We start from the raw sequence: 144,179 nt of genomic DNA, 5'->3' as shown, positions 1-144,179 counted from the left end.
TGGGCCACACTGTGTACCACACTGCGCATGCAGCTCTGGGTGATTGGCAGGTGGGCAGGGGCATCTGAGCGAGATCTGATTTATGCAGATGTGCAGGAAGTGAAATCTCATGAGAGGACGTGCGCACGAGAGAGATTGCGGCTATTTTCAGCAAAAAAAGACACCCCACACCAAAAATCTCAAGCGGCCGATGAGATTTCCCTGCATGCGCTCAGATGTGCGTGCGCCTGCCCCCCGGTGTTGCATGGGCATTGCACCGGTGTCAGCGGTACGTAGGAACCCTTGCCTGCATACAGCCCTTCATTTAACGACTGTTCGAAGTTACGATGGGACGAGAAATACAGGGTGTCCCCCAAAAAATGTGTACACGTTTTAAATCATTGTAAACTTGGTGTTTGTTATAATTGTATTATTTCAAAAATGTAAAAAATATTTACAAGTATCATTTTATTGTTTTTTTCACTGCCTTTTAACTCATTTTAAATAATTGTAAATAGCCAATAATGAAACTGTTTGTGTTTATTTTGCAGATTCAAGCCCTGAACAGAATAATGACAGCCAGACTAATCTTCGAAAACAAATAAAAACAATAAAACTCTTAAAAACAATAAAATGATACTTGTAAATATACAATAAAACTCTTAAAAACAATAAAATGATACTTGTAAATATTTTTACATTTTTGAAATAATAAAATTATAATAAACACCAAGTTTATAATTATTTAAAATGTGTATACATTTTTGGGGGGACACCCTGTCTAATGATGACCTATGACAGTGATGACGAATCTATGGCATGGGTGCCACAGGTGGCAGGTAGAGCCATATCTGTTGGCACACGAGCCGTTGCCCTAGCTTAGTCCAACATGCATGTGTGTGCCAGCCAGCTGATTTTTGGCTCATACAGAGGCTCTAGGAGGGCGTTTTTGGCTTCCAAAGAGCCTTAGGAGGAATAGAGGGGGGCGTTTTTGCCCTACTCCGGCTCCAGGGAAGCTAGTACAGTGTTCCCTCGATTTTCGCAGGTTCGAACTTCGCGAATAGCCTATACCACGGTTTTTCAAAAAATATTAATTAAAAAATACTTCGTGGTTTTTTTTCCCTATACCACGGTTTTCCCCACCCAATGATGTCATATGTCATCGCCAAACTAATAATTTTTGCAAATAAAAAAAAACAATATTGTTAATAAATAATTATGTTTATAAATATCAGGATCACTAAGTGTCTTATTCAATGGTGAGTACCAGTAATCATGGTGAGTAAATGGTCGTTAAGGGAATGGGAAATGATAATTTAGGGGTTTAAAGTGTTAAGGGAAGGCTTGTGATACTGTCCATAGCCAAAAATGGTGTATTTACTTCTGCATCTCTACTTCGCGGAAATTCGACTTTCGCGGGCAGTCTCGGAATGCATCCCCCGCGGAAATCGTGGGAACACTGTAGTAGGGTAAAAACGCCCTCCCCCATCCCTAGGGAGGGCAAAACACGAACCTACTGGGCCCACCAGAAGTTGGGGAACAGGCCATTTCCAGCCTCCAGAAGGCCTCCGGGGGGCCGGGGGAAACTGTTTTCGCCCTCCCCAGGCATTGAATTATGGGTGTAGGCACTCGGGCATGTGCAATAGTGTGCACCTATGCTCTTTTGGCACCCAAGGGAAACAAGGTTCGCCATCACTGGCACTTATGACCGCTGCAGCATTTCTGGGGGCGCATGATCAAATCTTGGAGGTTTGGCAACTGGGGTGTATTATGACTGTGGCCAGGGTCACATGATCCTCCTTTGCGATCTTCGGACAAGCAAAGACAATGGGGAAGTCAGATTCACTTAACAACTAGGTTACTCTCTTATCAATTTCAGCAATTCACTTAACAACTGGGGCAAGAAAGTTTGCAAAATGGGCAAAACTCACTCAAACAATGTCTCACTTCGCAACATATATTTTGGGCTCAATTGTAGTTGTTAAGTCGAGGGTGTGAACATGGGCTAGGTGCCAAGTGTCCGAATTTTGACCAATGACCACAAGAATGCTGCAAGTCTGAAAAAATGGTCATCCCCCCCCCCCAGTGAAATTGAAAGAGTCACTAAATGAACTGTTGTAAGTTGAGGACTACCTGTAAAAATCCAGGTCGGATTAGTAATAGCCCTGAAAATGAATAAAAAATCAGAGAGAGAGAGAGAAGGAGGGAGTATATTGATGATGGCTTGGTCTTAGCAATCATGAGTAACTTAAGTGCTTTTAGGAAGGGAGTGTGCTGTCACAATCCACATGGAATCAGCCCAATTACTTTCCACAGAGATTTTTCTACAGTTTATTCTAAAGCAGATGTTCTTACGTCAGGAGCCTTGTGCATGCCACAGGTACCAATCTGAACATTCCTAGCCATTCTAACCACAGGGCATCCAAGGCAGGCTGCAGACGCTGTGCCCATTAATGCAATGGTGTGACAAAGCTAATTATAATTGCCACATTAAGCAAAGACCCACCAGGAGAAAGTTAAAAGGAGTGATGAATTCATTTTTTTTTACTACTGGTTCTGTGGGCGTGGCTTGGTAAGTGTGGCAGGGGAAAGATAATGTGATACTGCAAAATGTGGATTTTGCAGTATCCTTCCCCTGGATTTGGGAGAGAATGGAGGTTTTGCAGTATCCTTCCCCCAGGAGTGGGGATGGAATGGAGATTTTGCAGTATCCTTCCCTTGGAGTGGGGAGGAAATGCGGATTTTGCAGTATCCTTCCCTTGGAGTGGGGAGGGAATGGGGATTTTGCAGTATCCTTCCCTTGGAGTGGGGAGGGAATGGAGATTTTGCAGTATCCTTCCCTTGGAGTGGGGAGGGAATGGGGATTTTGCAGTATCCTTCCCTTGGAGTGGGGATGGAATGGAGATTTTGCAGTATCCTTCCCTTGGAGTGGGGATGGAATGGAGATTTTGCAGTATCCTTCCCTTGGAGTGGGGAGGAAATGCGGATTTTGCAGTATCCTTCCCTTGGAGTGGGGAGGGAATGGGGATTTTGCAGTATCCTTCCCTTGGAGTGGGGAGGGAATGGAGATTTTGCAGTATCCTTCCCTTGGAGTGGGGAGGGAATGGGGATTTTGCAGTATCCTTCCCCTGGAGTGGGGAGGGAATGGGGATTTTGCAGTATCCTTCCCTTGGAGTGGGGAGGGAATGGAGATTTTGCAGTATCCTTCCCTTGGAGTGGGGATGGAATGGAGATTTTGCAGTAACCTTCCCTTGGAGTGGGGAGGGAATGGGGATTTTGCAGTATCCTTCCCTTGGAGTGGGGAGGGAATGTGGATTTTGCAGTATCCTTCCCCTGGATTTGGAAGAGAATGGAGGTTTTGCAGTATCCTTCCCCCAGGAGTGGGGATGGAATGGAGATTCCCTTCCCACTCCAAGGGAAGGATCCTGAAAAATCCGCATTCCCTCCCCACTCCAGGGGAAGGATACTGCAAAATCTCCATTCCATCCCCACTCCTGGGGGAAGGATACTGCAAAACCTCCATTCCCTCCCAAATCCAGGGGAAGGATACTGCAAAATCCGCATTTCCCCCCCCACTCCGGTGCCAGCCAGAGTTGTTATTTGCCGATTCTCCGAACGATTCAAAATTTCTGCGTCTGGTTCTCCAGAACCTGTTAGAACCTGCTGGATTTCACGCCTGGTTCAAAGGAAATGTGCCTCTTATCTATGACCTAATTAACAGATGGGCTGGCTTAAAACCAGCTTTTAAATAAACACCGATGCACAATTGACTGTCTATTCTAGTCTTCGTCAAGGAATGTTTGAAGATGATAAATGGGTAAGTGGAAGGGCCTGCCAGTGGAGGTTGTGAACTCCCCAACTCTGGACATTTTCAAGAGGAGATTGGATTGTCATCTGGCTGGGGTGCTGTAGGATTTCCTGCTTAAGCAGGGGGTTGGACTTGATGACCTGCAAGGTCCCTTTCAACTCTGATTTATTTTATTTATTTCATTTATTTATTTTATTTATTCATTTGTCCAATACACAAATACATAGGAAGAAAAATAGACATGTGATAATATAAAAGAGGGTGAAAGTGAACTTAGAGGAGAGGATATATGAAAGGAAGAGAATATATAAGATAGGGGAAAGAAAGGAAAGACAATTGGACAGGGGACGAAAGGTAAGTAAGTAAAATAAGTAAGAACCTTTGGGGAGTCCTATTCCTGGCCTGGACCATCGACATGGCTTTTACAAGCAGGGGAATCCTATTTTCCAACCTAAGGTCATCCTTCTTTGCTTAGGTGCAATACACTTGGAGGGCATTCGGTTAGCCAAAACAGACCTTCCCTTGGTGCCCATAAGAGATCTAAGTCCATCCCACCTTGGATTTCATTGACTCTTATCTACCGCCAGCTTGCCTTGACATTAGTTCATATTTCTGCAGACAGCAGAAGCTTGCAATAAATCTTGATATTCACTTGAGCTGCCGGCACTCCTGATTTCCTGTGCTTGACCATAGTTGAGGGTGACTTTAAAAAAACTCCTTCACATATGATTTGCATTTTTGGGTGCTGACAAATTTATTTATTGCTACGCTCTTTATATTTGGATTTCTCTGTTTTTATTTATTGTGGTAGGCCACCCAGGGCTGTCTTCAGAGCCAGGGGTGGCTGCATACATTTGACTAATACGGTAAAAAGAATAAACATGGGGAGGGAGGGAAGGAAGGAAGGAAGAAGAGAAAGAAGGAAGGAAAATGGGAATGAGAGAAGGAAGAGAGGAAGGAAAAGGGAAGGAAGGAAGTAGGGAAGGAAGGAAGGAAGGAAGGAAGGGAAGGAAGGAGATGGGAATGAGAGAAACAAGGAAGGAAAAAATGGAAGAAAGAAGCAGGGAAGGAAAGAAAGGAGGAAGGAGATGGAAAGGAGAGAATAAAGGAAAGGAAGGGAGATGGGAATGAGAGAACAAAGGGAGGAAGGAAAGAAAGGAGGGAAGACAGAAGAAAGAAAGAAAGAAAGAAAGAAAGAAAGAAAGAAAGAAAGAAAGAAAGAAAGAAGGCTTAAGTGCTGATGCAACTTATCTTGTTTCTGGCCCCTCCTGCTGGTTATTGCAATAGAAAAATCCTCTACAGCACTGTACATAGGAGAAACATATCAGACACTGGGCCCAGATTTCCCCAAGTTCTGCAAGCAGTTTCTGTGTCGGTTGATTGCAAACACCATGGGTTTTTTTTCCCCTTTTTCCTCCAAGTGTTGATGTCCAAAACTTTGTGCAGAAATGGCTCCCCAAATGCAGCATTTTTTTTTCTTCTCAACCTGGCTGGGCTGGAGAATTCTGGGAGTAGAAGTCTACCCGTCTTCGACTCAGCCGAAGGTTGAGATGTAACATGGCTCTAGACCAGTGTTTCCCAACCTTGGCAATTTGAAGATATCTGGACTTCAACTCCCAGAATTCCCCAGCCAGCATTGAAGTCCAAATATCCTCAAGTTGCCAAGGTTGGGAAACACTGCTTTGGACTGCTAGGTTGGGAAACACTGCTGCAGCTTTGCAGAAGGAGGATTGGCAGAAAACGAGATGTTAGCCGCAGGGCGGGCAGAGGCTCTCCAGAAACGGAACTGTGCATTAAATGCCACCCTCGAAAGCCACAGCTGGAGATTCCCTATCCCAACGTTTCCAGAGGAGCAGTCCTAATGTCAGGTTACATCAGACGGACGACGTGATCAGAAAAGATAGCCGAGTGAGGAATTCATTTGACTCTGTAGGAACGTCCTACCCTCAAATTCTTGGCGACGGAAGTCAGAACAAAGGACGGTCGGGCAAGAGCTGCTCCCGACCCGATTTAAGTCCTCTGGGGTGTCCCTTAGTTCTCTCCTGGTCATCCCCCCATCAGTCTTGCTTCTCCTCCTTGTGCTTCCAAGGGTAGATGAGCTCTCCCACAAACAGCTTCTTGCACAGAGAAGCCCAGGAGTCTTTCGGGTAGCAGCTGTAGGTCGGGAGCCTGTAGATTTGTACCACCCGGCCGTAAGGGAGAGGGTTGATCTGGCAGGTTGGGAAGATGGAGGGGGGGAAAGACAATTACGAGAGATTAAATCAGGAGCAGGCCCAAGCGATACACAGGTAATCCTCAAGTTACAACAGCCTGTTTTAGCGACCGTTCGATGTTACAACAGCACTGAACAAAAGTGAAAAGTGGAACCGTTTTTCACACTAAATGACCGTTGTACCAGCCTGCCATGTGATCAAAATCCAGACATTTAGCAACTGACTCGTATTTATGATGGTTGCAATGTTCCAAGGTCACATAAGCTTCTTTTGCGACCTTCGGACAAGCCAAGCTAATGGGGAAGCTGGATTCGCTTAAAAACCGTGTTACTTGCTTAATAACTGTAGAGAGATTCCCTTAAAGAACCGCGGCAAGATTGCAAAATGGGGCAGAAGTCCCTAAACTGATGTCTTGTTTAAGCAGCAGAAAGTTTGGGCCGAACTGCGCTCGTAAGTCGAGGACTGCTGGCACAACAAAATCGCAATGCTTGTGCAGATCTATCGAGAGACGTGGCTGTGGTTGTGTCTTTCTATATAAATTGAAAAAACTCACTCTTTCTAATAAAGATGACTGAAAGTGGTGAAACAGAGCTCTCTATTTTCTCACCTTCAATCATCTTCATTTTTATTTCAGTAGAACAGTGTTTTTCAACCAGTGTGCCGTGAGACATGGTCAGGTGTGCCGCGAAGCTCAGAGAGAGAAAGAAAGCAAGAGAGAGAGAAAGAAAGCAAGAGAGAGAGAGAAAGCAAGCAAGAGAGAGAAAGAGCAAGAGAGAGAAAGAGAACGAGAGAGAGAGAGAGAGAGAAAGCAAGAGAGAAAGAGAACAAGAGAAAGAAAGCAAGAGAGAGAGAAAGAGAGAAAGAGAGAAAGAGAAAGAAAGCAATAGAGAGAGAGAAAGAAAGGGAGGGAAGGAGAGAGAAAGAAAGACATAGAGGGAGGGAGGGAGAGAGAAAGAGCAAAAAAGAGAGGAAGGAAGGAAGAGAAAGAAAGAGGGATGGAGAGAGAAAGAAGGAAGGGAGAGAAAGAGGGAGGGAGAGAAAAATAGAGCAAAAGGAAGGAAGAGAGAGAGATAATTCTTTTGTCCAATTTTTTTTAACCCCCACCCTCCCCCCTCTCAATGTGCCCCAGGATTTCGTAAATGTAAAAAATGTGCCACGGCTCAAAAAAGGTTGAAAATCACTGCATTGGAAAGAGCACGGTTTTTTGTATCATATATGCTGTTTTTGTGATGGTTTCTTTTCAAAATAAGGCTGCAAAAAACACCCAATCCACTTGACAAAAGAATGACCCATATATTGATTGTTTCCTGATTGCTTATTGGTGTACCCTATGACACTCATTACGTGAGAGCAAATGCACCAAAGAAAAATTCCTTGTACAGTATGTCCAATCACACTTGGCTAATAAAGAATTCTATTCTATTCTGTTCTATTCTACTCTATTCCTATTCTATTCCTATTTTACTCCTCCACTCCACTCCCCTACCCTTCTATTCTACTCCACTCCTCCACATGACTCCCCTACCCTACCTATTCTATCTTCTACCTTCTATTCTACTCCACTCCTCCAACTCCACTCCACTCCTCTACTATTATTCTATTATTCTATATTCTCTTCTGGAATTGGTTTTAAAGAACCTGCTCCCAAACCAGCCTTTAAATGTAGACATTTCTTAACGGTTTGATGATGATTCATCTTCCCACTGTTAAAAAACAGTAGCCCAAATGATGTCACAATAAAGAACGCACAAATAAAAACAGTAACCCAAGTAAATCTCGTTATTATAACTCCACAAGGAAGAAACTCTATGCACATCGAAGACTGTGGCTTTTATAGATGGGGAGTTTACTAAAACCAGCCCAAAGAGTCTTCTTTGGACAATATGGCCACACAGCAGGTTAATATTTCTACACAACTGAAATGTTTACTCTCTTTGCAGGTCTATTGCCTCTCCCCCCCCCCCCCCATGTAGTATATTTTCTGGCCCTGATCCAGCAAACCACTCCCATATTAGCTTGGCTCAGCATTTGAGAATTGAACTGTACTCAATTGAAAGCGATCCAAAATTAATGTAGCCAGACCTGTTTCCCAGCGCGTGTAACCTAATAATTTATCCGAAAAAGTGGCTTTCCACTGGCACGCTGGTTCGAAACGGCACCGAAATCTGGAAATGGCTTCCGGGCGGTTTCACGGAAGGCCACTGGAGCCAATAAAATATTCCCCGTTGTCTCTGCATTCATCTGGCAAGTGCCTTCACAGGGAAACATTTCTGCATACGTAGCTGCTTTTTAAAGACATTAGGTTTGAAAGCCAATGCATGTTTAGTACGTTTATTTTCCGGCTGATTTCAGATGAGAAAACACTGTGGAATGTTTTTCGCAGAAATATCTGTTCAACTTGACAGGGACCACCTACTGTGTAGACATCCTGGTTAATAAGATGCCCTCAGTGTAAAACAGGTAAGAGGAGAAATATCTATATAGAAACATAGAAGACTGACGGCAGAAAAAGACCTCATGGTCCACCTAGTCTGCCCTTATACTACTTCCTGTATTTTATCTTAGGATGGATCTATGTTTATCCCAGGCATGTTTAAATTCAGTTACTGTGGATTTACCAACCATGTCTGCTGGAAGTTTGTTCCAAGGATCTACTACTCTTTCAGTGAAATAATATTTTCTCACGTTGCTTTTGATCTTTCCCCCAACTCACTTCAGATTGTGTCCCCTTGTTCTTGTGTTCACTTTCCTATTGAAAACACCCCTCCTGAACCTTATTTAACCCTTTAACATATTTAAATGTTCTGATCATGTCCCCCCTTTTCCTTCTGTCCTCCAGACTATACAGATTGAGTTCTTTAAGTCTTTCCTGATACGTTTTATGCTTAAGACCTTCCACCATTCTTGTAGCCTGTCTTTGGACCCGTTCAATTTTGTCAATATCTTTTTGTAGGTGAGGTCTCCAGAACTGAACACAGTATTCCAAATGTGGTCTCACCAGCGCTCTATATAAGGGGATCACAATCTCCCTCTTCCTGCTTGTTATACCTCTAGCTATGCAGCCAAGCATCCTACTTGCTTTTCCTACTGCCCGACCACTTTGCTCACCCATTTTGAGACTGTCAGAAATCACTACCCCTAAATCCTTCTCTTCTGAAGTTTTTGCTAACACAGAACTGCCAATGCAATACTCAGATTGAGGATTCCTTTTCCCCAAGTGCATTTACTACTTGTTTAATTAAACATTATACTATCTATTGATGCAATATCTTGATATTAAGGCAGAGCTTCTCTGTTGTGAGTGGCCCATGACCGGGTCAGTTAGTGACAGATTCTAAGGAGGATGAACTGGGTCCATCTTGGTACCCCAGGCCAGTGTTCTTGACAGCTGATGCAGAGAGTGAGAGTGAGGGAGAATTGGAAACCTGGGGAACCACCAGAGACTGTAGAAACCCCAATGATGGTAATGTCTGACTCAGAGGATGAGGGGTACATTGGGGACCAGGAGCCCCTATTACATGTCAGGGTCAGAAGGTCATGAAGCAGATAGGAATATCTTTATGGGAAAAGTTCTAGAAGGTGAGTCTATGGAACAAAGTCTAGACATTGAATATCTGTAGGAAACAGTTGACCACACCACATAGTATATAAGTGAGGATTTATGGGTAAAGAGGTGTGGGGTTTCAACGTTTGTAATGGTGGAGGTCCTAGATCCGAGGTTCCAGAAATGCTTTGCTAGCAAACTGCTGTTATCCCTTAAAGTTCATCGTGCAGAAATGCAGCTGTTTGAGGAAAACCTGAAGATTCTTGAGTGTGTGTTTAAAAAGACATTAGAGCACTGAAGAATGTCTAAATTGGATTTAGCTCTTGGCCGCAGCCACGCGTTATCTATTAGCGAATTTGACCAGGAACGCTGTCAACATAGACTGAAATCCAGACCTTGTTTTGTACAAATCATTCTTAAAATAGTTTTGTTTTTAGTTTGAATTTCTGCAAGTGGGTGCTTCTTTGTTCCGATCCGAGTAGGCCCAAGCAGAACATTCTCATCCTTATTAAATTTAACTTATGTGTGGACTTCAAGTCCCAGAATTCCCCACAATTGCTGGCTCTTTGCTTCCACCTAATAGTCAGGCAAATTCTCACAGTCCAATTGTGATAGCCCTACTCAATGGGAACAACACAACCATCCTTCCATGCTTATTTCAATGGATCTCAGAAGGATAGCTATAGCAGTGGCACTTAGACTTATATAAGGCTCCACAGGGCTTTGCAGCTCTAAGTGGGTTAAGAGTCAGCATATTTCCTCCAACAATCTGGGTCCTCATTTTATTGATCTTGGAAGGATGGAAGGCTGAGTCAACCTTTAGCTGGTGAGAATCGAACTGCTGGCTATGGGCAGAATTAGCCAGCAATACTGCATTCTAATCACTGTGTCACCAGGGCTCATATTACTAGGATATTAGTAATAGCAAATGAAGCATGAGTATGTGTCGACGGTAGGAGAGAGTGGAAAGGTACAGTCTCGGTGGCGCAGTGGTTAGAGTGCAGTACTGCAAGCTACTTCTGCTGATCACTGGCTGCCAGCAGTTTGGCAGATCGAATCTCAGTAGGCTCAAGGTTGACTCAGCCTTCCGTCCTTCCAAGGTGGGTAAAATGAGGACCCAGATTGTTGGGGGCAACGTGCTTACTATCTATAAACCGCTTAGAGAGGGCTGTAAATAGCTATTGCTATTGCTATAAGGTATTCTGAATATCAGAACATTCCCCAAAGAAACCAACCAAAAGGACAAGGGTTTACCTGCATCAGAAGTCGAAGAGGTATGCCAGTTTCCGGCTCCAGAACTCTGAATTTGACACCAGCTGAAAAAACACAAAATAAAAGCCAGGTGTGGAAAGGAACAGGCTTTATTGACTGACCACTGCAACGAGCTGGAGGGATTTTATAGAAGGCCAAATCTGGGTTTTAAAAACAGAGAACACCATGGAGAAAAAAATCTCGTTTTTACGCAGGAAGTTTAAATGCAACCAGGTTTGTTGCTAGGAGTTATGTTTCAAATGTTGGTTATATGCTACCTTATCATTGGTGAAACTCAACTTATAGTCCATAATGGCAAACCTGTTGCACATGGGGCCACATCTGAGGGCACGCGAAGCATTTCCCTAGGTCAACTCCAGTATGCATGTACGTGCTGGTCAGCTGATTTTCGGCCTTCCGGAGGGCTGGGAGGCTGTTTTTGCCCTCCCCAGGCTTCAGGAAAGCCTCTAGCGCCTTGGATGGTGAAAAACGGACCCAACAGGCCTATTGGAAGTTCAGGAACGAACTTCAGGTAGGCCTGTTTTTTAGAAACATAGAAGACTGATGGCAGAAAAAGACCTCACGGTCCATCTAGTCTGCCCTTAGACTATTTTCTGTATTTTATCTTAGGATGGATATATGTTTATCCCAGGCATGTTTAAATTCAGTTCCTGTGGATTTAACAACCACGTCTGCTGGAAGTCTGTTCCAAGCATCTACTCCTCTTTCAGTAAAATAATATTTTCTCATGTTGCTTTTGATCTTTCCCCCAACTAACTTCAGATTGTGTCCCCTTGTTCTTGTGTTCACTTTCCTATTAAAAACACCCCTCCTGAACCTTATTTAACCCTTTAACATATTTAAATGTTTCAATCATGTCCCCCCTTTCCCTTCTGTCCTCCAGACTATACAGATTGAGTTCATTAAGTCTTTCTTGATACGTTTTATGCTTAAGACCTTCTACCATTCTTCTAGCCTGTCTTTGGACCCGTTCAATTTTGTCAATATTTTTTTGTAGGTGAGGTCTCCAGAACTGAACACAGTATTGCAAATGTGGTCTCACCAGCGCTCTATATAGCGGGATCATAATCTCTCTCTTCCTGCTTGTTATACACCTAGCTATGCAGCCAAGCATCCTACTTGCTTTTCCTACCACCCGATCACACTGCTCACCCATTTTGAGACTGTCAGAAATCACTACCCCTAAATCCTTCTCTTCTGAAGTTTCTGCTAACACAGAACTGCCAATACAACACTCAGATTGAGGATTCCTTTTCCCCAAGTGCATTATTTTACATTTGGAAACATTAAACTGCAGTTTCCTTTGCTTTGACCATTTATCTAGTAAAGCTAAATCGTTTACCATATTACAGACGCCTCCAGGAATATCAACACTATTGCACACTTTAGAGTCATTGGCAAATAGGCCAACCTTCCCTACCAAACCTTCCCCTATGTCACTCACAAACATATTAAAAAGAATAGGACCCAGAACACACCCTTGTGGCATACCGCTTGTAACCTGTCTCTGCTCAGAATACTCGCCATTAACAATAACTCTCTGATGTCTACGCTTCAGCCAGCTGCAAATCCACTGAACTATCCAGGGATTAAGTCCAATCTTCACTAATTTATCTATCAGCTCTTTTTCTTCTCCCCAGGCTCCAGAAAAGCCTCCTAAAGTCTGGGGAGGGCGAAAAATGGTCCAATGGGCCTACCGGAAGTCTGGAAGCTTCAGAGAGGCCTGCGTGCATGCGTAGGGGGTTGTGTGAACATGTGCAGGGAGAGAGCATTGCATTATGGGTGTGGGCAGGTGCATGCGCGCTATTACACGTTCGGCCACCCTTTTGGCACCCGAGCAAAAAAAGGTTTTCCATCACTGTTGTAGGTAGTCCAATCACGACTACAATGGTGTCTCAAATTTTCATGGCCAACTGTGGCAAGAAAGATCGTAATGGGAGGCAAAACAGTGAGTTGGAATTTATAGGATGTGACCTCTCAGCTGGCAACAAGTTAATTCTCTGTCCAATTTAGTGTATATCTATTTGCGTGCCACGGATTCCTGATTTTAAGACCATACAACCAACATAAACAGGACTCCGGGCAAAATGTCCAACCCCACAATTTACAATATGGATTTACAGAGCTTACAGGCGAGTCTGTAGCCTCGGCAGAGTCGAAGGACGATGGCATAAAGGGGCAGAGAGTTGATGAGGTCCACCAGCAGATGGATTAGACCTTGCACAAGGACCACCAGGAGACGAAGCTAAGAGGAAAGATTAGATCGTGGTGTTAACATTCACTGGCCAGCCCCTGGAAAGTTCTACAGCCAGGCAACAGTATAAAAGTTTCCATCTTAAGTCATTATCAGTACCGTAATACCTCGTCTTACGAACCTAATTGGTTCCAGGGGGAGGTTCGTAAGACGAAAAGTTTGTAAGACGAAACATTGTTTCCCATAGGAAACAATGTAAACTCAATTAATCCGTGCAATGACCCCCCCCCCGCAAAAAAACGCCGCCACCCCGGCTGTCACCTTTTTAAACAGCCGGAGGGCTTCCCAGCGTCCTCCTGAACCCGAACACCAAACCCGAACTTCCGGGTTCAGAGTTTGGGAGGCCGCCGAGAAGCCCCCCGGCTGTTTTAAAAGATGACAGCCAGGCGGCGGGGCTTCCCAGCGGCCTCCCGAACCCGAACTTTTGCCGAACTTCCGGGTTCAGCGTTCAGGAGGCCGCTGGGAAGCCCCGCCGCCCGGCTGTCACCTTTTAAAACAGCCGGGGGGCTTCTCGGCGGCCTCCCAAACGCCGAACCCGGAAGTTCGGGTTTGGCGTTCAGGTTCAGGAGGACGCTGGGAAGCCCCCGGCTGTTTTAAAAGGTGACAGCCAGGTGGCGGGGCTTCTCGGTGGTGGCGGCGGCGGGTTCATAAGAAGGAAAAAGTTCATAAGAAGAGGCAAAAAATTTCTGAACCCCGGGTTCGTATCTCGGGTTGTTCGTAAGATGAGGGGTTCGTATCATGAGGTACCACTGTATATGTTTCTAGTAGTAGTCGAGATACTAGCACAGGAGCCGGGCTCTGTGTTTCTCCACATTTACACAGCGTATTGTTATCCACTAAGAGATACCCCTTGAGCATTAACTTTAAGAGAGTTGGAAGGAACCTTGTAGATTATCTAGTCCAACCCCATGACCAAGCAGGAGACCCTATACGATTTCTGACAATTGGTAGTCCAGTCTACAACCAAGTATATATTGGTTTTATGTTTAGGCACTCCAACCCTTAACCTATTCGGGGCCCTCCAAGCTGAAGGATCAGAGGTCAAGGTTTCCCAGCTATTAATGTCCATTCCCACGGCCAACAATTTGGAAAAACAGGAAAAGTCCTTTTGCAGGCACGTGATGGACCTAAAGCATGGGTCTGCAAGCCCTAAGTCAAATCCATTTTCCCTGGGATGCACAGGCCAGTCCCATAAGCCTAGAAAAAGAGGCAATTCCTAAAAGGAGACAAAGGGTGAATGAAGCACCCTTTGCGCTTTGATTTCAAGGCCTGCATGCCTCTTGTCAATCATCTGAGCTGGCTATTTAATTCTCTTGACGTTATCTGGCTTTTAACAATCCTTCCAACTTTTCGCAATGCTTTGAACACAAACCCTCTCATTAATTCCAGAAAAGGCAGACTCACCAAAGTAAAAACCAAGTAATACAATGCAGTTGTGGGCAGCAGAAACAGCAAGATGGTAAACAGCAAAGTACCAATGAACAGCTGGAGAAGAAAAAACAAGTAAAATTATCAGAGATTATCAGTAAACAGTAATTTCAGGAATGAGTGGTAATAGAAAGCTGGCCTGTCTAAGTACACTAAAAACCCTAATATTTCTTTGAATTCTCCCAACAGAGCTTTAAGCTGATTGGCAGGAAGGTCAGAAGAACCACCCCGCTGTAAATGCCTGATTGGTTGGATTGTAAAAATATGTTCCAAGGCACCAGAATAGAAGCTTTAGTTCCTAACACTGGGGGAAATTTGTCGTTTCCTATGGTCTTAAGCGACCCCTGTGAAACATTCGTTCGACCCCCAAAGGGGTCCCGACCCCCAGGTTGAGGGCCACTGGTCTATAGGGAAGTGATGGTGAACCTATGGCACGCGTGCCATAACTGGTCAGCTGATTTTCAGGCTGTCTGAGCCCACTGCAAGTTGGGAAACAGGCTGTTTCCAACCTCTGGAGGGGGTGGGGAAGGCTTTCTAGGAGCCTGGGGAGGGCGAAAATGCCCTCCCCCTCTACCCCGGAGGCCCTCCGGGGCCCAGAAAGGTTCTGGAGCTTGGGAATAACAAAACAAATGGGTCTTCCAGTCATAGTTCCCTCTAAGCTGAGCAGTGAGCAATCGCTCACTTAAAAATCATCATCAACTCAGAGTTTTCCAAACCTGCCCAGAAGCCGAGAGGGAAAGAGTGAGAGGGAAGGAGAGAGAGAGGAAGAGAGGAAGAGAGAGAAACAGATAGAAAAAAGAGAGGAAGGAAAAGAGAAGGAAAAAGAATGGGAGTAAGGAAGAGAGAAAGAAAATCAAAATCTAGTTTGAAACTAGCTCAACTATTTAAGTGGCATTTTGATATTGATAGAGTTGCCCTATTATGAGCTCACTGTTATAGACACACAGTACAGTATTTTATTTTGAAATTCTCTGAGGCAAAACAGGGTGGGTTTTTTGTTTGTTTGTTTACTTACTTACTTGTTTATTTATTTATTTATTATTTCTGTGCCGCCCAGTCCCAAAGGGACTGCCGCTCAGACACTATACTTTTCCGCCCACTCCACCAAAAAATTAGAGGGAACACTGCTTCCAGTCCAACCAGAAGTTGGCAAATGGGTCGTTTTCTGTCTCTGGAGGGCCTCCAGGGGTGGGAGGGGAAGGCTGTTTTCGCCCTCCCCAGGCTGCCAGAATGGCTCTTAAGCCTTGGGATGGAGAAAAACGAGTGTGCCATCGCATGCCAGCAGCAGTCATGGAATTATGGCTATTACTATCTTATGATACATATATTAATGGCCACCAGATTAGCACTTGCACAAACATGGAAGAAGGAAAAAACCCCTACAGAGATAATGGTAATTAAGAAAATGTTAGACTGTGCAGAAATGAGCAGGCTTTCTATAGAACTGCAGAATGATCAAAGAGAATAATTTCATATACCATGTGGGAAAAATTGTATATATTGGCTTGAAAGGAAGAATAATAAATAAATATATAAAAAACCCAGTAAACAGTAATTAGCCATTGTAAATATTAATATAAAATGGGAAAAGATTTCTGATAAGATAGTTGGATAATAATGTATTGAAATTGAATACGCTGGTGCTACAGAAATGTAAACGAAAAGCTGTCTGAATGATTTGTAAATGTCTTTTATGCGTTAGTATTGTTTTTAAAAACTTAATAAAAAATTATTTATTTATTTATTGGATTTGTATGCCACCCCTCTCCGGAGACTCGGGGCGGCTAACAGCGACAATAAAACAGTGTACAATAGTAATCTGATATTAGAAATGATTAAAAATCCATTAATATAAAAACCAAACATACATACATACATACCATGCACAGAATTGTAAAGGCGTAGGGGGAAAGAGGATCTCAATTCCCCCATGCCTGGCGGCAGAGGTGGGCTTTAAGTTGCTTAAAAAAGGCAAGGAGGGTGGGGGCAGTTCTAATCTCTGGAGGGAGCTGATTCCAGAGGGCAGGGGCCGCCACAGAGAAGGCTCTTCCCCTGGGTCCCGCCAAACGACATTGTTTAGTTTAAAAATATTATTAAAAAAACAAAGGAATTATGGCTGTGGGAATGACCCTTCCCCCACTATCCCCGCCTTTTGGCAGGCGGACCATAAAGGTTGGACATCACTGCTATAGGGTGACCAAAAGGGGCCGAAGGTTTTTTTTCCAAGACTTTGCTCTTTTTCCTTTTCGTTCAAGAAACTTAACAGCGTCGGGAGCCTTTGACGTCTTAACACGGGGTGGGAAAAAAGCAAAGACTTTGTCACAAATAAATCCCACCCTCCCCACCTTCCTGTTGGGAACGTGTGGGCCCAGCTCCCTTCCCAAAGCCCACGAAACGGGGGGCTTTTAATAGAAACACAAATCAGCAGGTAACTATGGCAACGCTGTTGGCGATGGCTGTAATGATTTGGCGTCTTTGATTCAAATCGCTTCCTTCCCGACCGCCAACCCATTATCACCACCCGGGCTATGACTTAACGTAGCACGGGGCACCTGCGGCGAGGGGGGTCTCTTAAGACTAAGCCCCCTTCCGCTATAATTGTCTGAAAATGGGCCAGGGGAGAATGATGATGTTCAAGGGCTCCGTAATAAACGGGCTGCATCGGGGTAGAGAGTGGGCCTGGGTTGACGCATTTGGCAGTTCGATTCTAACCGCCTCAAGACTGACTCAGCCTTCCCTCCTTCCGAGGTGGGTAAAATGAGGACACAGATTTGTTGGGGACAAGAGGCTGTCAACTGATGAGAGAGAGCTGGAAAGCACCATGAAGTATATAAGGATATACAGTGTGTCCATAAGAATGGATTTAGCCATAACTTAAAGATCAGGGGTAAAACCCAGCAGGTTCTGCAGATTCACAATTGCTGGGAATAATAAAACTGAATGGAACCCTTTCTCCAACACACCCAGAAGTGTGTTTGTTTGTTTGTTTGTTTGTTTGTTTATCAGATTTGTATGCCGCCCCTCTCCGCAGACTCAGGGCGGCTCACAGGAATAATAATACAATGTAAACAAATCCAATATTTGAGTTTAAGTTAATTTAAAACCCCAATTTAAAAACCAATCATACATACTGACATACCATGCATAAATTTTATAAGCCTAGGGGGAGGGAAAGTCTCAATTCCCCCATGCCTGACAACAGAGGTGGGTTTTAAGGAGCTTACGAAAGGCAAGGAGGGTGGGGGTAACTCTGATATCTGGGGGGAGTTGGTTCCAAAGGGTTGGGGCCGCCACAGAGAAGGCTCTTCCCCTGGGTCCCGCCAAACGACATTGTTTAGTTGACGGGACCCGGAGAAGGCCAACTCTGTGGGACCTAACTGGTCGCTGGGATGGTGATCGCACTATGATTACCCACAACCCACAACCCATTAGATGTCAAGGTCAACATCATAATCGGACCAGAATACCTCCGAGACCGTCTTCTGCCGCACGAATCCCAGTGGCCGATAAGGTCCCACAGAATTGGCCTTCTCCGGGTCCCGTCGACTAAACAATGTCGTCTGGTGGGCCCCAGGGGAAGAGCCTTCTCTGTGGCAGCCCTGGCCCTCTGGAATCAACTCCCCCCCAGAGATCAGAACTGCCCCCACTCTCCTTGTCTTTCGTAAATTGCTTAAGACCCACCTATATCGCCAGGCATGGGGGAATTGAGACATCTTCCCCAGGCTTATATAGTTTTATGTATGGTATGCTTGTGTTTTATGGTTTTTTAAAAAAATAATGGGTTTTTAGATATTTTCTTTGAAATATTAGATTTGTTCATTGTACACTGTTTTATTATTGTTGTGAGCCGCCCCGAGTCTGTGGAGAGGGGCGGCATACAAATCTAATAAATAATAATAATAATAATAATAATAATTATTATTATTATTATCATCATCATCATCATCATCATCATGATTGTCCATCAATGCGACCGCTCTGCTGGTGCCTCCCCCTGAGAGCCTTTACCTGGTCTAAATCATAGGAGCAGGAATCGACGCGTTGCCGCAAGACGTTCCATTTCTTCCCTCGGAACAAGCGCCACAGAGAGGAGAGGCCGTAAATCTTGAAGCAATACAGCCTAAATCCAGAAGGAGGGAAAGAGAAAGTCAGGACGGCCCTGAAATCAAACCCCAGACTTCTATCCAAGACCTGGTTCTAGTGGGGTCCATTCAAATAACCAAGGCTGTGTCAGGGACAAGCAAGCAGGAAAGCTGCAGGAATGGCTGAAATAAATGGACTTACTGTTGTTGGAAGTTTGCAAGAATCTTGCTGGTTTTTTGGTTTTATTTTATTTATTTATTTATTTTGTCCAATACACAATGAGGGTTTTAGTGGGTATATATCTATATACACATAGTAAAATACATGATGAAGGTTATAGAGGAGATACTCATAGTAAAATACAGTGATACCTTGTCTTACAAACTTAATTGGTTCCGGGACGAGGTTCTTAAGGTGAAAAGTTTGTAAGACGAAACAATGTTTCCCATAGGAATCAATGGAAAAGTGATTAATGCATGGAAGCCCAAAATTCACCCCTTTTGCCAGCCGAAGCACCTGTTTTTGCGCTGCTGGGAATCCCCTGAGCCTCCCCTCCATGGGAAATCCCACCCCTTCGGACTTCCGTGTTTTTGTGATGCTGCAGGGGAATCCCAACAGCGCAAAAACGGGTGCTTCGCTGGCAACGGAAGTCCGGAGGTGGGCTTTCCCAGCGAAGGGAGCATCACTGAAATCGCAGCATCGCAAAAACACAGAAGTCCTCAAAACCCCACCTCCGGACCTCTGTGTTTTTGCGATGCTGCGATTTCACTGAGGCTCCCCTCACTGGGAAACCCCACCTCCGGACTTCCATTGCCGGAGGTAAGGTTTCCCATGGAGAGGAGCCTCAGGGGAATCTCAGCAGTGCAAAAACGGGTGCTTCGCTGGCAATGGAAGTCCGGAGGAGGGGCATCCCAACGGCGGCCGTGGGTTTGTAAGGTGAAAATAGTTTGTAAGAAGAGGCAAAAAAATCTTAAACCCCAGGTTTGTATCTCGAAAAGTTTGTACGATGAGGCGTTTGTAAGACAAGGTATCACTGTATATCTAAGAAATAATAGAAAAGATGGTAAAGTAATAGAACATATCAATGAAAGAATAGAAGAAGAGATATAGGAATTGAAGAAAGGTATAGGAGATATAGGAGAGCAATAGGACAGGGGACGGAAGGCACTCTAGTGCACTTGTACTCGCCCCTTACTGACCTCTTAGGAATCTGGATAGGTCAACCATAGATAATCTAAGGGTAAAGTGTTGGGGGTTTGGGGATGACACTATGGAGTCCGGTAATGAGTTCCACGCTTCGACAACTCAGTTACTGAAGTCATATCTTTTACAGTCAAGTTTGGAGCGGTTAATATTAAGTTTAAATCTGTTGTGTGCTCTTGTGTGGTTGTGGTTGAAAGGAAAAAAAAGCAGATGTGGATCTGAAGGTTTGACCTCAAAGGTTTCCTCCAAGAAATGAACTCTGAACTGCAATTGTTCTTGCTCTTCTCTGCACTCTTTCTAGAGTCTCCACATCGTGGCAACCATGTCAAAAGGATGGTCCCCAGATGCAGAATTTAGGTTACGCTCTGGATGCTGCCACATGGGTGATCAGGTTTAGGATTGCCCACCCCTGTAAGATGTGCCTGGGCGGGCGATTGACATCCCAGCGACCGATAAGGTCCCACAGAGTTGGCCTTCTCCGGGTCCCGTCGACTAAACAATGTCGTTTGGCGGGCCCCAGGGGAAGACCCTTCTCTGTGGCGGCCCCGGCCCTCTGGAACCAACTCCCCCCGGAGATTAGAACTGCCCCCACCCTCCCTGTCTTTCGTAAATTACTCAAGACCCATCTATACCGCCAGGCATGGGGGAGTTGAGATAGCTCTTCCCCCTAGGCCATTACAAGTTATGCATGGTATATTTGTGTGTATGTTTGGTTTTATAATAGGGGTTTTTAGTTGTTTTTTTATTATTGGATTGTACATGTTGTGTTTATTATTGTTGTTAGCTGCCCCGAATCTGCGGAGAGGGGCGGCATACAAATCCAATAAATAATAATAATAATAATAATAATAATAATAATAATAATAATAATTATTATTATTATTATTATTATTATTATTACTTGTACGAGGATGGGAATCTTTGGCTCTGAGAGCCAGCCACAGTCTGAATAGGACTTTCTTGTGCGCACACACATATACATATATGGAAAATGGAATATTGTGTGGGTTGGCTGCTGGGCTTAGCAAGGGTAATATGAGATCCCCGAGGTCAGGGCAGTGGGGGAAAAGGCAGTCTGAGAACTGACTGGCTTGCGAGAAAATTCCCACGTGTAAACGTGGCCTAATGTTGTGATTCCCATGACTTCCTATGCTTTCCCAAAGAGAGAGCCTTGGGGTTTTATTTTGGTTTTGGCTACTTAAAAAGGAAAGTTTTTTCAAATGGAAATCAATCCATAAAGTGGGCTTGCTTTAATGAAGGGATTGGGAAATGGAATGCACTGGCAAGTCTTGGTTTGCTTCTTTGCTTTTGGGACTAATACTGGGCATTTTAGTATTTTTGTAAATATAAGCCTGCTGGAGGAACTCAGTGTTTGGGACATTTTTAATTCTGCTAGAAGGCATCTAGATTAGATTAGATTAGATTAGATTTATTGGATTTATATGCCGCCCCTCTCCGCAAACTCGGGGCGGCTCACAAGAATAATAATAATAATAATAATAAAAAACAGTACATAATAACAAATCCAATGCCCACCAATCTAATTACAATTTAAAATTTAAAATTAGTAATTTCATAAAACAATCCCAATATATATAAAAAACAGGCACACAGTCAATCAATCAATCTAGGATTAAGATAAGGCAGCTGAGTTAAACCCTGACTTAGTCATATTTGGAGTAGATCTATTTAAATAATTGGGAGGAGTTAGTGTGACTACATTTAAGGAAATTTCTGGCATTAATATACTGCCATAATATATATTGCTCAAAAAAAACCCCACTCAAATAACACATCCCAGATCTGAATGAATGAAATGTTCTCATTGAATACTTTGTTCTGTACAAAGTTGAATGTGCACAACAGCATGTGAAATAGATTGTCAGTGTTGCTTCCTTTAAAAAAAAAAAAACTTTATTGAAGAAAGAACACCACCACAATATATATGTGTCTACATGTACAAATCATAAGAGAAATTTGAGCATGGAGGATATTAAAAAAAACATACAAATATATAGTTTTTGCATTAAACCTCTATCATAATAAGTAGTTGATGTCTTAATTGAAGGAAAAGGAGAGAGCAATACAACACATCGGTGTTGCTTCCTAAGTGGACAGTTTGATTTCACAGAAGTTTGATTTACTTGGAGTTATATTGTATTGTTTAAGTGTTCCCTTTATTTTTTTGAGCAATGTACATTTCTCCAATTCTTTGCTATGTCTATGGGCCAGGCACACATGCACAGAAATACACAGCATACATTGTTTATCATCAAATATGCCCATGTCACACCAACCCTCCGCAGTCTGCATTGGTTGCCGATCGGTTTCTGGTCACAATTCAAAGTGTTGGTTATGACCTATAAAGGCCTTCATGGCATCGGACCAGAATATCTCCGGGACCGTCTTCTGCCGCACGAATCCCAGCGACCAGTTAGGTCCCACAGAGTTGGCCTTCTCCGGGTCCCATCGACTAAACAATGTCGTTTGGCGGGACCCAGGGGAAGAGCCTTCTCTGTGGCGGCCCTGACCCTCTGGAACCAACTCCGCCCAGATATCAGAGTTGCCCTCACCCTCCTTGCCTTTCGTAAGCTCCTTAAAGCCCACCTCTGTCGTCAGGCATGGGGGAATTGAGATATTCCCTTCCCCCTAGGCTTATAAAATTTATGCATGGTATGTCTGTATGTATGATTGGTTTCTTAAATTGGGGGGGGGGGTTACATTACTTTTAATATTAGATTTGTTCATATTGTCTATTTGCTGTTGTTAGCCGCCCCGAGTCTACGGAGAGGGGCGGCATACAAATCTAATTAATAAAATAAAGAAATAAATCTGTGCCTGTTTGCTGTTTGGCAAATTGCTGCGAGGCAGAGGCAGATTTTTTCCCCCTTGTTTTCCTCCCCAAAACTAAGGTGCGTCTTATACTCCAGTGCATCTTATACAGTGTTCCCTCGATTTCCATGGGGGATGCGTTCCGAGACCGCCCGCCAAAGTCGAATTTCTGCGAAGTAGAGATGCAGAAGTAAATACACTATTTTTGGCTATGAACAGTATCACAAGCCTTCCTTTAACACTTTGAACCCCTAAACTGCAATTTCTCATTCCCTTAGCAACCATTTAGATTATTACTCACCATGTTTATTTATTAAAGTTTATTTAAAAAAATATTTATTAAAGGTGGACGAAAGTTTGGCGATGACGTATGACGTCATCGGGAGGGGAAAAACGTGGTATAGGGAAAAAACCTGCAAAGTATTTTTTAATTAATATTTTTGAAAAACCGTGGTATAGCCATTTCGCGACGTTCGAACCCGCGAAAATTGAGGGACCACTGTACTCCAAAAAATATGGGAATTGTTTGCCTGGTAACCCAAAGGAGCTAGCACACTCACCTGGCTCCATAGACATAAAAACAGTAGATGTGGAATGTCAGGAGGGCAATGATGTCCGAGAGGATAGAAAGGGCCACAGTCAAGCCCAGGCAAGCTGACAAGCCGACATACCACAAGATCTTCTCAATGAATGGAGACATCAGATGGATGTAGCCTGAACAAGGAAACAGCAGTGCTTAAAGAAGAGCAACCATCTCTCTTCAATGAGAGTTATCACAAATAACAGAAACAGAACGACAGAAATGGAAGGGACTTTAGAGATTAAATCTCTTAACAAAACGATAGTGGAAATGATCACCATAAAGATGATAGCTTGTTGAGAAACAAATGAAATCTGATATCGGAATTTAAGTGTTCAGCTGTTGTCACATCAGGATGTTTACTGCCAGCCCTAAACATGACGCTAAAACTTTGGGTGCATCAAGGGAGAATATTCCCAATGCCTAGAAACAGAAAAAGAGAGTAAAAGGAAAGATGGTCAGATACCACCATTGATGACCCAAGTCTGAGCCTATCACCCTGTAAAGGAACAGTCATGCAATCCTGATAAAACAATAGCCATCAGGTCATCAGGGGCTTGGAATTACTGTACAATAACAAGAATAAATAAAACAGAGGCTAAAATGACAACACCTTTGTATCTCACCAACAAGAACAAACAAGCACGAACTCTGTAAGAAAATAACTGAACAGAACAGAAGTAGTAGAGTAGGAGTAGAGTAGGATAGGAGTAGGATTAGAGTAGAGGTGAGTAGAGGTGAGTAGAATAGAGTAGAGTAGAATAGAATAGAATGGAATTCTTTATTGGCAAAGTGTGACTGGACACACAAGGAATTTATCTTCGGTGCATAAGCTCTCAGTGTACATAAAAGAGACATTCATCAAAAGTCATAAGATATAACACTTAGTGATAGCCATAGGATTAAATAAACAATCAAAATCATACGAGGAAACTAAATAAAACAATATAGATCATAAAGATACAAGAAACAAGGTTATAGTCATAAGCAGAAGGAGATAGGTAATTTATCAATCTGTAAATTTATAATCTATTTATGAATCAAAGAGAGTGGCATAGCAACCAGGACAAGAATGGGACACGCAACTCTAAGGTGTCCTGTTGTGTTCTCAAATCTTAGGGTTCCTGGTTCCAGAGCACAGCTTCTAGAACCTCTACAAGAGATTCGTCATTCAACGATACATTCAGATGTGCCTGGTGTCCAGCCTGGTGTCTGCCAGCCAACAAAGTCAAGGATTTGCAAACCATCAGATGCCACAAGCTGGTTTGACTGGCGCAGAGGAGTGTGTCCCATGTCACAGACAAAGGAAGAGAACGGCACTTACTAAGCCAGAGGTGGATGTGGTAAAGGAAAAAGCGGCCCAGCACTTGATCCAAAGCTCTGTTCATTTTTAGACCGGCTGGCACGCCCATCAGCCACTGCAGAAGGTTCTGGAGCTGCTGGGCGATATGCTGCAGAAATAGGAAGAGATCAGTAGCATCAGTGGAAAATAGCTTGGAAAGAACAAAGGGTGATTTTAAAAAAAACACCCCAAATATCCTGAACAGTTTTATTCCCCTTTTGATTCACAGAAAGAAAATGCATCAATACAGTGTTTCTCAGCTGTGGCAACTTGACGATAGGTGGACTTCCACTTCCAGAATTCCCCAGCCATCCATATCTTAAAATTGCTAAGGTTATTATTATTATTATTATTATTATTATTATTATTATTATTATTATTATTTAGATTTGTATGCCGCCCCTCTCCGTAGACTTGGGGCGGCTTACAGCAATGATAAAAACAATATATAATGACAAATCTAATAGTTAGAATCTAAAATAACAATAATACATTTAAAAAGTCTAAAAAACAAGAAACCCCAATATATTAAAAACATACATACAGTCATGTCATACACAGAAAACTACATAGGCAGGGGGAGATGTTTCAGTTCCCCCATGCTTGACGACAGAGGTGGGTTTTAAGGAGTTTACAAAAGGCAAGGAGGGTGGGGGCAGTTCTAATCTCTGGAGGGAGCTGATTCCAGAGGGTCGGAGCCGCCACAGAGAAGGCTCTTCCTCTGGGTCCCGCCAAACGACATTGTTTAGTTGATGGGACCCGGAGGAGACCAACTCTGTGGGACCTAACCGGTCGCTGGGATTTGTGCGGCAGAAGGCGGTCTCGTAGATACCCTGGTCCGGTGCCATGAAGGGCTTTATAGGTGATGACCAACACTTTGAATTGTGACCGGAAACTGATCGGCAACCAATAAGAAACACTGATCAATATATCATTCTATATCAATATATCCCTGTAGAAAAAGTGCAGAGAAGAACAACCAGGATGATTCAGGGACTGGAGGCTAAAACATATGGTGAATGGTTGCAGGAACTGGGCCTGGCTGGTCTAGTGAAGAGAAGGACCAGGGGAGACATGACAGCAGTCTTCCAATATCTCAGGGGTTACCACAAAGAAGAAGGAGTCAACCTATTCTCCAAAGAACCCGAAAGCCAGACAAGGAATAATGGATGGAAACTGAACAAGGAGAGATTCAACCTGGAAATAAGGAGAAACTTTCTGACACTGAGAACAACCAGTGGAACAGCTTTGCCTTTGGAAGTTGTGGGAGCTTCATTATTATTATTACAGTAGTCCCTCACCTATCGCTGGTGTTACGTTCCAGACCCGGCCGCGATAGGTGAAATCCGCGATGGGGAATTTATCGACTGATAGTACTTATTTAAGTATTTATGTTGTAATTGTTTGGTAAGTTTTCATTGTTTTAAGTGTTTATAAACCCTTCCCACACAGTATTTATTTTAGATACAGTATTTAAATACAGTATTTACAACTTTAGATATATTTTTTTTGAAAAACCTGCCGATCGAGTTCCGCGGGCTGTTTAAATCTGCCGATCGACTTCCTCAGAAACCCGCGAACCAGCGAAGACCCGCGAATGATTTTTCTCATTAATATTTCTTGAAAACCCGCGATGAAGTGAAGCCGCAGTAGGTGAAGCGCGATATAGCGAGGGACTACTGTATTATTATTATTATTATTATTATTATTATTATTATTATTAATTAGATTTGTATGCCGCCCCTTTCCGTAGACTCGGGGCGGCTCACAACACAATAAAAACAGTTTATAAGAAATCTAATAATTTACAATTTTTTTTAAAAAAAATTCATCCCTGGAAGCTTTCAAGAAGAGATTTTACAGTTAGCTGTCAGAAATGGGGTAGGGTCTCCTGCTTGGGCAGCGGGTTGGACTAGATGACCTACAAGGTCCCTTCCAACTCTTTTCATCTGTACATATTTAAATATCGTTGGGATCATTGGCCAGATTTTGTTTTCTGCCTAGGGGTTACTAGCCACAATTAAACCATGATAGCAGATTAGGATGCTGTTTCTCAGCCTGGATTTCGGAGAATGGGGGGGGGAGGATGACTTGGGCGCCCAGTGACTTAGGGCTAAAAACAGTTAATGGGAACGGAAACTAGAGAAGCAGGGGGAAAGAGAACGAAGGAATGCAATAGTACACGAGGGATGTAATTTTTTTATCAGTATTTGGCTACGGATCATAAGTTCTTATGATTTATGGACGAAAAGGTCTTGTATGTATTTGCCACAGGGCTTTCAGCAGTCAAAAGCCGCAAGAATTCATCATGGGAATAACAAGCACAGCCGCCACCACAAATCTTCCTCCTTCTGGCTGGGCTTTCTAAGTCAATTCAACTTGCATCATAGAGAAAAATAGATTTTGCTTAAAATGGGTAGCGCCGGTGCTTTTATAAAACAATGAACAATGTTAAGTGGAGCATTTTTGTGGGTAGGAACACTCTAACCGTTCTGATGGCTGCGGCTCGGCGTGTTAGTCCACAGTGACATTGTGGTCACGCAGCCTTTGGAGGGAATCCAGGAGAAATGCTTGATCCTGGATCAGAGGGAGAGGAATCTGAAGTAGCCCAGGCCTTTATTGGCAATTATTAAGCTAAGCGTCTGGTGTCAAAATAGGAGGCCAGAGATGGAAACTCAATGGAAGCTAATATGAGACAAGTTATTCAAAGGTTCTGCCGTCCACATTCCACTGAAGAAGACGGGAAAGGTGCTTATATATTTATAATAATAGAAACATAGAAGTCTGACGGCAGAAAAAGACCTCATGGTCCATCTAGTCTGCCCTTATACTATTTTCTGTATTTTATCTTAGGATGGATATATGTTTATCCCAGGCATGTTTAAATTCAGTTACTGTGGATTAATCTACCACGTCTGCTGGAAGTTTGTTCCAAGGATCTACTACTCTTTCAGTAAAATAATATTTTCTCATGTTGCTTTTGATCTTTCCCCCAACTAACTTCAGATTGTGTCCCCTTGTTCTTGTGTTCACTTTCCTATTAAAAACACTTCCCTCCTGAACCTTATTTAACCCTTTAATATATTTAAATATGTCGATCATGTCCCCCCTTTTCCTTCTGTCCTCCAGACTATACAGATTGAGTTCATTAAGTCTTTCCTGATATGTTTTATGCTTAAGACCTTCCACCATTCTTCTAGCCCATCTTTGGACCCGTTCAATTTTGTCAATATCTTTTTGTAAGTGAGGTCTCCAGAACTGAACACAGTATTCCAAATGTGGTCTCACCAGCATTCTGTATAGCGGGATCATAATCTCCCTCTTCCTGCTTGTTATACCTCTAGCTAATAATAACAACAGATTTGGAAGGGACATTGGAGGTCTTCTAGTCCAACCCCCTGTTTATTTATTTATTTAATTTATTCGGGTTTTTTGGTTTTTTTTTTACTTTTTACTAAATATGCACTTCTATTCTACTAGTTTTTCTCATCATTCCTATCATCCTTTTCTTCCCACTTAGGACTGTATGACTGTAACTTGTTGCTTGTATTCTAAGATTTTTATTAACATTGATTGTTTCTTCATTGCTTATTTGACCCCTATGACAATCATTAAGTATTGTACCACATGATTCTTGACAAATGTATCTTTTTCTTTTATGTACGGCTGAGAGCATCTGCACCAAGACAAATTCCTTGTGTGTCCAATCACACTTGGCCAATAAAAAATCTATTCCATTCTATTATGCCGCCCCTCTCCATAGACTCAGGGCAGCTTACAACATGTTAGCAATAGCACTTTTTAACAGAGCCAGCATGTTGCCCCCACAATCCGGGTCCTTATTTTACCCACCTCGGAAGGATGGAAGGTTGAGTCAACCTTGAGTCGGTGATGAGATTTGAACCGCTGACCTACAGATCTACAGTCAGCTTCAGTGGCCTGCAGTACAGCACTCTACCTGCTGTGCCACCCCGCCATCTTCATAAACGTCCAGTTTTGGACCATTCACAACTTCTGGAGACAAGCTGCTCCACAAACTGTTCTAATTGCCAGGAAATTTCTCCTTAGTTCTAAGTTGCTTCTCCCCTTGATTAGTTTCCACCCATTGTTTCTTGTCCTACCCTCAGGTGCTTTGGAGAATAGCTTGACTCCTTCTTCTTTGTAGCAACCCCTGAGATATTGGAACACTGTCATCACGTCTCCCCTGGTCCTTCTTTTCATTAAACTAGCCATGCCCAGTTCTTGCAACTGTTCTTTATATGTTTTAGCCTCCAATCCACTTTTAAATCACTGGTTAACAGCGTAGGGCCTATGCCTCACAGGGGGACAATTTGATTTTTAACGGAGGCAATTGGAACCTTGTTTAAACCAAGTTAATGGCCTTTGGGATTATATGCACACATATCAAGCAAGGGAGGATTTAAATCAACATTTGCTAGACAAGCTGCAGGGGCCCAGTTTAGGGGTCGCCCAACCTGTGGGGGGCGTGAGGGTTTTGCAACTGGGCAGTGGAAACTGCTGGCGAGTGTGTGTCTACGCATATACATATACTATATTTACAGCAGCACGAAGCTTACAACTTCAGCCTGATGATGGTGAATGTGATTTCACCGAAACGTAGCATAGACATTCAAAATATTACACGGGGCAAAACCCGAACTCAGAACAATCTACATATACATCTTCACCTATACAATGAGGATGTGCATGCCTGTCAGCTTTTTGCACGAACCATTCCCTCTCCCAATGGTGAAATCCATTTTTCTTTTACTACCGGTTCGGTGTGCATGGCTTGGTGGGCGTGGCAGAGGAAGGATACTGCAAAATCCCCATTTTCTCTCCATCAGCTGGGAGTCAGGAGGCAGAGAATAGATGGGGACGAGGCTAGTCAGAGGTGGTATTTGCCGGTTTCATTCATTCATTCATTCATTCATTCATTCATTCATTCATGGGGTCAGGCATGGGGGAACTGAAACATCTTCCCCTGGGCATGTTTAATTTATGTATGGTATGCTTGTGTGTATGTCTGTTAGTATATGGGGTCTTTTTTAAATCTTTAATATTTTAAATTGTCAGATTATTTATGATTTGTTTCCACGTGTTGTGAGCCGCCCCGAGTCTTCGGAGAGGGGCGGCATACAAATCTAAGTAATAAATAAATAAATAAATAAATTCATTCATTCATTCATTCATTTATTAGATTTGTATGCCACCCCTTTCCGTAGACTCGGGGCGGCTCACAACACAAGAAAAACAGTTCATGACAAATCTAATAATTTACAATTTAAAATTTAAAATAGTTAAAAAAACCCATTTTTAAGCAGACATACCTACAGACATACCATACATGAATTATATAGGCTAGGGGGAGATCAATTCTCCCATGCCTGACGACAAAGGTGGGTTACGAGTAGTTTACGAAAGGCAAGGAGGGTAGGGGCAGTTCTAATCTCTGGGGGGAGCTGGTTCCAGAGAGTCGGGGCCGCCACAGAGAAGGCTCTTCCCCTGGGGCCCGCCAACCGACATTGTTTAGTTGACGGGACCCGGAGAAGGCCGACTCTGTGGGACCTAATCGGTCGCTGGGATTCGTGCAGCAGAAGGCGGTCTCGGAGATATTCTGGTCCGATGCCATGAAGGGCTTTATAGGTCATAACCAACACTTTGAATTGTGACCGGAAATTGATCGGCAACCAATGCAGACTGCGGAGTGTTGGTGTAACATGGGCATACCTGGGGAAGCCCATGACTGCTCTCGCAGCTGCATTCTGCACGATCTGAAGTTTCTGAACACTTTTCAAAGGTAGCCCCATGTAGAGAGCGGTTCTCTGGACTCCTTAAAGTTTCTGTTACTGATTCTCCAGAACCTGTCAGAACATGCTGGATTTCACCCCTGTCCTTTCAGACCCATCAGTCGTCAAAGCCGAAAATGTTGGGGAAATCTGATCTGGTTCCTAGTGCCACATCTATATAACCAAGCTAACCAATAGTTCAGCTGAGTGTGTGAATCAGGGTGTGGCTTTGTTTTTTTAACAGACTTCCCCAAACGCCATTAATCCTCGACTTACAACCGTAGTCAAAATTACAACGGCACTGAACCAAACGTGACTTAGAACCATTTTTTCAGACTTCAGGCCTCTGCAACATCACCTGATCAAAGTTTCGACCCTTGATCTGTATTTATGACCGTTGCAGGACCCCAGGGTCACGTGATCTGCTTTTGCGACCTTCTTGACAAGCCAAGTCGGGGGGGGAGGGGGGTAGCCAGATTCACTTAATGACTACATTACTACCTTAACGACCATAGCAATTCCCTTAACAGATGCATGGCCAGAAAAATGGTCGTAAAACAGGGCAAAACTGGCTTAACAATTGTTTGGGCTCAACTTTGGTCATATGTCGAGGACTACCTGCACGCTATCTATCAGACTGAGTTAAACTTCGGGATGTGAGATGCATGAAGGAGACCTTACATCAGCCACTGGGACGAGGCCGCTGGCAAGGTAACCGATCCAGTTCATTTGATACAACCAGGACATGAGGACGACGCCCAGAGCCACATCGATGAGGAGAGAGATGAAGATGTTGGCTTTCCTGTGTTGGGAAAAAACAAACAAACCATGGTTTGCCGTGTCAGGTAGAGTTCAACGTTCCTCAAAATTCAGACACATTCAAGCTTTTCTTCAGGATGAGAACCAAGTTTATATGCTGCATCATTTGTCGAATACCATATTTTTCGGAGTATAAGACACACCTTTTCCCCCTCCCTGAAAGAGGGTGGAAATGTCGGTGCGACTTAGACACATAATACAGCCGTTTATGGCCTGCTGAAGCTCCACCCCCCCATATCCCATTTTGCAAATCTGGGAAAGATTTATTGCAAACTTGAGTTCCCTGCAAGAATCTGAGCTACTGGCAGTGGAGGGAAACGAGCGGGAGATAAGAATAGAAAAGAATTCAAGGTTGACTAGATGATTAAGAGAGTTGGAGGGACCTTGCAGGTTTGCCATCACTGGCCTAGTCGTCTCCTATAATTTGTTTGTTTGTTTGTTTGTTTATTGATTTGATTTGATTTGTATGCCGCCCCTCTCCGCAGACTCGGGGCGGCTAACAACAGTAACAAAACAGTATACAGTGATCCCCCGAGTTTCGCGATCCTGATCATTGCGAAAGGCTATATCGCGATTTTTCCACCCGATGACGTCACTCCCTTCCTTTCTCATCTTTCTTTCTCTCTCTCTTTCTCTATCTTGCTTCTTCCTCTCTCACACTCTCTTCCTCCCTCTCTCATCTCTTTCTTTCCTTCTCTCTCTTTCTCTATCTCTCCCCCTCTTGCTCTCGAGCGGCAAGCGAGCAGCCGGGCGGGCGGGCGAACGGGCAAGCGGCAAGCGAGCAGGCAGGCGGGCGAACGGGCAAGCGGCAAGCGAGCGGCCGGGCGAGCGGGTGACGGGCAAGCGGCAAGCGATCTTGGGGTTTCCCCTTTGCCTGGGCGGCGGGAAGACCCAGGGAAGGTTCCTTCGGCCGCCCAACAGCTGATCTGCTCCGCAGCGCGGCGGCAGCGAGGAGCCGAAGATGGGGTTTCCCCGTTGCCTGGGCAACGGGGAAACCCCATCTTCGGCTCCTCGCTGCCGCCGCGCTGCGGAGCAGATCAGCTGTTGGGCGGCCGAAGGAACCTTCCCCGGTCTTCCCCGCCGCCCACACGCAAACTCCACCATCTGCGCATGTGCGGCCATGGAAAAAGGGGCGCGCATGCGCAGATGGTGTTTTTACTTCCGCACCACTACATCCCGAAATATCGATTATTGCGAGGGGTCTTGGAATGGAACCCTCGCGATAATCGGGGGATCACTGTAATCCAATACTAAAAACAGTTAAAACCCATTATATAAAAACCAATCATACATACAGACATACCATGCATAAAATTTTAAAGGCCTAGGGGGAAAGTGTATCTCAGTTCCCCCATGCCTGGCGGCAGAGGTGGGTTTTAAGCAGCTTACGAAAGGCAAGAAGGGTGGGGGCAATTCTAATCTCTGGGGGGAGTTGGTTCCAGAGGGCCGGGGCCGCCACAGAGAAGGCTCTTCCCCTGGGTCCCGCCAAGCAACATTGTTTGGTTGACGGGACCCGGAGACACCATCGGCTAGATTTTCCAAACGTGCTACGCCACAACTGTGGGGATGTTGTGGATGGCTGTAGCTGTGAGGAGCCGCTGCAAATCATCTTTTTCAGGGCCGTTGTAACTTTGAATGGTGGCTAAACGAATGGCGGTAAGGGAAGGGCTACGTGTCGAGGGAAAGGTAGAATTCAAGAGTTCTCCGGAGGCATTTGAGGTTTCCGCCACCACGCAGAGGCAGGTGCTGTACAGATATTGCCTGCAGCTGTGCCAGGGTTGGCATGCCAGCCTCTGTTTCCTGGGCAACCCTCTCGCTTGCTGGATAGAAATGGAAGTTGTGTGGGCAGTGGTACGGGGGCAGCAGCGGGATGGGGAGGAAAAAAGCTCAAAATGTTCAGCCCAATGCGATTGTCTCAGGTGCAGCACCACAAAATATAAACACAATGGAACAGAATGTTTCCAGAAACAATGAGAAGCATGCCCACACACACAACTATATTTTGGGGAACAGAATGTTCTATGTTCACTTATTAAAAAAAACCCTCCCTCCCCCCTCCACAAAGACAATACCACAATATTAAGAGTCCATTTTTTCCGCCCCAGGGAGCTCTTTGCATGTAAGCCTACTGGGACACCAAAAGGAAACTTCGTGATCAAGCTACTTAGGCCAGGAGTTGGCAACCCACAGCTCTGGAGCCGCAAGAGGCTCTTTGGCCCCTCTGCTGTGGTTCCCTGTCACTTCCCCACACCTGCAGAACCATTCCAAAATGACCTTTCAGTTCCATCCTGCAGGGCTCCCGAAGGCAAGTCCTGGCTCTGCTGAAGGGTGGGCCTGTGGTGGGCCGGATAAAGCCCACGGGCCATAGTTGGAGGACCCATGGTTTAAAAGTTGGCAACCCCTGCCTTAGTCCAATTTATTTATTTGTCAAGTATGTATTGTAATTTACATAGATATAACTGTTTATATCAAATTTGGGGTGGTTCAATTTGAGTTTGTATCTGTTGTGTGCTTGTGTATTGTTGTGGTTGAAGCTGAAGTAGTCGTTGACAGGTAGGATGTTGTAGCAGATAATTTAATTCTCTCTCTCTCTCCCCTTTATTCATTCATTCATTCATTCATTCATTCATTCATTCGATTTTTATGCAGCCCTTCTCCTTAGACTCAGGGCGGGTTACAACATGTTAGCAATACCACTTTTTAACAGAGCTAGGCTATTGCCCCCACAATCCGGGTCCTCATTTTACCCACCTTGGAAGGATGGAAGGCTGAGTCAACCTTGAGCCGGTGATGAGATTTGAACCGCTGACCTTCAGATCTACAGTCAGCTTCAGTGGCCTGCAGTACAGCACTCTACCTGCTGCGCCACCCCGGCTCTATTCTTCCTTCCTCCTTACTCCCTTCCCTTTTTCTTTCTTTCTTTCTTTCTTTCTTTCCCTTCTCCCTCCCTCTCTTTCTCTCTCTCCATTCCTTCCTCCTTCCTTCTTACTCCTTCCTTCCTTCCTTTCTTCCTTCCTTCCTTCCTTCCTTCCTTCCTCCCTCTACTGTCTCTGCTCTGGTTAAATGTGTGATTGATTTAGATTCTGAGAGGTTCGTAGGCTGACTGTAGGTCAATATGTCTGTTGATGTCACTCTTTTCAGTGATGTTGTAACTCTGAACGGCCACTAAATTAACTGCTGTTAAGTCAACATTAACGTTGGATGTCGGTCATGGAGCCTCTCAGGATACCGACCATTTCGTGCAGCGGAATTCTTACCTCATGGCTTCGGCCTGGTCTGAAGCTGCCTTCTTACTGCTGATGACTTGGAGATGTTGGAACCGATGCCTCAACTGTTCATAGGTGGAAAGTTTGCTCCAGACGAAGGACAGGGGCCAAAATGTCAGAGCCCTGGAGAGAAAAACAACAAACACTGCTAATGAAGGATCTTCCTTCTCAGAAGGCAACATAGTAGTATTCTTTCGGGTGTTGGGCAAAGGCATTTTATAGGCAGTCCTCAACTTACAACATTTAGCGACTGTTCAAAGTTACAACGGCACTGAAAAAAACTGACTTAAGCGTGAACTGTTTTTCACACCGAGGATCGTTGCTACATCCTTGTGGTTACGTGATCCGCAGTCTGCATTGGTTGCCGATCAGTTTCCGGTCACAATTCAAAGTGTTGGTTATGACCTTTAAAGCCCTTCATGGCACCGGACCAGATTATCTCCGGGACCGCCTTCTGCTGCACGAATCCCAGCGACTAGTTAGGTCCCACAGAGTTGGCCTTCTCCGGGTCCCGTCAACTAAACAATGCCGTTTGGCGGGACCCAGGGGAAGAGCCTTCTCTGTGGCGGCCCCGGCTCTCTGGAACCAACTCCCCCCAGAGATTAGAATTGCCCCCACCCTCCTTGCCTTTCGTAAGCTCCTTAAAACCCACCTCTGCCGTCAGGCATGGGGGAACTGAGATGTTCTTTCCCCCTAGGCTTCTACAATTTATGCATGGTATGTTTGTATGTATGCTTGGTTTTATAACAAGGGTTTTTAGCTTTTTTTAGTATTGGATTGTCACATGCTGTTTTTACCACTGTTGTTAGCCGCCCCGAGTTCACGGAGAGGGGCGGCATACAAATCCAATAAACAAACAAACAAACAAACAAAAATTCAGATACTTATGACAGTCGTCATGTCCCAGGCTCATGCAACCATTTTTTGTGACCTTCTCACAAGAAAAGTCAGTTTGGGAAGCCGGGTGCACTTAACAAGTGGGTTATTGATTTAACAAATGCAGCAACTCACTTAACAATGGTGGCAAGAATGGTCGTAAAAATGGGGCAAAACTCATTTAACAAATGTCTCCCTTAGCAACAAAAATTTGGGGCTCGACTGGGGTCATTGCTTGAGGATTGCTCATAGCCGACAGTAACAAGCTGACGCCTAAATAAACATTTTACTCCCTGACATCCTAGCTTTCCATAGGCTGGGAATTTTGCCCTGGAAGGTTGATTAACATATGCCATTGCTCACTTGGACAATAAACTGGCATAGATCTGATAGTTCAATTCCGTATGACATTTCAAAATTAACGATGCGCTTTTAGAGGCGTCTCGCGGTGTCATCTCCTGAAGGCTAATTACACGGGGTTATTTCCTCCCAATGCCTGCTAATAAATTATGTCCACAAGTGTGATAAAGAGCAACTGCTGGAGCTAAAAAGCAGTGCTTGAAAGTGACAGGGGCAGTCTCTTCATTAACATGTTTTCAGAGATCTAGCATTCGATATCTGGAGAGGAGACGCGGGACAAAACACTGTGGTCCAGTAACATCAAATTATGCAAGATATTTACTACTATTATTATTATTATTATTATTATTATTATTATTATTATTATTATTATTATTTAGATTTGTATGCCGCCCCTCTCCACAGACTCGGGGCGGCTCACAGCAGTGACAAAAACAATATATAATAACAAAGCAGTTAGAAGACACAGCTCCCAAGAACTCAATGGATTGCTGCAGGATATACATATCCTATCTATCTATCTATCTATCTATCTATCTATCTATCTATCTATCTATCTATCTATCTATCCATCCATCCTATATACCTATCTCATATGTATGTGTGTGTGTGTGTGTAGATTGTTGTGAGTTTGGGTTTTTCCCCATGTAATATTTTGAGTGTCTTTGCGATGTTTTGGCGAAATCACATTTGTCATACGGACGGTGGAAGGCACAAGTGGATGCTGAATGGCCCCTTCCATAAGGAATAAAGATGAGTGAAAGGGGAATGGAGTTTTCAGGAGACAAATTCTTAGGGCAGTGATGGCGAAGCTATGGCAAGGGTACCACAGGTGGCACGCGGAGCCATATCTGCTGGCATACGTGCTGTTGCCTTAGCTCAGCTCTAACGTGCATGTCTGTGCCGGCCAGCTGATTTTTGGCTCACACAGAGGCCCTGGAAGGGCATTTCAGATCGTGCAAAATGCAGCTGTGAGAGCAATCATGGGCTTCCCTAAATATGCCCATGTCACACCAACACTCCGCAGTCTGCATTGGTTGCCCATCAGTTTCCAGTCACAATTCAAAGTGTTGGTTATAACCTATAAAGTCCTTCATGGCATCGGACCAGAATATCTCCGAGACCCCCTTCTGCCGCACGAATCCCAGTGACCAGTTGGCCTTCTCTGGGTCCCGTCAACTAAACAATGTCGTTTGGCGGGACCCAGGGGAAGTGCCTTCTCTGTGGTGGCCCCAACCCTCTGGAACCAGCTCCCCCTGGAGATTAGGATTGCCCCCACCCTCCTTGCCTTTTGCAAACTCCTTAAAACCCACCTCTGCCGTCAGGCATGGGGGAATTGAGACATATAGTTTTATGTATGGTATGCTTGTGTTGTATGTTTCTAAATTAATGGGTTTTTAGATATTTTTTAAATATTAGATTTGTTCATTGTACACTGTTTTACTATTGTTGTGAGCCGCCCTGAGTCTGTGGAGAGGGGCAGCATACAAATCTAATAAATAATAATAATAATAATAATTTCTGGCTTCCAGAGAGCCTCTGGACGAATGGGGAAGGCGTTTTTATCTTCCATGGCTCAAGGGAAGCCATTGGAACCTGGGGATGGCAAAACACGCTTGGCCCTACCAGAAGTTGAGAAACAAGCTCTTTCCAGTTTCCAGAGGGCTTCCGGGGGCAGGGGAAGCTGTTTTTACCCTCCCCAGGCATTGAATTATGGGTGTCGGCACTAGTGTGCACCCATACTCTTTCAGCACCCGAGGAAAAAAGGTTTCGCCATCACTGTCCTCGGGTTGAGATCAGAACAGTGATAACCTGACAGTCTCAAAATGGGTGAGCAGTGTGGTCGGGCGGAAGGAAAAGCAAGTAGGATGCTTGGCTGCATAGCTAGAGGTATAACAAGCAGGAAGAGGGAGATTGTGATCCCCTTATATAGAGCGCTGGTGAGACCCCATTTGGAGTACTGTGTTCAGTTCTGGAGACCTCACCTACAAAAATATATTGACAAAATTGAACGGGTCCAAAGACGGGCTACAAAAAGGGTGGAAGGTCTTAAGCATAAAACATATCAGGAAAGACTTCACAAACTCAATCTGTATAGTCTGGAGGACAGAAGGAAATGGGGGGACATGATCGAAACATTTAAATATGTTAAAGGGTTAAATAAGGCCCAGGAGGGTAGTGTTTTTAATAGGAAAGTGAACACAAGAACAAGGGGACACAATCTGAGGTTAGTTGGGGGAACGATCAAAAGCAACATGAGAAAATATTATTTTACTGAAAGAGTAGTAGATCCTTGGAACAAACTTCCAGCAGACGTGGCTGGTAAATCCACAGTAACTGAATTTAAACATGCCTGGGATAAACATATATCCATTGTAAGATAAAATACAGGAAATAGTATAAGGGCAGACTAGATGGACCATGAGGTCTTTTTCTGCCGTCAGTCTTCTATGTTTCTATGTTTCTAACCTCTGAAGTGACAGAAGAAAGCAGATGGTGCTTGGCCAAGGTCATCTGAGCCACCAGCTCATCCTGGGAAGGTGAACTAAGGGACTCACCGAGACACTGCTTCTTTCCATCACTTCTTTCAGAATCAGCAATGGAAATTTATAGGAAGAGATATAGGTCTACAGTGGTAAGAAATCAGAAAGAACCTGATAAGACATGTTTTACTAAAAGCCATCGGCTATTGTGACTTGCAACCCAGCTCTTTCTGGCTGTAAATAATGGGGCTATATATCTCATTGCAATAAAAATTTAAAGCACCAAGTAGCATGCCTGCATTCTATTTCGCTAGCGGCTAGAACTGTATGGAAATGTTCTTTCTTTTTAAATTGCCCTTCTTTAAACTGTTAGATCTATTCAGCTTTTAATAGAAGGGCATCCTCATTAACAAAGAAGATTTGTTAATTAAAGAAATGTTCAATCTCTCAGTAGACAAATATACTGAAGGAGATGGGAGAGTTTTTCAAACTCAGTCAATAAGGCGAAACAGGCCAAATTTAATCACTGTATGGTGAGACTGTTGGATTGGAGCTCAGTCCATCATCAGCTGCAGAAGCTTCCTGAATAATTCTGGTCCAGGCGCTCTCTCCTAGCCTGACCTACCTTGCAGGACTGATGTTTTGGGGGGAGGGAGGGGAAAGGGGGAAACAGGAGAGAATGGTATGCATGCCTCCTGAGCTACCAAATATGATTGAATGTTTTGTATTTGTTGGCACTTTCTTCTAAATCAGTTTGGGGAAGCAGTGAAGGTGCTGCCCTGAAAGCCAGGAGACTGCGAGTTCGAGTTCTGCCTTTAGGCACAAAAGATGGCTGGGTGATTTTGGGCCAGCCCCTCTCTCTTAGCCTTTACAGCACGTATGTGCATATGCTTGTATGATAAAACAATACTGTAATAATAATAATAATAATAATAATAATGATGATGATGATGATGATGTGGGGAATTATGTGGTTCCCTACAGAGGAAAAACTGGTATGATGGACTACCTAAGTCCTAAAGCCCATTGTAGCAACATTGCCAAAAAAGCATTAAGAATTGTCAATCTAATCTTATGTAGCTTCCTCTCTGGTAACATCGAACTGCTAACCAGAGCTTACAAAACATTTGTCAGACCAATTCTAGAATACAGCTCACCTGTATGGAACCCGCATTGCATATCAGACATTAATACAATTGAGAGTGTCCAAAAATATACTGCTCAAAAAAAATAAAGGGATCATTCAAATAGCACATCCTAGATCTGAATGAATGAAATATTCTCATTGCAATATCCTTCTCCTGCCACTCCCACCAAGCCACACTTTTTTTTAATCTGTAGTAAAAAAAAAAAGGATTTTACCATTGGATACAAGGGACTAAAAATTGATCACTGTAATCCAATGGAGACTTCCAAGAACATCTGTCTCCATCTTTCACCAGCACCCTGAAATAATTTAAAGGATGGCAGGGATCATTTTTTTATTTCTTATGAATGACTCTTGGGCACACATAACATCCTCAAGTATTCCTCCAAATAAAAATGGAACGAGAGGTTGACACTGCTACTTTACTTTCCCTTCTTTTTCAATAGGCCCTGCAGGAAAAACATTGAGGGCATCATCCTGGGGAACTGAGATCTAACCTCACTGCTGATCATTATACCCAGCTTATAAGAGATAAAAATATACTGCTCAAAAAAAATAAAAGGAACACTCAAATAACACATCCTAGATCTGAATGAATGAAATATTCTCATTGAACGTTTCATTTGCACAACTATTCCATTTGCACAACAGCGTGTGAAATTGACTGTCAGTGTTGCTTCTTAAGTGGACAGTTTGATTTCACAGAAGTTTGAAGTTATATTCTGTTTTTTAAGTGTTCCCTTTATTTTTTTGAGCAGTGTATTTCACAACAACAGCCGCCCCGAGTTTGCGGAGAGGGGCGGCATATAAATCCAATAAATCTAATCTAATCTAACAAGAGTCATTCACTCTTCCTCCCGCAACAAAATACCTTACTCCACCAGACTTGAAATACTGAAATTAGACAATCTACAACTACCTTGCCTCTGAACTGATCTAACCATAGTTCACAAATCATATACCAAAATGTCCTTCCTGTTAGTGACTATTTCACCTTCAACCACAACAACACACGAGCACATAATAGACTCAAACTAAATTTAAACCGCTCCAAACCAGACTGCAGAAAATGCGACTTCAGCAATAGAACTCACTACCCGATTCTGTTGTTTCTTCCCCAAACCACAAAATCTTCAACCTTAGATTGTCTACATTTGACCTCTCCCCTTTTCCCCTTTTCTAAGAGATCTGTAAGGGGCGTGTATAAGTGCACCTTTGTGCCTACTGTCCCTGTCCAACTGTCCTACTATCCTATACTTGATTGACAAATAGATAGATAGAAATAAAGAGATAGATAGATAGATAGATAGATAGAGATCGACAGAAGGACAAAGAGAGCAAAAAATGGAAATAAAAATAGATAGGTAGGTAGGTAGGTAGGTAGGTAAGTAGGTAGGTGGATAGACAGACAGACAGACAAAGAGACAAAGAAAGAGAGAAAGAAATAGAAAGAAATAAAGATAGAAATAGATGGATAGAGGGAAAGAAAGAAAAAGAAAAATAGAAAGAAAGAAATAGATAGATAGATAGATAGATAGATAGATAGATAGATAGATAGATAGATAGATAGATAGATAGATGGCTGTTTCTCAGGAAGGAAGGGTCACACCCCCAGAAGGAGGATGAGGACAAAAGGCAGGATAGCCTGGAGCAGAATGAGAGCCATTCCTTTGAATTTCCCAGATATATCTGTTAGAGTGAGAGCAATACAGATTTAGTCCGGCAAGATTTTGTCTATTGGGTGTAAGCAAATAAAGAACTGAATTCTGGCTGAATTGCTCTTTGTTCTTGGGTTTAGCCTGATAAATAACAACAATTTCCTGGCTTGTTCGACAGATGACTTTGGAACATTCTTAAATATAGTAACATCAGTGCAAATTCTAACACACACAGTACATATACATATATACCGAATAAACTCCATTTCATGCCACTTGAAGATATGATAATAATGTAGAAGAAAGTTGACAGGTAGAAAGAAAAGATGAATGGACCACAGTGAATAAACATGATCCTTCAAATGTGGCATTATTTAACTACCAAGTACACCCTCCCCAGATAGAATCCCTTGGAAATTGGCGGAAGGAATAAAAAGCAAGTTAAGGTTGAGGAATGGTTGCTTATGCGCAATGCGTGACCTCAAGTTCATGTGGCTTGTATTTCCCTCTTTAGCTTGATGGCATTTCATTTCCTCTTATTATTCTATTTATGGGTTGAATACAAGTGTTGCAAATGCAAAGGCAGGATATGGTAAATTAAGCCAGGCTGAAATGGCTCCATATTCCATTGAACTTGACACACGTTGCTTATATAAAATATACCCGCTCCAGATTATAGCTGTACTGACTATATTTTTTTTCTGTTTGTCAGGATCTGATGAGAACCATTTAGTTTTTAATCTCCGTGGTGCCGGCCAAATAAATAAAATAATATTTTCAGGGGTTTATTTGGTATAAAGAAGTTTCCAGCTTATGAATAATATTTTCAGGGTTTTATTTGGTATAAAGAAGTTTCCAGCTTATGAATCAGCAAAAAGCAAATAATTTCATGTCCAATTTTTTTTTTTAAAAAAACCCTAGCATTTCTTGGAACCATTTGTTTCTTTGAATGGCTAATATCAATTTTCATAGATGTGAACTATTTTTTTGAGAGAATATATCAGTCCTATATTAATGGGTGAAAAGCTAAAATACAGTCAGAAAACCCTTTATATGCTTGGAATAATTATTTTGGCTTAGCCTGTCAGAAAAATGACAAGCCTTTCTCTTTCATTTTTTTTTTTTTTTTAATTTTTGCACCTCTGTAATTGTCTGGTTTGGCTCTGCAACCCAACAAGACAGACACAGAGAGGATAATTCTTCCACTGCGGATCTAGATACTGCACGAGTCAAAAAGAGGGCTGTGAAAATATTTACTGACCCCTTGCATCCTGGACATCAACTGTTTCAAGTCCTACCCTCAAAACGACCATATAGAGCACTGCACACCAGAACAAGTAGACACAAGAACATTTCCCCCCGAATGCCATCACTCTGCTAAACAATTAATTCCCTCAATACTGTCAAACTGTTTACTAAGACTGTACAGTGATACCTCGTCTTACAAACGCCTCGTCATACAAACTTTTCGAGATACAAACCCAGGGTTTAAGATTTTTTTGCCTCTTCTTACAAACTATTTTCACCTTACAAACCCACTGCCGCCGCTGGGAAGCCCCGCCTCTGGACTTTCGTTGCCAGCGAAGCACCAGTTTTTGCGCTGCTGGGATTCCCCTGAGGCTCCCCTCCATGGGAAACCCCACCTCTGGACTTCCATGTTTTTGTGATGCTGCAGGGGAATCCCAGCAGGGGAATCCAGCAGTGAAAAAATGGGCACTTTGCTGGCAATGGAAGTCCGGAAGTGGGGTTTCCCAGCGAGGGGAGCCTCAGCGAAATCGCAGCATCGCAAAAACACAGAGGTCCAGAGGTGGGGTTTTGAGGACTTCGGTGTTTTTGCGATGCTGCGATTTCACTGATGCTCCCTTCGCTGGGAAACCCCACCTCCAGACTTCCATTGCCAGCGAAGCGCTCTTTTTTGCCATGCTGGGATTCCCCTGCTGGGATTCCCCTGCAGCATCGCAAAAACACAGAAGTCCAGAGGTGGGGTTTCCCATGGAGGGGAGCCTCAGGGGAATCCCAGCAGCACAAAAACGGGCGCTTCGGCTGGCAAAAGGGGTGAATTTTGGGCTTGCACGCATTAATCGCTTTTCCATTGATTCCTATGGGAAACATTGTTTCGTCTTACAAACTTTTCACCTTAAGAACCTCGTCCCGGAACCAATTAAGTTTGTAATACAAGGTATCACTGTATTACTATTATTATTCTGATCCTTCCTAGCACCTATCTCTTCCCACTTATAACCATATTGCTTGTATCTTTACAATTTATATTGTTTTGTTTCCTAGTACAATTTCATTGCTTATTAGCAACCTATGACTATCACTAAGTGTTATATCTTATGATTCTTGATGTATGCATTTTATTTTTTATTTATGCACACTGAGATCCTATGCACCAAAGACAAATTCCTTGTGTGTCTAATCAGATTTGACCAATAAAGTATTCTGCATTCTCTTCTCTTCTCTTCTATTTTTCTCTCCTCTTCTCTATAAAGCACTATTGTGGTTCTCAAGAGCTTGCATTTTGAATACTTTGTTGACTTTCTGTAAAACTGTATGAGAGTTTCCCATTCAAGGATTGTTAAATGAGCATTGCCCATGTGTTCTTAGGAACTCATCCTTTCATATTTTTAACTGTTGAATGAATTTGAACAAATTAACTACAAACTCATTTCCCAAATGGAGACCATTATGTACCTAAAATGCTTAGACATTAACAGAGCCTGAGGGATTTCAGAAATATTACAAAATGTCTACACAAGTAACCATAGAAATGGGCTCAGAAGTGCATTAACAAGAATTAGAAAAGAATGCAAATTTAATAAAAAGTTCTGGAAAACAGAGAGGTTCCCAGTTAGCACGTTAGTGTAACATCCTGTTGCAGATTTTGTCTATCCAAAAAAATTGCTTTATGGTATGATTGCTCATATCTCTGTACAATTAATCCTACACGCTCATTTTAAGCAATTTCTGATCCATAAGATGAATGTTAAGATTAGCAATGCGATGCTATCATGTTTGATGACACTTACAAAAAATGTTAAAGGACAAATGCTTTAAAGCATGATTTTGGAGAAGCCAGACTGACCCCCCCCCCCCCAGTGTGATCCAACGAGCCTGGGTGGCGCAGCAGGTAGAGTGCTCTACTGCAGGCCCCTGAAACTGACTGTAGATCTGCAGGTCAGCAGTTCAAATCTCATCACCGTCTCAAGGTTGACTCAGCCTTCCATCCTTCCGAGGTGGGTAAAATGTGGACCCGGATTGTGGGGGCAATAGGCTGGCTCTGTTAAAAAGTGCTTTTGCTAACATGTTGTAAGCCGCCCTGAGTCTAAGGAGAAGGGCGACATAAAAATCAATCAATCAATCAATCAAATAACTAACTAACTAACTAACTAACTAACTAACTAACTAAACAAACAAACAAACGAATAAATAAATAAATAAATGCCTGCAGTTGAAAAGGATGTATTGGATTATTTTGCGATACTTCTATCCTCCATAGGTACTTTTGGTCAAACATTCCTCTGTAAAGACCCCACTGCCCAGCTTCTGAAAATAAAGTTTACATTCAGTTTTGCACGCCTTTCACAAGGTGCGTTATCTTTTCTGCAGCTTGCCCAAGGAATGAGTGCAAGGTGATGTCCTCTTAATGCGCATCCTGATAGACCTATTTGCCACAAGACACTTCTGCGCATGCTTAGTAGGGAATATTAAATCACTTTCTTTTAAACGAACATAACAGGGAAGGTCACAAGTAAACTCGCGGTTCCAGAGATGCTTTTTCTAGAGGCAACTGGGCTTTCTGGTTTTTTTCTGAAGTGCTTCGCTTCTCATCCAAGAAACTTCTTCAGCCTCTTGAAAAAAGCACCTTCGGGACAACCATGAGGTGGACTGAGAATCTCCAGAGTCCAGTAAAACTGGCTCTTTTTAAAAAGATAAACGTAACGTAACCTTTTCTAACCAATAGATGGCGCTAGAGAACAACCAAAGATCCATCTTTCTTCCTTAACACCTACAATGAAGATAACTGCCTTGCTTATATTCACATCCCTCTTTGTAGCCTGCAGGATAAAACTTAACCTGTCCTTCGCCCCCTTCAGTTCAATCATATCTGATTCTCGGAGATTCCCCGAACAAGTCCCTTGCAGTTTTCTTACCCAGGTTTTTAGTGGTTTATAGCATTTAGCAACAGCACTTAGACTTATATACTGCTTCATAGTGCTTTTACAGCCCTCTCTAAGTAGTTTACAGAAGCAGCCTCTTGCCCCCACCAATCTGGGTCCTCATTTTACCCACCTTGTAAGGATGGAAGTTTGAGTCAATCTTGAGCCGGTGGTGAGATTTGAACTGCTGGACTACAGCTAGCAGTTAGCTGAAGTAGCCTGCAGTGCTGCACTCTAACCACTGTGTCACCCTGGCTCTTTGCCATTCCCCTCTTCCTAGGGCTGAATAAAAGGGACCTGCCAAAGACCATCCAACTGGTTTCATAGAAACATAGAAGACTGACGGCAGAAAAAGACCTCCCGGTCCACCTAGTCTGCCCTTATACTATTTTTTGTATTTTATCTTAGGATGGATATATGTTTATACATGGGGCTACCTTTGAAAAGTGTTCGGAAACTTCAGATTGTGCAGAATGCAGCTGTGAGAGCAGTCATGGGCTTCCCCAGGTATGCCCATGTTACACCAACACTCCGCAGTCTGCATTGGTTGCCGATCAATTTCCGGTCACAATTCAAAGTGTTGGTTATGACCTTTAAAGCCCTTCATGGCATTGGACCAGAATATCTCCGAGACTGCCTCCTGCCGCACGAATCCCAGCGACCGATTAGGTCCCACAGAGTGGGCCTTCTCCAGGTCCCGTCAACTAAACCATGTCGGTTGGCGGGCCCCAGGGGAAGAGCCTTCTCTGTGGCAGCCCCGGCCCTCTGGAACCAACTCCCCCCGGAGATTAGAACTGCCCCTACTCTCCTTGCCTTTCGTAAGCTCCTTAAGACCCACCTTTGTCATCAGGCATGGGGGAACTGAAATATCTCCCCTGGGCCTATACAACTTATGTATGGTATGCTTGTATGTATGTCTGCTTAATAATGGGTTTTTAAAAATATCTTAAATTGTAAATTATTAGATTTGTTATAAACTGTTTTTATTGTGTTGTGAGCCGCCCCGAGTCTGCGGAGAGGGGCGGCATACAAATATAATAAACACATAAACAAACATAAACATATCCCAGGCATGTTTAAATTCAGTGACTGTGGATTTACCAACCACGTCTGCTGGAAGTTTGTTCCAAGTTTCATGCCAAAGACAGGGCTAGAACTGATGGCCTTCCAGGTTTCTAGGCTGATGCCTTAACCACGTCAATCTGACTTTCAAAACATACAACATTTTAAAATACACTGTTCAAAAAAAAAAATAAAGGGAACACTTAAACAACACAATGTAACGCCACGTAAATCAAACTTCTGTGAAATTAAACTGTCCACTTAGGAAACAACACTGATTGACAATCAATTTCACCTGCTGTTATGCACATTCAACTCATTCAGATCTAGGATGTGTTATTTGAGTGTTCCCTTTATTTTTTTGAGCAGTGTATAAACTGATCTCCCTCTGCAATACTCATTCTTTTAATTGTATTGGGAAAGCTCAATTACCCCCCATAGAAAACTGGGAGGATGCAGCTTTGATTAAAAAACCAAGGTGTCTTGGGTAGAGAGCACAGAATTGTCTTACGTGGGTTACAGAATTTCTCTCTCTCTCTCTCTCTCTCTCACACACACACACACACAAACAGAGGTTAGTGTGTATCAACTTTGATCACTTTAAAATGTATAGATCTCACCTTCAGCATGTCGGCTGGGGGATTCTGGGAGTTGAAGTCTACACCTTTAAAGTTGATCAGAGAAACATAGAAACATAGAAGTCTGACGGCAGAAAAAGACCTCATGGTCCATCTAGTCTGCCCTTATACTATTTTCTGTATTTTATCTTACAATGGATATACAGTATGTTTATCCCAGGCATGTTTAAATTCAGTTACTGTGGATTTACCAACCACGTCTGCTGGAAGTTTGTTCCAAGCATCTACTACTCTTTCAGTAAAATAATATTTTCTCATGTTGCCTTTGATCATTCCCTCAACTAACTTCAGATTGTGTCCCCTTGTTCTTGTGTTCACTTTCCTATTAAAAACACTTCCCTCCTGAACCTTATTTAACCCTTTAACATATTTAAATGTTTCGATCATGTCCCCCCTTTCCCTTCTGTCCTCCAGACTATACAGACTGAGTTCATGAAGTCTTTCCTGATATGTTTTATGCTTAAGACCTTCCACCATTCTTGTAGCCCGTCTTTGGACCCGTTCAATTTTGTCAATATCTTTTTGTAGGTGAGGTCTCCAGAACTGAACACAGTACTCCAAATGTGGTCTCACCAGCGCTCTATATAAGAGTTCTGGGAGAATAGGGAATACTGGCTGGGGAATTCTGGGAGTTGAAGTCCACACCTTTAAAGTTGACCGGGGAATACTGGGAGAATAGGGAATATTGGCTGGGGAATTCTGGGAGTTGAAGTCCACACATTTTGTCTAACCTACTATGTCCGAAAGGAATTGGGCGGCTCAGAAATCTAATAAATTAAATGAAATTAAATTTCCTTGATTTCATCTGAGGAAAAAGGCCACTTTTTAGAATATGGTCCAAGATTCTCTGTGCCTTAGTGCTGAGGATGTGAACAGCATTTGCCCAGTTCTTTAACCGTTCACACAAATGCTTCAGGAATAACCATTGATCAGCTCAAAGTAACCAGGCTGATGTTTAGTCATCTGTATGCACAAGATTGTCATTTGAACAAAGGCCTTCAGTTCCCCCACAGGCATTTCAAATACATGTGGATGCTAACAGGCTTCTACCTCCAACAGATAGTATGAATACCTTAGCTGTAATCTTTCACGACAGTATTACTCAGTTGGAAACCAGGCTGTGGTTTCTGTTTTCGTAGCCCGAGGCTGCACTTGCTAAGGATTGAATGGCTGAGAAGCTACTACCCAAATGGAATTAATCAAACTGCCCTTTGCCAGCTGGGAAACGAAACTTCAATTCCCCTTTTCCCTCTTGCCAGTACAACCAGATCCCCTCTGAAGACCTACTCCACTTTAAAGTATAAGATCACTGGGTGTGGAATTGCTGCCAACCTGCCTTTCCTTGAGGACCTGTAGACTGCACAAGTCAAAAAGAGGGCTGTGAAAATATTTACTGACCCCTCGCATCCTGGACACAAACTGTTTCAACACCTACCCTCAAAACGTCGCTACAGAGCACTGCACACCAAGACCAAAAAATATGGCTTTAATGACACCAAAAAAATATGACTTTAACAATCGAGTTGTCGAAGCGTGGAACTCATTGCCGGACTCAGTGGTGTCAGCCCCCAGCCCCCAACATTTCTCCCTAAGACTCTCCACGATTGACCTCTCCAGGTTCCTAAGAGGCCAGTAAGGGGCGTACATAAGTGCACTGATGTGCCTATCGTCCCCTGTCCAATTGTCTCTCCTTATCTCATATATCATATATTTTCTCTCCTTTCCTTCTACTTCTCTTCTTTCTTACTTTCAATCTTTATATATATTACTTAATGTCTATTCTCTTTCATATGTATTGTATATTGGACAAAGAATAAATAAAATAAATAAATAATAAAACAACTAGACACAAGAACAGTTTTTCCCTGAACGCCATCACTCTACTAAACAAATAATTCTCTCAACGCTGTCAAACTATTTACTAAATCTGCACTTCTATTTCTACTAGTTTTTCTCATCATTCCTATAATCCTTTTCCTACCACTTAGAACTGTATGACTGTAACTTGTTGCTTGTATCCTACGATTTTTATTAATATGGATTGTTTCTTCATTGCTTATTTGACCCCTATGACAATCATTAAGGATTGTACCACATGATTCTTGACAAATGTATCTTTTTCTTTTATGTACGCTGAGAGCATCTGCACCAAGACAAATTCTTTGTGTGTCCAATCACACTTGGACAATAAAATTCTATTCTATTCTATTCTATTTTCATTCCACGCCCACTCAGAGTTACAGGTGGGAGGGTTGCCTTTGGGGGCTTTTCCAGGGTTTTCCATTCAAAACACTGGGAGGACTTAGCAGGGATGGAAAGTTAGTAATGTGGAGCCTTGCCAACTGCTAAACACCCACTTCTGAGTTAACATAAGTCAACTTCTGAGAGGTAGTGTATCTAATGGGGAAGTATCTCTAGGTGTCAGCACCCCAAATAGCATCTGAGAAATAAATTAGCTTCCGGTCCAATTCTCTCATCCAAGGTTCAATTTATTAGCAGAGCCATGTTGGTCAAGCCATTGCCATCCCGATACTAACTTCCTTCCAGTATCCCATCCAGGTTAAGGTTCATCCCGATCCCTACACCCACAAGTTCATCATGAGGACCAGTCCGAGTGCAGGGATTTCACCGACTTCCTCTTTACTTCAGTTGATGCAGAACGAAAGATGACCTTGGACTCCAAGAAAGGAATTTGTTGTGACTAGTAACTTTCCCTCTCATGCAGCTACCCCTCCCAGTTCCCCTAATACTATTCTACTGTGGCAGGCCAAAGTCTCTAACTCCACATGATGGCTTCGGCCTGACACTAGGCTACAAACAAGGAGACAGTGAGTTCTAGTCCTGCCTTTGGCATGAAAGCTGGCTGGGTGACTTTGAATCAATCACTAGGAGACAATGAGTTCTAGTCCTGCCTTAGGCATGAAAGCTGGTTAGGCGACTTTGAATCAATCACTAGGAGATAGTGAGTTCTAGTCCTGCCTTAGGCATGAAAGCTGGCTGCAGGATGAAGTAATAAGGACAATTATAGAATGTGCAGAAATGGATATGATGACGAGACGGTTAAAAAATCAAGAAGAATCTGATTTTTATAATATTTGGGAAAAGATTTACGAATGGTTGAATTAAAAAAATGTTAAATGAATGGAATACAAAGAAAAATGTATATGAATTGAATTTTTTTCTCTTTTCTTAACTTCCTTTTTTATTATTATTAAGAAAGGTTAAATTACATGAAAAGACTTATTTTCTTACTTAAAATACTGTATTGATTTTACAAATTCTACTACGAGCGGGGCAATTGTAGTCCCTGTATATGTTAAATGTATGTTTTGTCTTGTTCATCCTTTTATGATAATCAATAAAAATACTTTTAAAATTAAACGAAAGCTGGCTGGGTGACTTTGAATCAATCACTGGGAGGCAGTGAGTCCTGTCTATCTATCTATCTATCTATCTATCTATCTATCTATCTATCTATCTATCTATCTATCTATCTATCTATATCAATCTATCCTATCTGTCTGTGGGTCTGTCTGTCTATCTAATCTACCTACCTACCTACCTACCTACCTACCTTATCTATCTATCTATCTATCTATCTATCTATCTATCTATCTATCTATCTATCTATCTATCTATCTATCTATCTATCTATCTATCATCTATCCTATCTATCTATTAGATTTGTATGCCGCCCCTCTCCGCAGACTCGTAGGTTCTAGTTCTGCTTTAGGCATGAAAGGTGGCTAGGTGACTTTGAATCCAGGGAAGGATACTGCAAAATCCCCATTCCCTCCCCACTCTGGGGTCAGCCAGAGGTGGCATTTGTCAGTTCTCCAAACTACTCAAAATTTCCACTACCGGTTCGCCAGAATCTGCTGGATTTTCACCCCTGCTTTCTTCCCCATCAACCCACCTACCTGCTTTGACAGATGCCAGCCACGAAGGAAAGGAGGAGCGTTATCAGCATGCAGACGGGGACAGACACCTGTTTCAACAGTTCTACGATAATGCTGGCCTCCACCCCTTCGGACTGCCAGTGGGTGAGCCTGATGGGTCCCTCGTCATACTGGTCTTTCATGAAGAGCAACTGGCTTTTCGCCACCGTGTCAAAAACAGCGGCTAGCTTGGAAGCGTCGCCCGCCTTCTGATCGGAAGGAACTCCGGGATAGTTAGGAGGGTGAAGCTGCGACAGCATGACTTTACGCTGGTCGTAATAGATCACAATGATTTCTTCAACGCTGTTGTCGTCGCCGCTGCCGCTGTTGGATTCCTTCCAGGTGGCCAAACAGTTCCAAAACTTGCTGTCTTTTCGCCTCCCCAGTTGGATCCAGGGGCCCTGGGAAAAAATTATGCCCAGATCTTCCAGGAACTTCTGCAAAGTCTCCTTTTCGCGGCTGTTCGTCCAGGAACCCAAGACGGCCAGCTGGACTTGGGTGGCGTGTTGCATTTGGGAGAGATACTGCTTCACCTGAGCCGGGATCAACGGGAAATGGATCACCGCCAGGATAACAATGGAGTTTTGTTCCGGGATCCATTGTCCGATCAAAAGGCCGCATTCCGCCGAAGCACAGCAGAGAGGGAAAAAGACTTTGAACGCCATGATGTGGAAATCTGAAATATATTAAGTAATAGAGAAAAAAAATGAAATAAATGAAGACTTTCCTAATTCGGACACTAGACGAAATTAAGAGAGTTTAAGCCTTTAGCTGAAGGAAATACTTTTGTTGCTGTTGTATAGACCAGTGTTTCCCAACCTTGGCAACTTGAAGATATTTGGACTTCAACTCCCAGAATTCCCCAGCCAGCATTCGCTGGCTGGGGAATTCTGGAAGTTGAAGTCCAAATATCTTCAAGTTGCCAAGGTTGGGAAACACTGGTATAGACCACTGATGGTAGCTTGTTGCATGTCAAAAGTGAACGCATGCACGCAACAGCATGCCTGCCTGTACCCATGATGCAATGCGCGCACTCCTCCCCCTGCATGACCCTTCCATCCCTGGGCATGTGTGTGAGCACCCCCCCACCCCCCCGTATGCACCCTGTCCCCCCTCGCTCATTTTTGGCTTCCAGGTTGGTCTGTGTATATGTTTGGTTTTATAATAAGGGTTTTTAGTTGTTTTATTATTGGATTGTCACATGCTGTTTTTATCATTGTTGTTAGCCACCCCGAGTCTACGGAGATGGGCGGCATACAAATCCAATAAATTATTATTATTATTATTATTATTATTATTATTATTATTATTATTATTCCAGGCCCAAAATCTAATAAATAATAATAATAAATAAAATGGGACATGCACAGCTACCCCGTGCTCTGTTTGGGGCCTGGAAAGCCTCCTGCACCAACCTGGAAGGCAAAAGGGCTGCGGGGATGCAATGGGAGGCCCCAAAATGCAACGTGAACACCCCCGGCGCATGTGCTTTGCCTCCGGGCATGCACGCACGCATCTCCCGCATACAACCTGCCCCATGAGCGTGCATGGCAGAGATCCGAACACCAGCTGGGTAGTGGGAAGCTAGCATGCATGCACAGTGGAGCTGGATTGGGGCGATGGCTGGCAGGGGTACAGAGAGGGCCCTGCGTGCCACCTGTGACACACGGGCCATAGGTTCGCCATCATGGCTATAGACAGTATTCATTCATTCATTCATTCATTCATTCATTCATTCATTCATTCATTCATTCATTCATTCATTCATTCGTTCATTCAACTTCTATGCCGCCCAATCCGGAAGGACTCAGGGCGGCTTACAACAACAGTATGAGTACAATATAAATAGATACAAAACAGTAAAAGAAGTCGAACATTATCTAAGGTTAAAACATAACAAACTAAAACCCCATAAAAAAATAACCAAGAAGAATCGGAATTTTAAAATAACCAAGAAGAATCGGAATTTTATAATATTTGGCAGATGATATATATTTGGTGGGATAAAATAAAAAATACATAAGGTTGTTGAAATATTAGCAAAAAAGCCAAATTTAATAGAAAAAGCTAGATAGTGATGTTTTATAATACAATGTGTTTTTTTCTTTCTACTTTGGATTTGATTTAACTCATAATTAAGTTTTTTATGGTACTTTAATATATTAATAGATATGTTTTTTAAATAGCGAATTGTAATAGATATTCTTATATATTCTCTGGATTGATCTAAACAATAATAAGTTCTTTTTTTTTCTTCTGTACAATGAAAACTTCTATCTTGAGCGGAGCGATTGTAGCTCCTTTCTATGTTATATGTTGTAATAATATTAATATTAATAATAATAATAATAATAATAATAATAATAATGTACCTTATAATGTCCCTAATAACGTACCCTATAATAATAATAATAATAATATTATATGTTGTGTTTGTAATGTTTGTCTTTTGAAAAATAATAAAAACATTTTTAAAAAAGCTATTATAAAAAATGGCAATCACACTCCTATACGTGTACACCATTCATATAATTGGACCATTGAAGATGTAAATGTATGGCCCCCAGGCCTGCTGGCAAAGCCAGGTCTTCGTGGCCTTGCGAAAGGGCCAGCAGGGTGGGAGCAGTATGGATATCGGAAGAAGTTGGTTCCATAGAGCCGGGGCAGCCACAGAGAAGGCCCTCCCCCGTGGTCCCGCCAACCTGCATTGCTTAGTCGACGGGACCCGGAGGAGGCAGACTCTGTGAACTCTTATTGGATTCTTGCATGCATTGCTGAAGAGAGAGAAAAGTAATTTAGAAACTGTTTTTTATCCCCAACCAGGGGATAAAAGGCAAGCAAGTGGGCTCAAAAACAACAAACTAATGTGCTGAAGCTGACCAGACTAAAGACTAGCCAGATGAATGCCTGGTAGGGCAGATTATTTCTTCCCTATTTTCCTCCCCCAAAACTAAGGTGCGTCTTATACTCCGCATAAAATGGGACAAAATTCACTTAACCGCTGTCTCGCTTAGCAACAGAAATTTTGGCTTCAGTGGCAGTCTTAAGTCGAGAGCTACCTGTATTCAAGAATAGGTGAAATGTGAGAGGAGGATTGAGGTCGTCAATTACAATCCTGGATTAGACACCAGGAGGCTGGGAGTTTGAGCCAGTGATTATGGGTCATAGAAACATAGAAACATAGAAGTCTGACGGCAGAAAAAGACCTCATGATCCATCTAGTCTGCCCTTATACTATTTCCTGTATTTTATCTTACAGTGGATATATGTTTATCCCCGGCATGTTTAAATTCAGTTACTGTGGATTTACCAACCACGTCTGCTGGAAGTTTGTTCCAAGGATCTATTACTCTTTCAATGAAATAATATTTTCTCATGTTGCTTTTGATCTTTCCCCCAACTAACTTCAGATTGTGTCCCCTTGTTCTTGTGTTCACTTTCCTATTAAAAACACTTCCCTCCTGAACCTTATTTAACCCTTTAACATATTTAAATGTTTCGATCATGTCCCCCCTTTTCCTTCTGTCCTCCAGACTATACAGATTGAGTTCATGAAGTCTTTCCTGATACGTTTTATGCTTAAGACCTTCCACCATTCTTGTAGCCCGTCTTTGGACCCGTTCAATTTTGTCAATATCTTTTTGTAGGTGAGGTCTCCAGAACTGAACACAGTATGCCAAATGTGGTCTCACCAGTGCTCTATATAAGGGGATCACAATCTCCCTCTTCCTTTCCCTCCCTCTCCTCAATCCAACCTACTTTACAGGGTTGTTTGTGAGGAAAAGAGCAGATGGGAACATTACGCACATTTTCTTGCGTTGTACAATGATAGAATATAAATATAACAGAATAAATACGTTCGACAGCCATCTCTCAGATCATCGCTTCATTACAAAGGACAAAGGGGAGCCATAAAGGGTCTCCAATTGTTATTATTTTCCAACTATGAAATGTGGATAAAGTGGCATTTCCTTGTACAGCTGCCATGGGAACAATTAAGTCAATTAATCAGATGATTAAACTAAACAAGCACAAGGACTGCCATGGCGGATTGGATTAATGAATCAGCTCAAAAGCTGGTTGCAATTTAATAGAGTTTAGAACTGGGATTCTCTTGAAAGAAAGAACTGGGTGGTCTCATTAAAAGCAAGCATTTCATCTCAGATATTAAGTCAAATGGTGGCTTTTATTCCACGGACATTTAAAGTCACGAAAGCTGATGCCGCCCTCGAAAGCAAGAAATACAGAAATCCTTTCTAAACCACCAGAACAATTAAGTTCTTCATGGGAAGTTTCTATAGAGAGCCCAGCTGGAGTACCCAGCATTTAATCGTAGAAGGCTCCAATGTCTCCAGCAATAGCCTGGCCTGCCTTCCGCCCTCAAAATTATAGTACCTTAAGGTCTTTCATTACCAGCAACTTAATTTCATCAGTACAGTCCTACCGAGAAAGCATACAGCAGCAGTCACAGAGGTTCTCAAGGCCAGCTTTTGTACTCCCCCAGTTACTGTACTTTTTAGCAGCAATCCGGTATTTATCGAATTCCTGCTGCTTTCTTCCTGGTGGGAGATCCCTGGGAGATCCAGCAGCTGGAAAATTTATTTATTTATTTATTTATTATTTAGATTTGTATGCCGCCCCTCTCCGCAGACTCGGGGCGGCTCACAGCAAAGTGAAAAACAATTTACAACAAATCTAAATTACTATATAAAAAACATTTTAAAAAAACCCATTTTCTAAACAAACATACAGACAGACATACCATTCATAAATTGTAAATGCCCGGGGGAGATGTCTCAGTTCCCCCATGCCTGACGACAAAGGTGGGTCTTAAGGAGCTTACGAAAGGCAAGGAGAGTAGGGGCAGTTCTAATCTCCGGGGGGAGTTGGTTCCAGAGGGCCGGGGCCGCCACAGAGAAGGCTCTTCCTCTGGGGCCCACCAACTGACATTGTTTAGTTGACGGGACCCGGAGAAGGCCCACTCTGTGAGACTATTTAGCGGTGCCAAGGTCACATTGGCCTGGGGTGTCCTGCAAGGTGGCTAGTCTACACTGCACCCCAAGGCTTAGGTTACACAAGCTTAGCCACCCCATGAGTAACTGCTCACACATAATTTCATTTTGTACAGAACTGTATTCATCTCTCATGCTTAGCCGCCCCACAAGTAACTTGCTCATACATAATTTCACAATTGTATTCATCCCTCGTGCTGTGCATTTTTTAAAAAAACAATTCAACTCTTCTGAAGTTTTATATTTTGATAGACACTTTATATGCATTTTTTGCTAATGTATCGATGCTACTATGTTGTGACACCATATAAAACAAACAAACAAATAATAAGCAAGCAGCAATCCAACACCAGCGCAGATGGCATTGATCCCACCACTTACCTCCCTTCTAACAAATTATTTGCCTTTTTAGGTTTCTGCGTCAGAAGAACAAGGAGAAGTAATTTTTTTAAAAAACTGCTATCGATTTTGGTTGTGGTATGGAGGAGGTGTTACAAGGAACTAAAGAATTTTTTGAGTGGAAAGCATGATAGAGGGATAGTATCATGTTATTTGAATTCTCCGCCCTGATCAACCGCTCTGTTTTCACTCTAAAACCCAAGGTGACATCAAAACACCTGACACGTGACCTTGAAAGGGACGAATTCTTATCTTTTTAAGTAAGTTAATAACAAACACAAACATTACAGTCAATAAGACCAGTTTACAGTATCCCGCCAGCTGCTGTCCTTCAGCACCATTCCAAGGTTGTCAGGCAAAAGCAACCACCATTAAAAAAAAACCCACCCCATTGGGCTGTGTCCCCTGTACTAGGTCCAATCAGCAGAATGGAATGTTGGTTTACAGCAGGTAGGTTGGAAAGCACAGATGCTAAAATAAAGTACAGCTGATCTCTGACATTTTGCCCGGGAAAAGGGACAATTCATTTGCACTGGAAATGCTGCAAGAAGAGGGAAAGTGGGGTTTGATTATATAGGTCTTAGAACAGTGGTTCTCAACCTCTCTAATGCCGTGACCCCTTAATACAGTTGCTCATGTTGTGGTGACCCCCAACCATAAGTCTAGCGCTAATTCTCCCAACAGAGCTTCAAGCTGATTGGCAGGAAGGTCAGAGGGACACCCCCACTGTAAACGTCTGATTGGCCAGATTGTAAAAATATGTTCCAAGGTGCCAGAATAGAATAGTTCCTAACACCATGGGAAATTTGTCTTTTCCCATGGTCTTAGGCGACCTCTGTGAAACAGTTGTTCGATCCTCAAGAGGTCCCGAACGCCAGGTTGAGAACCACTGTTTTAGAAGGATAGCAGGCCCTATAAAAAAGGTACATGAAGCAAAGTTTTAGACAGAAAGACAGCAAAGTGTATCAGAACTATTTGTAATCTTGCTGAGCTGTTGCAGTGAAATGTGTTTTTGCCAAGTATGTAGTTTTGCAATATATTTGGAATCGGAACGTTGAAACTGTGAGAAATAGGGAACTAAAAGTAGCTGATGGATAGAGGTTTGAGATGTACACAGGTGAAAGCCAACAGAACAAAGACGTACGTTGTGAAATGTGTGCAGAAAAGTATACAAAGAATGCCTTGGGATATGTTCAGGGCCTCTGGCCATAGCTAGTCCTTGCTGGACTCAGCTATCTCAGTGGCCCTCATGGCAATGGGTTGTTATGATGGCTGTTCATGTTCCATATATGTGTGTGTGTGTATGTTTTTCCCCTGGCTCAACCTGGTCTCTCCCCCACCCTCTCTCTATATATATATTGCTCAAAAAAATAAAGGGAGAGATATTGACTGTTTAAATTGATTATGCTATTTCTAAAGTAAACACTATTTTGTATACTTTAATTTATCTCTTTTGTATGACGGAATAATTACTCTTATCTCCTGGATAGCTGCTGGAATCCCATGTTTTCCTCTGTGCATGTCCTTGATAACTCAAGGGTTCTGCACACTCCTTAACAAGACCCTACCCCAAACATCTTGCCCCAAAGACCTCACTTCAATTCAATTTTCAATTCAATTTATTAGATTTGTATTCCGCCCCTCTCCGAAGACTCGGGGCGGCTCACAACAATAATAAAAACAATATTCCAGCGAAAAACAAATCTAATATTAAAAAGCACACTTCAAACATCAAACCAACCAAAATATCTTTTTCTAAAGACTCCACCCTAAATCTCTTTTCCCAAGACCCCAACCCAAAGATCCTCCCCAAAGACTCTATGCCAAGCACTGTCTCCCCAGAAGCTCAGCCCAAATATCTCCCCACAAAGATCCCACTTCAAAGATCCCCCCATAAAACATTGTATTTCAAAGATCCTAGGACATAGGGGCAAAGACCCAACCCCAAAGATTCTCCCCCCAAACACAAATACTCTCTCTCCCCAAGACCGCACTCCAAACAACTTCTCCCAAATACCCATCCCCATTCTGGCTTAGCCCAAGGCAGACCCCAGCCCTTTTTGCAATCTGCAAAAGCTTCTTCCCCTACGGCAGGGGTCCCCAAACTTGGAAACTTTTAAGACTTGTGGACTTCAACTCCCAGAATTCTAGGCGGCTGGAGAATTCTGAGAGTTGAAGTCCACAAGTCTTAAAATTGGCAATTTTGGGGACTCCTGCCGTACGAGGTCCTTCCCAATGAACAGGCGACCCTCCTCACTCATCCCCTTCCCATCAAATGCTTCCAGGACTCACTCAACCTGGGAATTACCACAACACACATACACCATCTATCCCTGGGTTTGATTCCTGTATCAGGCGACTCCACCCAACCAGTGGAATGCTACCCGATCAGTAAAGATAGGCATGGTTTTAAAAAAAACCTGTTTTAATTATTAATTGCTGGTTTTAAATTGTTTTGAAATGTTTTTAGGGAGGGTTATATCACATTATGGAACATCATCTTTCGGCTGTGGCGAGAAGGGCATTTGCCCAGGTTCGCCTGGTGCATCAGTTGCGGCCCTATCTGGACAGGGAGTCATTGCTCACAATCATTCATGCCCTCATCACCTCTAGGTTCGATTACTGCAACACTCTCTACATGGGGCTACCTTTGAAAAGTGTTCGGAAACTTCAGATCATGCAGAACGCGGCCGCGAGAGCCATTGTGGGGATTCCCAGATTCGCCCACGTGTCTACAACACTCCGTGGCCTGGAGTAGCTGCCGATCAGTTTCTGGTCACAATTCAAAGTGTTGGTTATGACCTTTAAAGCCCTACATGGCATTGGACCAGAGTACCCCCGGAACCGCCTTCTGCCGCACGAATCCCAGCGACTGATAAGGTCCCACAGAGTTGGCCTTCTCCAGGTCCCGTCGACTAAACAATGTCGTCTGGCGGGCCCCAGGGGAAGAGCTTTCTTTGTGGCGGCCCCAGCCCTCTGGAATCAACTCCCCCTGGAGATTAGAACTGCTCCCACCCTCCTTGCCTTTCGTAAACTACTCAAGACTTACCTATACTGCCAGGCATGGGGGATTTGAGACATCTTTTCCCCAGGCTCCTTATAATTTATGTTTGGTATGTATGTGTTGTTTGGTTTTAATATGATAGGGTTTTAGTTATTTCTTTTAATATTAGATTTGTGCCACTATAATATTGTTTTTATCATTGTTGTGAGCTGCCCCGAGTCTTCGGAGAGGGGCGGCATACAAATCTAATAAATTATTATTATTATTATTATTATTAATTATTTATTTTTATTATTTTTATTATTATTATTTGGTTTTAAGCTGCTCAGAGTCTTCTGAGAGTTGGGCGGCATATAAGTCAGTCAGTCAGAATGAATGAATGAATCCCCCATGAAAGGCCCAGCATCCAAAGAGAGACCCATCCCATGGTGGTTTATTCAGCTAACTCAGTTTAAGCCTAGGCTTCGACCTGGGCAGGAACCCTGGTCAAAAAGGGGGAGCTACCGTGTCCCCCTTTGCCCCTTTTTCAGTGGAGAGCCCCCCCTCGGAGAGATACGGCATAGAAATGGAGTAAATAAATGAATAAATGAATGAATAAATAAATAAATACATTTGTTCCCCAAACTTACCCCCCCTCGCTTTCGCCGCCCCCCGAAACGCGGAAGAGGGAGAAAAAAACTGGGCCCGCTTGACATTCAACCCACTTCCGGGTGCTACTGGATGGTTTCCTAGGAGACGCGGTCCGCGCCTCAAAGAGCTCCGGCCGAGCAGTCCTTCCCTAATAGCCTTCCGGCGACCTCCTGCGTCCGCCTACGTTGAGTTCCACCTTGCCGAGACTCCCTTTCGCAGAAAGGGCTCCCCTCTACACGAACCGTTAGCAGAAATTTGCATAAATAAGCGAACCGGTAGGGACCTCCAGCTAGCCACACCTCCAACTATTTTTACGACTTCGCAAATAAGCCCTTACCGTAGCAGGATCTCAAAAGAATTATTCGAAACTCATAAGCAATCCTCTCCACGGAAATCTTTAATAAAAGGGGAAAGATTTATACGATCTGAAGAGAAACCAGAGAATACGTTGCCCTGGTTCGAGAGACCGGTCCGTGCCTGTCCATTATAATAGGGTGACCCTTCCCTACGACAAATAAATTACGTTGGGAGAATACGTACTATTAAGAAAAAATGAACAAAGTGAAGCTTGAATGGAAAAGACGGTTTTTACAAATTGCAGAAATGGCGGCAAAATTGCGCCTTCTTTCTGCGCAGTGCATCATGGGTGCTCTCGAAGGGAAATTAGGCTTCTCGTGTTCACTGTAAGGCTCCGCCCCGACTGCAGCTGGTCGCTAGTAACCTAAGCGCGAATGACTGGGGGGGGGAATGTCAGTTTTTGCTCGTGCTCTTACGACGGTAAAGTTTGGCGAATTTCAAGCAATCCAGAGAATAGGATTCGGAAGAGAATCAAAGGATCTTTTGTTGTGGTCGTGTTTATTTATTTTTAAGATCCAAACATTCCCTAATAATGTATAACTTGATATCTCCCCCCCAAGTTTTCGCATTTTGGTATCTTCCAAATGTATCGGAACTTCAACTCCCAGGAATCCGAGCAGTTTACTTTTGTGGCGAGGGAATTTTGGGAAATGTAGTCCCGATATATTTGCAAAGCGCTGGATTTGGAGCAAAAACTTTATGGTAGAAAGCTGTGACTTTCCAGAAAATGCAAATTCAGGACAGATTAATATTCTATAAAGGAATAAACTTTAATACTGGCTTTCCTTCACCCAGTGTTTGGGCTAATTGTCTGAAACTTGTCATTTATGATTTATATTCTGCTTTACTCCAAGAGATTATAATAGCAAAAATTATCTTGAACTTCTTATTGTTATCCCGTTCAATATTATCAATATTTACAGGAATCCTTTGAAGCAGGATCAGAGCTGTTAAGCATGGAATAAGCTTCAGCTTGGTATCATTACAATTCTATGGAGTTCAAGTTTGACTATAGTATACGATCTAAATATAAGTAAAATGAGAATGAAAATGTAAATTATGTTAACCTTAACTTATATATGTTATCCCTACTTAGCGATAAGTTACTTGATTAACTTGATATATTCATAAAAATAAATTTTTATAGTCACAGCCTTAAGTTTTTACTTTTGTGATGTGTACCACCTACAGTTCACATTTTGGAAATGTTCATTTAATGTTTTGTTATGTCCTATGTGTTATGTTTTTTTTTCTTTCTGTAATCAATAAAAAGTATTTTTTTTTTAAAAAAAAGGGAATAAACTTGAGCAAGTATTATTTTTAACATTTGAAAACATTTTGGATGAATTGGGGGGGGGAAATTAAGCAAGACCAGATCTGAAAATTGCTTGGGTGAAAAATCACTTCAAAAACCTCAGAGCTGTAGGCTGTGAACGAAAAATTACAATGATAAATCATGTCTGTTCTATTACGAAAAAGGGATGTAGAGTTTACATGCAAAGTTTAGAGAAACGGTGTTTGTATACACAGAGACTTTACTGAAGAAAGTAATGAGTCTACGGAGAGGGGTGGCATACAAATCTAAATAATAATAATAATAATAATAATAATAATAATAATAATAATAATGATGTTGCTTTGCTTCCTGAGCTACTAGATGCAGTGGTTCTCAACCTGGGGGTCGGGACCTCTTTGGGGGTTGAATGACCATTTCACAGGGATTGCCTAAGACCACAGAAAAAGACAAATTTCCCACAATGTTAGGAACTATATACTTTTACTATCTGACTAACATTTACAGTGGGGGTGTCCCTCGGATCTTCCTGCCAATCAGCTTAAAGCTCTGTTGAGAGAACTGGTGCTAGACTTATGGTTGGGGGTCACCACAACATGAGGAACTGTATTAAAGGGTCGCGACATTAGAAAGGTTGAGAACCACTGAGTTTACTTTGGAGGTAGCATACAAATTCAGGAAAGGAGGGAGGAAGGGAAGAGGGGGAAGAGGGAAAGGAAAATAAGGGGAGCAGGAAAGGAGGAAATGGGAGGAGAAGAAGGAGAAAAGAGAGAGGGGAAGGAAGAAGGGACGAGAAGAAAGAAGAGAGGGAGGGAGAAGGGGGGAAGGAGGGAGAGAGAGGAAACAAAGAAATAAAAAGAAAAATCCAGTCACATGACCACAAACCACTCCCACACAGTCACATGACCACTCCCACCAAACAAGCCACGCCCACAGAACTGGCAATACATTTTTTGGAAACCCGCTACTGCCATTGGCCTGTATTTTTTGAAACTGATCCAGCTGCTTATTTTAGATTATTACTATTACTTTCTTCACTCTCACCAGCAGTTCGACCCATTTTTTAATGGCAAAAAGCAGCTGCTCTTTTAGTTTTGTCCAATGAGGTTTCTTTTCCCAGTTACTGATTGACAATATCAATAATCATAAAGTTAACAACAATAATAAAATGTTAAACATTAACAATAAAGGTGGATAGTTATCCGGGTAATGCTGAGCTTTCCACACACTGCCTCTCAGAAACAAATCCACAGAAAGCAAATGGAGAAGTAGAAGTTTGTCTCTTTGAGACACATTCAAATGCAGTGTTTCTTCTCAAATTTGGCAGAGGTGTGGACTACAACTCCCAAAATTCCCCAGCAAACCTGCCGGGGAATTCTGGGAGTTCAAGTCCAAATGTCAAGTTTCAGAAAGACTGTTAAATATGAGATGAGCTAGGATACCTTTGAAAAGTGTTCGGAAACTTCAGATCGTGCAGAATGCTGCTGCGAGAGCTATCATGGGCTTTCCTAAATATGCCCATGTTATACCAACACTCCGCAGTCTGCATTGGTTGCCGATCGGTTTCCGGTCACAATTCAAAGTGTTGGTTATGACCTATAAAGCCCTTCATGGCATCGGGCCAGAATATCTCCGGGACCGCCTTCTGCCGCACGAATCCCAGCGACCGGTTAGGTCCCATAGAGTTGGCCTTCTCCGGGTCCCATCGACTAAACAATGTCGTCTGGCGGGACCCAGGGGAAGAGCCTTCTCTGTGGCGGCCCTGACCCTCTGGAACCAATTCCCCCCAGATATCAGAGTTACCCCCCACACTCCTTGCCTTTCGTAAGCTCTTTAAAACCCACCTCTGTCGTCAGGCATGGGGGAATTAAGATATTCCCTTCCCCCTAGGCTTACAAAATTTATGCATGGTATGTCTGTATGTATGATTGGTTTCTTAAATTGGGGTTTTTTAAACTACTTTTAATATTAGATTTGTTTACATATTGTTTTTTATTGTTGTTAGCCGCCCCGAGTCTACGGAGACGGGCAGCATACAAATCTAATAAAATAAAATAAAATAAAATAAATAAATAAATAAATAAATAAGAAACACTGAGGGAAAGGCAAAGAGGAAGAGGAAGTAGAAAGATGAAGGGAGAGAAGGAGGTGTGGAAAGAAGTAGAAGGGGGAGAGAAGGAGTAAGGAGGTAGTAAAAGGAAATGGAGAGGAATGTAAAGTAAAGAAGAAATACAGACTGATGAATAGGATTCAAAAATAGGTGCAAAATAAGTTTGTTAACTGAGTTCAAATATGTAATATATTGATATATTTTAAGGTATGTGTGTAGATATATAAATGGAATTGTGGAGAAAATTTTTAAAAATGTATAAAAGTTTCAGAAAGACTGAAATAAAACAATAATATAAAGGTCACATTACATCAGTTATCAGCATATTGCCCCCAACAATATTAAATTCATATGCACATTAATTACACCCATGCACACACAATCATAGAACAGAACTTGCAAGTTTACTCATGCGCAGCATATAATTTGATACCACAATACAGACATTACAATCACAAAACTTCACTAATGATTTACACACATATGAAACACTGTTTGCTTACATCAGGCACGGATTTAGCTTTTGTTTCATACTGACCTGATTAAATGTACGGTAATGCAGAATGTGGAAGCTCTGGTAGCGGCTTTTCAGTTTGCCAAATGCTCCCTCCTGACTGCACCAAGAGCATTGAAGGCAAATTAACCGTTGCTGTCCACACCCTGGGCAGAGCACATAGCTTCCCTTCCATGGAAGGTCTGCATCCTCCAATTTCCTGATAAGCTCCATGCCATCTCAACTATTATCTCTTTGAGGATTAGCCTTGGTTGCCTCCAAAATATTTTGTTGGAAGCTGATAACTCTACAGAATGGCTCAGAATTTTCCTGTACACCATTTCCTCTTTAATATCTGTCTTTGTGACAGTGTGTATTATTATTATTATTATTATTATTATTATTATTATTATTATTATTATTATTATTATATTGTTGTTGTTTTATTATATCATTATTATTATTATTATTATTATTATTATTATTATTATTTAGATTTGTATGCTGCCACTCTCTGAAGACTTGGAGCAGCTCACAACAAGAAAACAAAATACAAATCCAATGATTAAAAACCAAAACAGTTAAAAACTCTTGATTTTAAACCACTCATACAACCCAAACAAACCATACATAAAACGGAGCGGCCGAGGGGAATCAATTTCCCCATGCCTGGTGACAAAGGTGGGATTTCAGGAGTTTGCGAAAGGCAAGGAGGGTGGGGGCCAGTGTTCCCTCTAATTTTTTGGGGGGGTGGGCGGAAAAGTATAGTGTCTGAGCGGCAGTCCCTTCGGGACTGGCCGGCACAGAAATAATAAATTTATTTATTTATTTATTTATTTTATTTATTACTTAGATTTGTATGCCGCCCCTCTCCGAAGACTCGGGGCGGCTCACAACACGTAGAACAAATCATAAATAATGTGACAAGTTTAAAATATTTAAAGATTTAAAAAAGACCCCATATACTAACAGACATACACACAAACATACCATGTATAAATTAAACATGCCCAGGGGGAGATGTTTCAGTTCCCCCATGCCTGACGGCAAAGGTGGGTTTTAAGGAGTTTACGGCAGGCAGGAAGAGTAGGGGCAGTTCTAATCTCCAGGGGGAGTTGGTTCCAGAGGGCCGGTGCCGCCACAGAGAAGGCTCTTCCCCTGGGGCACGCCAACCGACATTGTTTAGTTGACGGGACCCAGAGAAGGCCCACTCTGTGGGACCAAATCGGTCGCTGGGATTCGTGCGGCAGGAGGCGGTCTCGGAGATATTCTGGTCCAATGCCATGAAGGGCTTTAAAGGTCATAACCAACACTTTGAATTGTGACCGGAAACTGATCGGCAGCCAATGCAGACTGCGGAGTGATGGTGAAACATGGGCATACCTAGGTAAGCCCATGACGGCTCTCGCAGCTGCATTCTGCACGATCTGAAGTTTCCGAACACTTTTCAAAGGTAGCCCCATGTAGAGAGCATTACAGTAGTCGAACCTCGAGGTGATGAGGGCATGAGTGACTGTGAGCAATGAGTCCCGGTCCAGATAGGGCCGCAACTGGTGCACCAGGCGAACATTGGGAAAAGGCCCCCCTCGCCACAGCTGAGAGATGTTTTTCTAATGTGAGCTGTGGATCGAGGAGGACGCCCAAGTTGCGGACCCTCTCTGAGGGGGTTAATAATTCCCCCCCCCCAGGGTAATGGACGGACAGATGGGATTGTCCTTGGGAGGCAAAACCCACAGCCACTCCGTCTTATCCGGGTTGAGCTTGAGTCTGTTGACACCCATCCAGGCCCCAACAGCCTCCAGGCACCGGCACATCACTTCCACCGCTTCGTTGACTGGGCATGGGGTGGAGATGTAAAGCTGGGTATCATCCGCATATTGATGATACCTCACCCCATGTCCTTGGATGATCTCGCCCAGCGGTTTCATGTAGATGTTAAATAGCAGGGGGGAGAGGACCGACCCCTGAGGCACCCCACAAGGGAGAGACCTAGGAGTCGACCTCTGACCCCCCACCAACACCGACTGCGACCGGCCAGAGAGGTAGGAGGAGAACCACTGGAGAACAGTGCCTCCCACCCCCAGCCCCTCCAGCCGGTGCAGAAGGATACCATGGTCGATGGTATCGAAAGCCGCTGAGAGGTCAAGGAGCACCAGGACAGAGGATAAACCCCTGTCCCGGGCCCGCCAGAGATCATCCATCAACGCAACCAAAGCGGTTTCCGTGCTGTAACCGGGCCTGAAACCCGACTGCCGGGGACCTAGATAATCGGCTTCTTCCAAGGACCACTGGAGCTGGAGTGCCACCACCTTCTCAACAACCTTCCCCATAAAGGGAAGGTTGGAGACTGGACGATAGTTATTAAGTACGGCTGGGTCCAGGGAGGGCTTCTTGAGGAGGGGGCGCACAAGCGCTTCTTTATAGAGTGTTGGAAAAACTCCCCTCCCCAAGGAAGCGTTGGTAATCTCGTGGGCCCAGCTCCATGTCACCTCCCTGCTGGCCGAAACCAACCAGGAGGGACACGGATCCAGTAAACAGGTGGCGGAACTCACAGCTCCAATGGCCTTGTCCACTTCATCAGGTGTCACCAGATCAAACTCTTCCCAGACAGGTGGACAAGTACGTGCCCCAGTCACCTCGACTGACTCATTTTCAGTCGACTCTGTTTTACAATTGGAGTCGAGGTCGGGCCGGATCCGAGCGACTTTATCAGCGAAAAACGTGTTAAACTCCTCGGCACTACTCTGCAAGGGCTCCCCAACTCCCCCCTGGTTGAGAAGGGAGCGGGTCACCCTAAACAGAGCGGCCGGGCGGGATTCCGCTGATGCAATCAAGGCGGCATGGTACGCGCATCTTGCCGCCTTGAGCGCCACTTTGTAAGTCTTAATAAAAGCTCTTACAAGTGTTCGATCAGATTCAGACCTACTCTTCCTCCATCGCTTCTCTAGACGTCTCTTTTGGCGTTTCAACTCCCGGAGCTCCTCGTTGAACCATGGGGCTCTACAGGGTCTAACGCCACGGAGAGGTCGCAAAGGCGCAATCCGGTCAAGAGGCCCCGCTGCAGCCCTGTTCCAGGCCTCTGCGAGAGACTCTGCCGAACTGTGGACGAGTGCCTCTGGAATAACCCCAAGCGCCGTCTGAAAGCCCTCTGGGTCCATCAGGCGTCTTATTTATTTATTTAGATTTGTATGCCGCCGCTCTCCGCAGACTCGGGGCAGCTCACAACAAATAAATAAACAAACAAACAAACAAACAAACAAACAAGCAAATAAAAAACCCACCCTGTTTTGCCTCAGAGAATTTCAAAATAAAATACTGTACTGTGTGTCTATAACAGTGAGCTCATAATAGGGCAACTCTATCAATATCAAAATGCCACTTAAATAGTTGAGCTAGTTTCAAACTAGATTTTGATTTTCTTTCTCTCTTCCTTACTCCCATTCTTTTTCTTTCTCTTTTCCTTCCTCTCTTTCTGTTTCTCTCTCTTCCTCTCTTCCTCTCTCTCTCCTTCCCTCTCACTCTTTCCCTCTCGGCTTCTGGGCAGGTTTGGAAAACTCTGAGTTCATGATGATTTTTAAGTGAGCGATTGCTCACTGCTCAGCTTAGAGGGAACTATGGTGGGGGCAGTCCTAATCTCTGGGGGGAGTTGATTCCAGAGGGTCGGGGCCACCACAGAGAAGGCTCTTCCCCTGTGTCCCACCAGACGGCATTGTTTTGTCGACGGGACCCGGAGAAGGCCAACTCTGTGGGATCTAATCGGTCGCTGGGATTCGTGCGGCAGAAGGCGGTATAAAAGACACTCTTTCGGTATAAAAGACACTCTTTCATTACATAATAGAAATAGAAATACTAGAAGGAGAAATAAGAGAAAGAGAGATAGAAATAGAAGAGAATTTTATTGGCCAAGTGTGATTGGACCCAAGGAATTTGTCTTGGGGCACATGCTCTCAGTGTACATAAAAGATAAATTCGTAATAATAAATTGAAGAGGAAAAATAAAAGTATTATATGAGACCAAATATGAATTGTAAGTATGCTAAACGATATGAATAACTGTATAAGTTTTGATAAAAAAAAAAATAAGATCGTGATAGTCAAGAGAGAAATAAGATATTTCTCTCTTTTTAAATGGTGTTTTTTCTTCTTTTTGTTTTTTTCTCCTTTGTTTTTCTTCTCTCTCCTATCATTGACTTGCTTGTTATTACTATCGTTATTATGATTATATATATGGCAAGTTATTTTTGTAAATACATAGGTCGTTTAAAAAAATAAAAATAAAATTTATTTTAAAAAAGAGATAAATTCATCAAGACTAATCATTAATCTCTTGCTCAACAATGGAAATTTTTGGCTCGGTCGTAAATTGAGGACGAGGAGAGTGGAGATTCCTTTACCCTGCCTTCCCTCGAGGGGAGTAACTTGGATTGTCACCAGGTATAATGTCAGGATAGTAATGGGGCCTCACGCGATATTTGAAGACTTTGACATCGTTGTCCCCACTGTCGGTGACAAAAAGCGACCCGTCCGTGGCACAGGCGACGCCGGTCGGTCTGAGAAGACCTTTAGATACCAGACAGATTGGAGATCCGTTCTTAGGAAACAGGTGCACTTTTTGCCGCTGTTCGTCCACGACGATAACATTGCCTTCCTTATCGGCGCAGATCCCTGCCGGGTTGCCAAACCGGTGGCTGTATTTGCTGCTGATGGAAGAGACCAACTTATGGCTGTTGTCGAAGAGTTTGACTTCCCCGCATTCTTCGCTCACTGCAAACCCGCCGTCGAGGAGGTTGCAGACGTAGCGCGGCCCACTTAGGTTGGGGACGGAATGCGCGTTCCGCATCTTGAAATCTCGGTCCAGGCCAAAGACGTGGACTTTCCCTTCGGTGTAGTCAGCCACCAATATCCTTCCCGATGCGTCCACCGCAATCCCTCTGGGGGAGCAGAACTTCCCGATCCTGAGCCATTCCCCCTTGGAGAACGTGGAGCGGTCGTTGAAGACGTGGACCGTTCCGTTCAGCATGTCAGTGACCGCCACCATCCCAGCTCGGGTGATGGTCACGTCCTCGGGTAAGAACACCTCCTTCTTCCATTCCACGCAGGGGATGGACCGAAACACCTGGCCGGAGCGATTGAGGACGTCCACTCTGGGTGCGTTCTCGGTCGTGATGTAGACCACCCCATCTGGGGAGCAGTGGATTCCACACACTGCTCCGTAGTGGTCCCTGTTGGGGTTTGAGATCCTCCGGACGAGGTCATCTTGCCGGTAATAAAGGTGGTTTTTGATATTGTCCAGGTCGTGGCAGATGACCCTGGCTTTCTCCACCAGTTGGTGAACTTGGTGGTCAGTCACCAGGCCCATGCCCGGATGGTTGGTCAGGAGAGGGCTGGCTTTCTGAAAAGTGGCGTCTGATTTGACTTGCAGGGTATAAACCGTCTTCAGAAGTTTCTCCTTGCGTTGCGTGTCTTCCAAGGTATAGTCCATCCTTTCAAACAACAACAACACAATTGTTAGATGGTCTGGGAAGGGTTTCGGGGAAGGTGGGGGAGATAGTTCTGAAGACTACATGGGGAGGAGGGAAAGGCCACAGTTTTAGATGCAGAAGATTCCAAGTGAAATAGAATTTTCCACTCCGATGGGATGTATTTAAAACGGTGGAATTCTTGGTGTTCTCTGAGCTCAGTTGTTTTCCTGCACATCTTTCATTATCCAACTAGGTAGAAACATAGAAACATAGAAGTCTGACGGCAGAAAAAGACCTCATGGTCCATCTTGTCTGCCCTTATACTATTTCCTGTATTTTATCTTAGGATGGATATATGTTTATCCCAGGCATGTTTAAATTCAGTTACTGTGGATTTACCAACCATGTCTGCTGGAAGTTTGTTCCAAGGATCTACTACTTTTTCATTAAAATAATAATTTCTCATGTTGCCTTTGCTCTTTCCCCCAACTAACTTCAGATTGTGTCCCCTTGTTCTTGTATTCACTTTCCTATTAAAAACACTTCCCTCCTGAACCTTATTTAACCCTTTAACATATTTAAATGTTTCGATCATGTCCCCCCTTTTCCTTCTGTCCTCCAGACTATACAGATTGAGTTCATGAAGTCTTTCCTGATACGATTTATGCTTAAGACCTTCCACCATTCTTGTAGCCCGTCTTTGGACCCGTTCAATTTTGTCAATATCTTTTTGTAAGTGAGGTCTCCAGAACTGAACACAGTACTCCAAATGTGGTCTCACCAGCGCTCTATATAAGGGGATCACAATCTCCCTCTTCCTGCTTGTTATACCTCTAGCTATGCAGCCAAGCATCCTACTTGCTTTTCCTACCGCCCGACCACACTGCTCACCCATTTTGAGACTGTCAGAAATCACTACCCCTAAATCCTTCTCTTCTGAAGTTTTTGCTAACACAGAACTGCCAATGCAATACTCAGATTGAGGATTCATTTTCCCCAAGTGCATTATTTTACATTTGGAAATAGTGTTCCCTCGATTTTCGCAGGTTCGAACTTTGTGAATAGCCCCGACTCTCTGGAACCAGCTCCCCCCAGAGATTGGAACTGCCCCTACCCTCCTTGCCTTTCGTAAACTCCTCAAAACCCACCTTTGTCGTCAGGCATGGGGGAACTGAGATATCTCCCCCGGGCCTATACAATTTATGTATGGTATGTTTGTATGTATGTATGCTTCATAATGGGTTTTTAAAAATATTTTAAATTGTAAATTATTAGATTTGTCATGAACTGTTTTTATTGTGTTGTGAGCCGCCCCAAGTCTACAGAGAGGGGCGGCATACAAATCTAATAAATAATAATAATAATAATAATAATAATAATAATAATAATAATAATAATAATAATGAGCTTGTGATGCTTCGCTTAATGACTGCACCACTTAACAACAAAACTCCCCAGTGCTTATTACAGTCATAAAGGCAAGGATTACCTGGAGAATGGCCCTAAAATCTAAGTCACACTGTTGAACAGCCTTTCTTCACCAGCCCTTTACCGCCTGGATAACACCTGTTTGAGGAAGTAGAGAATGATTTTACATAAACGGGCTTCACACCAAACAATACAGCTGTGTAAGTGATCAACCAGCTGCCCACCTTTTCCAGCAAGTAGCCCAATTTTAACCTAGCAAGCATTCCCAGTTTCATATACTGTACCTGTGATCCAAGTTGAATAAATTATGTTCCGGCTCTTTAACTTGAACACAACAGCGGGTTAACAGGATCTGTTTCTTGTGATACCCTGGTGAAATTAGTCACCTAGGGCTTTGTTGTTAGTGACAGGAATGTCCTTTGCTGAGCCATGCTTGTGTCAATAGGATAGTTTCACCCTGTAAACACATAGACACACGTATTAAATACACAACAGAAGGATCCTTGATGGCATTTAGGCTGCGTAAAGTGAAAATTGTAAATGAAATGACATGAGCAGCCCAATATCAATCTAATATTCTGTGCCAGGTTTTTGAAATTGGGTTCACCCTTTATGATTTGTCTTTTAAGTGTCTTGGGTAAACTCAGCTTTTGGGGTCAATAAATCAAGTTTTTTGCCTTAATGCTCTATAAAAACAGATAGAGAAGATAGATGCTGAAGATAGATAGATAGATAGATAGATAGATAGATAGATAGATAGATAGATAGATGATAGATAGATAGATACGTAGATAGATAGATAGATAGATAGATAGATGATAGATAGATAGATAGGTAGATAGATAGATATGTAGATAGATAGATAGATAGATAGATAGATAGATAGATGATAGATAGATAGATAGATAGATAGATATGTAGATAGATGATAGATAGATAGATAGATAGATAGATAGATAGATAGATACGTAGATAGATAGATAGATAGATACGTAGATAGATAGATAGATAGATAGATAGGTAGGTAGGTAGGTAGGTAGATATGTAGATAGATAGATAGATAGATAGATAGATAGATAGATTGATAGATGATAGATAGATAGATAGATAGATAGATAGATAGATACATACATACATACATACATACATAGATACATAGATACATAGATACATAGATAGATAGATATATACATAGATACATCTCGTAGGGTATTCTATTTCGAGTGGAGGAATGAAGGGTTCTTCTGGTGAAGTATCTTTGGACATTTTCAAGAGTGTTAATGTCTGAGATGCGAGATGGGTTTCAAACAGATGAGCTGTATTCGAGGATGGGTCTGGCAAAAGTTTTGTAAGCTCTGGTAAGTAGTGTGAGATTGCCAGAGCAAGATAAGAGAGAGAGAGAGAGAGAGAGAGAGAGAGGGAGATTTCAAATAAAGTATAGCTGAGCACTATCTGTGGAGATCCTGCCTTCTTACAAAAATATTTAGGTCCCCAGAGTTCAGATATATAAATCTTCAGAAACTTTTATTAGCGGAAGAACCAACTAATTCAGCATAGAATAATAGAGCTGGAAGGGACCCTGGAGGTCTTCTAGTCCAACCCCCTGCTCAAGCAACAGAGCCTCTACCATTCCGGACAAATGACTGTCCAGTCTCTTCTTAAAATCCTCCAGTGATGGACCACCCGCAACCTCTGAAGGCAAGCAATTCCACTGGTTTCTTTTTAATGATCTCTTAATGATGGCTTTTTCTGCTGCCCTGAGACGCTTGATTTAGAGAACAAGTTGACCCCCTCTTCTCCATGACAGCTTCTCAAGTTACTGGAAGCTGCTAATCGTATCGCCTCTAGTCCTTCTCTTCATTAGACCGGACATACCTGGTAGTTTGAGTGGGACCCGAGAAACCTGGATTCAAATTCTTTCCATTATTATCAACTTTGGTAGCTGCCTCGGGCCACCTCCCCTAACGTAGCTTGGCAGCAAGGGCCATGTGGTCAAGGACTGGGATTATGCTCCAGTTGGATGGATGGACACTCTAACAATGGGAAAGTGAATTAATAAGTGATAATTTGATCCCTGCTGCCTAGTAGGTCATAACTCAAGAACCTGAAGAAAGCCAAATTGGGACCTTTTGGAAGTCCAGAAAGCCATGGGCTTTAGAGGGAGCGTTAGTGACTTTTGGTGGCTTCTAAACAGGATGTGACAAGTCTTCGTCTCTGGAAAGGTGAAGGAATGCCGGAGGCTTTCTTGGTATGTTTATCTCCATGATTAAAGTCACAACAGCTCCACAAAAGGTCAGAGTTGGTTGCCGAGTGCCATTGTTTTCACAAAACAAGGAAGAAGCAAAATAAAAATGCAGCTCTCCACCTGTTTCCTGGTTCTCCAGCTCAGCAACTCAGATTACCTGTTGGGTTGAGTTATTGAATTCACACAATAAAACTAGTTCCGGACAGAAAGCATTCAGCTTTGTGCCCAGCGGTGAAGATCCAATTCTGAGATAGAACTTCACATGTCCTTTTAAGTTATTACATTTGGAATTCTGGGAGTTGAAGTCCAAGAATCCCAGCGACCGGTTAGGTCCCAAAGAGTTTATTTTATTTATTTATTTATTTATTAGATTTGTATGCCGCCCCTCTCCGAAGACTCGGGGCGGCTAACAACAATGAAAAGACAATGAAAACAAATCAAATATTAAAAATAATCTAGAAAACTCCAATTTAAAGAACCACTCATACATACAAGCATACTATGTACAAATTCTATAAGCCTAGGGGGAAGTGAAATTTCAATTCCCTCATGGCTGACGACAGAGGTGGGTTTTAAGGAGCTTGCGAAAGGCCAGGAGGGTGGGGGCAACTCTGATATCTGGGGGGAGCTGGTTCCAGAGGGTCGGGGCCACCACAGAGAAGGCTCTTCTCCTGGGTCCCACCAAACAACATTGCTTAGTCGATGGGACCCGGAGAAGGCCAACTCTGTGGGACCTAACCGGTCGCTGGGATTCGTGCGGCAGAAGGCGGTCCCGGAGATATTCTGGTCCGATGCCATGAAGGGCTTTATAGGTCATAATCAACACTTTGAATTGGCCTTCTCCGGATCCTGTCGACGAAACAATGCTGTCTGGCTGGACCCAGGGGAAGAGCCTTCTCTGTGGCGGCCCCGACTCTCTGGAATCAACTCCCCCTGGATATTAGGACTGCCCTCACCCTCCTTGCCTTTTGCAAACTCCTTAAAACCCACCTCTGTCATCAGGCATGGGGAAATGGATTCCCCTGAGCCGTTTCCGCTTTATGTATGGTCTGTATGAGATGTATGATTGTTTTCTATATTAAGGGTTTTTAAATTGTTTTAACCTTTGGATTTTTATTGTTTCTTGTTGTGAGCCGCTCCGAGTCCTCGGAGAGGGGCGGCATACAAATCTAATAAATAATAATAATAATAATAATGAAAAGTAATAATAATAAAAAATATCTTCAAGTTGCCAAGGTTGGGAAACACTGCCTTAGAGGACATGGTTCAACAAGGCTTCAGGTCACTCAGAATGGTTTACACACTATCTGGATTGTAGCTAGACCAAACTACAAACAAACAAACAAACTATGTTTTGGGCAAAACAAACTACCCAACGTCCAGATCGAATGCTTTGTTACAGTTTCAATGAATGAGCACTAGGTGGGGCTGTTCAGCCAAAAAATCAAAGAGAAATAGATAACAGGCCTAAATATTCTTCCCCAGGTTGACTATTTCTGGAACAAAAACAACTTCTTTGTCATTTGTACTGTATTTTAAAATTAGAAAAGATGAGGGGCTATTAAGCATGCCAGGCATGAATCAGTTTAACGTGGAAACAAGGAGGAAGAGGCCGACTCCCAAGATAGGATAATCAATAATCCAACAAATGGTATAAAATCGGGGGTGGGCTGCTGCTTGGATTGGGGGGGGGGGGACGCAGCGAAAATGGAGCTCCACCCCAGAGAACCCAATTCTGAAAGATGTTGAAAGAAAATTTATTTATTTATTTATTTATTTATTTATTTATTGGATTTGTATGCCGCCCCTCTCCGAAGACTCGGGCGGCTAACAACAATAATAAAACAGCATATAATAATAATCCAATACTAAAAACAGTTAAAACCCCATTATTATAAAAACCAAACATACATACACACATACCATGCATAAAACTGTAAAGGCCTAGGGGGAAAGAGTATCTCAATTCCCCCATGCCTGGTGGCAGAGGTGGGTTTTACGCAGCTTACGAAAGGCAAGGAGGGTGGGGGCAATTCTAATCTCTGGGGGGAGTTGGTTCCAGAGGGCCAGGGCCGCCACAGAGAAGGCTCTTCCCCTGGGTCCCGCCAAGCGACATTGTTTAGTTGACAGGACCCGGAGAAAACCCACTCTGTGGGACCTAACTGGTCGCTGGGATTCGTGCAGCAGAAGGCGGTCCCTGAGATAATCTGGTCCGGTGCCATGAAGGGCTTTATAGGTCATAACCAACACTTTGAATTGTGACCGGAAACTGATCAGCAACCAATGCAGACTGCAGAGTGTTGGTGTAACATGGGCATATTTGGAAAAGCCCATGATTGCTCTCGCAGCTGCATTCTGCACAATCTGAAGTTTCCAAACACTTTTCAAAGGTAGTCCTCTTTGGGCAGCCTCTGCGTTCTTCCCGAAAACATTTTAAAACCCCAAAGCCGGCGATTCTGCCACAAAGTGTCTAGAAGTGTCTCCTTCACTCCTCCTCACATAACAAATTACCCTACTCCTCCAGACTTCAAATACTACATCTAGACAATTTACAACTACGTCGCCTCCGAACTGATTTAACTGTTCTTCATAAAATCATACATCATAATGTACTCCCTGTCAGCGACTACTTCACCTTTAACAACAACACAAGAGCACGTCATAGATAAAAACTGAATGTAAATCGCTCCAAACTTGACTGCAGAAAATATGATTTCAGCAATAGAGTGGTCACCGCCTGGAACTCATTACCTGACTCTGTTGTTGCTTCCCCCAACCCCAAAATCTTCAACCTTACATTATCTACAATCGACCTCTCCCCTTTTCTAAGAGGTCTGTAAGGGGTGTGCATAAGTGCACTTTTGTGTCTAATGTCCCTGTCCTACTGTCTTATTATCCTTTCTATTACTACGTTCTATTTATGTTGTGTTATGTTAATATGTACTACAATACTATACTTGTTTGACAAGTGTAGTATTATACTATACGTACTTCAGAGAGGGGCGGCATATAAATCTAATATATTATTATTATTATTATTATTATTATTATTATTATTATTATTATTAATTAGACTTGTATGCTGCCCCTCTTTGGAGTGGCTTAGAACGGGCTGTAAACCACTGTGAAGCAGCATATAAATAATTTTAAATAATTTTAGGATTTTTAGGGTTTTTAAAAAATTATATTAATTGGATTAGATGTACTACTATGTTTTATATATGTTGTGAGCTGCCCCGAGTCCTTGAAGAGAGTGGCATACAAATCCAATGAATGAATGAATGAATAAACAAACAAATAAAATAATAACAATAGCACTTATACACTTTACAGCCCTTTCTAAGCAGTTTACAGAGTCAGCCTATTGCCCCTCAACAATCTGGGTCCTCATTTTATCGACCTTGGAAAGATGGCAGGCTGAGTCAACCTTAAGCCTGTTGAGATTTGAACTGGCGAACTACCGCCAGCAGTCAGCAGAAGCAGCTTGCAGTACTGCACTCTAACCACTGCGCCACCAAGGCTCACTTAGATAGAGGTGCTATTGCTGCAGGATCTGAGAACACCAGTTAATCTTAGCAGCACAAGGTGGCCTCCACGGATGAAGGCATGCGATGTGACTTCAGATCGGAGCAAAGCGGGCTTCCATCCTCGCTCACCTGAGACCAACCCAGATGCCTATCAACCCTCCAGAAAGCAGGCTAACAAATGCCTTTAGGTGGGTCAAATCACCGTGTAATGGGCTGGAGAGAGCTGGGTGCCCGCGGGGCCTGATGAGAGCCAGGATAAGGTCCGCGAGTTCTTCCGACCCCTATTCAATTATGGAAACATAAAGCTAAACGCCTTTGCCTTTTGAACTTGCAGTCTCGTTGGCCTCGTCCGCTCTCTGCCCTCCATCCTGCAGCCCGTAGCGTCATAAAATCCCCCTCCCTTTCGCCTCGTTTTACCTCCCTGCCAGCTATGTAGCTTTTTGCGTCCTTTCGTTGTTGCAGTTAAGAAAGAGTGTGGCACAATGAGCTTAAAGCCATTGACCTTGGCTGCATCGTCTGGCATTGGAGTCCAGAATCTAGGGCAAAGTACAGGTAGTCCTCAACTTACAACAGTTCGTTTAATGACCGAATTTGCAATAGCACTGAAAAAGTGACGTGCAAATGTTTTTCATACTTTCAATATTCCCATGGTGATGTCATCAGAATTCAAATGCAAGGGTGTCCAGCCCAAACTGGACGCTCCCAGGATTCAAGAATGGGGGTTTGTCCTGAGGAGGGGGGCGTGAGAGGACGGCCGAAGTTTGCTACACCCCCTCCCCACCTCCCGGCCCGATCCTCTGGGATAGGGAACCTCAAACTTGGCAACGGTGGTGTCCGGTGCTTGGGCCATTTATTTTATTGACTATTTTTATTTGGTCGGTTTTCATGCTGCCCTTCTCTGCAGATTTGGGGCGGCTTAGAAAAAAAACAATAAAATAAAATACAATATGACGAGTGAAACCCAACCTAACACTAAAAGTAATAATTAAAACCCCAATGGTATAAAAAAAGTGTGGCCTGGAATGCAGCCGGACTGGACCTTGGCGGCTTAGCCAACCATGCAAGCTTGGTGGGGGATGGTGGAGGGGGCAGAGCATACCCCATGGATGGAGTTGGGGGCCTAGGACAGTGATGGCACCTATGACATGGGTGCCACAGGTGGTAGGCAGAGCCATATCTGCTGGCACGCGAGCCGTTGCCCTAGCTCAGCTCCAACGAGCATGTGTGTGCCAGATTTTTGGCTCACACAGGGGCTCTGGGAGGGTGTTTTTGGCTTCCAGAGACCCTCCAGGGGGATAGTGTCCGGGAACTTCAGGTCGTGCAGAATGCGGCCGCGAGAGCAATCATGGGCTTTCCCAGATATGCCCATGTCTCGTAACACTCCGCGGCCTGCACTGGCTGACGATTAGTTTCCGGTCACAATTCAAAGTGTTGGTTATGACCTATAAAGCCCTACATGGCATCGGACCAGAATACCTCCAGGACCACCTTCTGCCGCAAAAATCCCAGCGACCGATTTGGTCTCACGGAGTTGGCCTTCTCCGGGTCCTGTCAACAAAAAAATGCTATCTGGCGGGATCCAGAGGAAGAGCCTTCTCTGTGGCAGCCCCATCCCTCTGGAACCAACTCCCCCGGAGATCAGGACTGCCCCCACTCTCCTTGCCTTTCGAAATCTTTTGAAAACCCACCTATGTCTCCAGGCATGGGGAAATTAGCACACCCCTTAGCTATTGAAGTTTATGCATGGTTTGTTTGGCTTGTATGATTGCTTTTTTATAAGGGTTTTTAAACTGTTTTTAAATATTGGATTTGTATTTGTTGTATTGCTTTTCTTGTTGTGAGCTGCTCCGAGTCCTTGGGGAAGGGTGGCATACAAATCTAATTAATAATAATAATAATAATAATAATAATAATAATAATAATAATAATTTTAAAAAAAGAAACAACAACAAAACAACAACAACAACAACAACAATAATAATAGGGGAGGCCATTATTACCCTCCCCCAGCTCCAAGGAAGCCTTTGGAGCCTGGGAAGGGGGAAACATGACCTACGGGGCCCATCAGAAGTTGGGAAACAGGCCATTTTCGACCTCCAGGGAGCCTCTGGGGGGGGGGAAGCATTGAATTATGGGTGTGGGCACCCGTGCATGCACAATAGTGCACACACACGCTCTTTCGGCACCCGAGGACAAAAAGGTTCGCCATCACTGGCTAGGACAAGGCAACTTGCCTGTAGGTAGGAGGAGGCAGTTCAGTTGGAGCAGAGGGCAGACACCTCATGGGAACTGGGTCTGCAGCTTAGGTGGTGAGGAGTGGGGGGCGGGGGTGGTTGGGCAGGAGGAGCAAGCAGGCGTGGGGGCTGCAGCCCATTAATGGTATTGAGAATATAGATTGCTGTATTTGTGAATGGCGAGGACTGTTACTATGATATTTGCCTAATATAAATACTATTTATATATTTAATGTATGTGGTCTGGTTATTTGGAGTACTGCTCATATCTCTGGAATATTAGTGGGATATCCTCCACCTCCCTGTTTTCCATTGCGCAGGGGTAATACAGTTTAGTCTTCATCCTCTAACACAGTGTTTCCCAACCTTGGCAACTTGAAGATATTTGGACTTCAACTCCCAGAATTCCCCAGCCAGCGAATGCTGGCTGGGGAATTCTGGAAGTTGAAGTCCAAATATCTTCAACTTGCCAAGGTTGGGAAACACTGCTCTAACACATCCCCTCAAATATTGGAACACTGCTATCATGTCACCCTCAGTCCTTCTTTTCATTAAATTAGATGTCCGCCCAGTAATGGGCAGCCAAATTTTTTACTGCCACACTGTGGGTGTGGCTTATTTTATGGGTGTGGCTTAATGTTCATGTGACTGGGTAGGAGTGGCTTACCGACCATGTGATCAGGTGGAAGTGGCTTGAATGATCATCATTCAAGTGAACCGTTAAGTCCTCGACTTACAACCTTACCAATGTCGCTTGCTGAGGTGACAATTTGCTTCGCGTTTCTCGCGCTCTCCTTCCTGGGTCGCCCCTTCCCACCTCAGGCTGGTAGCTAGGTGAACAGGTGCTGCCAGAAGCATAAATGCTCCCACCCACTCCTTCTGCTTGCATCTTAAGCGGGAGGTGGCCGCGTGAGGCTGGAGGGGAGCCGGGCAGGAGAGAGGGAAGCTCGTCCGAGGCCAGGAAGGAGGAAAGAGGAAAAAAGCAAGGAGCACAGACTTAGCAGCAGCAGCAGCAGGGCAAAAAAGGAGAGCTGAGCCGAGACCAGGAATCCAGGAAGTGACAACAGCCGATCAGCTGGAGCTGCGCACGCATCTTCATTTCTGCTGGTGGAACTGTATTCCACCCCCGTCCTGCCTGCTGCCCACCCCTGCATATGCCCTTCCTGCAACTCTTCCTTTATTTTTTTAATATCTTTATTAATTATTGACATTAAAAAGAAGACAAGACAAATACAAAACAAAGACAAAAAACCCCCAAATAAATTTGCCAACCTACATGTTGGCATTGCTACTACAGCTTTCAAATTATTATTTTCTATATTCATTTACGTGAGGCTTGGCTGTGTTAATTTCACACTTATATCCCAGTATTTTTTTCCCCTTCCCCTTTTTTAAAAAGAAAAAGAAAAGAAAACCCCTTCTTTATTTTTAATCTCCAGTCCCCTAATCATCTTTGTTGCTCTTCTCTGCACTCTTTCTAGAATCTCAACGTCATTTTTTATAGTGCGGTGACCAAAACTGGAATATTCCAAGTGTGATATTACAGTAGTCCCTCACCTATCGCTGGTGTTACGTTCCAGACCCGGCCGCGATAGGTGAAATCTGCGATGGGGAATTTATCGACTGATAGTACTTATTTAAGTATTTATATTGTAATTGTTTGGTAAGTTTTCATTGTTTTAAGTGTTTATAAACCCTTCCCAAACAGTATTTATTTTAGATACAGTATTTAAATACAGTATTTACAATTTTAGATATATTTTTTTTGAAAAACCTGCCGATCGAGTTCGGCGGGCTGTTTAAATCTGCCGATTGACTTCCTCAGAAACCCGCGAACCAGCGAAGATCCGCGAATGATTTTTCTCATTAATATTCTTGAAAACCCGCGATGAAGTGAAGCCGCAGTAGGTGAAGCGCAGTATAGCGAGGGACTACTGTACACAGGCATTATCAGTGGTACTTCACAAGAAAATCTCCCATTCAAATGAGCAAAGAGACTCGGAACATTACGTTCCAATTGTCTTTTAATTAAATTGTCTATATTTTTGCACATATTTCCAACGGTGGACAATAAATAACTTGTGGATGCTCTCTCCCACCTTTCCCTCTTTCCTTAGAACACCATTTCCCATCGTAAACAACTAACTTTAGGACACATGTTCTTCCCCAGTGATTGCCAGTGGTTGACACACAACGAGTGCAGTGGAAATTTGTCCCAGCATTGACTGAAAGGTTACATTTCAGAGACGGTTAGAGAGCAAGGAGCAATGGGCATATCACACAATTCAGTCTGATGACAAAGAGCCATTAGGAAAGCAAAAAGAATACTGCAGCGGCAAATGCTTTTGTTTTGTCCCTAAAGTTTTGTGTGTGTGTTCGGACTCAACTTCCAGAACTGCATTACCATATCCTCAGCAAAGGCGTTGAATTCTGCACCGATGAATGTTAGTTTTGGATCCCTGGGTTGATCCCAGTGGTGAAATATACTTACCTTCCGTACTGGTTTGGAAGTGCACAACCTGCCATTTGTCACTAGAAGAATTTCTGCATGCGCAGAGGGTTATAAAATTAAAATGATGGCATCTGGGCAGGTGGGCAAATCCTTGCGCTGCCATTGCTACTGGTTCTCCAAACCGTCAGCGACCAACCACTATCAGTATTATTTATTTATTCAATTTTTATGTGGTGTTATTTATTTATTTATTTATTTATTTGTTCGTTCGTTCGTTCGTTCGTTCGTTCGTTCATTCATTCTTTCTTTCTTTCTTTCTTTCATTCATTCATTCATTCATTCATTCATTCATTCATTCATTCATTCAATTTTTATGCCGCTCTTCTCCTTAGACTCAGGGCAGCTTACAACATGTTAACAATAGCACTTTTTAACAGAGGCAGCATATTGACCCCGCAATCCGGGTCCTCATTTTACCCACCTTGGAAGGATGGAAGGCTGAGTCAACCTTGAGCCGGAGATGAGATTTGAACCGCTGACCTACAGATCTACAGTCAGCTTCAGTGGCCTGCAGTACAGCACTCTACCTGGTGCGCTACCCTGGCCCTGGTATGACTGAACCAGGCCGAACCCGAGTCTATGGAGAGGGGCGGCATACAAATCTAATATAGTGGTACCTCAACATACGAGTTTAATTTGTTCCAGACCCGAGCTCGTAAGTCGATCAACTCGCATCTCGAACGAATGCCTTTAGACTTTATTTTTCGCCCCGAGATAACCGGAAGCAAGAAGATTCTTGTGCCACCTAGCGGAAGCTCGGCTCATATCCCGAATTTGAACTCGGGTGTTGAACAGAAATTTTGCTCGCGTCGCGGCTCGTAACTTGGAATACTCGCATGTGGAGCAGCTCGTATCTAGAGGTACCACTGTAAATTAATAAATAAATAAATAAATTTCACCCCTGGTTGATCCTCCAGTGCTACTCACCAAGATTGTTGTTGTTGTTGTTGTTGTTATTATTATTATTATTATTATTATTATTATTATTATTATTATTAATTAGATTTGTATGCCGCCCCTCTCTGAAGACTCCAAGATAGCTGGACATTGATGCTTCTTGCAAGCAAATATTTTGCAAGGTTTAATATTTTGCAATATCAAAGAGCACCACAGTTCCCTTGCTTCAGGAAACTGCCTTACTATTGTCTAGCTAGAAAGCGAGCCGGTCAATCAGTTCTCCAATAGTCTCTAAGAAACCTTTGCTTCCTTTTCTGTAATCCTCTTTTCTTAGAGAAGATGAAAAGTGTGATGAGGTCCCGTTTAATTGTCCTCTCAAACTTTGAGATGCCTGCTCTGAGGGCAGAGGTTTTCCTTGGAAAGGTCTAGCTCCTACCGCAAAAAGCCCAGCACAATTGTGCCCAGAGGCAGGGATGATTAAATCAATCTGCATTGTCCAGAAGATGACTTCCAGCGTAAAAGCTTGTCAGGATGGAGAAAAGTCTCCTTATTTACTCAGAAGTTTGCTCTGCTAGCCTCAACGAAGCTTCAGGCAAAAAAATAAAAATGGTTCCCCATCGTTGTTCACTACTGAGACAATTTACATGGTGAATTCTGGAAGAGGAATTTAAATCAAAAAGAAGAATTTAAACTCAAGCAGGGGCTAGGAATGGGATCCCTTTAGAAGAACCGTTCAAGAAATTTAGAGGGTTCTGGAAAAACGTGATGTCTCATGCATGTTCTTTATCCTTGCTTTCTGCTGAAAAGGCAACTGGTATTGTAGTTAATCCACAATTTATCTTGCAGCTGTTTTTATTTGGGTCAGAGGAGATATAGTTGATACTAGATTCTTGGGGAAAGGAATGATACCCAGCAATATCTCTGCTTGATCCCAGAGAGAGTTGGCATCAGACAATGCATCTTGCTCAAAGGGTTGGTGTGGTGGCCTAGAGGTGGAGCAATCCTGGGTGATGTTTCATTGTATTACGTAAAAAGTAGAATGCAAGCATGCTAATGCTGAGTCATTGTGTGTGCACTGCAATTTGATTGGGCCAGGGCATTATAAGATGCAAATCAACTTCATCATGATTCCCTTTGTGGTTGTTTGCTGTTGTTAGTGGTGGTTGTTAGTTGGCTGGCTGGAGCAGTTTGAGCAGGAGTTAAATATTGAGTAGAGTAGTAACAGTGATACGAAAAAACCTGAATGGGTTTAGTAACTACTGGAAACCTGGATTGGTTGAGTATCTACTGGAAACCTGGATTGGTTGAGTATCTACTTGTAAGTAAGCGGAATACAGCTGTTGTAAAGTTCCTGTAAATAGAAAAGGTATTTTGCACTGAAGAGTAAAATATTGTTTTCTACATACGAGTCTTCGTCGTTTATCTGGTTCATTAATTGCCACAATATGTTCTGGTATTTTATCTAGTCCTGCTGTGTTACTTTGCATATATATCCGGACACTTGCCTCACAATCAGAGGCTGTGAGTTCAATCCTGGGTGGAGGCAGATATTTCTCTCTCTGGGGACACTGAGACTATATCTGCTGAGTGGCTGAACATATCTCTGCATTTATTTATTTCGAGCCATTAAAAAAACTCTGCTAGCCCCATTCAATTGCCTAGACTCCACCCTGCCAGGGATTTGGAGGGGGTTGTTAAGAGTTGATGGTGAATGCATCTTGCTCAAATGGCCAGGGAAGAATTGGAGTGGATCTTCTAAAATGCAAAGGCACCTGTCCTCCTGAATGTTACCTCTCTCTTACTCTCTCTTACTCTCTCTTCCCACCTCGCTCATCTTGTCCTGGTCTGCAGAGCAGGTATGGGACGCAATGGAGAAATGCTAATGGAAAAAAACACCCTTGCCAAGTTGCGCGTCATTCCTAAAACGTGGACGAGAAATGCTTTACAAACCCATCAGAATCCTCAAATTTCCAAAAAGTATAATGACGGACCGGAGGGTTTCCAGATTTGACTGTCTCCTTTCTTTGGGTTCTCAAGGGGCAACCATGAAGCTTTGGACTCTACTCTACACCTCACCGGTCTCACTGGTCAAATTGCAGGACAAAGAACATGGAATTGCCCGGCATCCTAGTGGATTTTCTTCAGCCATGGAAAGTGGTGGGGCTTGGTTGCCGCTTGATCTTCCATCGGTGCAGAGCGGGACACTGGAATCCGCCTCACACTTGGTGGTATGACTGTAGTAAGGTTCCATGACGTGCCTGAATTCTAGGGGCACATTGAGAGGGACCACTTCGGCTTTGATGACGGCTCCCAAGTGGGTCTCGGAAGAGGGATTTTGGATGTTCTTGGAATGGCTCATCTGGATTAGCAGGTCTATGGTTTTGTTCTGAGCGTCAAGGAAACAATCGGACACCTTTTCTAGATCAGCTTCACCCACCTCCAAAGATTTATTGGTGGAACCTAAATCTTTGCCTTGGACTTTATCTCCCTGGATGCCAACCTTGGACTCTTTCTTGCCTTGGTGTCCTTTCTCTGGATGTGCAGAAGACCGTTTCATCGAGAGATCCAAAGGGCCTTCACTGAACTTGTTCGTCTTTTCTAACGCTTGGTGGATATTGAAAAGTTCCTGCCGTATTTTGACCAACTGGTCCCTGAGTTGCTTCTGTGCGGGACTGTCCTTGTTTGCCAAATGTGAGAGTTTCTTCTCCACCTCCTGGTATTCTTCTAAGGTTTTTGACAAGTCCCCAATGAACACAGTAGTCATCTCTTGGTCCCTTGGGCCAACAGTGGTGACTTGATCATTGCTTGGCTTTAAAAGGGGCTGGTCTGAAGCTGTAATGATCTCAGAGCTCTCCGTTTTGTGCTGGCCTTCAGAAAGGTCATCATGAAGTTCTACCTGCCAGTGGTCCATGGACTTTGAAGCTTGCATCGGTGTAACTTGCAAAGCACTGCTGGGAGAAGGGACAAAAGAGCAGACAGAAGGAAACTATTAATAAAACAAGAACAAAAGGTTGAAGGAGTGTGCACAATCCACTATCTAACCATGATTTATCTAACCGCCTTCTGACGCACGAATCCCAGCGACCAGTTAGGTCCCAGAGAGTTGGTCTTCTCCGGGTCCCGTCGACTAAACAATGTCGTCTGGCAGGACCCAGGGGAAGAGCCTTCTCTGTGGCGGCCCCGACCCTCTGGAATCAGCTCCCTCCAGAGATTAGAACTGCCCCTACCCTCCTTGCCTTTCGTAAACTCCTTAAAACCCACCTCTGTCGTCAAGCGTGGGGGAACTGAGACATCTCCCCCTGCCTATGTAGTTTTTGTGCATGATATGATTGTATGTATGTTTGTTATATTGGGGTTCCTTGCTTTTAGATTTTTAAATGTACAATTGTTATTTTAGATTCTAATTATTAGATTTGTCATTATATATTGTTTTTGTCACTGTTGTGAGCCGCCCCGAGTCTGCGGAGAGGGACGGCATACAAATCTAATAAATAAAATAAAATAAAATAAATAAATTTAAGCTCTCTTCCCTTGTCTCAAATTGTAGCGTACAAAACGGAGCAAAGCAAAACCTGAGATAAATGCTGGCCGGTAATTATCCACCATACAATCCCAGTTCCTACATTCTGATCTTTTTGCATACTACATGTTCTGTTTTGGGTCTACGCAGATTGAAAACCAAAGGAGGAATCCCACTAGATGCTATTTTAAATCAAACTCTTTTATATGAGAAGCAGCATTTTTTTACAAGCATTATAGTCCATCTTGGCCATTTTCCCAGTGAAGGCAAAGAAGAGAGATAAAAGTCCCGTCTGATCAAAGCCAATTAACAGTCTGGAGGAAAGATAAGTGTTTTTCGAGTCACACAGACATAGATTCTCCGGATGCTTCTCAGATGGGGCATTTCTACTCCATGGATTTTAGCAGAGAAACAACAGTTTGCTAGCGTAGCACGTCTGGAACCCCAAACCTCGAACTGACTCCATTACAAACGTTGAATTTCCACCCTGATTTTCCCATGAAGCCATCCCTAAATGCTTAATGGGTGTGGTCAACCATTCCCTAGAGTTAAAAACTACAGATTACTTCCTTTTCCCATACAAGTATTCTTGTCTTTTTCTTAGTCTTCTAAACTGGGTATCTAACAGAGGCTCGTGGTCTCCCTCCTCCTCTGAGTCAGACATTACCATCATTGGCATAACTGCCACCTCTGGTGGTCCCCCAGGTTCATCCAGGTCTATCTCTGCCTCATTCTCTGCATCAGCTGGCAAGACCACTGGCCTAGGGTACCAAGATGGGCCTGGTTCATCCTCTTCAGGATCTGTCCTTACCAGAGTTGGCCGAGGACCATTCACAACACTACACAGATCAAAGCAGAAACCACGTGATCATCATTTTAACAAAAGTCCATAACTTCCCTAAAAGCCAGGAGATTGAGTTAGCACAGCAGGAGACACCAAGGTGGGGCAGGAAGAGGGAGGGAGATGTGGCTTCATCCGTTCCTCATGACATTCATTGAATTAATGCTGTCATCAAGTTAATCTATTTCCTGGTGTTTACATGAAAACTTCAGCCATCAAACCACCAACAAGGCCAAAACTTAATCATTATGATTGGAATAAAAGGAAATGAGAGAAACAATTTGAATAAATCACATGCTGAAATTAGACTAAAGAGGTAGCATTAGATAAATAACATATACCCAAAATAAAGCTTTAACAGTATAGATATGAGTTTAAGAAACAAGAAGTGTAAAAATAAAGTGGATAAATTTAGAGAAGTGTGGAAATATGTCATCAGTCCGGTATGCAATAGAATAGAATTATTCACTCAGGGAAGGATTTAGAAGGAGAAAGATGAAGTAGAAGGGAAGAAGAGAAAGGGGGAGATAAGAAGAGGAGATAGAGAGGAAGAAAGGAGAGAAGAGGAGAAGGAAGTAGGAAGGAGGAGAGGAAGTATAAGAAGGTAGATAGTAGAGGTGGAGAGAAAGAAGGGAGTGAAAAAGAGAAAACAGAGACAGACTGATTAATAAAGAGCAAGATGGGAGCGTAAAATAGGTTATTTATTTATTTATTTATTTGATTTGATTTGATTTGATTTGTATGCTGCCCCTCTCCGTGGACTCGGGGCGGCTAACAACATTATTGTTTTTATGAGAACAATGTATGTTTATTGATGCATCTATGAGCTATATGTGTTATTGTATATGAGTTAAATGTGGAGAAAACAAATCTTATTAAAATAAAACCACCAATAAGGCCAACGAGGAGAACCAATCAGTCAATCCTAAAAGAAATAAACCCTGATTGTCCTTTGGAAGCACCGATACTGAAACTTAAAGATTTTGGCCACCAAATGAGAAGAGGGTCAACCTGGAAAACGACTTCAACTGAAGCCATGCTTACTTCTGCTTGTTTCTTGGTTGCCATCATCCAGCTAGTCACTCACAACATCTCCCAGCCAGTATGTGAACCAAGGTCATTTCAATGGACATTTGTCAAAGTTGAGCGGGAACCTACATCTAGAGTTATTGGCCCATGTGGCCTGAGGGATGGAGAGCAGAGATAATATTCAGCTGGTTTGGACCGGTTTGTCCGAACCTATAGCAGAAATTGCAGGAGGGCCCATCCTGGCTCTATGCTGTCCTATTTAGGCATGTTTTTGAGGCCGGGCGCATGCGCAAAATGCTCATGGGAGAGCAAAGTGCATGCACAGAAGGTAGGCGCATGCTGAACGGGGTGCACATGCACATGAAGTGAGTGGGCACGTACGGGGTAAACCGGTAGTAACATAATGTGAAACCCACCCTTCGTGGGCCGGTCTTATTCTTTTAACTGTCCCTGAGTGCGGGAATGGTTGCACAAATCCCAGCGACCAGTTAGGTCCCACAGAGTTGGCCTTCTCCGGGTCCCATCAACTAAACAACGTCATTTGGCGTGTGGCGGCCCCGACCCTTTGGAACCAATTCTCCCCAGATATCAGAGTTGCCCCCAATCTCCTTGCCTTTTGTAAGCTCCTTAAAACCCACCTCTGTCGTCAGGCATGGGGGAATTGACACTTTGCCTCCCCCTAGGCTTATAGAATTTATGCATGGTATGCTAGTATGTGTGATTGGTTTCTAAATTGGGGTTTTAAATTAACTTAAATATTAGATTTGTTTACATTGTATTATTATTGCTGTTCGCCGCCCCGAGTCTGCGGAGAGGGGCGGCATACAAATCTGATTAATAATAATAATAATAATAATAATAATAATAATAATAATAATTTAGAGCTAGTTTCCACCTTCCTAAGTGCCGATATGATGTACTCAGGACCTGTACTCTCTTGAACCTGAAGATGGTGTCAGAGTCCTGACTCCCCGAGTTCATTCCTGGGAACGATGACAAAGAGAGGACTCGTTGGAGAAGACCCTCATGTTGCGGAAGATGGAAGGCAAAAGGAGAAAAGGACAGCAGAGGACGAAAGGCATAGGTAGTGTCATCAACACAATGAATATAAATTTGGGCAAACTTTGGGAGACAGGGGCAGACAGATGGGCCTGGTTTGCTAGGATCCATGGGGGTCATGAAAAATCAGACATTGATGGCAAACAGTGATGGCAAACCTTTTTTTGGTTCGTATGTCAAAGTGAGCTGCATGTGTGCGTGCCATTTCAAGTTGGGAAATGGGCCATTTCTGGCCTCCTGAGGGCCTCTTGGGAGAGGGGAAGGCCATTTTCACCCTCCCCATGCTTCTAAAAAGGCGCTGGACCTTGGGGAGAACAAAAAACGGGCCTTCCTCACTGTCTCCGGAGGGTGAAGACAGGCTGTTTCCCAACTCCCAGTGGGCCCAGAAGGTCTGAAAATCAGCTGGCCAGCACGCACATATGTGCCCACCAACATGGCCAGCACCCACGTGCCCACCAACATGGCTTCATGTGCCACTTGTGGCATGCATGCCATAGGTTCACCGTCATGGACAGCGAAGGGCTCCACTTACTTTTCCCTACTGGTATAGGATGCTGAGACCGGCGCAGGCCCAACATGTGTGTGCATGGTCCCGTCCCATGCGAGATTTTGCTTCTGCACATGTGCCTGAAATGATATCTCAGGTGAGGACTTTAATGCTGGTGAGATTTCGGCAATTTTTGCCCCTTTATTTTTTGAAAAAAGAGGGCAAAAATTGTTGAAATCTTGTCCGTGCATGCCGAGAAGCGAAATCTTGCGTGGAGGTGCACACACACATGTTGGGTGTGTGCGCGACCGGCCCGGCCTCCAGAACCCATCAAAAACCGCTACTGCATCGCCAATCCCATCCGAACCATGTGGGGCCCATCACTGATCATGGACTTAGTAACTGAATAGCAAGAAATGATTGGAGAAACAGGGCCCATCGTACCTGGGTGGATAGATCTCTTTTTCTGGTATTGTCATCTCAGGGCTTGCCAAGTCAAGGCCGCTCTTTGCAAACTTCCTCTTCAGGTTACTTGCGGTGACCCTGCCATTGTCCAAACAAGCAGCTCCGTGGGGTTCTGTTTTCTTGAGGATGTTGGGGAGGACAGCAGCCCCCTCTTTGATGCCCATCAGACCCTGGAAAGCCTCGGGAGATGGCTTCTTGCAGACATGGCCAGCAGCCAGCAAGGAATAGCTTTCCCGTTCATGGATCAGCCATTTTTTATCTTCTTCCTGCAGTAGCAATCTTTTGTGGCCCTGCTCAGGAGGCGGTTCTTCACGGAAACCTTTCGGCCAGGGGAGGCTGGTCTTCAGCACTGGGACTTTCAACACGCCTCCCTTTGAAGGGTCCGTGGAGGTCTGGGGCTGGAGGGGAGCAGGGATGGCTGCGGGAGGCAGTTGTTGAGCGTCCGGCTTGGCGGCGGCCACCTTGTTTTCTGCCGAATTGAAGGAATGCTCAAAAAGCAGAGGGTAGTAAAAGCGTGGGAGGAAAGTGGACCTCTCGGGGTTCTGTAAAGATTGGAAGTGACCCGAATGGGGGTGCATCAGCTGGGCGGTGGAGGCCAGGAAAGGGAATTGGGCCAAGTGTGAATGGGAGGTGGCCCCACTCGTCACCGAAGGGCTGAAATAAGAGAAGAGGTTGGGAGCCAACGGGTAGTTGATCCCCAGCAGAGAGAAGTTGAGGCCTTGAGATTCGTGGAAGTCCCCGTAAGCTGGAGGAGGGTAACAAGGGATGACGTTGCCATCAGCGCATGGAGTCAGGACCCCAGTGGTGCTTCTCCGCTGTCCATTAGCCAGCAGCTTCCATTGCTCCATGAAGACCCCGCCACTTCCCGGACATTTGGAGGGCATTTTGCAATGCTTTGGCTTGGGGTCCAGCTCCACGGAGGGTATCTCCTTTCCTTTGGCCACGTGCTTCTTCAATGAGAAAACATCTGTGATGATGAAGTCAGGAGCGGGGTCTTTAGACGCCTTGTCCTGCTTGTTTTTCAGCTGAAAAAGGAGGGTGTTCATATCAGGTTCGGTGGTCTCCCCGGTGGAGAGGGTCCCCTTGACCACCTCTTTCTTCTCAGCGGTGTCTACCTCCTGCAAGAACCTAGATAACTCTTCTTCTTCCTCCTCGTCCTCCTCTTCCTCTTCCTCTTCTTCTTGGAACTGGCTGGTTTCGTCACTCATCCTTTCCGAGGAGGCGGTGTCTTCCGTCGTCTTGCCTTCTCCACCATCTCGGTCTCGGTCATCATATTTGGAGTGAGTTCCCTCCATCACCATTGTCTCATAGGTCTTGGATTCCTCCTGCCTCCCACAGATCTGAGACGTCTCTGCGGCTTGCAAGAGACGGAGTTCTGGGTGGAGGAGGCCCCCTTTCTTGTACGGCCAGTCTGATTCGATCAGCAGAGACAAGGAATTCTTACAGAGGCTGTACTTCATGTGGTTATAGAGATGCGATTTCTCCATGCAAGTGAACGGGCACTGGAAGCACTTGTAATTATACGGTTTCCCCCAGGGACGCGGGATGTAGTGGGGCTTCTTAGGTTTGCGCTCCTTGTGTTTGTAGACCGGAGCCAGCTTACAGCCTGCTTCATCTTTTGACATGGCGGCTTCCTACCAACCCAAATGCCGGGGATCCGTTGCTGGGCACCGAGCATTCACCCTTTCTCCCCAGCTTGCTTGGATCTTTTTCAGCTTAGTCTGAAAAGAGAGAAATCAAAATAATGTTTTAAAGCTGGATAAATGCATTTGCTTCAAACTGCAGGCATAACAAACCACATGGGCAACGCTCTCTACATGAGGCTACCTTTGAAAAGTGTTCGGAAACTCCAGATCATGCAGAACGCAGCCGCGAGAGCCATCGTGGGGCTTCCCAGATTCGCCCACGTATCTACAACACTCCGTGGCCTGCATTGGCTGCCGATCAGTTTCCGGTCACAATTCAAAGTGTTGGTCATGACCTTTAAAGCCCTACATGGCATTGGACCAGAATACCTCCGGAACCGCCTGCTACCGCACGAATCCCAGCGGCCGATAAAGTCCCACAGAGTTGGCCTTCTCTGGGTCCCGTCAACAAAACAGTGTCGTCTGGCGGGCCCCAGGGGAAGAGCCTTCTCTGTGGCGGCCCCGGCCCTCTGGAATCAACTCCCCCCGGAGATTAGAATTGCTCCCACCCTCCTTGTCTTCCGTAAACTACTTAAGACCCACCTATATCGCCAGGCATGGGGGATTTGAGACACCTTTCCCCCAGGCTTATTATAATTTATGTTTGGTATGTATGTGCTGTTTGGTTTTTAATTATGATAGGGTTTTTAGGGTTTTTTTAATATTAGATTTGTGCCTGTATAATACTGTTTTTATCGTGTTGTGACCCGCCCCGAGTCTTCGGAGAGGGGCGGCATACAAATCTAATTAATAATAATAATAATAATAATAATAATAATAATAATAATAATTAGATCCATGTTTCAAGGGTGAAATGCTCTCGGTTCGCTTGGGCCTGTCGGTCGGCAGAGAGTCGGTCGTGAGGCTCCCCCCACCTTCCCGGATGCCGCCATTTGGGTTCTTTTACTTCTGTGCAGGCACAAAATGCCCTGTGTATGTGCAAAGAACTCAAATGGCGATGTCTGGACAGGTGGGCGGAGCCTCACGCTCCCTTTGCGACTGGCTCTCCAACAATCAATATGCATGAGCAAAGCAAGAGCATTTCACTCCTTTCATGTTTCCCAAATTTGCACCCATTACAATAATTTTGCTTGCCAATTTCCCCCCCTTTTGGCTCATGTATAAGGATGTTTTTCAATTACCCATTATTGTGGACTATGTATATATTCTCTTTATAATATGAAATGTAATATTGCAAAACAAATACTCAAAGATATTGTCAATTCTCTGTATACCTCAAAGATTTTTTTGCATTACCATGTACTTATTGGTTTACCTTTTGATTCCTTGGACCCTTTCTCCCCACTTCCCCTCCCTTTTTTCTTTTGTAAAAGTCAATAAACTATTTTTTTTTAAAAAAAATAATTTTGCTTATGACTTGGTTTGTATCCAGCGCAAACAGTGCCCTTCTTATATAATTTCCCCTGAAATATGAAGTTACTTCTCTAAAACAGTGTCCTCTGTGAAGCAGTATATAAGACTAAATGCTATTGTTATTGCACGTCCTTCCTTCCTTCCTTCCTTCCTTCATCCCTCCCTCCCTCCTTCCTTTCTCCCTCCCCTCCTTCCCTCCCTCCCTCCTTCCTTCATTCCTCCCTCCCCACCCTCCCTCCTTCCTCCCCTCCCCTCCCTCCCTCCTTCCTTCCTCCCTCTTTGCCTCCCTTCCCAGTTTGTATCCAGCGCAAACAGTGCCCTTCTTATATAATTTCCCCTGAAATATGAAGTTACTTCTCTAAAACAGTGGCCCCTGTGAAGCAGCATATAAGACTAAATGCTATTGTTATTGCACGTCCTTCCTTCCTTCCTTCCTTCCTTCCTTCCTTCATCCCTCCCTCCCTCCTTCCTTTCTCCCTCCCCTCCTTCCCTCCCTCCCTCCTTCCTTCATTCCTCCCTCCCTCCCTCCCCACCCTCCCTCCTTCCTCCCCTCCCTCCGCTCCCTCCCTCCTCCCTTCCTCCCTTCCTCCCTCCCTCCTTCCTTCCCTCCCTCCTTCCCTCCCTCCTTCCCTCCCTCCTCCCTTCCACCCTCCTTCCTTCCCTCCTCCCTCCCTCCTTCCCTCTCTCCCTCCTTCCTTCCTTCCTCCCTCCCTCCTTCCCTCCCTTCCGCTCTCCTTCCTCCCTCCCCTCCCTCCTTTCTTCCTTCCCTCCTTCCTTCCTTCCCTCCTCCCTCCCTCCTTCCTTCCTTCTTTCCTTCCTTCTTCCCTTTCTCATTCTCCTTCCTGGTGAGGCAGTGGTCAGAATGCAGTATTGCAGCCTAACTCTGCCGACTGCCAGAAGTTTGATCATGTCAGGCTCAAGGTTGATTCAGTCTTCTATCTTTCCAAGGTCAGTCAAACGAGGACCCAGATTGTTGGGGAAAATATATGCTGACCTTGTAAACTGCCCAGAGAATGCCGTAAAGCATTATGGGATAATATATAAAATCTAAATGCTAATTGCTATCTGAATGCGACTATTCCTAACCCAGCCAGTGGGACAAAACCAGTGTCTTTAAAAGCAGCATCTACGCTCTTTCTCTCACACTCCCTTTTTACTGTAACCCCTGAAGGCAGGAGCTCTCCAGCGCTTGTTCTCCAGGAAGCTGCCCTAGGCGTCATTTGAATTAAACAGCAGGGTTAAAGGCCATTAAGTACAACAAAGGAATGGGAAAAACGCCCATTAAAGGCAACAAAAGGAACGAAGAGTGAACTTTCCTCTACAGCCAGCAAAGGTGAATGGCTGGCTCTCCGTTTTGCACACACTGCTTGGGCTTATCTTGAACACTTGCTAAATGTCTGCAAGGCAAGTGCCTGGCTGGGGGGGAAAATCTCTCTGTCCACCATGTCAATTTCAATCAGCTTTTCCTTTGGGTAAGGTTGTTGAACTCAGTTTGTCAAAGGCAAGCATTGTGGAAAGAAAGAACGGAAGAACGAAAGAAAGAAAGAGAGGGAGAAAGAGAGAGAGGGAGGGAGAGAGAGAGAGAAAGAAAAAAGAAAGAGAGGGAGAAAGAAAAAAAGAAAGAAAGGAAAGCAAGAGAAAGAAAGAAAGAAAGAGAAAGAGGGAAAGAGAGAAAGAAAGAAAGAGAGAAAGGGGGGAAAAGAAAGAAAGAAAGAAAGAAAGAAAGAGAGGGAGAAAGAGAGAGAGGGAGGGAGAGAGAGAGAGGGAAAGAAAGAGAAAGAGAGGGAGAAAGAAAGAAAGGAAAGAAAGAAAGAGAAAGAGAGAAAGAAAGAGAGAGAAAGAAAAAGAGAGAGGGAAGGAGGGAGAAAGAGAGAGAGAGAGAAGGAAAGAGAGAAAAGAAAGAGAGAAAGAAAGAAAGAAAAGGGTATATATCAAATCTACAGCACGGATAGCTTGCATGCACTCATAATAGCAGGCATTGTAAAATTGGTTTGTAAAAATTGCCTTTCAGCCAAATTTATCCCCTGTAACTTTGTGGTGCTGGAGAAGGCTCCTGCGAATCCCTTGGACTGCAAGGCGATCCAACCGGTCAGTCTTAGAAGAGATCAACCTTGACTGCTCTTTAGAAGACCAGATCCTGAAGATGAAACTCAAAGACTTTGGCCACCTAATGCAAAGGAAGGACTCACTGGAGAAGACCCTAATGCTGGGAGAGATTGAGGGCAAAAGAAGAAGGGGGCAACAGAGAACGAGGTGGCTGGATGGAATCTGTCAGTACCATGTATGATACTATGTTGGGATACAATACATACAAACTATCAATGTATGTTTAAGTGATATATCTTTAAGAGAAGTGTGCCTGTTGGCCATCAGAGGGAGCTAATAGAGCTCCTGTTTGGGGGAGTATTGTTGATAGTTATGTGTGTATAGAGCTGTGTGCTGATGTATCTGGTTTGCATTTGATATTTGGGGTTATATTTGTGATTTGGATTGTACAGAGATTATTCTGCTATATATCTGTATATAATATACTGTATATACACTCTGTATTTACTAATCTGGTTTATTTGCCTGAACAATCCATTGCTGTCACTACTCACATCTTTACTCTGTATTAAGTTTGTTTTGTGGAGGATATATTTTCCCTAAACAATCTAACAGTCATTGGAGCAGTCGGAGTGAGCTTAAGTGAACTCCAGCGGATAGAAACATAGAAGACTGACGGCAGAAAAAGACCTCATGGTCCATCTAGTCTGCCCTTATACTATTTCCTGTATTTTATCTTAGGATGGATATATGTTTATCCCAGGCATGTTTAAATTCAGTGACTGTGGATTTATCAACCACGTCTGCTGGAAGTTTGTTCCAAGGATCTACTACTCTTTCAGTAAAATAATATTTTCTCATGTTGCTTTTGATCTTTCCCCCAACTAACTTCAGATTGTGCCCCTTTGTTCTTGTGTTCACTTTCCTATTAAAAACACTTCCCTCCTGAACCTTATTTAACCCTTTAACATATTTAAATGTTTCGATCATGTCCCCGCTTTTCCTTCTGTCCTCCAGACTCTACAGATAGAGTTCATTAAGTCTTTCCTGATACGTTTTATGCTTAAGACCTTCCACCATTCTTGTAGCCCGTCTTTGGACCCGTTCAATTTTGTCAATATATTTTTGTAGGTGAGGTCTCCAGAACTGAACACAGTATTCCAAATGTGGTCTCACCAACGCTCTACATAAGGGGATCACAATCTCCCTCTTCCTGCTTGTTATACCTCTAGCTATGCAGCCAAGCATCCTACTTGCTTTTCCTACTGCCTGACCACACTGCTCACCCATTTTGAGACTGTCAGAAATCACTATCCCTAAATCCTTCATTAAGTCTTTCCTGATATGTTTTATGCTTAAGACCTTGGTAAAGGACAAGAAGGCCTGGACAAACATTGTCCATGGGGTTGCGATGGGTCAGGCACGACTTCACAACTTATAACAACTTTGTGGATTTTTCTTGGCAAAGTAGGAAAAGGTGCATCATCTCCTTTTGGGGTGTGGGTTTCCCTCCCCCCAACTTTTCATCTAATCTATAATGTCGGGAGTCCCTTGTGGGTCTCCAGGAAAGTTCAGCTTCTGGTCAACCAGGGGCACCGTTTGCACACCACACAATTTCAAAAGTATGAATTTCCCGTGACAAATATTTTTTGGTTTTTTGGTTTTGGCCTAGGACCTGCAGAATTAGCTAAGTTTACACTAAATTAAAGCACAGGTGGTCCTCAACGTACCACAATAATTGAGACTGGCGATTACAGTCATCAGTCCTCGTAAAGCAAGTCATCATTTACAACCTTTTTTGGGGGAAATATCTCTCCTTTGCTCTGCGCAGTCCTGGGAGCAAAATCTGGAGGGTTCTGCCCCAAACAGGACCTCCTAGGTTCAAAACAGGTGTCTGGAAGCTTGCTCGGTAAGTCGCTCCCCTACCAGCAGATATTCCGAGTCTGTAGCGTTTCTCCACCTGCCACAACGCGTTATTTCCAGCCGGTGAAGGAGACAAAGCGTTTTGGGGACGTGTCCGGGGGGCCAATACCACGTCAGTGGTTTCGCACCTGTGCAGGGGAATTGCAGGATCCCTTTGCCACGAGTGGCCTCAGGATAGGGGGCAAGGGAGGGCCAGGGAGCGAGGAAGTGGAAGCAGGGATGAACGAAGAGGGAAGAACCTGCACGAGCAAACAACCGGTCCGCTGAGTTGTCATTGCAGGCAGTGTTGCTGTTTGTGTGCCATGCTACTTATTATTGCTTGTCTCAAACCCCCTACTCTCATTTAATTATAAAGACCCTAAACTCCTCTAATATTTCTTCATCTTTTTTCCTTTCCTTTCCTTTTCTTCTTTCTTTTCCTTCTCTTCCTTTCCCATTCTCTTCCTTTCCTTTCCTTCTTTTCTTTTCTTTCCTTCCCTTCTTTTCCTTTTTTCCTTTCCTTCTCTTCCTTTCCTATTCTCTTCCTTCCTTTCCTTTCCTTTCCTTTCCCTTCCTTTCCTTTTTTCCTTTCCTATTCTCTTCCTTCCTTTCCTTTTCTTTCCTTCTTTCCTTTTCTTTTCTTCCCTCCCTTTCCTGCTCCCTTCCTTCCTTTCCTTTCCTTTCCCTTCCCTTCCTTTTCTTTTTTCCTTTCCTTCTCTTCCTTTCCTATTCTCTTCCTTCCTTCCCTTCCCTCCATTCCTTTCCTTTCCTTCCCTCCATTCCTTTCCTTTCCTCTCATCTCCTCTCCTCCTTTCCTCCCCTCCTCTTCCCTTCCCTCCCCCTTCCCTTCCTCCTTCTCTCCCTTCCCCATTCTCCTTTCCTTTCTTCTTCTCTTCCCCCTCTCTCCCTCCCTCTCTCCCCCCTCCCTCCTTTTTTTGTAGACCCATGAAACAAACTCATCTTTTGCAGAGGACAAGGCAAACATGCATGGATTTGAACTCCCAGATTTCCCCAACCTGTATACTGACTGGGAAATTCTGGGAGATGACAGGATTAGGAAACACTATTCTAGAGAGGACCCCCATAGTTTTTGGTCTGGTCCTAACACTAGATGTCACTACATCTTCAGCCCAGGCATCTCCTACTATTGAAGCCTCACTCTCAGCAGTTTATCTTATCAAAATGTTGATCAATATCATTTTCCATCCAATTGCTTTGGTGAGGTTCCAGTGGTTCTGCAGAAGTGCTTGACATCAGAAGTTGTATTGGAAACTTTAGAAATCTTGGAAACTTTAGAAATCTTGGAAACTTTAGAAATCTTGGAAACTTTAGAAATCTTGGAAACTTTAGAAATCTTGGAAACTTTAGAAATCTTGGAAACTTTAGAAATCTTGGAAACTTTAGAAATCTTGGAAACTTTAGAAATCTTGGAAACTTTAGAAATCTTGGAAACTTTAGAAATCTTGGAAACTAGGCAGTGGAAGAGGGTTAAGATGAGAGAAATGCTTCGATTGAATAGCCAAGAGATAAAGATCCAAGAGAGGCAAGTTACAGGAGGCAAGTTAAAAGGAAAAGCATAGCAATTAAAGTACTGAAGTGGAGAAGAAATGATGAATAGATGATTTTTCTCCTTTGTTTGTTTGTTTCTCCTTTAAAATTTATTTTAAATCTACTAAAAAGTTACTAAGCTTTCGTCAATCCCTACTGACTTCGTCAGAGTATAAAATCTTCATTGGAGAGATTATTATTATTATTATTATTATTATTATTATTATTATTATTTATTAGATTTGTATGCCGCCCCTTTCCGTAGACTCAGGGCGGCTCACAACAATAACAAGAACAATGTAAGAACAAATCTAATAATTTAAAAAACGCTAAAACCCCCATTATTAAAAGCAAACATACACACTATGTATAAACTGTATAGGCCCGGGGGAGATGTCTCAGTTCCCCCATGCCTGACGGCAGAGATGGGTCTTAACAACTTTACGAAAGGCAAGGAGGGTGGGGGCAGTTCTAATCTCCGGGGGGAGCTGGTTCCAGAGGGTCGGGGCTGCCACAGAGAAGGCTCTTCTCCTGGGTCCCGCCAAACGACATTGTTTAGTCGATGTGACCCGGAGAAGGCCAACTCTGTGGGACCTAACCGGTCGCTGGGATTCGTGCGGCAGAAGGCGGTCCCGGAGGTATTTTGGTCCGATGCCATGAAGGGTCATAACCAACACTTTGAATTGTGACCGGAAATTGATCAGCAACCAATGCAGACTGCGGAGATGCTTGCTTTTATGTGATGCCATTCGATTTAGTCATTGCACGCATTGTAACAAAGTTAATTACAGGAGGGAAGAAAGGATGTGGCCCCATTATGAGTGCAATGACTAAATAACAACAACAACAGATTTGGAAGGGACCTGGGAGGTCTTCTAATCCAACCCCCTGCTTGGGCAGGGAACCCTACACTACTTCGGTTAGATGGTTATCTAACATCTTCTTGAAAATTTCCAATGTTGGGCATTCACCACTTCTGGAGGCAAGCTGTTCCACTGATCAACTGTTCTGACTGTCAGGAAATTTCTCCTTAGTTCTAAGTTACTTCACTCCCTGTTTAGTTTCCACCCATTGCTTCTTGTTCTATCCTCAGGTGCTTTGGAGAATAGGTTAACTCCCTCTTCTTTGTGGCAGCCCCTGAGATATCTTAACACTGCTATCATGCCCCCCCCCCCCGGTCCTTCTTTTCATTAAACTAGCCATGCCCAGTTCCTGCAACCATTCTTTTATTATTTATTTATTTATTTATTTATTACTTAGATTTGTATGCCGCCCCTCTCCGAAGACTCGGGGCGGCTCACAACATGTAAAAACAAATCATAAGCAATCAGACAAATTTAAAATATTTAAATATTTAAAAAACCCCATATGCTAACAGTCACACACACAGACATACCATGCATAAATTAAACGTGCCCAGGGGGAGATGTTTCAGTTCCCCCATGCCTGACGGCAAAGGTGGGTTTTAAGGAGTTTACGGAAGGCAGGAAGAGTAGGGGCAGTTCTAATCTCTGGGGGGAGTTGGTTCCAGAGGGCCGGGGCCGCCACAGAGAAGGCTCTTCCCCTGGGGCCCGCCAACCGACATTGTTTAGTTGACGGGACCCGGAGAAGGCCCACTCTGTGGGACCTAATCGGTCGCTGGGATTCGTGCGGCAGAAGGCGGTCTCGGAGATATTCTTCATACGTTTTAGCCTCCAGTCCCCTAATCATAGAAACATAGAAAACTGACGGCAACCACGTCTGCTGGAAGTTTGTTCCAAGGATCTACTACTCTTTCAGTAAAATAATATTTTCTCATGTTGCTTTTGATCTTTCCCCCAATTCACTTCAGATTGTGTCCCCTTGTTCTTGTGTTCACTTTCCTATTAAAAACACTTCCCTCCTGGAACTTATTTAACCCTTTAACATATTTAAATGTTTCGATCATGTCCCCCCTTTTCCTTCTGTCCTCCAGACTATACAGATTGAGTTCATGAAGTCTTTCCTGATACGTTTTATGCTTAAGACCTTCCGCCATTCTTGCAGCCCGTCTTTGGACCCGTTCAATTTTATCAATATCTTTTTGTAGGTGAGGTCTCCAGAACTGAACACAGTATTCCAAATGGGGTCTCACCAGTGCTCTATATAAGGGGATCACAATCTCCCTCTTCCTGCTTGTTATACCTCTAGCTATGCAGCCAAGCATCCTACTTGACAAAGCAACATCTTGGTCACTCTTCTCTGCACTTTTTCCAGAATCTCAATTTTCTTTTTGCATCACGGCAACCAAAATTGAATTGGTTTAAACCATATGGAATATGGAATTACCGCATGCTCTCTACAATCCCTTTGAATTACTGGCAAGAGTGATGTGTCATTCTGAGTGAGGAAGGGAGGAAGAGGTGGGAAGAAGAGAAGGAATGCCAAAGGAAAGAAGAGAGAGAGAGAGAGAGAGCAGAAAAAAGTCAGGAGGCAATAAAAAAAGAAAAAAGAGACAAAAGATAACGAGGTGGGAGGAAGGTAGATGGGAAAAAACACCATCCAGAATGATCTTCTATCAAAGAGAAAGTAGAATGGTGAAGGAAGCAAAGAAGGAGTGGAGGGAAGTTGGAGGAGAAGAGAAAGATTGAATAAATAACGGAATGAAAGAAACCAGAGTGAAAAATAGGATTGATTGAATAAATATGTATAAATATGTATGTTATTGACATTTTAAGGTATATGTGTGGATATAAAAATGGAAATTGTGGAGGAAAAAATAAAAAAATTACAGAAAGAAAAAGAAATTGTCATCTATCATCATCTCTATAAGGAATGCAATAATAATAATAATAATAATAATAATAATAATAATAATAATAATAATAGCATTTAGACTTACATGCCACTTCATAGTGCTTTTACAGCCCCCTCTAAACGGTTTACAGAATCAGCATTTTGCCCCCAACAATCTGGGTCCTCATTTTACCCACCTTGGAAGGATGGAAGGCTGAGTCAACCTGGAGCCGGTGGTGAGATTTGAACTGCAGAACTACAGCTAGCAGTTAGCTGAAGTAGTTTGCAGTGCTGCGCTCTAACCACTGGGCCACCCCGGATGTAATAATAATTGGGAATTATTTTATGGACTTTTTGCAGAAAGTGGAAAAAAATGAAATGGTGATTTCTGGGGTTTTGATTAGAAAGGAATGGACATGGTTAAGCAGTGAGTTGTTAATTGTTTTAAACAGGAAGGATTTTTCTAACTGCTGAAAGAAGATGGTGTATATATATATATTGCTCAAGAATAAATAAATAAAGGGAACACTTAAAAAACAGAATATAACTTCAAGTAAATCAAATGTTTGTGAAATCAAACTATCCACTTAGGGAGCAACACTGTTTGACAGTCAAATTTCACATGCTGTTGTGCAAATGAAATATTCAATGAGAATATTTCATTCATTCAGATCTAGGATGTGTTCTTTGAGTGTTCCCTTTATTTTTTTTTGAGCAGTATGTATAGCATCTTTCTTTCCTCTTGCTATCTTCTGCACTTTTTCTTTTATCTTTTCTTTTGAGAACTTTTTTATTTTCATATTTATTTTTTTTAAACTCTGAAACAAAAAAATTCTAATTAAAAGAAAAGGAAAAATGTCAAAATACTTCTTTTAATATTTTAATTATGTATTTGCGTATTTATTACTTACTATTGTGGAAGATGTATTTCTTATCCCAACATTTTGTTAATACAGTGATACCTCGTCTTACAAACGCCTTATCATACAAACTTTTCGAGATACAAACCCGGGGTTTAAGATTTTTTTGCCTCTTCTTACAAACTATTTTCATCTTACAAACCCACTGCCGCTGCTGGGATGGCCCGCCTCCAGACTTCCGTTGCCAGCAAAGCACCTGTGCTTTAATAAGCACAGTCCGGAGGTGGGGTTTCCCAGTGAGGGGAGCCTCAATGAAATCGCAGCATTGCAAAAACACAGAGGTCCGGAGGTGGGGTTTCGAGGACTTCGGTGTTTTTGCGATGCTGCAATTTCACTGATGCTCCTTTCGCTGGGAAACCCCACCTCTGGACCTCCGTTGCCAGGGAAGTGCTCATTTTTGTGATGCTGGGATTCCCCTGCATCTTCGAAAAAACACAGAAGTCCGGAGGTGGGGTTTCCCATGGAGGGGAGCCTCGGGGGAATCCCAGCAGCGCAAAAACGGGCACTTCGGCTGGCAAAAGGGGTACATTTTGGGCTTGCACACATTAATTGCTTTTCCATTGATTCCTATGGGAAACATTGTTTCGTCTTACAAACATTTCACCTTAAGAACCTCGTCCCGGAACCAATTAAGTTTGTAAGACAAGGTATCACTGTACTGTACTTTTATATCAATCAGTTTTGATCCATTTCTCTCCCTCTACTTTCTCCCCCCCCTTTTTTTCTTTCCCCCTTTTTAAAAAATGTATAACTAATAAAGATTATTTATATATATAAAAGAAAAATCTACCGTAATGCAAGTCTTCTCACCAAGCGGTCTTGCTGCTGACCGGTTGAATCCCGTAGTAGCTGCTCTTCACATAAATTTTCTTTTCTTCAGATTCTTGGTTTTCAAAGCAAGCTCAGGCTAGAGGCTCTTCAAATGAAGGATGACTGCAAAGAGAGGCCCATCCTTTATAAAGCAGGACACGGGGCTAACCTGCAAGAAGAGAAGGCAAGAAGGTAAGTCCTGTTGGACTAAATTATCTACTGTAGTTTCTACAGTGTTCTTCAGATATTATTCTGCATTGCAGCCAATCAATACAAAAGTTGCAATGGTGCTTCTAGGTCTTATCTCATCTCCAAAACAAGAAGTTCAGAAACTTCTGAAGTTAGAGAAGACCATCAAATGAAGCTTTTGTTAGCATGTCAGATATTATTGCGGGAATGCCCGGCAGTGCAGAAATTTTGGAAAGAAGTGCAAGAGGACACTAATAGGATGTTAAGAGGACACTAATAGGATGACCGCGAGAGCCATCGTGGGGCTTCCCAGATTTGCCCATGTATCTTCTCAGATTCGCCCACTCCGTGGCCTGCATTGGCTGTCAATCAGTTTCCGGTCACAATTCAAAGTGTTGGTCATGACCATTAAAGCCCTACATGGCATTGGACCAGAGTACCTCCGGAACTGCCTGCTACCGCACGAATCCCAGCGGCCGATAAGGTCCCACAGAGTTGGCCTTCTCCGGGTCCCGTCGACTAAACAATGTTGTCTGGCGGGCCCCAGGGGAAGAGCCTTCTCTGTGGCGGCCCCAACCCTCTGGAATCAACTCCCCCCCCCCCCCGGAAATTAGAACTGCTTCCACCCTCCTTGTCTTCCGTAAACTACTTAAGACCCACCTATACTGCCAGGCATGGGGGATTTGAGACATCTTTCCCCCAGGCTTATTATAATTTATGTTTGGTATGTATGTGCTGTTTGGTTTTTAATTATGATAGGGTTTTTAGTTTTTTAATATTAGATTTGTGCCATTATAATATTGTTTTTATCGTTGCTGTGAGCCGCCCCGAGTCTTCGGAGAGGGGCGGCATACAAATCTAATAAATTATTATTATTATTATTATTATTAAATATACAATGGACAATTACAAACGGTGCTGAGATTGAAGCGATTGTCTGAAGTGTTATAGGTTTTCCTGTCTAAGCAGGGGTTGGGCTAGAAGACCTCCAAGATTCCTCCTAATTCTGTTTTTCCTATTTTATCACCTTCCCCAACAGCAGCAGCTTTAAGAAAGACATCTCGAATATTTATTTTTAATTTATTTAATTTATTTATTTATTTTGTCCAATACACAATGAGGGTTTTAGTGGGTATATATCAATATACACATAGTAAAATACATGATGAAGGTTATAGAGGAGATACTCATAGTAAAATATACCTAAGAAATAATAGAAAAGAAGATATAGGAATAGAACATATCAATGAAAGAGTAGAAGAAGAGATATAGGAATAGAAGAAAGGTATAGGAGATATAGGAGAGCAATAGGACAAGGGACGGAAGGCACTCTAGTGCACTTGTACTCGCCCCTTACTGACCTCTTAGGAATCTGGATAGGTCAACTCTGTAGATAATCTAAGGGTAAAGTGTTGGGGGTTTGGGGATGACACTATGGAGTCCGGTAATGAGTTCCATGCTTCGACAACTCGGTTACTGAAGTCATATTTTTTACAGTCAAGTTCAGAGTGGTTAATATTAAGTTTAAATCTGTTGTGTGCTCTTGTGCTGTTGTGGTTGAAGCTGAAGTAGTCGCTGACAGGCAGGACGTTGCAGCATATGATCTTGTGGGCAATTCTTAGATCTTGTTTAAGGTGTCTTAGTTCTAAACTTTCTAGGCCCAGGATTGAAAGTCTAGTCTCGTAGGGTATTCTGTTTCGAGTGGAGGAGTGAAGGGCTCTTCTGGTGAAGTATCTTTGGACGTTTTCAAGGGTGGTTTTTCCCCCCCAATATATTTTATTAATTTTTAAAATAGACAAAACTGACAAACATACATTTAACATAAAAATGGGGTTGTATCTACCCCGCTTATTCTAGAAGTAAAATTTCAATACAGAAAAAGAGTACATTTAAAAAATACTTAAATTCAACTTATTACTTTAGATGAAAAGAAGAAATTTGTTTTACCTTACATAATAAATTTTCATACATAAACTAAATCTAACATAACTCTTAAATCATAACAATACTAATTCTAACATAAATCTTAAATCGTATCACTGCTAATATAATTCTCTTATTTATTTATTTCTTATTTTAATATTTCTTCTTATTTATCCATATATACACTTTATTCCATATCTCATAATATTCTGTTTCTTCTTGGTCGTTTAACCGTCTTGTCATCATATCCATTTCAGCGCAATCTAATATTTTCTTAATAACTTCCTCTTCTTTGGGGATATTTTCCCCTTTCCAATTTTGCGCAGACGTTTTCAAGGGTGTTAATGTCTGAGATGCTATCGATAATGTCAGGAATTGCTTGCTGTGGCTCTTCTGTTCTCTATAGCCGAAGAATAGTAAAGGAAGGAATTCCCCCTCCCCCCTTGTTGACCTTCACTTGCCCAAACTGGCCGCAGTGCAGCCCACCTAAGGGCTGCCCAAGTAGTAACAGCTTGGTGCATTCAAGGACTTTTCAGCCAGTCCAGGAAGAAACGCTTGCTGAGCTCAACCTTTGCGCCGAACAGCTTGAGAGGAAAGATACCCAGGGAGGAAACCAATGGGAAGATGGCCAGGTGATGCTATCAGGACAAGGATGGTGGCAGCTGTAGGCCTGGAGAGAACAGGAGGAGGAGGAGGAGGAGACTCAGTGTGTGCAAGGAGGAAAGTTTACAACCCGTAGATCACTCAAGGGTGAAGGAGTTACGCTTGGCATGGAGTAGACGGAGCTACGGAGATGACCTTGGTGGAAGAATCTACAAGCTGTTGGTGAAGAAAAACATGCTTTAAGACCCCGAGAGAGAGGAAACTATAGGTTGTCCGTCACTTATGACTCAGTGGACACCCAACATTTCTGTGGCTGAGCAGGACAGCCACAGTTGAAGAGCTTTGCCCTGTTTTGCGACCTTCCTTGCCGTCATTGTTAAATTAGTCACAGGGTTGTTGTGAAGTGAACTTGGCTTCCCCATTGACTTTGCGGGTCCAAAGGTCAGAAAAAGGGATCACGTGACCTCCGGGGGACACGGCGACCGTCATAAATATGAGTCAGTTGCCAAGTTATGATTCTTGACAAATGTATATTTTGTTTTATGTACACTGAGAGCATACTGTAGGCACCAAAGACAAATTCCTTGGGTGTTCAATCACACCTGGCCAACAAAGAATTCTATTCTGTTCTGTTCTGTTCCATTCTATATTTTCTATTCCATTCCATTCCATGCCATGCCATGGTATGCTATTTTACTCTGTTCTGTACTCTGTTCTCTGTTCTATTCTCCTCTCCTCTTCTATTCTCTATTCTATCTTATTCTATTCTATGCTATGCTATGCTAAGCTATCATTTAATACTATTCTTCCTTTATTTCTATTCCATTCCTATTCTATTCTATTCTATGCTATGCTATGCTATTTATTTATTATTTTATTTATTTATTACTTAGATTTGTATGCCGCCCCTCTCCGAAGACTCGGGGCGGCTATGCTATGCGCCTGAATTTATGATCATGTGACCATGGGGATGCCGTGATAGTCATTAACTGTGAAAAATAGTCATAAGTCACACTGTTCGATGCCATTGAAACTTTGATCGCTAAGCGAACTTTTGCAAGTCAAGAGGAGACATCATAGCAGTCTTCCAATTTAAAAAAAAAATTAAATTTTTTTTCACCATCTTTGCATAAACATCCATACATATACCATAATATCAAAACATACATAATTCTACATTTCTGTCTGAAATGTGATAAACAAATATCCTAAATTTGCACCTCTTGTACTTTTATCTCCCATCTATTTTCCTTCTACGTTTCATACTACTCCCCTTCCTTTATCTCCCTCTTTCCTACTTCCTCCCTCCCTCTGCCCTTCCTTTCTACTTCCCCTTCCTCCTTCTTATCCTTTCCTGAGTACCTCTAATCCATTTTATAGTTAACAATATTCAGAGCTGCCACAGAGAGGAGGAAGGGGTCCATATTTATTTATTGATTGATTGATTGATTGGATTTGTATGCTGCCCCTCTCCGTGGACTCAGGGCGGCTAACAACAGTGACAAAAACAGAATGTAAAAATCCAATACTAAAACAGCTAAAAACCCTTGTTATAAAACCAATCATACAAACATACCATGCATAAATTGTAGAAGCCTAGGAGGAAAGATTATCTTAGTTCCCCCATGCCTGACCGCAGAGGTGGGTTTTGAGGAGCTTACGAAAGGCGAGGAGGGTGGGGGCTATTCTAATCTCTGGGGGGAGTTGGTTCCAGAGGGCCGGGGCTACCACAGAGAAGGCTCTTCCCCTGGGCCCTGCCAACCGACATGGGGGTAGACCAGTGATGGCGAACCTATGGCACGGGTGCCACAGGTGGCATGTGGAGCCATATCTGCTGGCACATGAGCCGTTGCCCCAGCTCAGCTCATACGTGCATGCGTGTGCTGGCCAACTGATTTTTGGCTCGCACATAGCCTCTGGGATGGTGTTTTTGGCTTCCAGAGAGCTTCCAGGGGAATGGGGGAGGATGCTTTTACCCTCCCCCAGCTCCAGGGAAGCATTTGGAGCCTGGGGAGGATGAAACACGAGCCTACTGGGCCCACCAGAAGTTGGGAAAGAGGCCATTTCCAGCCTCCAGAGGGCCTACAGGGGTGGGAGAAGTTATTTTTGCCCTCCCCAAGCACTGAATTATTAGTGTGGGCACTCACACATGTGCGATAGTGTGCGTGCATACTCTTTCAGCACCCGAGGAAAAAAAGGTTCACCATCACTGGGGTAGACAGGTGGGTTCGGCAATCCATTAGAAAAAATGGAGATGCATGCACATCTTTGCACCTTTAACATGTGCACATTCATTCATGTGCAAGATTTCCCTTCTGTGCGTGCACCCAAGGCAAAATCTCATGCGATTTTGGTGATTTTTGCTGATTTTTCTCTTCTGCACATGTGGGGGAAGCAAAAATAGCGATGAAAATCGCCAAAATCGCTTCGGGTGCATGCACAGAAGCGAAATCATGCGGCGAGGGCATGTGGGCCTACGCTGGTCCTGGGAAGCACCAAGGAGGCGTACTGGTAGGGGCAGACGATGGCAGCCCTTCACTGGGTATATCCCAGTGGTGGGTTGCTCTCGGTTCAGCCCAGTTTGGCGAACTGGGAGCAGTGGTAATGCTCCCAGTTCTACTCACTTGCCTGGGATGCTTCTGCGCATGAGCAAACCAGTAGCAATGGAATTTAAAACCCAGTAATGGTACACAAACACACACACACTCCCTAACAGGAAACATCTTCACTCCCAGATCATTTCAAGGGGAACTTTCACCACTCTTCCCTGGGGCAAGTGTTTTGGTCCAAGGAGAAGGGGGATTATCTTGATGAAATATCAGAATTGACATTCCTCAAGTCTCGAGCTCAGCCAGGAACCTGCACCAAGATTTCTGGTTCCAAAACGGGTGATTTTGATCAGATAGTCATGGGTTCCCAACCTTCTACCCGACTGCGCGAAAAGGGTTTGGGTGGAGATTTCCACTATCCCCATCCAGTTGGAAGTAAAGAACGTTTGGTTGCAGAGACCCCAAGGAGAACTGCCTCGTGCTTTGACTAACCCTTATTGGAACCCATCACTCTTTCCTTTCCATCTTTCCAATACCATGCTCCACATATGTTTGGATTCGTTAATTCTGTTTCCCTTAAGTAGGTTTGTCATCTCGTCCATTTCTGCACATGTATATATCTTGTCTATTATTAAATTTACATTGGGAGTCTGATCATTCCTCCATGTTTGCGCTATGGCGATTCTTGTCGCTGTGTTTATGTGAGTCAATAAGAACAGAGTTTGTTTAGAGTATGATCTTTTCCAAATTCCGAGAAGCATGCCCTCGGGAGAGTATTCTATTTCCTCCTTTGTAATTTCCTTTAACCATTTGTGAATTGTTTCCCAGGTTTTTTTAATTTTAGGGCAGGACCACCACATATGGAAGAAAGTACCTTTTTCTTTATTACATTTCCAGCATTTGTTTTGCAGTGCTGGGTAAATTTTGGCTAATCTCGCCAGTGGTAAATACCAGCTGTAAAACAATTTGTAATAGTTTTCTTTATAGGCTGATGATAAAGTGATTTTAGTTATTGCATTCCATGTTTTTTCCCATTCTGCTATATGAATTTCTCTTTGTATGTTTTTCTCCCAGGCTACCATTGGATTTTTAATCATCTCTTTTTTGTTCTCCTGCTCTAGTAAAATCTGATATAATTTAGTTATCTGTTTTCCCTCACATCCTGTTAAGATCTTGTCCAGAGTTTGGGTGGAATTTGCTATACCTGGTGTTTGCTTATCCTTATTAAATCTGGATTTTATTTGCATGTATGTCCACTCATCAATCCTGTAATTTTGTAATTCCAATTCTTGTTTCCAATACCATGGACCGCCTTCTGCCGCACGAATCCCAGCGACCAGTTAGGTCCCACAGAGTTGGCCTTCTCCGGGTCCCGCCAACTAAACAATGGCGTTTAGCAGGACCCAGGGGAAGAGCCTTCTCTGTGGCGGCCCCGACCCTTTGGAACCAACTCCCCCCAGATATCACAGTTGCCCCCACCCTCCTAGCCTTTCGTAAGTTCCTTAAAACCCACCTCTGTCGTCAGGCATGGGGGAATTGATACTTTCCCTCCCCCTAGGCTTATAAAATTTATGCATGGTATGCTAGTATGCATGATTGGTTTCTAAATTGGGGTCTTAAATTAACTTAAATATTAGATTTGTTTACATTGTACAGTAGTCCCTCGCTATACCGCACTTCACCTACTGCGGCTTCACTTCATCGCGGGTTTTCAAGAAATATTAATGAGAAAAATCATTCGCGGATCTTCGCTGGTTTGCGGGTTTCTGAGGAAGTCGATTGGCAGATTTAAACAGCCCGCCGAACTCGATCGGCAGATTTTTCAAAAAAAATATATCTAAAATTGTAAATACTGTATTTAAATACTGCATCTAAAATAAATACTGTGTGGGAAGGGTTTATAAACACTTAAAACAATGAAAACTTACCAAACAATTACAATATAAATACTTAAATAAGTACTATCAGTCGATAAATTCCCCATCGCGGATTTCACCTATCGCAGCCGGGTCTGGAACGTAACACCAGCGATAGGTGAGGGACTACTGTATTATTATTGTTGTGAGCCTCCCCAAGTCTGCGGAGAGGAGCGGCATACAAATCCGATTAATAGATAAATAAAATAAATGGAATGCTGGGAAGAAGCGTACGTAATGGGAGGTCAGGATTCTCTTTGTTTCTCCATCAGCATGACTTTAAGTTCTAACTGAACAGTCTGGGATGGGATCCAATCTAGTTTAGTGGGGGGGGGGAAATCTTTCTTCTGCCATGAAAGACTGAGTCAAAAAATGGGCTCGACATTGCTTGTATGCTCGTGAACCCAGCCAGCTTGTGCTGTGAGTGGTCCACGTCCAGCTCAGCTGGGTTTCTGACTGCATCTGTTCCCTCTTGAAATTACCTCTCCCCAGTTCCCACAAACACCAAGTCTTCTATAGCTGTTAATTTATCACCAACTTCTGCAGCGGCTTGACATAACAATTGTGTATACCAACATTGCTTAACAGCTCCCGAGGATACACTGACCTCTCTTCCCCTTCTTAACTGCATGCCCCCAAAACCTCCATCGCTGCCCAAGTCCATTTAAACAGCTTTATATATTTAATCTTGCATTTGAGAGCGGGTTCCGTTTCAAGGATTGGGTTAATTCATAACCCATCAGCCGGTCCATGCCAGAGATTCTGGGACAGATTGCAGAGGCCTGGGGCTTCTGGGCAGGTAGGGCCAAGGGCTTTCTTGATTGCAGGATAAGAGAATTCACTCAGCATGTTTCCAACTGAGATTTCATTCTGGAAAGCTTGAAAGTTTTGGGTCCCTTGTCCTGGCTGAAAGATCAGCTCATCCTTTCTCCATCCCAATGGGGTTCTCCTTTGGCACAATGTTGCCAAGGCATTGATCAGAGAGAGGTTCTTTTCCAAAGGTTTGTTAATTGCCTCGGCGTACTGTGTTCAGAGGGCAGGGGTTTTTGTTGTTGTTTATGTTGTTGTTGAAAGGAAAACTCACTTGGATTGCTGTGCAAGAGAAAAACAGCAGAGGAAGATGAAGAGAGAATAGCGCCAGGGTGGCGCAGCAGGTAGAGTGCTGTACTGCAGGCCACTGAAGCTGACTGTAGATCTGTAGGTCAGTGGTTCAAATCTCATCACCGGCTCAAGGTTGACTCAGCCTTCCATCCTTCCGAGGTGGGTAAAATGAGGACCCGGATTGTGGGGGCAATAGGCTGGCTCTGTTGAAAAGTGCTATTGCTAACATGTTGTAAGCCGCCCTGAGTCTAAGGAGAAGGGCGGCATAAAAATTGAATGAATGAATGAATAAACAAACAAACAAACAAACAAAAGAACAAATAAACAAACAACAAACAACAGAGCAACAGAATAGGGAGCCCCCTGCAACAACATCACCAAAAAGACTTCAAGTGTAGTTAACCTATTCCTACGTAGCTTCTGCTCCGGCAATGTCACACTAACCAGAACATACAAAACTTTCACCAGACCAATCCTTGAATACAGCACATCTGTCTGGAACCCACACTGCATTTCGGACATAAACACTCTAGAAAATGTCCAGAGATATTTTACTAGAAGAGCCCTCCACTCCTCCACTCACCACAGAATACCCTACGCAACCAGACTTACAATCCTAGGTTTAGAAAGCTTAGAACTACATCGCCTTAAACACGACCTAGGCATAGCCCATGAAATCATCTGCTACAATGTCCTTCCCATCAACGACTACTTCAACCACAACACATGAGCACACAACAGATACAAACTCAAAGTAAACCACTCCAAACTCAACTGCAGAAAATACAACTTTGGTAACCGAGTAGTTGATGCATGGAACTCACTAGCAGACTCTGTAGTATCATCAACTAAACCCCCAAACTTTACCCTTAGACTATCCACTGTTGATCTCTCCCGATTCCTGAGAGGTTAGTAAGGGGCGGGCATAAGTCCACCAGCGTGCCTTCCGTCCCCTGTCCTAATGTTTCTCTTTTACTAGTATCATGTGGGGTGGCGGGGTGGCGCAGCAGGTAGAGTGCTGTACTGCAGGCCACTGAAGCTGACTGTAGATCTGTAGGTCAGCAGTTCAAATCTCACCATCGGCTCAAGGTTGACTCAGCCTTCCATCCTTCCGAGGTGGGTAAAATGAGGACCCGGATTGTGGGGGCAATAGGTTGGCTCTGTTGTTGTTTTTTTAAAGTGCTATTGCTAACATGTTGTAAGCCACCCTGAGTCTAAGGAGAAGGGCGGCATAAAAATCGAATAAAATAAATAAATAAATAAATAAATAAATAAATAAATAAATAAATAAATAAATATAAACATTGTTATATCTCTGTATACCACCAATACGTACTTGACAAAACAAACAAATAAGGGATCTTATGCCTTTTAAGGATTATGTATTAATATAAACTAACTAACGTAACTCTGTTCCTAAATGCTAGAGCAATTGCACATTAAAAAAAAAACCCTAGAGGAACTCTAATCAACTATCACGGTCACCATTTTGACAGTTTTGCTGTACTGTTGTCTGTGGACACCCCTACTAAAAGCAAGCACAGGATAAACTGTGCCTAGTTTGTTCTCAAGTCTTTTAAGTCAGTGTTTTTCAACCAGTGTGCCGTGGCACACTAGTGTGCCGCAAGACATGGTCAGGTGTGCCGCGAAGCTCAGAGAGAAAGAAAGCAAGAGAGGAAGAAAGCAAGAGAGAGAAAGAGAGAGAGAGAGAGAAAGAGAACAAGAGAGAAATAAAGCGAGCGAGCGAGAGAGAACAAGAGAAAGAAAGAGACAGAGCAAGAGAGAAAAAGAAAGCAAGAGAGAGAGAAAACAAGAGAAAGAAAGAGAGAGAGCAAGAGAGAGAAAGAAAGCAAGAGAGAGAGCGAAAACAAGAGAAAGAAAGAGAGAGAGCAAGAGAGAAAGAAAGCAAGAGAGAGAGAGAAAGAGAGGGAGGGAAGGAGAGAGAGAGAAAGACATAGAGGGAGGTAGGGAGGGAGAGAGAAAGAGAGCAAAAATGAGAGGAAGGAAGGAAGAGAAAGAGGGAGGGAGGGATAAAGAAATAGAGTGAAGGGGAGGAAGAGAAAAAGAGAGAGAATTTTTTTGTCCAAACTTTTTTTAGCCGTGCCCCCCTCCCACTCAATGTGCCCCAGGGTTACATAAATGTAAAAAATGTGCCGCGACTCAAAAAAGGTTGAAAATCACTGTTTTAAGTGACTACAAACCACTAGCAAAAATGGCATTTGATCACAAGGCATCGAGAAATGTTTCCCCTTTTGCATCTGAGCATCCGCAAGAAGGGGCAGGAAAGGAGAAAGGGAAAGGGGAAAAGCAGGAGGGTAGCAAAGAGGAAAGGCAAAGAAAAGAAAAGGGGAGAAGAGAGCAAGGAAGGAAAAAGAAGGAAAGGAAAGGAAAACAAAGAGGGAAGAAAAAAGAAGAAAAGGGAGGAAAGCAAGGAAGGAGAAAGAAGGAAACAAAGAGGGAAGGAAAACAAGAAAAGCTAAAAAGGAAGGAAGGAAAAAGAAGAAAAGTACAGAAAGAAGAAATAAGGGGAAGGAAGTACAGAAGAAAGCAAAGAAGGAAAAGGAAGGGAGGAGGAAAAGAAGAAAGGAAAAAGAAGAAAAGTACAGAAGGAAGCAAGGAAGGAAGGAAGGAAAGAAGAAAGGAAAAAGGAGAAAAGTACAGAAGGAAGCAAAGGGAAAGGAAGGAAGGAAGGAAGGATGGAAAAAAGGAAAGAAAAAGAAGAAAAGTACAGAAAGAAGAAATAAGGGGAAGGAAGTACAGAAGAAAGCAAAGAAGGAAAAGGAAGGAAGAAAAGAAGGAAGAAAAAAGAAGAAAAGTACAGAAGGAAGAAAAGAAGGGAAAGGAAAGAAGGAAGGAAGGAAGGAAGGAAAAAAGGGAACAAGAAGGAAAGAAAAAGAAAGTTGGCTTCTCAAAGTGCTTTAAAGCTGGCACGGGAAGGTTTGGAGCTCCAGAAATTAACAAGTTTTCCAGTCTCGTGCAGCCGTCCGTTCCTCAGCTGCTTCTGAAAGACGTGCGTTCCCCGGTCCACACAGGTGATATTATATTAATATGGTCTGAAGCTCTAAGCCGATTGGGGGAAGCTTTCAAAAATGCACACAAACCCACCCACCCAGCCCACTCTGAGCTAGAGTGATGTGGCTTCTTTGTTCATATAGCAAAGGAATTCCCAGCTTGGAATTTATAGATTGGCCCCTTTAACTAAATCAACCTCGAGGGCCTCCGGGAAACAAAGCAAGCTTTGGTGGGCCATGCTTTTTTTTTTTTTTTTACGAAAAAACCCCCCCAACACAAAATAATAATAATTCTGAGTCAAGACAGCCTTTGCCTGGGAGGGGTGAGCCATGAAAAATGTATGGGAGGATCCGGAGAAGGGAAAGATGCTCGGAACAAGCTATCGATCAAAACACCCTCCAAAAGCACACAGCTGTGACGCCTTCTACACCCTGATATCAAGTCTGTTTTAAAGTTGGCTTGGGAGTGGGCTTGGGGGTGGGTGGGATCTTGAAGCACCCACATCCCATTTTATTTTATTTATGTATTTATTTTGTCAAGTACGTATTGGTGGTATACAAAGATATAACAATATTTATATACATGGTACTAGTAAGAGAGAAACATTAGGACAGGGGACGGAAGGCACACTGGTGCACTCTGTCTATCTATCATCTATCTATCTATCTATCTATCTATCTATCTATCTATCTATCTATCATCCATCTATCTATCTATCATCTATCTATCTATCTATCTATCTATCATCTATCTTATCATTTATCATCTATCTTCTATCTAATCTATCATCTCTATCTCTGTTTATCTACTTTTATCATCTATCTAATCTATAGTCTAATCTGTCTGTCTGTCTGTCTGTCTGTCTGTCTGTCTGTCTGTCTGTCTATCTATCTATCTATCTATCTATCTATCTATCTATCTACATCATCTTCCTTCCTTCCTTCCTTCCTTTTCATTTATCATCTATCTTCTATCTAATCTATCATCTCTGTCTATCATCTCAGTTTCCGGTCACAATTCAAAGTGTTGGTCATGACCTTTAAAGCATGGCATTGGACCAGAGTACCTCCGGAACCGCCTGCTACCGCACGAATCCCAGCAGCCGATAAGGTCCCACAGAGTTGGCCTTCTCCGGGTCCCGTTGACTAAACAATGTCATCTGGCGGGCCCCAGGGGAAGAGCCTTCTCTGTGGCGGCCCCGGCCCTTTGGAATCAACTCCCCCCAGAAATTAGAACTGCTCCCACCCTCCTTGTCTTCCGTAAACTACTTAAGACCCACCTATGCCACCAGGCATGGGGGATTTGAGACACCTTTCCCCCAGGCTTATTATAATTTATGTTTGGTATGTATGTGCTATTTGGTTTTTAATTATGATAGGGTTTTTAGTTTTTTAATATTAGATTTGTGCCAGTATAATATTGTTTTTATCGTTGTTGTGAGCCACCCCGAGTCTTCGGAGAGGGGCGGCATACAAATCTAATAAATTATTATTATTATTATTATTATTATTATTATTATTATTATCTACTTTTGTCATCTATCTAATCTATCATCTAATCTATCTATCTATCTATCTATCTATCTATCTATCTATCTATCTATCTATCTATCTATCTATCTATCTATCTATCTATCTCCTATCCTATCTGTCTGTCTGCCCATCCGTCTGTTTATCTATCTTGAAATGAATAAATAGGAGAACGCCCAGCCCTTATGAGATTCGAAATTTCGACTTACAATCTCAGGACAGCTTTGTGGATAATATTGCCTTCTTGCAAGACTGTCCATGCTTGGTGGTTTTAAACAAATAGTTGGACATAGTTGAAAGAATGACTGGCTCAAAATCACCCAGCTGACTTTCTTGGGTAACATGGGACTTGAACTCACAGTCTTCTGCTTGCTGTCCTGGTGCCTTCACCATTAGACCAAACTTGCTCTATGTAAAACAGGAAGTTGAATGCTTCTACTTATATCCACCCCCTCCCAATTTATAGATGTAGGTACAGGGCAATATGCTCCAGCAGCTGCCCAGGAGACGCTTTGAAAAACTCATGCAAAGTCAATTCTCCTCCCAAGTTATTTTTAATGGCAGTGGAGGGATGCCATTCCAGTAAATTACAGATTGCAGAGAAGGACAATTGTGCACTAGTCATTCGCAGCAAAAAATGCGGGGGAATTTCAGGCTGATTGCAGACTGCAAACGAGTGAGGGTTTAATGAAAGGAACGTGTTCAGTGGAAGGGTCTGCATTGTTATGCATCATTTGCCACTCACTCAAATTTGTACAGAAACCGCTATGGGAGCAGCAGAGCCCTGAAAAAAGGAGCGTATGGATAAAAAGTCCCAAAAGAACATGGGATTAAAAAGAGAGTTAAATGGCAATTTAATTTACCAAAAATCCCCCATATATTACCATAAAACTCAGGGTAATTATGACCCCAGGGTCCCTTGTCATCTTCAAAAATGTCATCATCCAATTTTATTTCATTTGCAATATTCTGGCATGCACGAAACCAAAAGGCAGCTAGTAAAATTAATAAAATTGTTTTCTTGGAAAACAGTGGCTCCCATTTCAAATTGCTCTTAACTGTCAGGATTTTATGTTTCCATCTAAAATACAGTTTCATCCCCCCCCCTCCATGGTTTGCAAAACTTGAGAGCCCCCCACCTCCATTCCTTGCCCCAGCCTGCTAAAATTTCTGGCTCTTCTCTCTACTCTTTCTATGGCGCTAATAAACATCAGAGGCTAAATATTTAATTAGAGAAAAGGATAGCTGTATTTGTAAGACAAATCTCATTCAAAAGTCTTGGAAGGCCTTAAAAGTGGAGAGTTTTATTCCATCATCTCCTTTATGCATATTTCACTAGATGTTTACTCACAGTCTGCAATTGGCACAAATGATTGTTGGGCATTTTAGCTGCAAACAGCTCCTGCAGAAGGGTGCTTTTTTTAGAAATGTTATTCCAGTAAATTCTAGAAATTTACTGGAATAGCATCAATCCATTCGCTGCCATTGTGATGGACTTTTCTGGTGTATGAAAAGTGTATATTCCATAACCAGAATAATGCAAAAAAGAAGACGATTTATGTGGCTGTTCAAAAGGATAGAGGGAGATACGTTCTCTAACTTACAACTCAGAAGCTGGTTATATTAAAGTAAAATGCTGAGTTTAAAAATAGAATCCTAGCACAATACCCACAATGTGTTTGTGTATGTGTGTTTGTGTGTGTACATACATGCACACATAAACACACACTTTATCTACCTACCTACTTATCTATCTATCTATCTATCTATCTATCTATCTATCTATCTATCTATCTATCTCTATCTATCTATCTATCTATCTATCTATCTCTATCTATCTATCTATCTATCTATCTATCTCTATCTATCTATCTATCTATCTATCTCTATCTATCTCTATCTATATATATATCTATCTCTATCTATCTATCTATCTATCTATCTATCTATCTATCTCTATCTATCTATCTATCTCTATCTATCTCTATATCTATCTATCTATCTATCTATCTATCTATCTATCTATCTATCTATCTATCATCTATCTCTATCTATCTATCTATCTATCTATCTATCTATCTATCTATCTATCTCTATCTATCTATCTATCTCTATCTATCTATCTATCGTTCTATCTCTATCTATCTCTATATCTATCTATCTATCTATCTATCTATCTATCATCTATCTATCTATCCATCCATCCATCCATCCATCCATCCATCCATCTCTCTCTCTCTCTCTCTATCTCTATCTATCTATCTATCTATCTATCTCTATCTATCTATCTATCTATCTATCTATCTATCTATCTATCTATCTATCTATCTATCTATCTATCTATCTATCTCTATATCTATCTATCTATCTATCTATCTATCTATCTATCTATCTATCTATCTATCTATCTATCTATCTATCTATCTATCTATCAATCTATCTGGAACTGAATGCACTCAAAACATAAAAATTGTGGTAAACTTTAGGAGAAACCCTCCCATACTTCTTACAATACTAGACCACACAGGATCAACAGTAGAGACCTTCAAATTTCTAGGTTAGACCATATCGCAAAACCTAAAATGGTCACCTAACATAAAAACATCATCAAAAAAGCACAACAAAGAATGTTCTTTCTGTGCCAACTAAGGAAGCACAAACTGCCCAAGGAGCTGCTGATCCAGTTCTACAGAGGAATCATTGAGTCTGTCACCTGCACCTCTGTAACTGTCTGGTTTGGTTCTGCAACCCAACAAGATAGACACATCAGAGGATAATTAGAACTGCAGAAAAAAAACAAGTAGTGCCAACCTGCCTTCCATTGAGGATCTGTTTACTGCACGAGTCCAAAAGAGGGCTGTGAAAATATTCTCTTCTTTCTATAATCTATCTTAATTATCCAAGTCATAAATCACAAAGTTTTTTTCCCTTTTCATTTTTATAGCAAAAAAATCCCACAGTACGAACAGTGTGACATGAGTACTTAGTAGGACCCAACTCCTGGTAGCGTCACTAAAAGGCCCATGAAATTCTGTTTTTGCTATTTTGGGGACAGTTTCATTTTCCAGTTTAATCTAGAACTCTAGCACATCCTTGGCTGTCTTTCAACTTCATACCAGCCAATGCCAAAGCTGATCAACCTTCTAAGTCAATTTTATTAAGGTGTTGTCAGGGACTTATTAAAATCAGAAGCATTTCCTTTTGAGTGAAAAGGCTCAATTAAAGAATTGTTTGGAATTATTTCTTAGATTGTCTGCTCGAAACAAAAAGAAATGATTTTGTATTATGGTATGGTATTTCTTTTTGCCATTGAACGAATTTCTAAGCAAACTTAGTTACTTCTCAAAATTGCAGAACATTTTTTTAAAAAATTAAAAATACTTTAAACATACTTTACTGTATATCCTTTTTGAACCAAATGTCATGTTAACATTTCTTGCAATGTTAAGCAGAAAAAGAGAACAATAGCATTTTTCAAAGTGGAAAAATACAGAGTGGATACAATTTTGATTTAAATAATTATAATAATTATACAAATATCTCTTCTGGAAATTGTATGGTTTTGCTACAATGTGGTAAAAAAAACCCAACCTTACAACTTTATTAAATATATCCAATAGAGCTAATCTTGCTAAACACCTAAACTATTATAGTTATTAATTGGAATTCTCTGTGTAATGTACACATGATTTATAAGAATGAAAAATATTTAAAATGTGCAAACTATAACAGCACAATAATTAAGATAAAATTGTAACCAGCACAGTCATAAACATATAAATTATCTGAAAGTGTATCCTTTTCCCCCCTGTAGTAAAGGAGAAGTTGCCACTGATTTGATAGAAACAGCACGTTGTACTAAGAAATATTCCTCATTTGTTTATTTTTTGCAAGTTCTCCGAAATCAGCCCTTCTCACTGTCTTCATACCACGCAGATGTGTTTATATTTGCATCACATTCTATATCAGCTTGATTGCTTGGTTCTGGATAGGCAAACATGTTTTAATTTTTCTATTCTTGGGAAGAGTAGAGAGATCTGGAGGAAAGGCTTAAGTGTGGTTCACTTTTTTTCATTCAGGAAAAAAAGTAAAAATTCTTCCTTTAAAGCAGACTTTCAGTTGAGCACCAAGTACTATTTTTTCTTCAATCAGTCTTTTATTACTGTCACAAATCAAAATTAAACCCCTTTCCCCCCCTAAAACAGCAGCATAACAATCTTTGACAAAAGATATCCCTGCACTCATGCGAAGACTTTTAATTTTTCATATGCCTTGGCTGTCCGGTTTCCGTTTTAACATCATCTAAGTAACTATCTTAAGTTTCTATCTCTCTCTCTTTCCTTTAGCATTCACTTCAGTATTTTCCTACCTTTTTTTTTTGTAAATCACACAATTGTTCAAGATGAATGAACATCCTAAGAGGCCAATAAGGAGCGTACATAAGTGCACTGTTGTGCCTTTCGTCCCCTGTCCAATTGTCTTTCCTTTCTTTCACCTATCTTATATATTCTCTTCCTTTCATATATCCTCTCCTCTAAGTTCACCTTCACCCTCTTTTTATATTATCACATGTCTATTTTCTTCCTATGTATTTATGTATTGGACAAAGGAATAAATAAAAAATAAATAAAATAAAATAAAATCTTTCGTGTCCCAGATTAAGAGGCGAATGTAAGATTAAAGAGATTACTTTAAAATTTCTTCGATTATTCTTTTACAGACTAAGAGATAAATCTGAGATTTCTTAGATTCCTTCTAAGATTGTAGAACATTTCTTTCCTGATGCTATCCCGCAAACTTGGAAGCGCTCTAAAGAGCCCCCCCCTCCAAAAAAGGCAGCTGAATGGTATCTGGATTGCCAAGAGTGAAATGGCTTTGCCTATTAACAAAATTATTTATTTCTTTATTTATTTTGTCCAATACACAATTAGGGTTTTAGTGGGTATATATCTATATACACATAGTAAAATACATGACGAAGGTTATAGAGGAGATACTCATAGTAAAATATATCTAAGAAATAATAGAAAAGAAGGTATAGTAATAGAACATATCAATGAAAGAATAGAAGAAGAGATATAGGAATAGAAGAAAGGTATAGGAGATATAGGAGAGCAAGAGGACAGGGGACGGAAGGCACTCTAGTGCACTTGTACTCGCCCCTTACTGACCTCTTAGGAATCTGGATAGGTCAACCGTGGATAATCTAAGGGTAAAGTGTTGGGGGTTTGGGGATGACACTATGGAGTCCGGTAATGAGTTCCACGCTTCGACAACTCGGTTACTGAAGTCATATTTTTTACAGTCAAGTTCGGAGCGGTTAATATTAAGTTTAAATCTGTTGTGTGCTCTTGTGTTGTTGTGGTTGAAGGTGAAGTAGTCACCGACAGGCAGGACGTTGCAGCATATTTTTTATTTATTTATTTATTCTTTGTCCAATATACAATACATATGAGAGAGAATATACATTAGGAATATATATATAAAGATAGGAAGTAAAAAGAAGGGAAGTGGATAGGAAGAGAATATGTATAGAGGAGAGAATATATAAGATAAAAGAGGTAAGAAAAGAGAATGATCTTGTAGTTTGGAGCAACGGGTAAGGCATCAGTCTAAAAATTGGGAAATCTGATTTCTAGTCCCATCATAGGCACAAAGCCAGCCTTGGGCCAGTCACAGTCTCTCAGCTCTAGGAAGGAGACAATGGCAACCAAATTACATAGAATCTTGTCAAGAAATCAGCAGGGACTAATCCAGCCATTGCCAAGATCCAAAACTGATTCCACTTGGCCAACAGAAGAGAATAAAGAAAGGTACTGAATACTCTCACACTGTACTTTCTCCTATGTATGTTTTCACTGATGTAATTGCCGTATAATGTTCAGTGTATTTTCTGCTCAATTGTTCCCAAACCATGGCTTACGTAGCTGAATAATTTTTAGTGCATTGTCCTTCTGCAAGGGATTTGCTTTCTAATACCATCTTGATACACAGGGAGATTTTACGCTGGTCCTATCAAGTGGTGCACAATTGCCGGTATTATCTCTCCTGCAATGATATTTTGAAGTTGGTGAGATAAAAGCGAAGGGAAAGAAATTCCAGTGAAATGCAGGAGATTGCATGGGAAAGAAAAATTGAACTGCATTGTTCAGTGGGATTGGGCTCCAGCCACAAGAAAGGATTTTAGAGCGTTTCATGGTTTTAACCTTAAATTGTCTCCCATGGACCTCACTCAGTTCCTAAGAGTAAAGGGGGCGTGCATAAGCCACTGCCTACCATCCCTGTCCTACTGTCCCCATTTATCTGCACTTCCTTCCTTTTTTATGTTTATGTTCATATCTATATTTGCTATCTTGTAGAACTAGAATAGATTTTTTAAATTTATTAACTAGGTGTCATTGGAGACACAGATTTTACTATGACTATACAAGTAGTCGACCACAACTGAGATCAGAAATTCCATTGTTAAGCAAATAATAATAATAATAATAATAATAATAATAACAATAATAATTTATTAGATTTGTATGTCGCCCCTCTCCAAGGACTCTGAGTAGTTATTATGTGGGTTGCACCCAATTTTAAAATAATAGGCTAGGGTAGGGTAGGGTAGGGTAGGGTAGGGTAGGCTAGGCTAGGCTAGGCTAGGCTAGGCTAGGCTAGGCTAGAATAGAATAGAATAGAATAGAATAGAATTCTTTATTGGCCAAGTGTGATTGGACACACAAGGAATTTGTCTTGTTGCACATACTCTTAGTGTACATAAAAGGAAAGATCAGTTCGTCAAGAATCGTAAGGTACAACACTTAAAGATAATCAGAGGTACAAATAAGCAATCAAATGATACTAGGAACCAGCCAATATCAATCATAGGGATACAAGCAGCAGACTTACAGTCATGAAGTCATAAGTGGAAGGTAATGTACATGTTTGACAAAAAAACAAACAAATAAATAGAGTTTGTAGGAATTGCGTTTCAACTCAAAGGTCTCATTCAAGGCACAAATATCCAAGCTCAGGTTATTCTACTTTGGATATCTTAAGAAGCTTCTGGAGAGGGCTCTGATGTTGGAAAAAATGGAAGGAAAGAAAGAGAAGAAAAGGACAACCAGAAACAAGGTGGAGGGTCTCATTTACAGTGGTGATTGGGGTGGGCACCTCAGAAGAGCTGAAGGACCAGAATAGAATAGAAGTCGCTAAGAGTGGAAAACAACTTGATGACGTAGAATCAATCAAGAATTGCCTTGCTGGGTTTGAACAATGAAGCAACTGGACGCTATTTCTTAGTAGTAGATGTCCAGGAGGTTTGGGAATCTCTCATAAACTGGATATCAAGGCGTTCGACAGCCTACTGCTCTTGAACATGGAGTTTCATTTGGATTGTCTATGGAGATTCTCATTCCATGTGGGTTTGCTATCTAAAAGCTGTGTTGTACAGTTATTAACAACTACCGATGGTGTATCCTGACCTCCCGATTTATAAAGTTGTTTTAACACTTTGTCTACTCCATATATGTACACCTATTCTGTACCTTGTTTGCTCTGCAGTACAAGTTGTTTGAGGTTTCTTAGGAAAATGCAGCAGAAACAATTCTGTAAGATCTAAGTGGGAAAAACAGAATCTGAGCCTAGGATGTCCCTTGATCCCACGAACAGATATCTTTTAAAAAGTGGAATACAGTACCTTCTCGTTTATCTGTTGGGTTTAGTGACTGGAGACACAGTAGTAGAGCTCAGTATTATAAACTATGAGATCGTGAGTTCTAGTCTGATCACTCTGTCCAAGCTTCACCTACCTCACAGGGCTGTTGTTATGGGAGGAAAAATAGGAGACAGAATCTATATTATATGCACCACCCTCAGTTGTACAAGAGAAAACGGAGATATAAAAATAATATTTTTTTTCTTTGAGTAGCTTATAGCCTTCCTCAAAAGGGGAGGAAAGAGAGTTATCTTCCTATTTAAGATCCTTCCTTTTAAAAAAGTCTTTTTCTATTATTTCCTTCTCTTGTGCCTATTTGTTCCCATGTAGAATCTGCTGCTTTTTCAAGAAGACAATTCTCCATCAGAAAAGAAAAATTTCAAAGGGGAAATTAAAAAAACAACAACCCCAATCCCTCCCTCTTCCAAACTGTTTTGGATTACAGTTCCCATAATCCCTGGCTGGCATATTATTTGCGGAGAATGGAGATGTATCTCTACTCATTTGGAGGGGAAGTTAAAGAAGAAAGCCTTTAAAATTTTTTTAAGGAACTAAAGAAGGCACAAGGAAACCAATTTAAAATTAAGGGGCGTGCATAAGCGCACCATTGTGCCTACCGTCCATGTCCTATTGTCTACTTTTTATCATTACTTATCTAATGTTTTATATGTACAAATTATCACCCTATAATTGTTTGACAAGTAAATTAATAAAATAAATAAATAAATTAAATAAATTAAATAAATAATATTGATTTTTTCTATCAGCTTTAAAGAGCTGATTGCTCTCCAAGGCTTTTCTAAGTGTATTCTCCCTCTGAAATCTTGTTCCTGAAACTCTGAAATGGTACCAATCCTATTTAAATGGAAGGAAAAAAGAACCACCACTATTCTAGCCAAAAGACGGATTTTCCATTTGGGGGTTGGGGGAAACCCAGAGCTGGCAATGCAGGAGAAAACGGCTTTGGTGATATTTGACTCTTCCCCAGATGAATAAATCTAGTAGTAAGGAAACTTTCAGAAAGCTAGATTTCAAGTCAAAAAGTCTTTAGACAAAAAACAAAAAAAACCTTGCATAAACTTTACTCTGAAACTGGGACTCCCTGCGAAGAGTTCACTATTGTGTTTGCAAAATAATGGGGATGAAAGAAGAAACGCACCGATGCACACACGCACACGGGCGTGCAAGAATTGGCAGAGGTGGCAGAGGGAGCGAGGAGCCGAACAATCAAATGTGCTTTGAGTTTCCAGCCTTCTTTTGCAACAGGGCTAAGCCCTAATCCTGCTTTAAGCACATCCTCAGTTGCGTAAACCCTGGAGAAACTCATGCGCTATCCAAAGCCCCTCTCAGAAGGTTGCGATGTTGCAAAGTCAGTCCCTAAACTCCCTTCAAGCTTTTCCAAACAGATATTATCTTTTTTTCTCCAGTTGCTTCTGTGCCCAACCAATCAACCAGGTAGGATTTGAGCCTTTGCACACCTGCAAACATCCCCAAAGTTGGTTTCTTTGCAACCCTCCAGGAGCCCAGCACTAGAGAGAAAAGTAAAGGCTTCCTACCTCTGAAGAAGGACCTCTGCCCTCCCGTTGCACTGCCTGGTGTTGTCTGTGCCTCTGAGAAGCCTCTGAGATGAGGCGGCAGAACTGTCTCTATTGACGGGCGCACACGTGTGGCTTTGAGGCATCCTTGTCGTATGGCCTGGGTTGCTCCAGCCCCTTTAAGGAAGGTGGCTTGGTCACATGCTGCGCTACTCCCAGCCAAGGATCTGGCAAGGGGGAGGAAAGTGAGAGGGAAGGAGAGGAAGGAATGGGGAAGGAGGAGGAGGAGGAGGAGGAGGAGGAGAGAGAGGGAAGGAAGATGCTCCGAGAAAGAAAAGAAGAGGCAGAGAAGGAGGGAATCTTTAGCAAGAAGCCAAGAGAATTTCCAGGCATCTCTGACTGGCTCAAAGTTTTTGCAGTTGCTTCTTTTTGTATCTGTGACTGCCGGCAATGCGTTTCAAGTTTATTTTTTTTTTTAATTCAAGGCAGGGGAAGAAAGCTTGATGCACCTGCTTTGGTGCAGGTGGGTTGGGGAGCTATGTTGGGGTTTGAATGTGCTGCAATTTTATTTTATTTTTCGTATTTGCACATCCAAACCACCTTTCCACATTCCTTTCCTTCCAAGCAAATGAAAATAATGATGTTTTTTTAAAAAAAAATCTCCCAGTTTTATTTGCTGTCTTGCCCGAAACGGTGTTTGAGACAGAAGCAATGTGATTATTTAATTTTTTGGTTTGTTTAAAAAATCCCTCTGACTAGGAGGAGTCCAGCTTCCATGATTTTAAAAGGAAGGAGAGAAATGGGCCGAGAGCCGACTGTAATATTGACCAGTTGATTTCTTTTCTTTTTTCCCTCTTCTTTTGGCTTTGTATTGTATTTGAGGAGGTGGGATCTCGTCCTCCTTTATTTCGTGTGTAATGATCATTTAACTTTTAGAGATGAATTTTAAATAACCTTGCCTCTATCTTAAATTTGGTATTCAATTTTTACATTTTGGAATATTACAAACTTAATTGGTTCCGGGACGAGGTTCTTAAGGTGAAAAGTTTGTAAGATGAAACAATGTTTCCCATAGGAATCAATGGAAAAGCGATTAATGCGTGCAAGCCCAAAATTCACCCCTTTTGCCAGCCGAAGCGCCCGTTTTTGCGCTGCTGGGATTCCCCTGAGGCTCCCCACCTCCGAACTTCCATTGCCAGCAAAGCACCTGTTTTTGTACTGCTGGGATTCCCCTGCAGCATCACAAAAACACGGAAGTCCGGAGGTGGGGTTTCCCATAGAGGGGAGCCTCAGGGGAATCCCAGCAGCGCAAAAAAGGGGTGCTTCGGTGGCAACGGAAGTCTGGAGGCGGGACATCCCAGAGGCGGCGGTGGGTTTGTAAGGTAAAACTAGTTTGTAAGAAGAGGCAAAAAAATCTTGTATCTCGAAAAGTTTGTATGACGAGGCGTTTGTAAGACGAGGTATCACTGTATATATGTATATCACATGTTTTTGCTAAATTTGAAAATTAAGGGAGACTAGGATAGATCTATTTTGGCCTTATTCTAGCCTCATCAGCTAGCCATACCCTCACTGGGACTTGAACTTGCAACCCTTGGCCTTGTGAGGCAGAGAATTAACCTCTAGGCTACAGTATCCAATCCCTTCAGCTCTCTCTCTCTCTGTATATATATATATAATATTGAGACATCTCCCCCAGGCTTTTTATAGTTTTATGTATGGAATGCATGTGTTGCATGGTTTTTAAATGAGGGGTTTTTAGATGTTTTTAATATTAGATTTGTTTACATTGTTACGCTGTTTTGTTATTGTTGTGAGCCGCCCCGAGTCTTCGGAGAGGGGTGGCATACAAATCTAATAAATTATTATTATTATTATTATTATTATTATTATTATTAATTATTAATATATATATATATCAAATGTTTTTTTAGCTGAAATTTTAAAATTAAGGGAGACTAGGATGGTACCATTTCGGCCTTGTTCTGGCCTCATCAGCTAGCCACACCCTTCCTTACTGGGATTCGATCTGGCAGCCTCTGCCTTGTAAGGCAGAGAATTAACAGTTGAGCCACCAGACCTGATCCCTCCAGCTCTGTACCAGGGAGGGGCTATATATGTTTTTTATGTCGGACCACCCTGGTATATTGAAGGAACGTCACAGCTCCTTTGCGACGTTTCGGTGAAATCACATTCACCATCATCAGGCTGAAGTTTCAAGCTTCGTGCTGTTGTAAATATGGAATGTTTGCAACTGCCATTTCTTCCTTGTATATAGTGTTACGGGTGGAGATTTGCTTTGAATGTAGCAAATAGATTGGGTGACTATGTTTTAGTGATCTGATTGGTTGGTGGAATCATAATTACTAGAAGGATTGACATGGTGATTCTTATGAAGTGTTTTTTTGTTTAAGGCTGGTTTCCAAATCTCTGGTAGGCGGGACGTATCATCCCAGCCTTAAACAAAAAAACACTTCATAAGAATCACCATGTCAATCCTTCTAGTAATTATGATTCCACCAACCAATCAGATCACTAAAACATAGTGACAGCCTGATGATGGTGAATGTGATTTCACCGAAACGTCGCATAGACACTCAAATTATTACACGGGGCAAAACCCGAACTCAGAACAATCTACATACATATACCCGTGATATACATATACATATACATATATATACACATACACACTAAAACTTGTAAAGAACTGATAAAAAATAGACGGAGACTAGGATAGATCTATTTTGAGCTTTTTAGCTCTCGTCAGCTAGCCATACCCTTATTGGATTTGAACCTGGGCTGGAGATTTTAAATAAATAAAATAAAATGATGATGAGCAGGAATTTTTGCTCCCAAATCAAACAGAAAGCCGAAAATAGCGTTAAACAAAGAAAAGGAGCTTCCCAGTTCTTCAGACAGGACAGGGCATATGAAAAAAAGCCCCAAAGAATATTTGGAAACAGACCCTGATTTATTTTTCCTCCAGAAAAATACCCAGCCTTGAGGATACAATGCTTCCCCTTAGACACATAGGAAGCCTAGTTAAGTGGCCCTCTGCACATAGAAAACAAACTAGATGCCAAATGAAATTAAGAGGAGTGCCAATTACGGGCAAGAGCTACCCGGAGTTCAGAACTTCAAAAGAACAAGACGACAAACAACCGATAAAGAGGTGGAAAGGGGCAGAAAGAGAGGGTTGGCTCAGCAAAAAGAAAGGGTGTGTGTGTTCTGTCAAGCTCTCTGGTAGACTCCTCCCAAAAATTCACAGGTACAAATTTCAGACACACACACGTTTGAAAATTCAAAACAATGTTCTTTATAATGAATATTCACTTAAACCTAAGCCCTCTTTTGGTATAGCAAAGAGCACTCGTCTCCAAACAAACTGGTAATTTGTACAAGTCCCTTATCAGTCCTGTGATACTTAGCTTGCAGCTGTGAGGCAATTCACAGTCCTTCTTTCACAAAGTGAAACACACTTTGCTCTGGTTTAGTTTCAAAGCGGGGAAAAATCAGCACACAAAAAGTCAAAGTCAGTAAAGCAGTCACGAAACACAACGATCAGATAATCCTCCACAATGGCCAAACCCACAGGCTGCTCTTTATAGCAGCTTCACTAATGACCACAGCCCCACCCAACCACAGGTGGCCTCATTTTCTTTGATAATAATCTCTCAGTTGTTGCTGCCTATGCATCGCTCTCCGCATCTATCATTAACTCTTGTTCTGAATCCAAGGAGGAGCTAGATAATTGATCTCCTTCTGAGCTGTCTACCACACTCTCCTCCTCCCTGTCACTCATGTCTTCTTGGTCAGAGGAGCCTTCCTCATCAGATTCCACCGGGGGCAAAACAGGCCTGCAGCATGTGGATGTCTCCCCCACATCCACAGTCCTTGGGGCAGGAGCTGGGCCAGAGCTAACCACAACAGGGGGAATCAAGAACTCTCCAGCACAACTTTCATTTCTTCTGGGATCTCCCAAAGTGACTTTTGACAAGTTAATGTCTTTAAGCTTTATTCAGCAGTCCGCAGGACTGAGGCAGGATAAGGATGGCTGACTTTATAAAATTGGAGTAGGGATTAGACGGGAGGTATTTCATGCAAGGCACGTGGTGGCTCAGCGGCTAAGACGCCGAGCTTGTCGATCGGGCAGTTCGGCGGTTCGAATCCCTAGCACCACATAATGGAGTGAGCTCCCATTACTCGTCCCAGCTTCTGCCAACCTAGTGGTTTGAAAGCAGGTAAAAAATGCAAGTAGAAAAATAGGGATCACCTTTGGTTAAGGTGACCAGATTATAACTTCGTTAAAGCTGGGGTGGCGCAGCAGGTAGAGTGCTCTACTGCAGGCCACTGAAGCTGACTTGTAGATCTGAAGGTCAGCTGTTCAAATCTCATCACCGGCTCAAGGTTGACTCAGCCTTCCATCCTTCTGAGGTGGGTAAAATGAGGACCCGGATTGTGGGGGCAATAGGCTGGCTCTGTTAAAAAGTGCTATTGCTAACATGTTGTAAGCCACCCTGAGTCTAAGAAGAAGGGCGGCATAAAAATTGAATGAATGAATGAATGAACGAATCTGAGGACCCAGATTGTGGGGGCGTGCTCGGTCTCTTCTCCAACCCTCCAATATATATATCTCTCTCTCTCCCTCTCTGTCTCTCTGTCTCTCTGTCTGTCTCTCTCACTGTTGGGCATGCGCAAAGCAACCCATAGCCTGGACTTTATTCGCTCTGGACTTCCCAGAGTGAATAAAGCATTTCCTTTCTCTGGGCACTGGGAAGAGGAAGCTTCTCCCAGTACCCAGAGAAAGGAAATGCTTTATTCACTCTGGGCAGTCCAGAGAAAGGAAAATTGGGACTTTTTAAAAACCCTGTGGGATGCGGGACAAATTATTAAAAATCGGGATTGTCCCTCCAAAACCTTTGGTGGGAAGTAATGACATTCCGTGCGCCTTCAGCATTTAGTCATGGTGGCCACAAGACCATGGAGGTATCTTTGGACAGTGCTGGCTCTTTGGCTTTGAAATGGAGATGAGCAATGCCCCCTAGAGTCGGGAACGACTAGCACATATATGCGAGGGGAACATTTACCTTTACTTTATTGAATGCAAAAGGCACCGAGCCCTTAAAAACATTACAAATGATTTTGCAAATGGCAATCACATGACACCACAAGTGTCATAAACAGATGTCAATGGCTTATGATGGTCATAAGTACAAGTAGAAGCTTCTGGATACTTTACAAGCATCCAGAGTGTGACAGGAGTTGGGCAGATTATAAATGCAACAAATTAAATTAAATTAATTCAAGGGTAGCCCTGTGTAGAGAACATTTCAATAGTCCAAATGGAAGATGGCCAGGGCATGAATAACCAAGCAGAGAGCTTCTTTCTCCCTAGGTCTGAACGAGAAGGGCTGGCCCAAGGTGATCCAGATTTTGTCTGTGTCCCAGGTAGGAATAGAACTCACCACCACCCGATGCCAGGTCCGTTAAGACCTGGCTTTTCCGGCAGGCCTGGAATTTGGCTGATTGCAAGTATGTATGTTTTTTAATATTATTGTTATTATTGGTTTTTATTGTTAGATTTTAACTGTTTTTATTGTTGTATTTATTCCGATTGTTAGCCGCTCTGAGTCCATTTGGAGTGAGCGGCATATACAGTAAATACAATGAATGAATGAATGAATGAATGAATGAATCAATCAATCAATCAATCAATCAATATTTCATTGCTGGAGCAGATGGAGGGGTCCTCCTTGGTGCTCTCTGAGCTTGGTTGCTTTCTTCCAGATGTTTCAGTACCCAAACTAGGTAACATCATCAGTGCTAAAAGTTCTGCTGCCGGTGCTAGTTGGATAATGAGAAAGCAAGAAACCTATCAAGCTCAGAGACCACCAAGGACCCTACAGTCTCCTCCTCCTCCTCCTCCTCTCTACAAACCCCACTCCCTTCTAGCACTGGTGATGTTATCTAGTTGGGTAATGAAACATAAACAAGAAACCCAGCAAGCTCAGAGACCACCGAGATCTTCTCATTTGCACCATGCGCTACAAAGCCAGGGTGGCGCAGTGGTTAGAGTGCAGCACTTCAGGATACTTCAGCTGACTGCTAGCTGTAGTTCAGCAGTTCAATTCTCACCACCCGCTCGAGGTTGCCTCAGCCTTCCATCCTTCCAAGGTGGGTCAAATGAGGACCCAGATTGTTGGGGGCAATAGGCTGATTTTGTAAACCGCTAGAGAGGGCTGTAAAAGCACTGAGAAGCATAGTTCCCTCTAAGCTGAGCAGTGAGCAATCGCTCACTTAAAAATCATCATCAACTCAGAGTTTTCCAAACCTGCCCAGAAGCTGAGAGGGAAAGAGTGAGAGGGAAGGAGAGAGAGAGGAAGAGAGAGAAACAGATAGAAAAAAGAGAGGAAGGAAAAGAGAAAGAAAAAGAATGGGAGTAAGGAAGAGAGAAAGAAAATCAAAATCTAGTTTGAAACTAGCTCAACTATTTAAGTGGCATTTTGATATTGATAGAGTTGCCCTATTATGAGCTCACTGTTATAGACACACAGTACAGTATTTTATTTTGAAATTCTCTGAGGCAAAACAGGGTGGGTTTTTTGTTTGTTTGTTTGTTTGTTTGTTTATTATTTCTGTGCCACCCAGTCCCAAAGGGACTGCCGCTCAGACACTATACTTTTCTGCCCACCCCCAAAAAAAATTAGAGGGAACACTGCTGAGAAGTGGTATATAAATCCCTCTACGGAGAGGGGCGGCATACAAATCTAATTAATAATAATAATAATAATAATAATAATAATAATAATAATAAATCCTATTGCTCTATTGTCCTTTATCCAATCAGACTAATTTCCATAATGTCTTTATCAAACTCGACTCCTGATAATGTTCATGAATAATTCCTTGCGGTTTTCCGGGCAACTTCTGAGGAAGTGGCTTGCCTTGCACTTCTTGCTATGGTTGAGAGAGAAGGACTGGCCTAAAGTTATCCTTGTAGGCTTCACGCCTAAGGCAAGGCTCAAAGGTTCGTGGTTTCTGGCATGGTGCCTTTAAACACTTTGCCAAATCAGGCTGCCCTAGTAAGCACCAGTTTAGGGCTAACGGGAAACACAGCGTGATACCATCTAGCCAAAGTCAGCTCAGGCTAGAAAATATCAGTTTAGCCCAAAAGAAAAGCTAGGATTTTATCTGGTGTTAGGTTTCATGTGCTTTCTGTGCTAGATGGCCTCTTCCCAACTTTGAGCAGATCTGAGTTATTTTTACACGCCATGTGCTTTTGCTCAAAGATCCCACAGGTACATTTCGGACTCTGCTCTTCCAAGTAAGGATTGGATCAGCCTAAACAGGGCCTCTGGTTAGCTCTCTGTGGACGTGGTATGGGCAGAAATATCAATATTTGTGAAGAATATAGGAGAGTTGGAAGGGACCTTGGAGGTCTTCTAGTCCAACCCCCTGCCAACATCACCCTGCCAACAAAAGTGTGTATAGTATAACCTGATCCTACGCAACTTCTGCTCTGGCAATCTCACACTACTCACCAGAGCCTACAAAACTTTTGCCAGACCCATCCTTGAATACAGTTCCTCTGTCTGGAACCCATACCACATCTCGGACATCAACACCCTTGAAAATGTCCAAAGATACTTGACCAGAAGAGCCCTTCACTCCTCCACTCGAAACAGAATACCCTACGAAAGCAAACTATCAATCCTAGGTCTAGAAAGCTTAGAACTACGTCGCCTAAAACATGATCTAAGTATTGCCCACAAGATCATATGCTGCAACGTTCTACCTGTCAATGACTACTTCAGCTTCAATCGCAACAACACAAGAGCACGCAACAGATTCAAACTTAATATTAACCGCTCCAAACTTGACTGCAAAAAATATGACTTCAGCAACCGAGTTGTCGAAGCGTGGAACTCATTACCTGACTCAGTAGTGTCAACCCCTAACCCCCAACATTTTTCCCTTAGACTATCCACGATTGACCTCTCCAGGTTCCTTAGAGGTCAGTAAGGGGCGTGCATAAGTGCACCAGTGTGCCTTCCGTCCCCTGTCCAATTGTCTCTCCTTATCTCATTTATCTTTTCTTCCTTTCAAATATGTTCACCTATACTTTTATATCTTTTCTTTATTTGTATTATTACATATCTATTCTCTTCAATGTGTATTTTGTATTGGACTAAATAAACAAACAAACAAACAAACAAACAAACAAACAAACAAACAAACAGTCAATGCTATGGTTTTCCAAATTGTAATGCATGGCTGTGAAAGTTGGACCATAAGGAAGGCTGAGCGCCAAAGAAATGGAGATCTTTGAACTCTGGTGCTGGAGAAGACTCCTGTGAGTCCCTTGGACTGCAAGGCGATCCAACCAGTCAGTCCTAAAAGAGATCAACCCTGACTGCTCTTTGGAAGGCCAGATCCTGAAGATGAAACTCAAAGACTTTGGCCACCTAATGAGAAGGAAGGACTCACTGGAGAAGATCCTAATGGTGGGAACGATGGAGGGCCAAAGAAGAATGGGGCGACAGAGAATGAGGTGGATGGATGGAGCCACTGAAGCAGTTGGCAACAGCTTAAATGGTTTCTAGAGGATGATAGAGGACAGGAAGGCCTGGAGGAACATTGTCCATGGGATTTGCAATGGGTCAGACACAAGTTAATGACTAAGAACAACAGCAACAACAACAATATGAAGGCTCTTATCATCTCGAGGTTCGACTCCTCCAATGCTCTCTACATGGGGCTACTTCTGAAGAGTGTTCGGAAACTTCAGATCATCCAAAATGCAGCTGCGCGAGCGGTTTTGGGCCTTCCAAGACATGCCGATATCTCGTCATCACTCCGCGGACTGCACTGGCTGCCGATCTGTTTCTGGACACAATTCAAAGTGTTGGTTGTGACCTATAAAGCCCTACAGAGCCCTAAGATCAAAAGCAACATGAGAAATATTATTTTACTGAAAGACTAGTAGATCCTTGGAACAAACTTCCAGCAGACGTGGTTGGTAAATCCACAGTAACTGAATTTAAACATGCCTGGGATAAACATAGATCCATCCTAAGATAAAATACAAAAAATAGTATAAGGGCAGACTAGATGGATCATGAGGCCTTTTTCTGCCGATGTTTCTATGTTTCTATGTTTCTACATGGCATTGGACCAGACTATATCCAAGACCGCCTTCTGTCGCACGAATCCCAGCGACCGGAGAGGTCCCACAGAGTGGGTTTCCTCGGGGTCCCGTCGACCAAACAATGTCGCCTGGCGGGATCCAGGGTAAGAGCCTTCTCTGTGGGGGGCCCGGCCCTATGGAATCAGCTCCCCCTGGGAGATTTGCACTGGCCCCCACCTTCCTCACCTTCCGAAAGAGCCTAAAAACTCATCTTTGTCGCCAGGCCTGGGGTTCCTTAGATCTTCACCCCTGACCAACGAATGTTTTTAGTACAATTGTTGAATGAATGGTAATGGAAGTTTTTAAAGTAGATTTTTATGGATTGTTTTTATGTATTAATTGGATTGATTTTACTATTGGCTCTTTATATATGTTGTGAGCGCCTCAAGTCCTCAAAGAGGGGCAGCATAGAAATCCAAACAAATAAACAAATAAACAAATAAACAAATAAACAAATAAACAAATAAACAAATAAACAAATAAACAAATAAACAAATAAACAAATAAACAAATAAACAAATAAACAAACAACAAATATGGCAATCATAAGATCGGAAACACTATAATATAAATAAGTATTAAAAAATAAAGTTTTTTTTAAAAGGAGGGAAAATCTTTCAGTCTAAAGCCATTTAATGTCTGCGCTTTAATAGGGACATATCTACACTTTTCCTCCTTATCGTTGTCTCTCTTAGCATGAGGGGTGGATTCTAACTTACCTGGCTGCTGGTTCATTCCCTCCCATGCTGCGTGGCTGTGCGGCCTTCATGTGCTTCATGCACAGAAGCCAAAAACAAGATGGCGGCCCCCATGGACTAGAACTGACAGAACCAGCTCCATGACATCACTATCAGTTTCCTAATGTTTCTAATGAACCAGTTAGAACTGGTAGGAATACACTTCTGTTTAGCAACTGTCCCCGCATTTGTTAAAATATCTGGAAGTTCTGTCTATTTTTTTTCAAAGACTTCTGAAGAACTCAAAATGAGTGACCATCTGTAACATGGGCCAAGCCCTGAGGTAGATTTTTAATACTGTAGTGAAGAAAGAGAGAGAGAGAGGGAGGGAGGGAAGGAAGGAAGGAAGGAAAGAAAGAAAGAAAGAAAGAATGAGAGAAAGAAAGAATGAGAGAAAGAAAGAAAGAAAGAGAAAGAAAGAAAGAGAAAGAAAGAGAAAGAAAGAAAGAGAAAGAAAGAAAGAAAGAAAATTGTGGTCTTTTGTTTCTATTCACTTTTTGTCAGGCATCAAAAGCCTATTACAGAATTCCTACTCTTGAATAATATTTGAAGTTTTACAGAGGTGACCTAAACCCAGTGATGGGTCAAGTATGCCAAACTGTTGGAAAAATTTTGAATTTTTTTCCTTTTTTCCCTTCTGGGCTCAGGATATGTTTTTCCTATCACAGTAAATGAGATTGAATGTGTATAATTTAGAAGAGCTGTGCGTGCTTGTGTGTTTAAGTCTAAAGTCTAAGTCTAAGGAAAAGGGCGGCATAAAAATCGAATAAATAAATAAATAAATAAATAAATACACATACAGTTTATGTAGTAGATAATGTATTTTGTGTGTGCCTGTGTGTACATAGAATTAAATAGTATGTTTTGGATGTTCAGTAATAGTAAATAGAGGGGGAAACTGTATCTCTTTGAGGCGAGGAGAGGCCAGGCACCCTAACCCGAACCCTTGATGTGAGTGACAGTCAAGTTAGTCACCTTTTAAGCCACTCTCTATATGGATACCATTTTTGGATTTCATGCATGAGAAAGACAAAAATGAAAGTTTTATTTTAGGATTTGGTAACTAGACATGTTATGATTATAGAATCATGGGGTGTTTTTATGATTGTGAAATATGCACATCTTATATTGTATATACCGTAGTTATGTTTAAACTTAGAGTAAAATGCTATTTTATTATACAGTTATAAGGTCATTTTGATGGCTTCATTTGTATACTGTTTACACTAAGTTTTGCTTTAATTTATTGTATGAAGTGGCTTCATTATATTTATTATATTTTATTATATTTTTGTATCTGCAGTGAAGAAAGACAGAAGGCAATATTTTTATACAGTATTTGTTTCTTCCATGTTTTTTTCCCTTCTTGGCACTTTCTAACTTCATTTTTCTTTCAATCAAACACAGAGAGAGAGAGAGAGAGAGAGAGAGAGAGAGAGAGAGAGAGAGAGAGAGAGAGAGAGGGAGACAGAGAGAGAGGGAGGGAGGGAGAGGGAGAGAGAGAGAGAGGGAGAGAGAGAGAGAGAGTCACTTGTTTACATCTCAGGCCCTGGCAACCAGCTCACTTTTTATAGCATCCACACGACCACAATTTTTCACATTTTTTGAGGGGGGGGCGCAATTTCCAATATTTGCTTCTGGTTTCCAGCAAAAAAGCACCCATTGGGAAAAACAGGTTTGTTTAACATGTTCTTTTTTTAAAAAATATCATAAAATCAGGTGACTTGTTTAATAACCACCACGACTATTGACTGTAAATCTGAATTACCTTTATAAGTGTAGCACTACTTGTATTCTCTAAGGTGGCTTTTCCACACAAAAATCTGCTTTGAAACTTAAAAACTATAACACAGTATCTGAGTCCTGCAAATAATTTTGAAGATTCTTTGCAACTTGGAAACCTCTGTAGAATTTCCACAGACCACCAGAATGCTTTCTGGGCAACCAGGAGAATTTCGCCAACAGATATCTCTTTAAAACATCTTCGTCCTTAGTGAATTTGCTTCAACAATCCCAGCTTGAAGGGTCAGGTTAAGTAAGAAGCGGTATCTGTTCCAACATTTGAATCAGAGTAGCAGAATTTCTCAATTCCCCCAATTCCTTGATCTTCTTCATGATTGTGACCACTACTGTGTTTCCCCCAAAATAAGACCCTGTGTTATATTTTTTTGAACCCCAAAATGAGTGGGGTTCATTTTCAAGGAGGTCTTATTATTTGAGGGTACATGGAGCAAGATTTATTTATTTTATTTATTTATTTTATTTATTTATTTATTTTATTTATTTATTTAGTCCAATACATAATACACATTGATACACATTTTATTTATTTATTTATTTTATTTATTTATTTAGTCCAATACATAATACACATTAATACACATTGAAGAGAATAGATATGTAGTAATATAAATAAATAAAGAAAAGAATAGAAGAAAAGATATAAAAGTGTAGGTGAACAAATTTGAAAGGAAGAAAAGATAAGTGAGATAAGGAGAGACAATCGGACAGGGGACGGAAGGCACACTGGTGCACTTATGCACGCCCCTTACTGACCTCTAAGGAACCTGGAGAGGTCAATCGTGGATAGTCTAAGGGAAAAATGTTGGGGGGTTAGGGGTTGACACTACTGAGTCAGGTAATGAGTTCCACACGTCGACAACTCAGTTGCTGAAGTCATATTTTTTACAGTCAAGTTTGGAGCGGTTAATATTAAGTTTGAATCTGTTGTGTGCTCTTGTTTTGTTGCGATTGAAGCTGAAGTAGTCATTGACAGGTAGAACGTTGCAGCATATGATCTTGTGGGCAATACTTAGATCATGTTTTAGGCGTCGTAGTTCTAAGCTTTCAAGACCAAGGATTGATAGTCTGCTTTCGTAGGGTATTCTGTTTCGAGTGGAGGAGTGAAGGGCTCTTCTGGTGAAATATCTTTGGACATTTTCAAGGGGGTTGATGTCCGAGATGGGGCTCCTCTTCTGGTTTTACCTGATTTCCAGCTCTGCCTCCCTAACCCTAACCAGAGGAAACGGCAGGGACCGGCTGCGCATGTGGTTAACTATTTTCAGGGAGGGCTTACTTTGCGGGGAGAGCTTATTATTCGGAGAGCAGTAGCGGTTTCCTACTGGTACAGCTGATGCCATCGTACTGGTAGCAAACATGGAACTGCACTGTAGCTCTGCTTCTCCATGTGTGAAGTGCACGCCCAAGTGAGATTTTGCTTCTGCGCTTGAGATTTTGATTATTATTTTTTGTTTCTACGTATGCATGGAAGCAAAAAAAAAAATCGCCAAAATCTCTCTCCCCTCATGGGATTTTGTCTCCTGTGTATGCGCAGAAGCAAAATCTCGCTCAGACGCACATATGTGCATGCCGGAGATGCAGAGCTTCATGTGCAGTGCACCAGTAATAGTGGGAGCATCAACGCCCACCTGCCAGGGAGGTCTTATTTTCAGGGAAACGTGGTATTACTTGTCACGCTGTGTATTGACAGCCCCCAGAGACATTCAGAGACATTCAGTAATTAAATAGTTAACTCATGTATATTAATTTAGCTCCCCCCCATTATGATGTAAATCCTGTCTAGTCACTTCCTCTCTGTTTGGGGAAGAAGGAGGAAAACCTCCATCTTTGTTTCAACTTTCTAACTGTTGTGATTCAGCCTGAGGCTCCTCAGGGACCGGCTGGAGCTCTGCCGGATCCATGCCCAGAGGAGGAGGACAGTGACCAGGAGGGGGAGGACCAGGCAGATGGGGGAGAGGAATGTCAGGAAGAGGAGGAGGGAGAGCAGCCTGAGACCCCCGGGGGGGGGCCTCTCCCCAGCTAGTAGCCTGGATTCATTGGATGAAGACGCACAGGCTATAATAGACATGAGGCAGAGACGTGCAGCTCAAAGAAGGGGCCAATTAGAAAGATATTTCCATCCCTGAATTGGCAACAGCTGGGTTTGGGTGTGGTTCTCCTCAGCAGGGTTGAAAAGGCAGGCCCGCGCTTACAGTCTTGTGGAGAGTTATCAACTGGGAGTCCTGTGACCTTGCTTCGATTCTTGGCGTCTCTGGTCTTGGCTTGTGGCCTAGAAGGCTGAAAGACTTGGGGGAGGCGTGGGTTTTATTATCTCCAGCGTTGTTTTTGTCAGCAAGAATCCTGTTTTATTGCCTGGCCTTCGTGAAACCTCTGTGAAGCTTCATCGTGTTCCTGTCTGTAAGAACAGTTTTTGTTACCTGTGTTTGCTTTCCAGTATATAAACTGCCTTTGCTTTTTCCCAGTGTGTCTGGCTACTCTTTTTGGTTGGTGTTGGCGTCTGGGGGGACCCAGACAGAACACTAACCATGTAGACGTGCGTGAAAGCCTGTGATCAGGCAAAATTGATTTTATTGTTTTCTATCAATAAAAGTAATTTCGTTTTGAAGCTTTTCTCTCAATTCATCCACCGACCTCGGGATTACATCTGTTGCAGCTCATGCGGGCTGTGATAGATGAGCTCTAATCCTTGAGGTTACTTTCATAATTAAAAGAGAAATATCCATAAGCAGAAGACTCAGCAAATTTGGGGAGCCCTGAGGATGGCAGAATATTTTTTTAAAAAAATAAATAAGCCACCCTAGAATAAAAGACGACTCTCTAGGAGAAAATCTCTGAGTTGAACTGTGAGAAATACATATGCTTGGTGGCGCTGGAATAATAGTGATCTGCTGCAGGGGAGAACAGAATATTTGATGTGAAGTGACACGGAATGGACTAAGAAGACGCAAGACTGGTCCCCTGAAGAGGAGGACCTTCTTCACCCTATAATGTTGCGTCGTGAGAGCCAACAAATGCTCCGTCCTACACATTGGTAAAAAGAATCAGAATACTAAATACATACTTGGTGAAACTGAACTAACAGCGGACCCTCACTCAGTCAAAGACCTTGGAGCATAGTTCCCTCTAAGCTGAGCAGTGAGCAATTGCTCACTTAAAAATCATCATCAACTCAGAGTTTTCCAAACCTGCCCAGAAGCCGAGAGGGAAAGAGTGAGAGGGAAGGAGAGAGAGAGGAAGAGAGGAAGAGAGAGAAACAGATAGAAAAAAGAGAGGAAGGAAAAGAGAAAGAAAAAGAATGGGAGTAAGGAAGAGAGAAAGAAAATCAAAACCTAGTTTGAAACTAGCTCAACTATTGAAGTGGCATTTTGATATTGATAGAGTTGCCCTATTATGAGCTCACTGTTATAGACACACAGTACAGTATTTTATTTTGAAATTCTCTGAGGCAAAACAGGGTGGGTTTTTTATTTGTTTGTTTGTTTGTTTATTTATTTATTTATTATTTCTGTGCCGCCCAGTCCCGAAGGGACTGCCACTCAGACACTATACTTTTCCGCCCACCGCCCAAAAAATTAGAGGGAACACTGCCTTGGAGTACTCATTTCCAATGACCTAGGTGCTAGAGCCCACTGTAACAGCATTGCCAAAAAGGCTTTAAGAATTGTAAACCTAATCTTACGTAGCTTCTTCTCTAGAAACACTGATTTATTAACCAGAGCATACAAAACATTTGTCAGACTTATTCTAGAATGTAGTTCACCTGTGTGGAATCGACACTGCATATCAGACATTAATACAATCGAAGGAGTCCAGAAAGACTTCACAAGAAGAGTCCTTCACTCCTCTTCACGTAACAAATTACCCTACTCCTCCAGACTTCAAATACTAAATCTAGAAAATTTACAACTATGTCGTCTCCGAACTGATTTAACTGTTGCTCATAAAATCATACATCATAATGTACTCCCTGTCAGTGACTACTTCACCTTTAACAACAACACAAGAGCACGTAATAGATACAAACTGAATGTAAATCGCTCCAAACTTGACTGCAGAAAATATGATTTCAGCAATAGAGTGGTCACTGCCTGGAACTCATTACCTGACTCTGTTGTTGCTTCCCCCAACCCCAAAATCTTCAACCTTACATTATCTACAATTGACCTCTCCCCTTTTCTAAGAGGTCTGTAAGGGGCGTGCATAAGTGCACTTATGTGCCTATTGTCCCTGTCCTACTGTCTTATTATCCTTTCTATTACTACGTTCTACTTATGTTATGTTATGTTATGTAATGTTAATATGTACTATAATACTATACTTGTTTGACAAATAAATAAATAAATAAATAAAAATAAAATAAATAAATTTGTGAGTTGTTGAGCATCACAGTTTTCTTTCTAACTTTCTGGCCACCTTTCGGGAAGTTGCGCAAAGTTGGGTATCCCGAAAGAATAAGATTTTTGAATTTGCCATTTCTTCCCATTAATTTGTATCTTGGTGGAAATTCGGTGAGAAACTAAAGTCCCAGTTCTTGGACGCCTTCAAGAATCTGGACGTATTTCAAGAGGGAAGATTCCTCATGCAATTCCTCAAGGAGCATGGCTCAATTACTTCCTTGGGCATCATGGGAGGTCTTCTATTGAAAGACTGAAATGCTTGAATGACCCGTCAAGTTCCATAAATAGAGCAGATCTACCCAGTCATGGGCTCCTCCCTTCAGGTGGGGGGACACCGGCCAATGAAAAAGGCCTGGGAACAGCACACCAATAAATTTCAGCCCGGGAATGGCACGACGGACAGATCCCCAGGCCAAAATTCACCGGTTTTTTGCTTCCGCGCATGTGCAAAAGCAAAAATACCAGCGAAAATAGCTGAAATCTCACTTGCGTTTTTGAGATTTTGGCTATTTTCACAATTTTTTGCTTTTGCACATGCATGGAAGCAAAAATATAGGCAAAAAATAGCCCAAATCTTGTGAGATTTGACTTGCCCTGCATGCACAGAAGCCAAATTTTGCACAGGGTACGCATGTGTTGGGAGTGCATGCCCCCCTGCCAGCCGCTGAGGACCATCTGGTTAGCGTGGTAAGTGGCTGCCCAATACTGGATCTACCGCACAATAAGGATCTCATTTGGAAACAATCTGGAAATAAGCAGAATATCTAATCAAGCCACTCGTATCCATGCAGGTATCTTTGAGAAGACCACAAAGAGGATGTGTGAGATATCCACCTTCTCTACAATCGTTCTCTTTGGCCTGACCACCCTTCTGAAGAGGTGGCCTTTTAGATACATGGCCATCAGGACAACAAAGACTTCTACAGAGGTCCAAAGAAGGACCCTATTTAAGACGTGATCAACTACAGGGTTCATAGGACCCTAACGCTTGGCCAAAAGCTTGGAATCCAGACCTGGAGAAACAACATGAAGGTCCTACACATCATGGCTCAATGGGCTGATATTTGTATGACACAAACTGATTTAAGGACAACTATGGAAAGAAAGATCATTTTAATTGCTTGACGTTCCTTAAGCAGATGGAAATCATGTACATGGCTTAGCATGGAGAGCATGAGGTGGTGAAGTCACCTGAGACCCGAAATGCTGCCTTTCCAAAGAGGAAAAGCCATGACGGGCCCATAATTTATGCTCCTCACCTGTCAATGGCTCCATTGCCTTATCACAATTCCACCACCCGCAATTTCATACCTCGGTGATGGGTGGCATGAAGAACCTTCGCCTCCCTCCGTCCCCCGTAGGGATGTACGCAAACAAAACACACCAAAGGTGCTCATGCTTTCTTCGAGCCTGGGGGCTGCTCGGAGGAAGGGAGGAGGAGTGGTGGGGGGAGGGAAAGGCAAAACGGCGAGCTTGCCATTTTCTCCCCGGGTCTACCGAGAGGAGTCTGTAGGGCTCATCTCACAGAATGTCAGAGTGCATGTGCTCCACGAAATGGCCTTTCACAACTCATCTCTCCCGCTGTCATGTCGGACGCTGCAAATGGGGACTGACAGCTGTCTCCGCACACACCATCCATCTGTAGCAAATGTGTCAGCTAGCTGCGCATTCCCAAATAAGCGGTTAGGCAGCTGGGGAAAGGAGAGGCCGAGACAGTCAAATGGAAGCAAGTTAGATCTTGGGCAGGTTGGACCATAGTTAGTTGGTCATTCCCTTCCGAGGGCCTTCTGTGTCTGTCAGAGCGTCCTTCGATGGCCTAACAGGTACATATTGTAAGCAATCCGTCATATAGCCTCAAACTTATGGAACAAGTTAGTTTTTACCAGCCTGGCACCATATAGAAATACAAAGACTACAAACACCTAGGTACATCATACCAACGATCTGTGAGCTCAAGGTGTTGGTCATCACCTATAAAGCCCTACATGGCTTAGGGTCAGTCTATCTTTGGAACCGCCTCCTACCGTATACCTCCCAGTGACCAATAAGTTCCAAGAGCCTGGCCTACTCCAGGTCCCATCAACCAAACAATGTCAACTGGTGGAGCCATGGGGAAGGGCCTTATTTGTAGTGGCTCTGGCTCTCAAACCAGCTGCCCCTGAAGATCTGTACCCTCCCCACCCTACTGGCCTTCTGCAAAGCTGTAAAGACCAGGCTTTTCCAGCAGGTCTGGGGCCGTTGACCGAAGGAGATACTATCTACATCTGGCCGTGAGAGATATTGAGAGATATATGTGGCTTTTAGTAGGATTTTGCTGGATTATAGATTTTGCCAAAAATAGATTAGGGGGGGGGCGAGGGACTGCTTTTAAGCAGGCAAACATGTAGATTAAAATCTACCTGTGTTGCTTAGCGTTATTTTCAACTACAAAGCTTGTTTTCCATTGTCCAGATTAAATATTGTGACTCCAACATGTTCATATGATTAATTAAAAATACTCAAAGCCAAAATATAACAATGCAAAGCTTGTTATATCACAAAAAATACCATATATGAATTCTCAGCTCCGTCTCTTAGTCTACCTGTTAGAAGCCAGGGAAAACTGGAATAAATCCAACAAATTAAAATGAAGAAAACAGAGTTGGAAGGGATTGTAGAGGTCTTCTATTCCAAATCCCCACTTGAGCAGTAGATCCTATATTATTCTGAACAAATGGCTGCCAATATCTTCTTAAAAGCCTCCAGTGATGAAGCACCTACAACTTCTGATTCGTTCCACTGATTAATTGTTCTGACTGTCAGGAAATTTCTCCTTAGTTCTAGACTGAATTTCCATTTAATGATCTTCCGTCTGTTACTTCTTGTCCTACCCTCTGGTCAATAGCGGGTTCTAAAACGCTTTACTACAGGTCCGTGTGCATACGTTACACTTCTGTGCAGAAGCATCCCAGAAGCAGAGCCTCCTGCTTCTGCCGCTGTTCTGGTTTCTGGTAGAAATTTAGCAATTACAAATAACTCTTATTAAATGCATCATTTCATGAATAAAGAAACTCCATTTATTTCTCTGCTCTCCTGTAATTCAAACACATTCCATACAGGCACTCGGTCCTTATCTCTCTTAGCTGCATTCCTCACATTCCTTCTCCTGCTCCACTTAACAAGATTTATTTTCCTAACAGCATGACTTTGAAAAACAACAGAACTAACTGTTAACA

At 42.7% G+C, this 144,179-nt stretch overlaps 3 protein-coding genes and 1 non-coding gene across 9 annotated transcripts; all 4 read right to left on the bottom strand.

Annotated features, from left to right (window-relative positions):
* Positions 1-3,951: 3,951 nt before the first annotated feature.
* PIGQ (phosphatidylinositol glycan anchor biosynthesis class Q) lies at positions 3,952-60,442 on the bottom strand. 4 transcript variants are annotated; one of them, XM_070761052.1, is made up of 11 exons: positions 60,323-60,442; positions 50,720-51,413; positions 34,404-34,535; positions 31,009-31,129; positions 24,521-24,647; positions 23,177-23,330; positions 18,507-18,618; positions 14,475-14,555; positions 12,947-13,061; positions 10,799-10,860; positions 3,952-5,997 (listed from the first exon to the last, which is right to left on the bottom strand). In XM_070761052.1, the coding sequence occupies exons 2-11, from the start codon at positions 51,400-51,402 to the stop codon at positions 5,845-5,847; spliced, it is 1,740 nt and encodes a 579-aa protein (XP_070617153.1). In that variant the 5' UTR covers positions 51,403-51,413; positions 60,323-60,442; the 3' UTR covers positions 3,952-5,844. The 4 variants fall into 4 exon arrangements, with proteins under 4 accessions (XP_070617153.1, XP_070617155.1, XP_070617152.1 ...); XM_070761054.1 differs by lacking the exon at positions 60,323-60,442 and adding an exon at positions 60,120-60,205; XM_070761051.1 differs by lacking the exon at positions 60,323-60,442 and adding an exon at positions 59,782-59,876.
* LOC139172697 (U5 spliceosomal RNA) lies at positions 60,111-60,227 on the bottom strand. The gene has a single exon (XR_011559916.1). It is a non-coding gene; the product is annotated as a U5 spliceosomal RNA (small nuclear RNA).
* A 7,471-nt stretch (positions 60,443-67,913) lies between the features above and the next one.
* NHLRC4 (NHL repeat containing 4) lies at positions 67,914-71,378 on the bottom strand. Of its 2 annotated transcripts, XM_070761049.1 has the most exons (3): positions 71,211-71,378; positions 70,988-71,064; positions 67,914-69,519 (listed from the first exon to the last, which is right to left on the bottom strand). In XM_070761049.1, exon 3 carries the CDS (start codon positions 69,516-69,518, stop codon positions 68,427-68,429), a length of 1,092 nt encoding a protein of 363 aa, XP_070617150.1. In that variant the 5' UTR covers position 69,519; positions 70,988-71,064; positions 71,211-71,378; the 3' UTR covers positions 67,914-68,426. The 2 variants fall into 2 exon arrangements, with proteins under 2 accessions (XP_070617150.1, XP_070617151.1); XM_070761050.1 differs by lacking the exon at positions 70,988-71,064 and having other exon boundaries at positions 71,211-71,314.
* Positions 71,379-80,920: 9,542 nt separating this feature from the next.
* PRR35 (proline rich 35) lies at positions 80,921-124,976 on the bottom strand. Of its 2 annotated transcripts, none has more exons than XM_070761047.1 (4): positions 124,862-124,976; positions 102,762-102,950; positions 89,722-91,463; positions 80,921-85,292 (listed from the first exon to the last, which is right to left on the bottom strand). In XM_070761047.1, the coding sequence occupies exons 3-4, from the start codon at positions 91,365-91,367 to the stop codon at positions 84,407-84,409; spliced, it is 2,532 nt and encodes an 843-aa protein (XP_070617148.1). In that variant the 5' UTR covers positions 91,368-91,463; positions 102,762-102,950; positions 124,862-124,976; the 3' UTR covers positions 80,921-84,406. The 2 variants fall into 2 exon arrangements, with proteins under 2 accessions (XP_070617148.1, XP_070617149.1); XM_070761048.1 differs by having other exon boundaries at positions 80,921-85,289.
* Between the last annotated feature and the right edge of the window lie 19,203 nt (positions 124,977-144,179).

Source organism: Erythrolamprus reginae, chromosome 9 (genome assembly GCF_031021105.1).
Source record: "Erythrolamprus reginae isolate rEryReg1 chromosome 9, rEryReg1.hap1, whole genome shotgun sequence".
Taxonomy (NCBI): Eukaryota; Metazoa; Chordata; class Lepidosauria; order Squamata; family Dipsadidae; genus Erythrolamprus; species Erythrolamprus reginae.
Note: the sequence above shows the minus strand (reverse complement) of the source record. Positions and strands in the feature narration are given on the sequence as shown.

What these genes read in the sequence shown, in the direction of transcription:
- PIGQ (XM_070761052.1), bottom strand. Translation starts at nt 51,402, where the DNA reads ATGGCGTTCAAAGTCTTTTTCCCTCTCTGCTGTGCTTCGGCGGAATGC. An exon ending in GCTGGCATCTGTCAAAGCAG is followed by an intron (nt 34,536 to 50,719) that starts GTAGGTGGGTTG and finishes TTTTCTCTCCAG; the next exon opens with GGCTCTGACATTTTGGCCCC. An exon ending in TTTTATGTCTATGGAGCCAG is followed by an intron (nt 18,619 to 23,176) that starts GTGAGTGTGCTA and finishes TTCTGGATTTAG; the next exon opens with GCTGTATTGCTTCAAGATTT.
- NHLRC4 (XM_070761049.1), bottom strand. Translation starts at nt 69,518, where the DNA reads ATGGACTATACCTTGGAAGACACGCAACGCAAGGAGAAACTTCTGAAG.
- PRR35 (XM_070761047.1), bottom strand. Translation starts at nt 91,367, where the DNA reads ATGTCAAAAGATGAAGCAGGCTGTAAGCTGGCTCCGGTCTACAAACAC. An exon ending in AAAGAGATCTATCCACCCAG is followed by an intron (nt 85,293 to 89,721) that starts GTACGATGGGCC and finishes CCCTTCTCCCAG; the next exon opens with CAGTGCTTTGCAAGTTACAC.